This window comes from Oncorhynchus keta, chromosome 34 (genome assembly GCF_023373465.1).
Source record: "Oncorhynchus keta strain PuntledgeMale-10-30-2019 chromosome 34, Oket_V2, whole genome shotgun sequence".
Taxonomy (NCBI): Eukaryota; Metazoa; Chordata; class Actinopteri; order Salmoniformes; family Salmonidae; genus Oncorhynchus; species Oncorhynchus keta.
Window position 1 is genome coordinate 76,643,169 of NC_068454.1, and position 144,179 is coordinate 76,787,347.

General features: G+C 46.0%; 2 protein-coding genes across 3 annotated transcripts in view; both read right to left on the bottom strand.

Moving 5' to 3' along the window:
- Positions 1-10,294: 10,294 nt before the first annotated feature.
- Positions 10,295-91,528, bottom strand: LOC118374043 (voltage-dependent calcium channel gamma-4 subunit-like). 2 transcript variants are annotated; one of them, XM_052494971.1, is made up of 6 exons: positions 91,089-91,528; positions 31,675-31,962; positions 29,504-29,725; positions 17,254-17,337; positions 15,153-15,293; positions 10,295-14,830 (listed from the first exon to the last, which is right to left on the bottom strand). In XM_052494971.1, exons 2-6 carry the CDS (start codon positions 31,703-31,705, stop codon positions 14,016-14,018), a joined length of 1,293 nt encoding a protein of 430 aa, XP_052350931.1. In that variant the 5' UTR covers positions 31,706-31,962; positions 91,089-91,528; the 3' UTR covers positions 10,295-14,015. The 2 variants fall into 2 exon arrangements, with proteins under 2 accessions (XP_052350931.1, XP_052350930.1); XM_052494970.1 differs by having other exon boundaries at positions 31,675-31,965.
- A 26,384-nt stretch (positions 91,529-117,912) lies between these two features.
- LOC127915258 (voltage-dependent calcium channel gamma-7 subunit-like) overlaps positions 117,913-144,179 on the bottom strand; it is a 35,630-nt gene continuing 9,363 nt past the window's right edge. Inside the window, exons 2-6 of the mRNA XM_052494972.1 lie at positions 135,368-135,563; positions 134,775-134,861; positions 132,306-132,446; positions 125,228-125,373; positions 117,913-118,375 (exon numbers count right to left, since the gene is read on the bottom strand). Of these exons, the coding sequence (XP_052350932.1) occupies positions 117,920-118,375; positions 125,228-125,373; positions 132,306-132,446; positions 134,775-134,861; positions 135,368-135,563 (1,026 nt within the window). The 3' untranslated portion in view covers positions 117,913-117,919. The remainder of the gene's footprint in view (positions 118,376-125,227; positions 125,374-132,305; positions 132,447-134,774; positions 134,862-135,367; positions 135,564-144,179) is intronic.

Here is a 144,179-nt window from a genome sequence, read left to right on the forward strand (position 1 = left end):
TGTCCCTGGGAAACAACATCACAGTCATTCTCTGTCACTGTCTGTCAGTGCCAGACCAACTAATACATCATACAACACTCACTGCTACTGTACATTACCATAACCTCTGATAAACTGACTAAGCCACTCAGGTGGACTAGTGGACAGGAGTGCAGAAGGACAGGTGGACCGGTGGACAGGAGGGCAGGTGGACAGGTAGACAGGTGGAGAGCTTGAGAGGTAGATCTCACTATAAATCAGTGGTCATAATATACACGTTTCCTGTAATGCACCAGTGTTGCAGACAGAATAGCATTAAGGTTGATAGGAGAGTCTGCTGTATGTGTTTGTACTTGTGTGTTTGATTTTACTATCCTTGTGGTGACCAGAAGTCAAACAGCCTAAAATAACCTTTTCCTTAAGGTTTACGGGTAGGGTTTGGGGCTAAGGTTAGGGGAAATAGGATTTTGAATGGGAATCAGTTGTTTGGTCCCCACATGGATAGTAAAACTAACATGTGTGTGTGGCTGTGTGTTTGTGGGTCCCTCTGTGTCTCTGACCACACAGAGTATGCAGGGGTGACTACCAGACAGGGGGACCGAGGAAGAACAGCAGAGGACGAGAGAAAAATATATTTATCTATCTCATATATATATATATCTATATAAAGAGAGAGAGGAAGAGCAGCAGAGGATGAGAGAATATACACTGCTCAAAAAAATAAAGGGAACACTAAAATAACACATCCTAGATCTGAATGAATGAAATATTCTTATTAAATACTTTTTTCTTTACATAGTTGAATGTGCTGATAACAAAATCACACACAAATTATCAATGGAAATCAAATTTATCAACCCATGGAGGTCTGGATTTGGAGTCACACTCAAAATTAAAGTGGAAAACCACACGACAGGCTGATCCAACTTTGATGTAATGTCAAAATAAGGCTCAGTAGTGTGTGTGGCCTCCACGTGCCTGTATGACCTCCCTACAACGCCTGGGCATGCTCCTGATGAGGTGGCGGATGGTCTCCTGAGGGATCTCCTCCCAGACCTGGACTAAAGTATCCGCCAACTCCTGGACAGTCTGTGGTGCAACGTGGCGTTGGTGGATGGAGCGAGACATGATGTCCCAGATGTGCTCAATTGGATTCAGGTCTGGGGAACGGGCGGGCCAGTCCATAGCATCAATGCAGATGCAAAGTAGATGTCCTAACCGAGTTGCCAAAACTGTAGTTTGTTAACAAGACATTTGTAGAGTGGTTGAAAAACAAGTTTTAATGACTCCAACCTGAGTGTATGTAAACTTCCGACTTCAACTGGGTGTATGTGTGTGTTTGTGTGTGTGTATATGTGTGTGTATATATATATATATATATATATATATATATATATATATATACAGTCCCTTGCAAAAGTATTCGGCCCCCTTGAACTTTGCGACCTTTTGCCACATTTCAGGCTTCAAACATAAAGATATAAAACTGTATTTTTTTGTGAAGAATCAACAACAAGTTGGACACAATCATGAAGTGGAACGACATCTATTGGATATTTCAAACTTTTTTAACAAATCAAAAACTGAATAATTGGGCGTGCAAAATTATTCAGCCCCTTTACTTTCAGTGCAGCAAACTCTCTCCAGAAGTTCAGTGAGAATCTCTGAATGATCCAATGTTGACCTAAATGACTAATGATGATAAATACAATCCACCTGTGTGTAATCAAGTCTCCGTATAAATGCACCTGCACTGTGATAGTCTCAGAGGTCCGTTAAAAGCGCAGAGAGCATCATGAAGAACATGGAACACACCAGGCAGGTGTCAGTCGTATATTGCACAAATCTGGCCTTTATGGAAGTGTGGCAAGAAGAAAGCTATTTCTTAAAGATATCCATAAAAAGTGTTGTTTAAAGTTTGCCACAAGCCACCTGGGAGACACACCAAACATGTGGAAGAAGGTGCTCTGGTCAGATGAAATCAAAATATAACATTTAGGCAACAATGCAAAACGTTATGTTTGGCGTAAAAGCAACACAGCTCATCACCCTGAACACACCATCCCCACTGTCAAACATGGTGGTGGCAGCATCATGGTTTGGGCCTGCTTTTCTTCAGCAGGGACAGGGAAGATGGTTAAAATTGATGGGAAGATGGATGGAGCCAAATACAGGACCATTCTCGAAGAAAACCTGACCTGAGACTGGGACGGAGATTTGTCTTCCAACAAGACAATGCCCCAAAACATAAAGCAAAATCTACAATGGAATGGTTCAAAAATAACATATCCAGGTGTTAGAATGGCCAAGTCAAAGTCCAGACCTGAATCCAATCGAGAATCTGTGGAAAGAACTGAAAACTGCTGTTCACAAATGTTCTCCATCCAACCTCACTGAGCTCGAGCTGTTTTGCAAGGAGGAATGGGAAAAAAATGTCAGTCTCTCGATGTGCAAAACTGATAGAGACATACCCCAAGCGACTTACAGCTGTAATCACAGCAAAAGGTGACGCGACAAAGTATTAACTTAAGGGGGCTGAATAATTTTGCACACACAATTTTTCAGTTTTTGATTTGTTAAAAAAGTTTGAAATATCCAATAAATGTCGTTCCACTTCATGATTGTGTCCCACTTGTTGTTGATTCTTCACAAAAAAATACAGTTTTATATCTTTATGTTTGAAGCCTGAAATGTGGCAAAAGGTCGCAAAGTTCAAGGGGGCCGAATACTTTCGCAAGGCACTGTATGTATATGTATGTATATGAGAGAGAGAGGAATAGCAGCAGAGGACGAGATAATATATATAGTGTGTATATATATACAGTGGGGCAAAAAAGTATTTAGTCAGCCACCAATTGTGCAAGTTCTCCCACTTAAAAAGATGAGAGGCCTGTAATTTTCATCATAGGTACACTTCAACTATGACAGACAAAATGAGAAAAATACATCCAGAAAATCACATTGTAGGATTTTTTATGAATTTATTTGCAAATTATGGTGGAAAATAAGTATTTGGTCAATAACAAAAGTTTAGCTCAATACTTTGTTATATACCCTTTGTTGGCAATGACAGAGGTCAAATGTTTTCTGTAAGTCTTCTCAAGGTTTTCACACACTGTTGCTGGTATTTTGGCCCATTCCTCCATGCAGATATCCTCTAGAGCAGTGATGTTTTGGGGCTGTTGCTGGGCAACACAGACTTTCAACTCCCTCCAAAGATGTTCTATGGGGTTGAGATCTGGAGACTGGCTAGGCCACTCCAGGACCTTGAAATGCTTCTTACGAAGCCACTCCTTCGTTGCCCGGGCGGTGTGTTTGGGATCATTGTCATGCTGAAAGACCCAGCCACGTTTCATCTTCAATGCCCTTGATGATGGAAGGAGGTTTTCACTCAAAATCTCACGGTACATGGCCCCATTCATTCTTTCCTTTACACGGATCAGTCGTCCTGGTCCCTTTACAGAAAAACAGCCCCAAAGCATGATGTTTCCACCCCCATGATTCACAGTTGAGTTTTTACCAAAAAGTTATATTTTGATTTCATCTGACCATATGACATTCTCCCAATCTTCTTCTGGATCATCCAAATGCTCTCTTGCAAACTTAAGACGGGCCTGGACATGTACTGGCTTAAGCAGGGGGACACGTCTGGCACTGCAGGATTTGAGTCCCTGGCGGCGTAGTGTGTTACTGATGGTAGGCTTTGTTACTTTGGTCCCAGCTCTCTGCAGGTCATTCACTAGGTCCCCCCGTGTGGTTCTGGGATTTTTGCTCACCGTTCTTGTGATCATTTTGACCCCACGGGGTGAGATCTTGCGAGGAGCCCCAGATCGAGGGAGATTATCAGTGGTCTTGTATGTCTTCCATTTACTAATAATTGCTCCCACAGTTGATTTCTTCAAACCAAGCTGCTTACCTATTGCAGATTCAGTCTTCCCAGCCTGGTGCAGGTCTACAATTTTGTTTCTGGTGTCCTTTGACAGCTCTTTGGTCTTGGCCATAGTGGAGTTTGGAGTGTGACTGTTTGAGGTTGTGGACAGGTGTCTTTTACACTCATAACAAGTTCAAACAGGTGCCATTAATACAGGTAACGAGTGGAGGACAGAGGAGCCTCTTAAAGAAGAAGTTACAGGTCTGTGAGAGCCAGAAATCTTGCTTGTTTGTAGGTGACCAAATACTTATTCAGGATTCTTTTCTTCTCATTTTGTCTGTCATAGTTGAAGTGTACCTATGATGAAAATTACAGGCATCTCATCTTTTTAAGTGGGAGAACTTGCACAATTGGTGGCTGACTAAATACTTTTTTGCCCCACTGTAAATATATAAAGGCAGAGAGAGGAAGAGTGTCTGTCTAATGCAGTATTAACCAAGCCCCTGTAATCTTCTCTTTTCCTTCCTTCATCTCGTTCACCTCCCTCTCATCTGTCTCCCTCTTTCTCTTTGTTCTCACCCCTCCCTCCATCTGCCCACTCTATCACTCCCTCCCTATCTCTCCTTCCCCCTCTTTCTCATGCTCTCTCCGTTCTCTCTCTCTCTCCTTCTGTCTCTTCCTCCTTACAAATGTCTTGCTTTCTCTCCCCCACCTGCCCCCTCTTTCTATCTCTCCTTCTCCCTCTCTTCCATCACCCCTCTCTCTCTCCTTCTCTTTCGTGGCACCATATGTGCTGTGGATGTGCTGTGAATATGGGACTGTGTAGAGCAGTGAGCAGTGTTTCTCATGTTGCTCACACGACACAACAGATAAAATGTGTCTTCATGTCTAGGAGGACAGAGGGGATGGATGCACAGGGACCAGCAATATACTCTGTCTGTGTGATTTTCCCTCTCTGTTTCTCTTCTCAGAATCCAACTGCACTTACTTCAAATTCTTCACCAATGGACACAACGCAGTCATATTTAAGAAGACGACCCACAAGAGTAAGTCAGCATCTTAAGTCTCGTCTCTGCCGCCTCCCCCTCTTTCTCTCCCTCTCACCTTCTCTCCTTCTCTCCCTCTCTCCCCCTCCTTCTCTCCCTCTCACCTTCTCTCTCCTTCTCTCCCTCTCTCCCCCTCCTTCTCTCCCTCTCACCTTCACTCTCTTTCTCACAGTGCTGTATTTATCCCCTGTGATGTCACTCTCAGATGCACAATGCTCACTGAGGTGTAACTCTGCCCTCCCTAATTCTCCCCTGTCTTCCTCTCCAACACCTCTTCACTCTTTCTCTAACCACTTCTCCCTCTATTCACTTCCTCTCCATCCCTCTCTCCTCCTCCTCTCATTCTGTCTCCCCCCTCTCTCTTCCCCCTCCCCACTCTCTCTCCAGACCTGAACATAGCGGCTGCTATCCTCGCAATGATAGCTCTGTCTATGATGGTGATGGGAGCCATCTGTATCACCATGTCCCTCAGTAAAGGAGTGCCCTTCTTCCTCAAGCCCGCCTCCTTCTGCTTCATCCTATCAGGTAAGGGGAAATAGACTACAAAGAGAGCAGTCACTATTCTGGGTGTAGACTTAGACCTCCCTGTAGGGAAATAAACAATCAAAAATGTACATTAAACTCACAAAAGTTCAAAAAAAATTAAAATATTTCAAATGTCATATTATGTCTATATACAGTGTTGTAATTATGTGCAAATGACAACATGGACAATTAATACACATTAAATATAGGTTGTATTTACAATTGTGTTTGTTCTTCACTGGTTGCCCTTTGCTTGTGGCAACAGTTCACAGATAGTGCTGCTGTGATGGCACACTGTTGTATTTTACGCAATAGATATGGGAGTTTATCAAAATTGGATTTGTTTTTCGAATTATTTGTGGGTCTGTGTAATCTGAGGGAAATATGTGTCTCTAATATTGTCATACATTTGGCAGGAGGTTAGGAAGTGCAGCTCAGTTTCCACCTCATTTTGGGGCATTGTGCACATAGCCTGCCTTCTCTTAAGAGCCAGGTCTGCCTACGGCTCCCTCTCTCAATAGCAAAGCTATGCTCACTGAGTCTGTACACAGTCAAAGATTTCCTTAATTTGGGTCAGTCACAGTGGTCTGTGTACTCTCTGTTTAGTGCCAAATAGCATTCCAGTTTGCTGTTTTTTTTGTAAATTCTTTCCAATGTGTAATTTATCTTTTTGTTTTGTCATGATTTGGTTGGGGACAGAAGCACCAGATCATCAGCAAACAGTAGACATTTCACTTCAGATTCTAGTAGGATGATGCCGGGTGCTGCAGACTGTTCTAGTGCCCTCACCAATTCGTTGATATATATACAGTGGGGAGAACAAGTATTTTATACACTGCTGATTTTGCAGGTTTTCCTACTTACAAAGCAAGTAGAGGCCTGTAATGTTTATCATAGGTACTCTTCAACTGTGAGAGATGGAATCTAAAACAAAAATCCAGAAAATCACATTATATGATTTTTAAGTAATTATTTTGCATTTTATTGCATGACATAAGTATTTGATCACCTACCAACCAGTAGGAATTCCGGCTCTCACAGACTTGTTAGTTTTTCTTTAAAAAGCCCTCCTGTTCTCCACTCATTACCTGTATTAACTGCACCTGTTTGAACTCATTACCTGTATTAAAGACACCTGTCCACACACTCTATCAACCTCTCCACAATGGCCAAGACCAGAGAGCTGTGTAAGGACATCAGGGATAAAATTGTAGACCTGCACAAGGCTGGGATGGGCTACAGGACAATAGGCAAGCAGCTTGGTGAGAAGGCAACGACTGTTGGCGCAATTATTAGAAAATGGGGGAAGTTCAAGATGATGGTCAATCACCTTCGGTCTGGGGCTCCATGCAAGGTCTCACCTCGTGGGGCATCAATGAGGAAGGTGAGGGATCAGTCCAGAACTACACAGCAGGACCTGGTCAATGACCTGAAGAGAGCTGGGACAACAGTCTCAAAGAAAACCATTAGTAACACACTACGCCGTCATTGATTAAAATCCTGCAGCGCACGCAAGGTTCCCCTGCTCAAGCCAGCGCATGTCCAGGCCCGTCTGAAGTTTGCCAATGACCACCTGGATGATCCAGAGGAGGAATGGGAGAAGGTCATGTGGTCTGATGAGAAAGAAATAGAGCTTTTTGGTCTAAACTCCACTCGCTGTGTTTGGAGGAAGAAGAAGGATTAGTACAACCCAGAACACCATCCCAACCATGAAGCATGGAGGTGGAAACATCATTCTTTGGGGATGCTTTTCTGCAAAGGGGACAGGACGACTGCACCGTATTGAGGGGAGGATGGATGGGGCCATGTATCGCAAGATCTTGGCCAACAACCTCCTTCCCTCTGTAAGAGCATTTTCCAGCATGACAACGACCCGAAACACACAGCCAAGGCAACTAAGGAGTGGCTCCATTAGAAGCATCTCAAGGTCCTGGTGTGGCCTAGCCAGTCTCCAGACCTGAACCCAATAGAAAATCTTTGGAGGGAACTGAAAGTCCGTATTGACCACCGACAGCCCCGAAACCTGAAGGATCTGGAGAAGGTCTGTATGGAGGAGTGGGCCAAAATCCCTGCTGCAGTGTGTACAAACCTGATCAAGAACTACAGGAAACGTATGATCTCTGTAATTGCAAACAAAGGTTTCTGTACCAAATATCAAGTTCTGCTTTTCTGATGTATCAAATACTTATGTCATGCAATATAATGCAAATTAATTACTTAATAATCATACAAAATGATTTTCTGGATTTTTGTTTAAGATTCCGTCTCTCACAGCTGAAGTGTACCTATGATAAAAAGTACAGACCTCTACAAAATCAGCAGTGCAGTTCTACCCACTGTGTGCGCGTGTGTATATATATATATATATATGTGGTCCTTCTGTATATATGTGGTCCTTCTGTAGCTCAGTTGGTAGAGCATGGCGCCTGTAACGCCAGGGTAGTGGGTTCGATTCCCGGGACCACCCATACGTAGAATGTATGCACACATGACTGTAAGTCGCTTTGGATAAAAGCGTCTGCTAAATGGCATTTATTTATATTTATTATATATGTGTATATATATATATATATATATATATATATATATATATATATATGTGTATGTTGAAGAGCGTGGGGCTTAAGATGCATCCCTGTCTCACCCCACGGCACTGTGGAAAGAAATGTGTGTTTTCTGCCTCATACTTGTTTGTGTACATGGATTTTATAACATTGTATGCTTTTCCCTCAACACCACTTTCCATCAATTTGTATAGCTCTCTCTCCCCTCATACCTACTCTGTCTCACCTTCCTACTCCTTCTCCCCCTCTCCCTCCCTCTACATCCATTCCCCATCCCCACTTCCTCCCTCCCTCCCTCCCTCTCTCCCTCAGGTCTACTGGTCCTGCTGTCTATACTGGTGTTTCACCAGTCAGTGTTGGCCCTGTTGTCATCTGACCACTCCATACCGCTCCACCACGAGCTCTCCTGGTCCGTGACCTGTGTGGGCTTCGCTGGGGCCATCCTCATCATGGGGGGGATCCTTTTCCTGATCCTCTCCCTCCCTTATAGCTCCTGGGCGAAATGTCTGCCTCAATGCAACAGCAGCACTACCTAGCACAATGGAGGCCCAAAAGAGGCCCAAAAGCACATAACTGGGGGAAAAATGTTTAGTTTTATACCAGGATTGCAATCAAACTCCAGTCCTCGAGGGATTTAGTTGCTGGCTTTAGTTGTCAGGTATAAATCAGACACTGATCAGAACAACTACAACCAGTAGACACTGATGCCACCCAGGAGTTGAGTTGGAGACCCCTGTTTATATTGTCAGTTATATTGTAAAACTAGACTGAAAGACTGACTAACTTGTAGGTTGACACAGTGTTTATTTAATGCAATAACAATGATGCTCACTAACTGTGCCTAGAACTCTACAAGCCTGCCCTAAAGCCTGCGACCTTACCAGAAAACACTATGTAGACCACAACTTCCCCACTTTTTGGCATCATGACCAACCTATAGCTTTTAGAAGTTTCTGATGACCTACCAAAGAACAAGCAATGTTTCTAAGCAGAACCCGGTCTTTACCAGGGGGGTAATGCTGGGTTAAACAAAACCAAAGCAGGCTTTGATGTCTTAACTTGTCCATTGACTGCTAACAGGGTGAGGAAACCAATATGTCATTTAGTTATTGAACTAGTTCTTTAAACACAACGCCAACCACACTGTAGTTGTAGATAAAGACCCAGCAGTGGGGTGCAGCATCCTGTCTGTACTATAAACTATGTACTAACCATTACTTATTGATAGTGTTACTTAGCCAATTAAATCACATGGGGGGCTGCTATGGGTAGGTCACTACTGTTGCTAAGGGAGGAGATACTTTATTGTATCCAGGAAGTGGCACAGCCATCCCTGCTACATGAAACGCCTTGCAGGTTGTCACTATTAATCTATTATGAATGATTATGACGCCTTACACTTAATACCTAGAAATAATATATTCTCTATTTATTATCTACACATTGTCCACATGAATGAATGCTGTTTTTAAGTAAGAATGTGTGAATGATTGAATGTATGTATGGACGTATTGTATAGACTCACTTTACAAGCACAGCTCTGTATATAAAATATGTGTTTGTATTTGATTTATACCTGCACATACCTTTTGTTCAAGCTTAGGGGGGTGTTTTTAGTTTTTAGCTTATTCAAACCCTTTTTTCATCATGTGTTTTATTTGTCATAATAAAGCCCACCTTGTCTTTCTCTACCTACATGTTTGTTTGGGGAAATGCACATTGTGCCTAAATGGTCCTATGATCATATGTATGTCTCACTGGGTTTGCTTTTGAAATAAATAGATTTGACGTAAGAAACACTCTCCTACTTTGTCTTGTCTACGAGTCCTTTTCTCCCTTCTAACTTAAATGCAACCCATTTTTGAACCCTTACCAACAGACGTTCCACCCCCCACCCTCTCTCTCTAAAATTAGTACATTGCTCATCCCAGTTGCACTGCAGAGGTTGAGAAACCTTATCCATGAATGTAAACTATGTGCCTCACCGCTACCCTCACCCTTACCCCCACATGCACCTGCACCCCACCTCTCCCAACACCACTTTCTCTCCTGTCTCTCGGGGAGCTCCCCTTCCCAAGCCCCCACCTCTGTTGCCCTCACCCCATTGGCCCAAAGGTGGTGTAATTTATCAGAAGGGTCCTAGAGCCTTCTTTCATTTCGGATCCCTTTCTTTTGGACGCCCTCTACACTAATTGTCCAAGGGAGACCACCAACACACATACACTCTAGCCCTCCAGTGAGCAGAAACTGAAACCAGTGCTGACACGTGACACGGTGTTCAGAAAGTATATATAGCTGTTTAATAGTTCTGCACAGCCTCTTTGACGAGAGCAATCCAAGCACTGCTGGCTTGTACCAGGTGTAAGTGAACCTCAGAGTGTGAAATTTGAGATTTTGGCTGACAAATGTAGTATCACCACCTCTTTTCCAGGCTGGATCTCAACCGGTTGTGATTGGGAGTCCCATAGGGCGGCGCACAATTGGCCCAGCGTCGTCCGGGTTTGGCCGGTATAGACCGTCATTGTCAATATGAATTTGTTCTTAACTGACTTGCCTAGTTTAATAAATAATACAAAAATTCCTGTTAAAATAAATAAAATATTGTGGTCACATTCATTAACAGGATACTGCACTGTATAGTGCAAATAAATGTTTTCACACCTTAGGTCTAAAGTTGTGTCAAGTCTCTCTCTGTCGGTTATTCCTGCTAACTCTCTCTCTCGGTCCATCCCGCTATTCTCTCTCTCTCTCTCTCCATCCCGCTATTGAATCTGGTTTCTGAGCTGGTCATGGGTGTACCTCAGCCACGCTCAAGGTCCTAAACGATATCATAACCTCCATCGATAAGAGACAATACTGTGCAGCCGTATTCATAGACCTCGCCAAGGCTTTCGACTCAGGCAATCACCACATTCTTATCAGCAGACTCAACAGCCTTGGTCTCTCAAATGACTGCCTCGCCTGGTTCACCAACTACTTCTCAGACAGAGTTCAGTGTGTGAAATCAGAGGGCCTGTTGTCTGGACCTCTGGCAGTCTCTATGGGGGTGCCACAGGTTTCAATTCTCGGGTCGACTCTTTTCTCTGTATATATCAATGATGTTGCTCTTGCTACTGGTGAGTCTCTGACCCACCTCTACGCAGACGATACCATTCTGTATACATCTGGCCCTTCTTTGGACACTGTGTTAACAAACCTCCAGACGAGCTTCAACGCCATACAACTCTCCTTCCGTGGCCTCCAACTGCTCTTAAATGCAAGCAAAACTAAATGCATTCTCTTCAACCGATCGCTACCAGCACCTGCCCGCCCGTCAAGCATCACTACTCTGGACGGTTCTGACAAATAGCGAGGTGTTTGGTTAGACTGTAAACTCTCCTTCCAGACTCACATTAAGCATCTCCAATCCAACATTTAATCTAGAATTGGTTTCCTATTTCGCAACAAAGCATCCTACACTCATGCTGCCAAACATACCCTCGTAAAACTGACTTTCCTACCGATTCTTGACTTTGGCGATGTCATTTACAAAATAGCCTCCAACACTCTACTCAGAAAATTGGATGTAGTCTATCTGTTTTGTCACCAAAGCCCCATATACTATCCACCACTGCGACCTGTGTGCTCTCGTTGGCTGGCCCTCACTTCATATTAGTCGCCAAACCCACTGGCTCCAGGTCATCTATAAGTCTTTGCTAGGTAAAGCCCCGCCTTATCTCAGCTCACTGGTCACCATAGCAGCAACTACGAGTAGCACGTGCTCCATCAGGTATATTTCACTGGTCAACCCCAAAGCCAATTCCTCCTTTGGCCGCCTTTCCTTCCAGTTCTCTGCTGCCAATAACTGTAACGAATTGCAAAAATGACTGAAGCTGGAGACTCATATCTCCCTCACTAACTTTAAGCACCAGCTGTCAGAGCAGCTCACAGATCACTGCACCTGTACATAGTACATCTGTAAATAGCCCACCCAACTACCTCATCCCCATACTGTTATTTCATTTTGTTGTTCCTTTGCACCCCAGTCTAGCCTACCTACTTAAATAAAGGTGAAATAAAAAATAAAAATACAATTAATTCCCTTGATCATCTCATGATGTCACTCCTTTAAAGAAAAAAAGAATCAGTCTGTAAATCGGTCTGTTACTGTTTTTTTTATAAACTTCGTGCAATACAGTGTTTTGAGTTTATCACACATTTAGATAAACCATAATCATTTTGTCTAGATATATCTATTCTCAACTACATAGCATTTATGTGGGCAATATGTATACTATCTGTGTGCAGTTTTGTCACATTATTATTTTTTCTCTCAAATGAAATAAAAAAGAAGAAACTAAAATCCAAAAGAATGTGGAAGCGTCAGGTGTTTTCATTTCCTTTCCCCAGTCTGTAATGTAGCGGGGTGTCCAATAGTGTCCATCCCAGTTCTGCCATCACACAATAAAATGAGGTGCAGGAGAGTGTTTACACGTGTATACATTCTCATCAACATAAACAGAAGGGGTCAAAAGGTCAAAGTTCAAGGGTCACGTGGGAAGCACAGTGAGAGTTTTTCGTTGGGGGTGGGGTTCGGATGTTCGTCTCCATGGCGATTCTGTCATGGGTCATGTGACAGAGGAGAAGACATGCCCAAAACAGCTAGGGCAGGGCAGAGGGGAGAGGCAGCGCACCCCATGAGAACTGGGGGGTAGCCTGAACCATACAGAGGATCAAAAACGCATCACCCTCCCCTCCCCTTCCCAAAATACACACATTGTTTTCATACCAGAGGTCCTAAAGAAAGTATCTATAGAGTTTGCAAATATAGGTATGCGTTAATTACAATGTACATGTTTCATTTCAAAAGTTCTCTATAGTGTATTTTAACCCCCCACCTCCATCCACACATTTATTTCATTGACATTTTTCATTGTCAATTTCATTTTAATAATGGATGGATAGCATGTCTGTTGTGTCTGTTCTAAAGAATAATTTTGGGTCTCTCGCTTGTAGAAAATAATGAATAAATGTTTCTCTTCTTTTCTCCAGGTGACAAGTTTCACCTGTTTTCTCTGTACAAATATATCAGTTTCTCTTCTTCTCTCCTCAAGACAGAGGTTTCTGTTAATGCCCAGAAAACAAACATCTTCAACACGACTACAGCTACGACTACTGCTAACATTGATTAGAATGGAACTCAGACTAACATCGGCCCATAGAAAACAGACTCAGAATAACACTGAAGTTGCTCAGTTGCCTCAGTCACTCACTTATTGTAGCCTTCAGTTACAATATTGGAAGACAATGTACAGTATTCACACAACTTAACTGTGTGTTAGAACCAAGGGGTAGAAAATCAAAATAGAGGTAAAAATAAATGAACTGAACTCCACCAAAGAACAAGTTGTAATAATAGTAATAATAATACATTATATATCATTATTATTATTAGATAATAATGAAATCATATAAATCATAATACACACTCGTCTTCTCATACGTTGTAGACACTCATGCTTGACACCAATGACACAGTTACACAGCCCACTGATCATACCAGCGTGTCTGTGTTTAAGAAATTCACAGTAAACGTCGTCAGGATTCAAAATCAGAGTGAAAATTATACAAATCATATCATCATTCAAAAACGATAGCATTGCAAACAGAGCTAGCTCGTAATAACGCTAATAATAATCACAACAACAATTGATGTCAAATAGGATCTTGTTAAATCAGAGTTAGTATTGCACTAAAGAAAGTGGATTGTTTAAAATAGTAGCCCAAGGTTCATCGCGTTGGATCATTAACAAAATAAATAATTTCTAGTGCGTTCAAATAGTAAAATAGTTTTGTTGTTAAAGTTCATTATTGTTGTAATTATTACTTGTTTTCTTTTGTTTTTCAGTGAGATACTGTAGACTAATTATAACAGTGAAAAAAATTATCTTTCCTCTCCATTCCTTTATCTCAATACCCTTTAATACTCCTTTATCCCAATCCCCTCTATATCTTTCTCTCTCTTCCTTCCCTGTCCCCCCCCCCTCCTCTCTACACGGGTGTTGTCTTCCTGTTGAGCGTATTGGAGTTGCTCTCTCTATCTCCCTTTAGCCTGTCCAGCGTTCCCATCCCTCGTTCTCTCTCCACCGTGGACGAGGAGAAGGGTGGGGGCCCCGAGCCCACCGAGTTGCCCATGGGTGCGTTGGAGTTGGAGGAATTCTGGGACAGCGAGGGGTTGTGGGACTTCAGAGAGGGCAGTGTGCCGCTCATCATCACACCCCCTCCTCCCCCTCCTCCCCCGTCCTTGGGGAAGCAGTTGTGGAGCTGGTAGAGGGTGGCGCGGTCCACGGTGCCGTACATGGGGGGCAGGCCAGCCAGCTTGGGGTCGCGGGACAGAGTGTAGAGGGAGATGTCACCCCCTGCTAGGGTGGTGTGGGAGCGAGAGTGAGGGTTGGGCAGCGTGGCCACAGACATGGGCCCCTGGGAGAGCATGGCCGAGGGGGGCAGGCCAAAGTTCTTCCCCCCGCCTCCCCCCACCGGCGAGGGGTCTCGGGAGCGTGAGGGGTCCGTAGAGCGGGATGAGGAGCGGGAGCGACGGCGGAAGCGGTAGCTGGGTAGGCGGAGCATGGCGTGCGTGGTCCCCTTGAAGATGTCAGTGCGCGAGCGGCAGCGAAGCTCCTTGTTCTTTTCGATGTAGATGTTGACGGCCAGAACGCCCACCATCTCAGCCATGATGAAGGACAGGCCTCCGAAGTAGAAGGACCAGCCGTAGCTGTACTGCCACTTCTTGTCCTCGTCCTTCTTAGGGGAGATGTCTCCCAGCGCTGCAGAGATGTACACGATCACACCGATGATGTTGCTCAGACCTGGTGGAGACAGGGGATAGATGAGGATATACAAACACATGCACACACACACAGACACAAATACACAAGGATATATATACACACACAGATGAGGATATATACACACATACACACAGACACACAGACACACTCTCTCTCTCTCTCTCTCTCTCTCTCTGTCATGTTATCCAGAGCAGGAGAGCAAGAGGAAAAACATGACTTTACATCAACAGAACATAAACATATGTATACATACTAAGAGACTTAGATAGACACATAGAGACACAGAGATAATCACAGACACAGACACACAGACAGGTCTGACAGGAGTTAGTTAGTGCACCTGCAGCCACAAAGAGAATGCCTGCTCCCAGGACGATGTTCCTCTTGTGCTTATAGAAGCGACTGAGACCGATACACACCCCTCCCATCAACAGCAGGATAGCACTGAGGATAGGGAAGATGTTGGAAGCCCTGACCATACCTACAGAGAGAAAGGGACAGAACAGTGACGGGACAGTGACGGGGAGAGCGAGGGGAAGTGAGAGAGAAGAAGAAAGAGAGGAAGAGAGAGAGAGAAGAAGAGAGAGAGAGGAAGTGGGTGATGAAGAGAGAGGGAGGGGAAGTGAGAGAGAAGTAGAGAGAAGAGAGAAGAAGAGAGAGAGAGGGGAAGTGGGTGATGAAGAGAGAGGGAGGGGAAGAGAGAGAAGAAGAGAGAGAGAGAAGAAGAGAGAGAGGAAGAGAGAGAGAGAAGAAGAGAGAGAGAGGAAGTGGGTGATGAAGAGAGAGGGAGGGGAAGTGAGAGAGAAGTAGAGAGAAGAGAGAGAGAAGAAGAGAGAGAGGGGAAGTGGGTGATGAAGAGAGAGGGAGGGGAAGAGAGAGAAGAAGAGAGAGAGAGAAGAAGAGAGAGAGGAAGAGAGAGAGAGAAGAAGAGAGAGAGAGGAAGTGGGTGATGAAGAGAGAGGGAGGGGAAGTGAGAGAGAAGTAGAGAGAAGAAGAGAGAGAAGAAGAGAGAGGGGAAGTGGGTGATGAAGAGGGAGGGAGGGGAAGTGAGAGAAGTAGAGAGAAGAAGAGAGAGAAGAAGAGAGAGAGGGGAAGTGGGTGATGAAGAGAGAGGGAGGGGAAGTGAGAGAGAAGTAGAGAGAAGAAGAGAGAGAAGAAGAGAGAGGGAGGGGAAGTGAGAGAGAAGTAGAGAGAAGAAGAGAGAGAAGAAGAGAGAGAGAGGGGAAGTGGGTGATAAAGAGAGAGAATAGAAAAGAGAAAAGGTCAAAGTAGCAGATAGAATCAGAGGGAGAGGATGAGAAATAAACAGCTGTATTCTGCTGTGAGCAAATTAATTACCATGTGGCCAACCTAGTGAGTGTTTAATTGTATCAGCTCATTCCCAAGAGGCATCAACTCTGATGCCCTCCAGGACGGAACACACACACACACACACACACACACACACACACACACACACACACACACACACACACACACACACACTCCCATCTAGGACATAGGCCAGAGGACAGAAATGCCAAAGTAAATGCCAGCCAAATGCCGAGGCTATATAGTGAACAGTACACAGTCTTCTCCTCCTGCTGCATTGTGGGGCGGGCACACATAGTGCGGCATGGAACACCCACACAGGTGTGGCCTGGAGGAACACCCGTGAACTAGGGCAGCACATTATCCCTCAACTTCATACAAACACTAACATGTTTAATTCAAACACAGCCTATTTTCTACCGGTCTTCAGGAGTGAGATCTAACTACTCTATGTGGTCTAAGGCTTCTGTAAAAAGTGGTTTACAGTGGTGGATGAGTTACGGCTGTGTATCAGTTATGGGGATCTCCCGTCCTGGGGGTGGCAACAGTGTGTGCAGGGTTTTGTTCCAGTCCTGCCCAACACACCTGATTCAAATGATTTTAATTTTAGACCACAAAAAATAGTCAAAGACTCCAGCCACCCAAATTATAGACTGTTCTCTTGCTACCGCACGGAAAGCGGTACCGGAGCACCAAGTCTAGGTCCAAAAGGCTCCTTATCAGCTTCTACCCCCAAGCCATAAGACTGCTGAACAATTAATCAAATGGCCACCAGACTATTTACATTGACCCCCCCCTCCATTTGTTTTTACACTGCTGCTACTAGCTGTTTATTATCTATGCATTGTCACATCACCCCAACCTACATGTACAAGTCACCTCTAACCTGTACCCCCGCACACTGACTCTGTACCGGTACCCCCTGTATATAGCCTCGTTATTGTTATTTTATTGTGAAATGATTTTATCATTTTTTACTTTAGTTTATTTGGTAAATATTTTCTTCACTCTTTCTTGAACTGCTTTGCTGGTTAAGGGCTTGTAAGTAAGCATTTCACGGTAAGGCCTGTTGTACTCGGCTCATGTGACTAATAACACCTCCACCTCAGGTCCATCAGATGTTGACTTACGTAGAACATACTCTGGCCCATCATGGTCAAAGTCAGCATCCTCAGGGAAGTGGTTGATCTGAGAACACACTCCCCTTTTCACCCCTGAGAGAGAGAGAGAGAGAGAGAGAGAGGGAGGGGTGTGTGGGGGTTGGTGTTAGAACAGAATACTCTATCTCACACACACACATGCGCGAACACACTTTATAAATCAGCACATGCATCAGCTCCACTCCACAGAGATTCATCAGAAAAAGAAACAGCAGTTTATATTAGCATATAAAAAGAGAGCAAGAGAGAAAGAGGAAGGAAAAAGGCATGAGAGAGAGAAACTGCAGACTGGTTGTGCCTCAGGTTCTGTCCTGTCATTGTTCACCCTTCCCAGGTAGGTCTGAGGACAGAACAGTACGCATCCTCAACACAAAACATCCATACTCTCTGCCCTTAGGAACTGATTCTAGATCAGATGTCCTTGACCCGTTAAGGTCATGCAGTATCTCATTAGTATCACACTCACATACATACATGATTTGTCATCAGGTGCTGGGTAGAAAAATACAAATTTAATGTAGAAAGGGTACCAGCATATATGTATGTATAGTTCTAATAAGAAAGGTTTTATTTAGAGTGAACCACAGCTACCAATATTCACTTAAAAATAGTAATTTTACTGTGGTCCTTTCTGAATAAGAGCATGCAGAAACTGAATGAACACACTAACGCACCCCCACACACACCCCAACACAGAGAGCCATCCATACAGGCAGACAGGCAGACAGATAGCTACCCGCTGGGGTCTTGTGGCTCTATTGCAGACAGACAGATGGACGGACGGACGCACGGTGATGACAGCACACGACTGGTGCTGGCTGATGGATGGATTGTGAGAGAGTTGGAGTGATGGAATGATGAGACACAGACGGAGGAGGGAGAGAAGGACAGATGTGGGGTGAGCTTGTCTCTTTCTCATAGTTCTTTTATTTCCATGGTTGTTGTCTGTAAAGAAAGAGATGGGGGCACAGAGTGTCAGCTAAACCCCGACAGACGCCATTTTGGCTCTAAACCAACCATTAGGTGGGAAAACCAGTGTCTAGGGAGCAACTACTCTACAGCTGTACTTACTACTTCTGAAACAGAGAAACAGCTGGATAGAGCCAAAATGACCTGAGTTTCACTCACTCCCATTCACTTACCTGGTAACTTTGTAACAAAAGTACTGGAGGGTGACACTGACCTACATGGGCAGTAGAGGCTGCCTCTAAGTACTGCCCCAAAGATCAGTGTTCTCTATTTGAACCAGCACCACAACAGCAGTCAATCTATAGCATCAACACTCATATCACTGCTGTTGAATGGTGGCTTGTCTGATGCCATGCACATAAAACTCTTGCTCTCCATTGGTTTCAGTTGAATATTGAATATTTGCAGCCCACAATGTGATGTTAGGGGCCTTTGACTAAAAGCTAAGGGAGAGACTGTACTGACCTACTAGTATTTTGCCTGGTTAAATAAAGGTACAAATAAATACAAATACAAATCTGGAATCGTCTCTACCTGCAGAATCAGATAATACACCATCCACTCACTCCTTCGGCCCCTAACACAGCAAGGTGTGACATCCACCCGCGGGCTTAAATCTTTTAGAGACAATATGTCCTCTGTTTCCATTGCACCTACACTTCACTGCATCACTGCATGGCTTCTGAGCACCCATCTTGACTCAATACTCTACAGACATCAAGGATACTTGACCTCTAAGCCATACCAAAGCACTGAAGGCTCCACTGCACCACAGAGAGAAAGAGAGAAGAGAGAGAAAGAGAGGAGAGAGAGAAAGAGAGGAGAGAGAGAAAGAGAGAGGGGAAAAGAGAGGGAGAAAGAGAGAGCGAGAGAGGGGAAAAGAGAGGGAGAAAGAGAGAGCGAGAGAGCGAGAGAGGGGAAAAGAGAGGGAGAAAGAGAGCGAGAGAGGGGAAAAGAGAGGGAGAAAGAGAGCGAGAGAGCGAGAGAGGGGAAAAGAGAGAGCGAGAGAGCGAGCGAGCGAGAGAGGGAGAAAGAGAGAGTGAGAGAGCGAGCGAGAGAGCGAGAGAGGGTAAAAGAGAGGGAGAAAGAGAGCGAGAGAGCGAGAGAGGGGAAAAGAGAGAGCGAGAGAGCGAGCGAGCGAGAGAGGGAGAAAGAGAGAGTGAGAGAGCGAGCGAGAGAGCGAGAGAGGGTAAAAGAGATAGAAAAAGAGAGATCGAGAGAGCGAGAGAGGGGAAAAGAGAGGGAGAAAGAGAGCGAGAGAGGGGAAAAGAGAGAGTGAGAGAGCGAGCGAGCGAGAGAGGGAGAAAGAGAGAGCGAGCGAGGGTAAAAGAGATAGAAAAAGAGAGATCGAGAGAGCGAGAGAGGGGAAAAGAGAGGGAGAAAGAGAGAGCGAGAGGGGAAAAGAGAGGGAGAAAGAGAGAGCGAGAGAGGGGAAAAGAGAGGGAGAAAGAGAGCGAGAGAGCGAGAGAGGGGAAAAGAGAGAGCGAGAGAGCGAGAGAGGGAGAGAGAGAGAGAGAGAGAGCGAGCGAGAGAGCGAGAGAGGGAGAAAGAGAGAGTGAGAGAGCGAGAGAGGGGAAAAGAGAGGGAGAAAGAGAGCGAGAGAGGGGAAAAGAGAGAGTGAGAGAGCGAGCGAGCGAGAGAGGGAGAAAGAGAGAGCGAGCGAGGGTAAAAGAGATAGAAAAAGAGAGATCGAGAGAGCGAGAGAGGGGAAAAGAGAGGGAGAAAGAGAGAGCGAGAGAGCGAGAGAGGGGAAAAGAGAGGGAGAAAGAGAGAGCGAGAGAGGGGAAAAGAGAGGGAGAAAGAGAGAGCGAGAGAGCGAGAGAGGGGAAAAGAGAGGGAGAAAGAGAGAGCGAGAGAGGGAGAAAGAGAGAGCGAGAGAGCGAGCGAGAGAGCGAGAGAGGGGAAAATAGAGGGAGAAAGAGAGAGCGAGAGAGGGGAAAAGAGAGGGAGAAAGAGAGAGCGAGAGAGGGGAAAAGAGAGGGAGAAAGAGAGAGCAAGAGAGTGAGAGAGGGGAAAAGAGAGGGAGAAAGAGAGAGTGAGAGAGCGAGAGAGGGGAAAAGAGAGGGAGAAAAAGAGAGCGAGAGAGCGAGAGAGGGGAAAAGAGAGGGAGAAAGAGAGAGCGAGCGAGAGAAATAGCGGGGAGGGAAGAGAGAGCGTAAAGGGAGAGATAGCAGACAGAGAGCAGAGAGAGAGAGAGGGAGGGAGAGACAGAGGGAGTTAGTGAGAAGAGCGAGAGAGCAGAGAGAGCAGAGAGAGGCAGAGACAGAGGGAGTTAGTGAGAAGAGCGAGAGAGCAGAGAGAGCAGAGAGAGGCAGAGACAGAGGGAGTTAGTGAGAAGAGCGAGAGAGCAGAGAGAGAGTAAAGAGAGAGAGCAGAGAGAGAGAGCAGAGAGAGAGAGAGGTAGGGAGAGAGCAGAGAGAGAGGGAGGGAGAGATGGCAGAGAGAGAGGGAGGGAGAGATGGCAGAGAGAGAGTAAAGAGAGAGCAGAGAGAGAGAGCAGAGAGGGAGAGAGAGTAAAGAGAGAGAGCAGAGAGAGAGGCAGAGAGAGGGAGTTAGTGAGAAGAGCGAGAGAGAGCACAGACAGACAGACAGACAGACAGACAGACAGACAGACAGACAGACAGACAGACAGACAGACAGACAGACAGAGAGGAGCACTGCAGCAATGCTGTGAGGGCTGGGGCTTATCTCTAATTGGCTGCTTTGTTATCAGGAAGCTTAGAGATGAGGACAAATGTGCTTTGCACAATGACCAGGCCAACTTACCCTGCATGCCTTATAGAGGAGTAGTGACGGGACTACAAACATACGGCAGCTAGCTAACACCATTCATTCAGCTTCAACTACTGTCCTATTCTGTTCTATTCTGTCCTATCCAGTCCTGTCCTGTCTTCCCCCTTCTAAAGCCTGTATGTCAGAGCAGTTAAATGTATTATAAATGCGCTGCTTGTGCCGCAGTGACTGAGTGAAGATGGCGTGATGGCTACTGTCATTTTCAGAGACCCCGTCAGTTAAATCACTGGGCTGGTACAGGGTTGGGCAACAGGGTCTGCAGTGAGTTTGTAGGGCCAGCTGTAATATACCTGATTCAGCTTATCAAATGCTTGATGGATCTACACATGGTTGGTGAGCACAGCGCTAGTGGGTGATGCGTGTAAGGTAGGTTATATATTAAATACAGTGATGGAAGGAATGGGGTGAGATGAGAGGGGTTCTTTTCAGGTGATTTCAACTTCCTGATCTGCTGACACAATGGGGAACACTGTATACTGTACATCTAGACCATCAGCTCCTGCTACCTACTTCACCACTGGGGTCATCCTTAGTTCAGGGATGAAGTGGTATCCTTATGACAAATTCATTTGAAGGGTAGAAATTACAATCTCCACAAACATCCAGTATTCATAGATAAAGTGCCTGTACTGTACTAGCTCTGTACACAGACACAGTTCAGACCTCTTCTCTTTAACTTCATGTGAACCCACTCTAAAGCTGTTGTTCTTATGCCCAACACATCACCGGGCGCAAACTACCTGCCCTCCAGGACACCTACAGCACCCGATGTCACAAGGCCAAAAAGATCATCAAGGACAACAACCACCCGCGCACTGCCTGTTCACCCCGCTACCATCCAGAAGGTGGGGTGAAAAAAAGCTTCTATCTCAAGGCCATCAGACTGTTAAACAGCCATCACTAGCATAGAGAGGCTGCTGCCTATATACACATTTTATTTGTATTTGTATTTTTTCACCTTTATTTAACCAGGTAGGCCAGTTGAGAACAAGTTCTCATTTACAACTGCGACCTGGCCAAGATAAAGCAAAGCAGTGCGACACAAACAACACAGAGTTACACATGGGATAAACAAACATACAGTCAATAACACAATAAAAAAGTCTATATAGAGTGTGTGCAAATGAAGTACGATAAGGGAGGTAGGCAATAAATAGGCCATAGTGGCGAAATAATAACAATTTAGCAATTAAACAGTGGAGTGATAGATGTGCAGAAGATGAATGTGCAATTAGAGATACTGGGGTGCAAAGGAGCAACAAAATAAATAACAATATGGGGATGAGGTAGTTGGGTGGGCTATTTACAGATGGGCTATGTACAGGTGCAATGATCAGTAAGCTGCTCTTACAGCTGGTGCTTAAAGTTAGTGGGGAGATATAAGTCTCCAGCTTCAGTGATTTTTACATTTCATTCCAGTCATTGGCAGCAGAGAACTGGAAGGAAAGGCGGCCATAGGAGCTTGTTGGCTTTGGAGGTGACCAGTGAAATATACCTTCTGGAGCACGTGCTACGGGTGGGTGCTGCTATGGTGACCAGTGAGCTGAGATAAGGTGGGGCTTTACGTAGCAAAGAATTATAGATGACCTGGAGCCAGTGGGTTTAGCGACTAATATGAAGCGAGGGCCAGCCAACGAGAACATACAGGTTGCAGTGGTGGGTAGTATATGGGGCTTTGGTGACAAAACGGATGGCACGGTGATAGACTGCATCCAATTTGCTGGTGTCAGAGTCTATTTTGCAAATGATATTGCCAAAGTCAAGGATCGGTAGGGTAGTCAGTTTTACGAGTGTAGTCAGAACCGTCCAGAGTAGTGATGCTAGACGGGCAGGCGGGTGCGGGCAGCGATTGGTTGAAGAGCATACATTTAGTTTTGCTTGCATTTAAGTGCAGTTGGAAGCCACGGAAGGAGAGTTGTATGGCATTGAAGCTCAACTGGAGGTTAGCTAACACAGTGTCCAAAGAAGAGCCAGAAGTATACAGAATGGTGTCATCTGTGTAGAGGTGGATCAGAGAATCACCAGCAGCAAGAGCGACATCATTGATATATACAGAGAAAAGAGAGGGCCCGAGATTGAACCCTGTGGCACCCCCATAGAGACTGCCAGAGGTCCGGACAACAGGCACTCAAATTTGAAACACTGAACTCTGTCTGAGAAGTAGTTGGTGAATCAGGCGAGGCAGTAATTTGAGAAACCAAGGCTGTTGAGTCTGCCGATAAGAATGTGGTGATTGACAGAGTCGAAAGCCTTGGCCAGGTTGATGAATACGGCTGCATAGTATTGTCTTTTATTGATGGTGGATTTTAAAAGTAGAAGCTCAAACTGTTTCGGCACAGACCTGGATAGCATGACAGAACTCTGCAGGCTATCTCTGCAGTAGATTGCAACTCCACCCCATTTGGCAGATCTATCTTGGCGGAAAATGTTATAGTTGGGGATGAAAATGTCAGAATTTCTGGTGACCTTCCTAAGCCAGGATTCAGACATGGCTAGGACATCAGGGATGGCAGAGTGTGCTAAAGCAGTGAATAAAGCAAACTTAGGGAGGAGGCTTCTGATGATAACATCCATGAAACCAAGGCTTTTACGGTTACAGAAGTCAATGAATGGGCAGAGCGGGTCAGTTAGGTACATACAGGCCCTGAGTTCGAGGCTGGGGCCGACAAGTAAACAAAATGAGGTACCGTGCTATTTAAACAGTCCAGGGGGAATCAGCTGTGTAGCCGAGTGAACATAGAGTCAAAAGAGCAGCAATAGGTGAGTCAGGGTGCTGTTTGGTAGTCACTACTACGCTAGGCGAGCAGGGGACACAGTGTTCAGAAAAGCTAGCGGGCTGGGGCTAGTAGATGGTTCTTCGGCGACATCGTAACAGAATAGCCTGTTGAGACCACATCGGGCAATCACGGTGGCAGTCCAGTCGTGATGGATCGGTGGGGCTCTGTGTCAACAATAAAGGGCAAAGGAGGTAATGTATCCCTAGAATTAGCTGGTATATGGGCCTTGCTCGAGGATAGCTCTAAGTTAGATGGTGCTAGCTGCGTTGTTCCGGGAGAATGATCCAGAGTGGCAGGAATCCGGGATGCTGGCTTTCTAGGCAGAGTTCCTCTGTCCAGTGTCTGTGCTCTTTTTCCCATCTTAATCTTTTCTTTTTATTGTCCAGTCTAAGATATGGCTTTTTCTTTGCAACTCTCTCTAGAAGTCCAGAATTCCAGAGTCGCCTCTTCACTGTTGACGTTGAGACTGGTGTTTTGCGGGTACTATTTAATGAAGCATCCAGTTGAGGACTAGACACTCTAATGTACTTGTCCTCTTGCTCAGTTGTGCACCAGGGCCTCCCATTCCTCTTTCTATTCTGGTTAGAGACAGTTTGCGCTGTTCTGTGAAGGGAGTAGTACACAATGTTGTACGAGATATTCAGTTGCTTGGCAATTTCTCGAAAGAATACCCTTCATTTCTCAGAACAAGAATAGACTGACGAGTTTCAGAAGAAAGGTCTTTGTTTCTGGCCATTTTGAGCCTGTAATCGAACCCACAAATGCTTATGCTCCAGATACTCAACTAGTCTAAAGAAGGCCAGTTTTATTGCTTCTTTAATCAGAACAACAGTTTTCAGCTGTGCTAACATAATTACAAAAGGGTTTTCTAGTGATCAATTAGCCTTTTAAAATGATAAACCTGGATTAGCAAACACAACGTGCCATTGGAACACAGGAGTGATGGTTGCTGATAATGGGCCTCTGTACGCCTATGTAGATATTCCATTAAAAAATCAGCTGTTTCCAGCTACAAGAGTCATTTACAACATTAACAATGTCTACACTGTATTTATGATCAATTTGATGTTATTGTAATGGACAAATAAAATGTGTTTTTCTTTCAAAAACAAGGACAGTTCTAAGTTACCCCAAACTTTTGAACGGTAGCGTATATACTGTATTCTATACTATTCTACTGTATGTTAGTCTATGCTACTCTGACATTGCTCGTTCATATATTTATATATTCTTAATTCCATTCCTTTACTTAGGTTTCTGTGTATTGGGATTAAGTTTATTTGTTATAATTAATTGGTATTAGATTTAAAAGGTGATTGAATTGCTCCCGAATTGTAATGTGGTTAATGCAGTTCTTTTGAAGAAATATTTATTTTATGTATAAGTGAATAGGCTGGTTTACTTTTAAGTTGAAGTTTTGACCAATAAGGTCACTTGTTAAGCTGTTGCTTAACAACGGGAGGCCTGTGGGAAGAAAAGAGGGAGAGAGGTGCTGAGAAAAGGATGAACGTTACCTTATGACCGTTGGTGAAGAAGAATTACAACAGAAGACGATAATAGAACATAAAAGAACAATAATAGAACAATAGATAGAACAAAACCCATACCTACTGAGTTTTGAAGGGACATACCGATTTTATTTGATCAGAGAGTTGTTATAATTTTGTTAAGAAAGACTTAGAAAAGACTGAAGCGACCTTCTCATTGTATATATGCCATTTAGCAGACACTTTTATCCAAAGCGACTTACAGTCATGTGTGCATACATTCTACGTATGGGTGGTCCCGGGAATCGAACCCACTATCCTGGCGTTACAAGCGCCATGCTCTACCAACTGTGCTACAGAAGGACCACCTCATCGTGGAGGTATTGGACAGCCTTGAGGTTAGCCTAGCATCATGTGACACAGAGAGAATTGCTTGGGAAAGATGAACGAGTTCATGTTCCCATGGGATATCGGTTACTGCTAAGGAGTACTGTCTGCATTGATAGCTGTGCTTGCTGTGGATCTTGTGAGGAAACCTGCACAGAACTGCCACACTTCGCTGAGGGAATACCTACGAGTAGTGAGTAACCACAACGGTGGGCTGCTTCTGGACTTTAAGTGCGTCATCATTGTTGTTGTTGAGCTCCAACGCGCGCCAACGGGTTAAGAAAGCTTGAAATAATTTGGACATGCGTTGTGCACGACTCATTGGGGATTATTACTTTTATGTATTTCGATGTGGTGCATTGAAAATGTAGTAATACACATCTTGAACCTTATGTATGTTGCCTTGGTGGAGTCATTTCCTGTTTCAATTGAATACAATGCATGGGAAAGTATATCCTTATACAATAACAGAAACCTATAACCATTACATCTGAAGTTAATACCCTAGTTGTCATCATCCTCGATAGTTTACAACAGGGATTCTTATTGGAGATGTCCTTCTCACCTAACATCCCATGCTGTTGAGATATTCTATGTAAGGTAATATCGTGACAGTCAAATTCGAGCCTGGTGAGAGGGTTACAGGTATATGTTACAAAATGATTAGATATTACTTGTAAGATACTGCTGCATTGTAAGAACTAGAAGCACAAGCATTTCACTACACCCGCAATAACATCTGCTAAACACGTGTATGTGACCAATAACAATTGATTTGATGCTCCTTGGAAATCATTCAACAGAAACATCAGTCCACTGGGAAAGTCTAGGAAAGAGTTTCTTCTTCTAGCATTTCCAAGTTCCAGATCTTCCAAGCAGCTCATAAACTCAGCATGTGCATTGCTGAGTGATGACCTTTACGGCAGCACTGCTGACTACATAATTCCACTGAAACATATGGTAACATACCATCCATTCACTCTCATCTGACACAAAACAACTGCACAACATCAACCCTGAGCTTCCCTGTAATGGACCCTCCATTCCATTCAGTCCTTATTCCTTTAGTAGTGCATTAGGACACAGACATGAGGTCTGCACTGGAATTGCATCAGATCCAAAATGGCCACAGTCCTTACTTTGATCATACCAGCTATTACCAACTATTACCAACTATTACCAGCTATTACCAACTATTACCAGCTATTACCAGCTATTACCAGCTATTATCAACTATTACCAGCTATTACCAACTATTACCAACTATTACCTATATTACCAACTATTACCAGCTATTACCAACTATTACCAGCTATTACCACATATTACCTATATTACCACCTATTACTAGCTATTACCATTTATTACCAGCTATTACCAGTGTCGTGTCTTTACTATCATTAACTGAAGACTTAATTTTTTATCAAAGATTCTCTGTAATTAGTAATTAACTAGGAAGTCGGGGCACCAAATAATTAACTAGGAAGTTGGGGCTTCAAGGAAATATATTCAGATTACAAGGTTATAATTTCCTAATATAACCTTTCAGATATTTTCATATCTGATCCATAGTCTTCTGATTAATGAATTATTTACTTTACCTCACGTTAGTCTCATTCCAAACGTCATAAATCTGCACAAACCCAGTCTTCACTATGAGTCATCCATACATCAATTGTCTTAAATCATTTATTTATTACTAACTAAGTAATTCACAGAAATGCATAAAACAAACAAACAAACAAGGTAAATGTGGTTACAAGAAATGATAGGAGAATGTGCCCTAGTGGGCTAAACCGGCATGGCGGCTTGTTAGACAAAAGGGAAGTGGGGGTCGACTAAGAAGTCACTACAGAGTGATAATTATAACAATTGAAATGCTAATCCTTTGCACATGAACGCTCACTCATTCGGGAACAATTGCAATCAATATATATATATTTACGCTCAGTGTGTCGTCTTGATCGCTGGTGAAAAGTTAATTTCTTTTGTAGAATTGTCCGTCTCTCTCCCTCTCTCGGTTGTGGTTGTAGTGTATAGTTCAGAGTGACATTCATTCGTTTCGTTATGGATGGATGTTTCGGCGGTTGTCGTTCTTTGCGTTCAATGATACCGAATTCCTATCTGCAGACTAGTAATTAATATCAAAGACTTGTTCTTATTCTTAGTCGGTATCGATAGTCTCAGAGTTTAACCACGTGATATGGTTAAAAGATTCAGCAATGGTCTACATCCTTTGTCTCCCCTAATGGAGAAAAACATGGTCTGCAACCTTTAGCCATCTCGTAATTGAGGTAAGCTCCGTCTGCTGATTGAAAACCCGAGTGGGGGTTTTATTCGGAAGGGCCAAAAAAGGGCTGTCCCAGGAGGCCTGACCCTAACTGGGCTCAGGGGCGGTCCTCTGATTTAGTTCAAATCAAAAGGGAATTGTATTTTTCTTCATTAAACAGTCCAAAATCATATTACACAATTACACAAACAGTATCATACTCACTCATTCATCTTATACAACAAGGGGGCTATTATATAAACAGCGTTATGGTAATGTGGCCACACCGTCTCCCATGAGCTTCCCCAAGATGTGACAAACGGACCAGTTTGTAGCTGGATTCTTCACCGATCTTTTATACTTTCTCCGGGAACATGAAATTTACTCTGCCTCTTATACTGTGTGTCCATGAGGAGATCCTCAGGAATTTAAAACGTCTCTCTGATCACAGCAACCTAGTTGAAGGAGGCAAGGGGGAGGCATGGAGAGGGGGATGGGGGTTGCTATACCCAAAGAGGCCAACGTCATGACACCAGCTATTACCAACTATTACCAACTATAACCAGCTATTACCAACTATTACCAATATAACCAACTATTACATTCAATATATTATACATAGTATTTATAGTATCTAATCTCATAAAAACTTAAATCTGGCACTTTTTGGGTGACCCAACCAAATTCACATAGAAATGCGAGTTATAGATATCTGTCATTCTCATTGAAAGCAAGTTTAAAATCATTTTAGACCCAAGACACGCCCTGTACCCAGACTTTGTATCACTCCCCTCTGGCGCAGGTATAGGGCACCCCTCGGCAGGAAAAACAGAACTAGACAATAACTTGTGCCAGGTGTGACATCCCTCCTAAATAGCTTTGGCTAATGTTCCTATCAACCCAGAAAGGCCAGCAGGCTCGCCTCTTTTTATCGGTATGTAACTGTTATGAAAGTTGTATTGTCAATTTGTTTTGTAATTAAACGCCACTTTAAACATGACCATGACACTGCAACAAAATCTCCCCATGGGGACAATGAAGTCAGTAAAGTAAGAAGTGGTAGATATGTTCTATATGAGCTATTTCTATGCTCCCCATTCTTAAGTTTTGTTTTTGCGTCTTTCACTTTTGGTTTTGTACACCAGCTTCAAACAGCTGAAAATACAATACTTTTGGGTTATGGCAAAAATATTTCACAAGGGTTTAGATGGTACAGAATTTTAGCAACCAGGAAATGGCAGAGTGATTTCTGCATTGTGTACCTTTAAATCTAGGATGGACATTAGGACAAAAGACCCAAATGGAACCTGTCCTAACTCATCCCCTCCAACATCACACACACACACACACACACACACACACACACACACACACACACACACACACACACACACACACACACACACACAGACACACACACACACACACACACACACACACACACACACACACACACACACGCTTCCATCTACCCTCTATCCATCCTCTCCCACTCCAACCACATATCCAAGATGGTGTGTCAGTAGCATTTAGCCTACCTTCCAGGCAGCAGATCCTCCAGAGGCCAGAGTGGGTGAGGGCGCCGGGGTCCTTCTTGTCCTTGTTGTGGGGGTCATCCGAGTGGTTGCGAGTGCTGTTGCAGATGGAGGCACGGGAGTACAGCCAGTAGTCCGTCCCTATAGAAACCGTCATCAGGCAGAAGGCTGCAAAGGCCCCCACGGTGGTGAGGAGGATCTGGATCCCCTTCTCACAAACCATCCCTAGAGAGGAGGGCAGAGGAGGAGGAGGAGAGAGAGGGAGGGGAGGGATGAGAAGTAGAGGGACAAGGATGAAGAAAAGTGAGAAGTGCAGTAGAGACAAGAGATCAACAGATGAGATAGAAAGAGGGAGAAAGGGGAGAGATGAGGGAGAGGGAGGAGAGAAAGACAGAGGCAGAGAGAGATGCAGAGAGAGAGACAGAGGCAGAGAGAGATGCAGAGAGAGAGAGAGAGAGAAAGAGAGAGCGAACGAGGCAGAAAGAAAGAGAGAACGAGGCAGAGAGAAAGAGAGAGAAAGAGAGAGAGAAAGAGAAGAGAGAGAGAAAGAGAGAAAGAGGATAGAAAAAAAAAAAAGAGAGAGAGAGAGAGAGAGAGAGAGAGAGAGAGAGAGAGAGAGAGAGAGAGAGAAAGAAAGAGGCAGAGAGAGATGCAGAGAGGAAGAGAAAGAGGCAGAAAGAGATGCAGAGAGAGAGAGAAAGAGGCAGAAAGAGAGAAAGAGAGATAGAGGCAGAGAGAGAGGCAGAGAGAGAACGGGGCAGGGAGAGAGAAAGAGAGAGAGAAAGAGGCAGAGAGCGAGAAAGAGGCAGAGAGAGGAAAGAGAGAGAAAGAGGCAGAAAGAGATGCAGAGAGAGAGGGGCAGAGAGAGGCAGAGAGAGAGATGCAGAGAGAGAGAAAGAGGCAGAGGTATGAGGTGTATAAGTGGTTATATGAGGTGTCCTTGGAAGAGGGGTTGGACGACACTGCTGACTCGTCTTAACGGGAAGGAATTGATGGTGAACACAACAAATTACACTGAGAACCTCAATGTGCTCCATATTCATGACCATGACACCACTCTCTCCCCCACATAATCAGCATAGACAGGGCTAGCGCAGAATACACAACACACTCTCACACACACTCTCACACACACACACGCACACGCACACACACACACACACACACACACACACACACACACACACACACACACACACACACACACACAACTCAATATACATAATCACAGTGAAGGAACACAGCAGCAACATCAGCACATACAGGAACAAAGCTCAACAGTGCATTCTGTGTTCATTGTCGAAAATCTATCAATCAATCAACCAACCATTTAGGCTTATACAATCAATCCTATACAGTATCAGTGTTCCTATCCTCTTCTTACCTCCACCACCACCATAGTATACCCCTCTGGTCCCCTTGCACAGGTTTTAGCACCACTTCATGTACCTTTACATGATGCTTACGTAGGCCTCTGCCCAGCACCCTGCCCTGAACTTAGTCACTGTTACTGGCCGCTACCACCCGGTACTCTACCCTGCTGCCCTTTGTACAGAGTCATGGAACACTGGTCACGTTAATCATGTTAACATACTGTTTTACCCACTTCATACGTACATTCTGTATTCTAGTCAAGGCTCATCCTATACAACTACTGCTGTACACACCTTCTCTATTCATATACTGTCTATAATGTCTATACACACCATCATATACATATAGATTTATATTCCGGACTCTGACATTGCTCGTTCTAATATTCCCATATTTCTTCCTTCCTTTCTTTACATTTATAGTATTTGCCTGTATTGTTTTGTATTGTTAGGTATTACTGCACTGTTGGAGCTAGGGACAAAAGCATTTCGCTACACCTGCGATAACATCTGAACAGTTACATTTTATTTGGCTTCATCTCACCCTAGGCCATACCTGCTGTTCTAGATGACACATGTACCTCCATTGTGACTTCATTTGCAAATCTTTGAAATTGTGCAAAGCGCACTCGGGTATAAGAGTTGTAAATACTATTAACAATGTGTACCTGCAATGTAATCACACTGTACCTGCCTATGTAATAACCACGTAAATACATTGATTATAGTGCCACTTGATGTAAAGTGGGACCCCATTGCGTTACCAAGGTGTACATTTACATCAGCTGAGGTAAGACTTACCTGCCGCCGAGTTTCTATCCTTCGACTCCATTTTGAAATCTTTCTTTTCCTCGTTAATGAAGAATGCGCTGTCCCCTCAATCCGGACAGCATCCATCGACTGTTCTCACTCTCTCCCCCTCTCCTTCCTGCACTCGTTTTCTCTCTCTCTCTCTCTCTTTGGCCTCTATCTCTTTCTCTCTCTCTCACTGGAAAGATGTGCTGGTGGAGGCTTGATTGTGATTGGACGCTCTCGCTCTGGTCCTCTTATTCACAGGAAGCAGTCACTGAGGAGGACATGGTAGTTGGGCTACTGCCAAAGAAAGACAAGAAGAAGAAGGAGAATGATAACATTAGACGTTTATAGCTGTGCAGTTATGAGGCCTGTTTATCTAAAAACTGTGATCATCTCAGAAAGTTCAGACTATTGATAGGTCACGCTATAAAGTCACGTTGTAAAAACACAAATAACAGAAAACTAAAACACTAAAAACTATCAAGTCCTCTCTCATACCAGTATAACATAGAATAGAATACAAATGGTGCATCTGAATATAGAGCTGGAAATAACAGATCTGGTCTGAATAAGACGAGCGAGAAAGGGGGAGTGTAGAGAGGGTGCACTCAGCACTGTTACCATGGCGACATTGGACGGAGAGAGGGACTGGGAGAGAGAGAGAGAGAGAGAGTTTTGAGTTTTAAATAATCTTTATTGGGTCTGGGGGCCCACCACACAATAAATACTCATACAAAACACCAGTTACACATCAATTAAAAACACAACTCCAATTCCCCCTCCACAGTAACTAAACACAACAGCCTCTGAATACCCCATATACTCAAAAACAGATCAATATTGTTGACAAATTTATAATAGGCAAACTCAACTCCTAGTCTCGCTGCCAACATCCCCTCCAGCATTCCCACCACATCCACAGACACCTGTCCCCGAATACTGTTCTTTCAGGTCTTCCATATCGCTAATTTTGCTGCCCCTAACACAAAATTAAGCAACACCCTTTTGACTGAACCTGTACTTTGGCCCAAATATATACAGTTGGAAAGAGAAAACCTCTCCCAACGTTGAGAACCAATCAGTGATCAGGTCAATCATCCCAACCAACCTGGGACACAGTAAAAACAGATGTGCCAGAGATTCAGACTCAGCACAGAATGGACACACCTCCCCAACAGTAGGATCCAGGTGTACCAGATGCATGTTAGTGGCTATAGCTCCATGTATTATCCTCCATTGGAGGTCAGCTGTCCTCTTACCAATAGGCAGTTTGTATAATGATCGCCAACAGCCTTTTGGAGAGGCACCTGGACCAAGCACACCCGCCCACCTCGTCGATTTTACCCCTTCCAGGGAAGAGGCATGGGACACCTTTACACATGTTCTGTACATGGCCTTCTTTCCCACCTCCTTGAACTCCCCCAGCTCCGGGGTATTGAAGGAAAGCAGCATCCCCACATCCTCCACGAATGCCCCCATCGCAGCACTAACAATCAGTGCAGGGTACACATGATCCAGACCCTCCTTCCACCGATCAGTATCAGTCACATACTGCAGATGAAGCACTGGCAAGGAGTCGCAGACCTCAGCGACGACCTTCCTCAGTAGGCGAGATGATCGGATCCCCGCTCTTTCTCCCAGCTCCTCCAACGATCTGCTCCTGCTCCGCATCAGATGACCCAGCTTGGTACACCCCACGCCTAACAGGCATGAACGAAGGCTAGCTGAACCCAAAACACGGGACTGGATGGCAGTGTTGTGAAAAAGAGTCTCTTCAAAAAGCCACATCCCTGGTGGCGTGCAGGCCTTACGGGACTTGACAAGGACTCTCCAAGCCTGCATAACAGACTCATAAAATGGAGTCAGGCCAGGCAAATCAACCCCCTCCAGCTTTATGAGGAAAGGGTGCTTGTCTAAGCCCAAACAGCCTGCTCTCCTCATCAGTATGCAGGCTGTTTTGACCCAGCTAGAACCGTCTCTGTACAACAATCTCTGGGCTGCTTGAAGCCGGAAAGCCATGATTCTAGAGGAAATGTCCACCAGGCCTTGCCCACCCTCGTGCAGTGGCAGGTACAGGGCTGCAGCTTTGATCCAGTGTTGTCCAGACCAGAAGAAATTGACAAGGGTCCTCTGAAGCTCTCATATCAGACCCTTTGGTGGCTGTAAAATCATTAGTCTGTGCCACAGGGTAGAGGCAGCAAGATTATTAGCTACCAGTACCCTTCCCCTATAAGACAGCTGGGGTAGCACCCATTTCCATCTTGACAGTCTGGCAAACACTTTCTCCAATACACCCTCCCAGTTCTTTTTCTGAAAAACATCAGAGCCTAGAAAAAACAAACAAAGTCTTCATCCCATCTCTGCCCCACTGAAGCCCCCCTGGTAACCGTGGAACGGACCCCGTTTGAAGCTGACCTGCCCACAGCGATTCACTCTTTCCTCAATTAACTCAAGCTGAGGAGGCCCCCTCATACACCTTTAAAGCGTTTGAGAGAACCTTAACATCCTCACCCCCTGTAAAAAAAAATGTCACATCATCTGCATACGCAGACAGTGCTATCGTGGGACCCTTCATTACACCTGGCACAGAGAAACCAGTAAGCCTCACTCTTAACTTCTTTGAGATAGGGGGTGCTCTTTTAATTTTTTGATAAAAAACGTTCCCGTTTTTTCTTCTGTAACATCACAGCTGACCTCACAAACTTATCAACATCAAAATAATCTGCCAATTTGACAGATTTCCCAAAAGTCTGATCCAGAAACCCATTTACCTCCTCTAGATCGTAAATTGAGTCGTCACCAGCTGCTATCATATCAAAAGACATATCCTTCTCCTGATCCTCCTCAGATGAGGCCCCAGACAACTGACTCCCCTCTGCCAACTCCCCTTCAACACTCCCCACTTGCACCCCATCACTCGTACCAATACAAAATGGTCCAAGGCAAAGTATTATTATTTTTTAAAAGAACACTACTTTAAAATATATATTCTTAAAATCTTGCAAAATATATTCCTTAATCTCCTCCACTACCTGGGAGACTAGCCCCACCTGAACCTCATTACTCGTAGTGGGCATCTCCTCCACTACCTGGGAGACTAGCCCCACCTGAACCTCATTACTTGTAGTGGCATTTCCTCCACTACCTGGGAGACTAGCCCCACCTAAACCTCATTACTCGTAGTGGGCATCTCCTCCACTACCTGGGAGACTAGCCCCACCTGAACCTCATTACTTGTAGTGGGCATCTCCTCCACTACCTGGGAGACTAGCCCCACCTGAACCTCATTACTCGTAGTGGGCATCTCCTCCACTACCTGGGAGACTAGCCCCACCTGAACCTCATTACTCGTAGTGGGCATCTCCTCCACTCCCTGGGAGCCTAGCTACACATGAACCACCTCCTGTACCCCATTACTCATGGTGGGCATCTCCTCCACTACTTGGGAGCCTAGCTCCACATGAACCCCCTCCTTTACCCCATCACTCGTACTGCATTTACATTTACATTTAAGTCATTTAGCAGACGCTCTTATCCAGAGCGACTTACAAATTGGTGCATACACCTTATGACAACCAGTGGAACAGCCACTTGCATCTAAATCTTGTTGGGGGGGGGTGAGAAGGATTACTTACCCTTACTTACCCTATCCTAGGTATTCCTTGAAGAGGTGGGGTTTCAGGTGTCTCCGGAAGGTGGTGATTGACTCCGCTGTCCTGGCGTCGTGAGGGAGTTTGTTCCACCATTGGGGGGCCAGAGCAGCGAACAGTTTTGACTGGGCTGAGCGGGAACTGTACTTCCTCAGTGGTAGGGAGGCGAGCAGGCCAGAGGTGGATGAACGCAGTGCCCTTGTTTGGGTGTAGGGCCTGATCAGAGCCTGGAGGTACTGAGGTGCCGTTCCCCTCACAGCTCCGTAGGCGAGCACCATGGTCTTGTAGCGGATGCGAGCTTCAACTGGAAGCCAGTGGAGAGAGCGGAGGAGCGGGGTGACGTGAGAGAACTTGGGAAGGTTGAACACCAGACGGGCTGCGGCGTTCTGGATGAGTTGTAGGGGTTTAATGGCACAGGCAGGGAGCCCAGCCAACAGCGAGTTGCAGTAATCAAGACGGGAGATGACAAGTGCCTGGATTAGGACCTGCGCCGCTTCCTGTGTGAGGCAGGGTCGTACTCTGCGGATGTTGTAGAGCATGAACCTACAGGAACGGGACACCGCCTTGATGTTAGTTGAGAACGTCAGGGTGTTGTCCAGGATCACGCCAAGGTTCTTAGCGCTCTGGGAGGAGGACACAATGGAGTTGTCAACCGTGATGGCGAGATCATGGAACGGGCAGTCCTTCCCCGGGAGGAAGAGGAGCTCCGTCTTGCTGAGGTTCAGCTTGAGGTGGTGATCCGTCATCCACACTGATATGTCTGCCAGACATGCAGAGATGCGATTCGCCACCTGGTCATCTGCTCACCAGTCTGATGAACTGGCTCTTCAGATACATCCTTACCTTCTACAACAATATTTTTCTGCTGCATAACATTTCCCTCTAATACAAGTTGAAACTCCGTGCCCTCAACACGGATAACTTGTTCCTCAGCAACAGGTGCTTGTGGCTGCTCTACCGCTGTCGGCCCACCTCTCCCTACATCAGTGGGCCCAGGCGTTACGATGACCACCTGCGCCCCTCCCTCGGCCTTCTGCCTTTTCGAGCAAGCATGTCGCTTATGACCAACATCTCCACACTCAAAACATTGTTGATTACCCGTACTAGCATAAGCCATATACAGTATATTGTCATACTTGATTTTAAACGATAACTCTAAAGTCTGCTCCGGTGAGTCCAAAAACATAAACACCTGTCGCCGAAATGACCAACCTGTTTCAACGCCGGGTGTTTGCAACCCAACGGGACAACCTTAATTGAACTGGCGAACTTCCCAAAGCCCAATAACTCGCGCTCCAATAGCTCATTTGGAATAAACGGCGGTACATTTGAAATCGTTACCCTTGTTGACGGAGAAAAAAGCGGCGTAACTTGAATAAACATTGCTTTAAGAAGTACACCATGTTCAACCATCCGATCAACAAGACACTCCTCTTTAAGAAGTACACCATGTTCAACCATCCGATCAACAAGACACTCCTCTTTAAGAAGTACGCCATGCTCAACCATACGATCAACAAGACACTCTTCTTTAAGAAGTACGCCATGCTCAACCATATGATCAACAAGACACTCCTCTTTAAGAAGTACGCCATGCTCAACCATACGATCAACAAGACACTCCTCTTTAAGAAGTACGCCATGCTCAACCATACGATCAACAAGACACTCCTCTTTAAGAAGTACGCCATGCTCAACCATACGATCAACAAGACACTCCTCTTTAAGAAGTACGCCATGCTCAACCATACGATCAACAAGACACTCCTCTTTAAGAAGTACGCCATGCTCAACCATCCGATCTACAAGACACTCCTCTTTAAGAAGTACGCCATGCTCAACCATCCGATCTACAAGACACTCCTCTTTAAGAAGTACACCATGCTCAACCATCCGATCTACAAGACGCTCTTCTTTAAGAAGTACACCATGCTCAACCATACGATCAACAAGACACTCCTCTTTAAGAAGTACACCATGCTCAACCATCCGATCTACAAGACACTCTTCTTTAAGAAGTACACCATGCTCAACCATACGATCAACAAGACGCTCTTCTTTAAGAAGTACGCCATGCTCAACCATCCGATCTACAAGACACTCTTCTTTAAGAAGTACGCCATGCTCAACCATCCGATCTACAAGACACTCTTCTTTAAGAAGTACACCATGCTCAACCATCCGATCTACAAGACACTCTTCTTTAAGAAGTACGCCATGCTCAACCAACCGATCTACAAGACGCTCTTCTTTAAGAAGTACACCATGCTCAACCAACCGATCTACAAGACGCTCTTCTTTAAGAAGTACACCATGCTCAACCAACCGATCTACAAGACGCTCTTCTTTAAGAAGTACACCATGCTCAACCAACCGATCTACAAGACGCTCTTCTTTAAGAAGTACGCCATGCTCAACCATACGATCAACAAGACACTCCTCTTTAAGAAGTACGCCATGCTCAACCATACGATCAACAAGACACTCCTCTTTAAGAAGTACGCCATGCTCAACCATACGATCAACAAGACACTCCTCTTTAAGAAGTACGCCATGCTCAACCATACGATCAACAAGACACTCCTCTTTAAGAAGTACGCCATGCTCAACCATCCGATCTACAAGACACTCCTCTTAAAAAGTACGCCATGCTCAACCATCCGATCTACAAGACACTCCTCTTTAAGAAGTACACCATGCTCAACCATCCGATCTACAAGACGCTCTTCTTTAAGAAGTACACCATGCTCAACCATACGATCAACAAGACACTCCTCTTTAAGAAGTACACCATGCTCAACCATCCGATCTACAAGACACTCTTCTTTAAGAAGTACACCATGCTCAACCATACGATCAACAAGACGCTCTTCTTAAGAAGTACGCCATGCTCAACCATCCGATCTACAAGACACTCTTCTTTAAGAAGTACGCCATGCTCAACCATCCGATCTACAAGACACTCTTCTTTAAGAAGTACACCATGCTCAACCATCCGATCTACAAGACACTCTTCTTTAAGAAGTACGCCATGCTCAACCAACCGATCTACAAGACGCTCTTCTTTAAGAAGTACACCATGCTCAACCAACCGATCTACAAGACGCTCTTCTTTAAGAAGTACACCATGCTCAACCAACCGATCTACAAGACGCTCTTCTTTAAGAAGTACGCCATGCTCAACCAACCGATCTACAAGACGCTCTTCTTTAAGAAGTACACCATGCTCAACCAACCGATCTACAAGACGCTCTTCTTTAAGAAGTGCGCCATGCTCAACCATACGATCAACAAGACGCTCTTCTTTAAGAAGTGCGCCATGCTCAACCATACGATCAACAAGACACTCTTCTTTAAGAATCAGGGTCATTTCGATACGAAAAGGAAAATACTTAATTCAACCGCAACAAAAAATAATAACCTTAATCTTGCACAGAAGAAAACAAAACAATGCCACCAAGAAATAGAAAACCGAAAGAAAGTTCTGAATATCTAACTCCACACAACACATGCACTCCTTCGCTCATACAATTCCCAGCATGCACCAAACACTCCCAGCATGCAGAGAGAGAGAGAGGGAGAGAGAGAGGGAGAAAGAGAGAGAGAGGAAGAGAGGGAGAGAGGGATGAACAGAGAGAGGGACTGAGAGAGAGAGAGAGGGACTGAGAGACTGAGATAGGAGGGCTGAGAGAGAGAGACCACAGGGAGAAAGAGAGAGAGAGAGAGAGAGAGAGAGAGAGAGAGAGAGAGAGAGAGAGAGAGAGAGAGAGAGAGAGAGAGAGAGAGAGAGAGAGAGAGAGAGAGCAGAGCAGAGGTCACGATCAGATGAGCTCCTGCATTTTTCAGCATTTTCTTTAAAAAATATAGATTTAGAGTTAGATAAACTTAGATTTTTTGGCAAGAGCACATACAGGATGCTACCCTCTACAACATAACCCTCACTTCAAATCAAAACTCAAAACCTACAACCTGATTTTGGACAGAATTACGGAATCACCTGGAAGGTTCACAACTACCAAGGATTATTATTCTATACTGCAAATTCAAAGCCCATTAGCCCAACAATGGCAGGAGAGTCAAACAATCTACTCCAACCAAATGGAGAGGCCTTAGAAGCTGCCTCCCACTGTTCAGAGGTAATTAAAATACAGGGGGAATTAATGAATTAAAATAGAGGGGGGGGGGTTAACGAGGGGTGGAAACTCAGGATACTTGACAACGAGGACTCTGAGTTAGCTAATATAAACCTCTATAAATCCGGAACAGTAATGGTACAGGGTAACCCCAAACAGTTTCAGCTGGACTCACCAAATTAAAGAATTAGCCCAGCAGGAGAAGCACTCCCTTGATAAAGATACCTCCACCCCGAGCGGGTCAGACCAGACCTCTTCATTATGTAACCCCACAGACGAGCAACCACCAGCGGACAGTTAACCTCCCAGCACAGAGTACTACTCCCTCATTGAAATTAAGGATACATTGACCCAGCTGGAGGTAAGGCAGGTGGAGCTGGGACAGCAGGTGATTAAACTTCAGTCAGCACAGACCCAGACAACAGTCCAGCATAACAACACAGACCCGGAGAGCTGGAGGTGGAGAGAGACATATCTGCACCAAATCATCAGCAAACAGTAAATATTTGACTTCGGATTCTAGTAGGGTGAGGCCGGGTGCTGCAGACTTTTCTAGTGCCCGCGCCAATTCGTTGATATAAATGTTGAAGAGGGTGGGGCTGAAGCTGCATCCCTGTCTCACCCCATGACCCTGTGTGAAGACATTTGTGTGTTTTTTTGCCAATTTTAACCGCACACTTGTTGTTTGTAAGGGTAAGTAATCCTTCTCACTCCCCCCCCAACAAGAGTTAGATGCAAGTGGCTGTTCCACTGGTTGTCATAGGTGTTTGCATCAATTTGTAAGTCGCTCTGGATAAGAGCGTCTGCTAAATGACTTAAATGTAAATGTAAATGTAAATGTTTGTATACATGGATTTTATAATGTCGTATGTTGTACACTCAGAACCAAAAAGCACAGTACAACAGCTGACACTAATTGAGGAGTCCATAAACACAAACAACTTCTGGCAAAATTGGAAAAACCTAAAAAAAGTCAAAACAATAGGAATTAGTGATACAAGATGGTGACATATGGACAACCCATTTTAAAATACTCTACAACACCGTTCAAACGGACACAAACGCAGAACAACGCCAAATTCATGAGAAGTTGAATGGATTAGAAAAAGCTATAAAGGGCAATAAAAATCCATTGGACTCCCCCATTACTGACCAGGAGCTCTATAAGAAACTAAACTATTACTGACCAGGAGCTCTATAAGAAACTTCAATTATGTTTTTTATTTTATTTTTAATTTTAAAGCATGCGGACCTGATGCCATCCTAAATGAGATGCTCAAACTCGCAAAATTTCAATTGGCTATATTAAAACTGTTTAATTTGATCCTGAGTGTATGTTATTTCCCTGACATCTGGAATCAAGGACTCATAACCCCAATCTTTCAGAACAGAGACAAATTTGACCCTGACAATTACAGAAGCATTTGTGTGAACTGTAACCTGGGGAAGGTTTTCTGTAGTATTATAAATTTAAGAGTTCTAAACTTCCTTAATAAGCACAATGTCTTGAGTAAAAGCCAAATTGGATTTATACCAAAACATTGCATGACTGATCATATTTACACCCTACACACCCTGATAGATAAACATGTCCACCAAAGTAATACCAAAATATGCGCTTTCTTTATCGACTTCCAAAAAGCATTTGATTGTATTTGGCATACAGGACTGTTCTACAAAGTTATTGAAAGTGGTGTAGGGGGTAATACATATGGCATAATTAAATCAATGTATACTGGCAATACATGCAGAATTAAAATGGGCAAGAAAATAACATAATTCTTTAACCAGGGGTGGGGACAGGGTTGCAATCTGAGCCCTGCACTCTTCAATATTTACATCAACGAATTGGCCACTATTCTAGAAAAATCTCCACAATTCAAAGGTTAAATGCCTACTCTTTGCAGATGAACTATGCCTGCTGTCACCCACAGCACATGGCCTACAGCAGAGCCTGGACCTGCTAGAGCAGTACTGCCAGACCTGGGCCCTGGCAGTAAACCCCAAAAATACTAAAATAATGTTTTTCCAGAGAAGATCCAGATCTCAGGGAATTAGACCAAAGTTCTCAATTGGTACAAAATATATAGAGTACTGCACACACTACAATTACTTAGGTTTAAAAATAAGCTCAACCTGACACCTTAATGATGCAGTGAATGAACTGAGAGAGAAAGCACGCAGGGAATTCTACGTAATTAAAAAACAAATTCAAATTGAAATATCTATTAAAATTTGGCGAGAACTAATTGAATATGTCATTGAACCAACTGCTACCAACTTCCGGCACCGACAGAGATGGCCGCCTCGCTTCACGTTCCTAGGAAACTATGCAGTTTTTTTTATTTTTTAAATGTGTTATTTCTTACATTGGTACCCCAGGTCATCTTAGGTTTCATTACATACAGTCGAGAAGAACTACTGAATATAAGAGCAGCGTCAACTCACCATCGGTACGACCAAGAATATGTCTTTCACGAAGCGGATCCTGTGTTCTGCCTTTCACCCAGGACAACGGAATGGATCCCAGCCGGCGACCCAAAAAAACGACTTCGTAAAAGGGGGAAACGAAGCGGTCTTCTGGTCAGGCTCCGGAGACGGGCACATCGTGCACCACTCCCTAGCATTCTACTCGCCAATGTCCAGTCTCTTGACAACAAGGTTAGCATTCCAGAGGGACATCAGAGACTGTAACGTTCTTTGCTTCACGGAAACATGGCTCACTGGAGAGACGCTATCGGAGTCGGTGCAGCCAGCTGGTTTCTCCACACATCGCGCCGACAGAAACAAACATCTTTCTGGTAAGAAGAGGGGCGGGGGCGTATGCTTCATGGTTAACGAGACGTGGTGTGATCACAACAACATACAGGAACTCAAGTCCTTCTGTTCACCTGATTTAGAATTCCTCACAATCAAATGTCGCCCGCATTATCTACCAAGGGAATTCTCTTTGATTATAATCACAGCCGTATATATTCCCCCCCAAGCAGACACATCGATGGCTCTGAACAAACTTTATTTGACTCTTTGCAAACAGGAATCCATATATCCTGAAGCTGCATTCATTGTAGCTGGGGATTTTAACAAGGTTAATCTGAAAACAAGACTCCCTAAATTGTATCAGCATATCGATTGCGCAACCAGGGCTGGAAAAACCTTGGATGATTGCTATTCTAACTTCCGCGACGCATATAAGGCCCTGCCCCGCTCTCCTTTCGGAAAAGCTGACCACGACTCCATTCTGTTGCTCCCTGCGTACAGACAGAAACTAAAACAAGAAGCTCCCGCGCTGAGGTCTGTTCAACGCTGGTCCGACCAATCTGATTCCACACTCCAAGACTGCTTCCATCACGTGGACTGGGATATGTTTCGTATTGCGTCAAATAACAATATTGACGAATACGCTGATTCGGTGTGCGAGTTCATTAGAACGTGCGTTGAAGATGTTGTTCCCATAGCAACGATTAAAACATTCCCAAACCAGAAACTGTGGATTGATGGCAGCATTCGTGTGAAACTGAAAGCGCGAACCACTGCTTTTAAATCAGGGCAAGGTGACCGGAAACATGACCGAATACAAACAGTGTAGCTATTCCCTCCGCAAGGCAATCAAACAAGCTAAGCGTCAGTATAGAAACAAAGTAGAATCTCAATTCAACGGCTCAGACACAAGAGGTATGTGGCAGGGTCTACAGTCAATCACGGATTACAAAAAGAAAACCAGCCCCGTAACGGACCAGGATGTCTTGCTCTCAGGCAGACTAAATAACTTTTTTGCCCGCTTTGAGGACAATACAGTGCCACTGACAAGGCCCGCAACCAAAACATGCGGACTCTCCTTCACTGCAGCCGACGTGAGGAAAACATTTAAACGTGTTAACCCTCGCAAGGCTGCAGGCCCAGACGGCATCCCCAGCCGAGCCCTCAGAGCATGCGCAGACCAGCTGGCTGGTGTGTTTACGGACATATTCAATCAATCCCTATCCCAGTCTGCTGTTCCCACATGCTTCAAGAGAGCCACCATTCTTCTCGTTCCCAAGAAAGCTAAGGTAACTGAGCTAAACGACTACCACCCCGTAGCACTCATTTCCGTCATCATTAAGTGCTTTGAGAGACTAGTCAAGGACCATATCACATCCATCCTACCTGACACCCTAGACCCACTCCAATTTGCTTACCGCCCAAATAGGTCCACAGACGATGCAATCTCAACCACACTGCACACTGCCCTAACCCATCTGGACAAGAGGAATACCTATGTGAGAATGCTGTTCATCGGCTACAGCTCGGCATTTAACACCATAGTACCCTCCAAGCTCGTCATCAAGCTCGAGACCCTGGGTCTCGACCCCGCCCTGTGCAACTGGCTACTGGACTTCCTGACGGGCCGCCCCCAGGTGGTGAGGGTAGGCAACAACATCTCCACCCCGCTGATCCTCAACACTGGGGCCCCACAAGGGTGCGTTCTCAGCCCTCTCCTGTACTCCCTGTTCACCCACGACTGCGTGGCCACGCACGCCTCCAACTCAATCATAAAGTTTGCGGACGACACAACAGTGGTAGGCTTGATTACCAACAACGACGAGACGGCCTACAGGGAGGAGGTGAGGGCCCTCGGAGTGTGGTGTCAGGAAAATAACCTCACACTCAACGTCAACAAAACTAAGGAGAAGATTGTGGACTTCAGGAAACAGCAGAGGGAACACCCCCCTATCCACATCGATGGAACAGTAGTGGAGAGGGTAGTAAGTTTTATGTTCCTCGGCGTACACATCACAGACAAACTGAATTGGTCCACCCACACAGACAGCATCGTGAAGAAGGCGCAGCAGTGCCTCTTCAACCTCAGGAGGCTTAAGAAATTTGGCTTGTCACCAAAAGCACTCACAAACTGACTACAGATGCACAATCGAGAGCATCCTGGTGGGCTGTATCACCGCCTGGTACGGCAACTGCTCTGCCCACAACCGTAAGGCTCTCCAGAGGGTAGTGAGGTCTGCACAACGCATCACCGGGGGCAAACTACCTGCCCTTTAGGACACCTACATCACCCGATGTCACAGGAAGGCCATAAAGATCATCAAGGACAACAACCACCCGAGCCACTGCCTGTTCACCCCGCTATCATCCAGAAGGCGAGGTCAGTACAGGTGCATCAAAGCTGGGACCGAGAGACCGAAAAACAGTTTCTATCTCAAGGCCATCAGACTGTTAAACAGCCACCACTAACATTGAGTGGCTGCTGCCAACACACTGACTCAACTCCAGCCACTTTAATAATGGGAATTGATGGGAAATTATGTAAAATATATCACTAGCCACTTTAAACAATGCTACCTAATATAATGTTTACATACCCTACATTATTCATCTCATACGTATACGTATATACTGTACTCTATATCATCTACTGCATCTTTATGTAATACATGTATCACTAGCCACTTTAACTATGCCACTTTGTTTACATACTCATCTCATATGTATATACTGTACTCAATACCATCTACTGTATCTTGCCTATGCCGCTCTGTACCATCACTCATTCATATATCTTTATGTACATATTCTTTATCCCCTTACACTTGTGTCTATAAGGTAGTAGTTTTGGAATTGTTAGCTAGATTACTTGTTTGTTATTACTGCATTGTCGGAACGAGAAGCACAAGCATTTCGCTACACTAGCATTAACATCTGCATGTGACAAATAAATTTGATTTGATTTGACTCTATGCCAGCGAGGTGTGGGGTCCACTTGCAAAACAAGATTTCACCAAATGGGACTAACACCCCATTGAAACCCTGCATGCAGAGTCCTGTAAGAGTATCCTACATGTCCAGAGGAAAACTACAAACAATGCACACAGGGCAGAATTAGGCCAATATCCACTAATAATAAAAACTCAAAAAAGAGCAATTCAGTTTTGGAAACATCTCATATCATTACCAAGCCTTGCAATGCTGAGCAAAGAAAAGTGTCCCCTTATCCAGCTGGTCCTGGGGCTGAGTTCACAAACCTGTTCTACTAAACACAACGAAGCCTCAGTCCCCTCATCCAGCTGGTCCTGGGGCTGAGTTCACAAACCTGTTCTACTAAACACACCGAAGCGTCAGTCCCCTTATCCAGCTGGTCCTGGGGCTGAGTTCACAAACCTGTTCTACTAAACACACCGAAGACTCAGTCCCCTTATCCAGCTGGTCCTGGGGCTGAGTTCACAAACCTGTTCTACTAAACACAATGAAGCCTCAGTCCCCTCATCCAGCTGGTCCTGGGGCTGAGTTCACAAACCTGTTCTACTAACACACTGAAGCCTCAGGACCAGAACATCCAATCAATCAGAATTAAACAGATTATAACACAATCAAAACAAAACTACATTGCTTATCAGGAAACACAATTACAAGCACAAAGCAAAATGCAGTGCTATCTGGCCCTAAATCGACAGTACACCGCGGCTAACTATTTGACAATGGTTACTGATCAAAACCTTAGAAAAACCTTGACAAAGTACAGGCTCAGTGAGCACAGCCTTGCCATTGAGAAGGGTAGACACAGTAAAACCTGGCTCCCTGAAGAGGAAAGGCTGTGCAACCACTGCACCACAGCAGAACCTGAGACAGAGCTGCATTTCCTGACAAAACGTAAAAAATATAAAACAATTAGAGAGTGTCATTTCCCCAAATTTGAAACCCTTATTCAAGGATTCAAAAACTTCTCTGATGAGAGTAGGCTATCTGTCCTGTTGGGGAAGGACGCAGAGAGCTGTGGGTTGGCAGCACACTACATTACTGCCTGCCATAAGATGAGGGACAGTGTCTGACAGACCAATCAACCTGCACATGTCATCTACTGTATGCTTATTGTTATTGTTCAATGTATGGTTATTTTGACCCTTGGTTATTGTGGTTACTGTTGTCCTGTTGACAATTTTTTATTCTTATTATCTTAATATTGTAAATATCCAAAGTAAGCTTTGGCAATATGTACATTGTTACGTCATGCCAATAAAGCACATTTTATTTAATTGAATTTAGTTAAAAGGGACTGAGAGAGAGAGGGACTGAGAGAGAGGGACAGAGGGACACAGAGCGAGCGAGAGAGAGAGAGAGAGAGGGGGACAGAGAGAGACAGAGCGAGCGAGAGAGAGAGAGAGAGAGAGAGAGAGAGAGAGAGAGAGAGAGAGAGAGAGAGGGACAGAGAGAGACAGAGAGAGAGAGAGAGAGAGAGAGAGAGAGAGAGAGTGAGAGAGAGACAGGGAGAGAGAGAGGGAGATATAAAGAGAGGAGAGAGGGACTGAGAGAGAGACAGAGAGAGAGAGAGAGAGAGAGGGAGAGATAAAGAGAGGAGAGAGGGACTGAGAGAGAGAGAGAGAGAGAGAGAGAGAGAGGGACAGATAGAGTGGGACAGATAGAAAGAGTGACAGAGAGAGAGAGGGGACAGAGCAAGAGAGAGTGACAGAGAGGGAGAGAGTGAGAGAGAGAGTAACATATAGAGAGAAGGACAGAGAGAGAGGGGGACAGAGAGAGGGACAGAGAGATTGTGATAATTCTTTAAATATTTGAAGTAGGTTGCACTTCAAGCAGTAAAATGTATAAGCGCTGTATCAACAACCATAATGTGTGTGACCACAGCGACAGGCTGCCACACACACACACACACACACACACACACACACACACACACACACACACACACACACACACACACACACACACACACACACACACACACACACACACACACACACACACACACACACACACAGACACGCACACACTCAGCAGAGGACAAGATGTAATCCCAGTGTGTAGTGCTTAAAAACGCTAAAGAAATCTAAACAGAAAAATGTGAAGAACAATAAAGGGGCACACATAATTTAGCAAACATAATTTAGCCAATATAATGCAGTGCAGTCTAAAGGCATTAATATTTGATGATGCAATATGGCACCCTGATCAAAATAGGTTACATCCTGTTTGTATTGTGAGACCTAAAACAGAGAACTGACTCAAAAGAGAGAGAGTAAGACAGACAAAGAGAGAAAGAGTACGAGAGAGAGAGAGAGAGAGAGAGAGAGAGAGAGAGAGAGAGAGAGAGAGATAGAGAGAGAGAGAGAGAGAGAGAGAGAGGAATAAAGATGGAGAGAGAGGGAAAGGAAGAGAGGGAAAAGGAGAGAGGGAGAGGGAGAGGGAGAGGGAGAGAGGGAGGGAGAGAGATAGGAAGAAAGAGGGGGAGAGAGAGAGAGAGAGAGATAGGAAGAAAGAGGGAGAGAGAGAGAGAGAGGAAGAGAGAGGGAGAGAGGAAGAAAGAGTGAGAGGGAGATAGGAAGAAAGAGGGAGAGAGAGAGGGAAAGGAAGAAAGAGGGATGGAGAGAGAGAGAGAGAGAGAGAGAGAGAGAGAGAGAGAGAGAGAGAGAGAGAGAGAGAGAGAGAGAATGTGAGAGAAAGAAAGAGAGAGGTAGAGAGGGAGAGGGGGAGAGAGAGGTTTCCCTCTGCTGTGTCTCTGAACACACTTAGGTTGTACCTTCTAAATGTTAGTGGTACAATAACATTCTCTCTTTCTCTCTCCATCTCGAGCTGTCCCTCTCTCTCCTAAAGTGAGCTGTCCCTCTCTCTGCTAAAGTGAGCTGTTCCTTTCTCTCCGAAAGTAAGCTGTCCCTCACTCTCCTAAAGTGAGCTGTCCCTCTCTCTCATAAAGTGAGCTGTCCCTCTCTCTCATAAAGTGAGCTGTCCCTCACTCTCCGAAAGTGAGCTGTCCCTCTCTCTCATAAAGTGAGCTGTCCTTCTCTCTCATAAAGTGAGCTGTCCCTCTCTCTCATAAAGTGAGCTGTCCCTCACTCTCCTAAAGTGAGCTGTCCCTCACTCTCATAAAGTGAGCTGTCCCTCTCTCTCCTAAAGTGAGCTGTCTCTCTCCTAAATTAAGCTGTCCCTCTCTCTCCTAAAGTGAGCTGCCCCTCTCTCTCCTAAAGTGAGCTGTCCCTCTCTCTCCTAAAGTGAGCTGTCACTCTCCTAAAGTGAGCTGTCCCTCTCTCTCATAAAGTGAGCTGTCCCTCACTCTCCTAAAGTGAGCTGTCGCTCTCTCATAAAGTGAGCTGTCCCTCACTCTCCTAAAGTGAGCTGTCCCTCTCTCTCCTAAAGTGAGCTGTCCCTCTCTCTCATAAAGTGAGCTGGCCCTTTCTCTCTGAAAGTAAGCTGTCCCTCACTCTCCTAAAGTGAGCTGTCCCTCTCTCTCCTAAAGTGAACTGTCCCTCTCTCTCCTAAAGTGAGCTGCCCCTCACTCTCCTAAAGTGAGCTGTCCCCCTCACTCTCATCAAGTGAGCTGTCCCTCTCTCTCCTAAAGTGAGCTGTCCCTCACTCTCCTAAAGTGAGCTGTCCCTCTCTCTCCTAAAGTGAGCTGTCCCCTCTCTCCTAAAGTGAGCTGTCCCTCTCTCTCCTAAAGTGAGCTGTCCCTCACTCTCCTAAAGTGAGCTGTCCCTCACTCTCCTAAAGTGAGCTGTCCCTCACTCTCCTAAAGTGAGCTGTCCCTCACTCTCCTAAAGTGAGCTGTCCCTCACTCTCCTAAAGTGAGCTGTCCCTCTCTCTCCTAAAGTGAGCTGTCCCTCACTCTCCTAAAGTGAGCTGTCCCCCTCTCTCATCAAGTGAGCTGTCCCTCTCTCTCCTAAAGTGAGCTGTCCCTCACTCTCCTAAAGTGAGCTGTCCCTCTCTCTCCTAAAGTGAGCTGTCCCCCTCTCTCCTAAAGTGAGCTGTACCTCTCTCTCCTAAAGTGAGCTATACCTCTCTCTCCTAAAGTGAGCTGTCTCTCTCCTAAAGTGAGCTGTCCCTCTCTCTCATAAAGTGAGCTGTCTCTCTCCTAAAGTGAGCTGTCCCCCTCTCTTCTAAAGTGAGCTGTCCCTCTCTCTCCTAAAGTGAGCTGTCTCTCTCCTAAAGTGAGGTGTCCCTCTCTCTCCTAAAGTAAGCTGTCCCTCTCTCTCCCAAAGTGAGCTGTCCCCCTCACTCCTAAAGTGAGCTGTCCCCCTCACTCCTAAAGTGAGCTGTCCCTCTCTCTCCTAAAGTGAGCTGTCCCTCACTCTCCTAAAGTGAGCTGTCACCCACTCTCCTAAAGTGAGCTGTCCCTCTCTCTCATAAAGTGAGCTGTCCCTCTCTCTCCTAAAGTGAGCTGTCCCTCTCTCTCCTAAAGTGAGCTGTCCCTCACTCTCCTAAAGTGAGCTGTCCTCACTCTCCTAAAGTGAGCTGTCCCTCTCTCTCCTAAAGTGAGCTGTCCCTCACTCTCCTAAAGTGAGCTGTCCTCTCTCTCCTAAAGTGAGCTGTCCCTCACTCTCCTAAAGTGAGCTGTCCCCTCTCTCATCAAGTGAGCTGTCCCCTCTCTCCTAAAGTGAGCTGTCCCTCACTCTCCTAAAGTGAGCTGTCCCTCTCTCTCCTAAAGTGAGCTGTCCCCCTCTCTCCTAAAGTGAGCTGTCCCTCACTCTCCTAAATTGAGCTGTCCCTCTCTCTCCTAAAGTGAGCTGTCCCTCTCTCTCCTAAAGTGAGCTGTCCCTCACTCTCCTAAAGTGAGCTGTCCCTCACTCTCCTAAAGTGAGCAGTCCCTCCTTATCTAAAGTGAGCTGTCCCTCACTCTCCTACAGTGAGCTGTCCCCCTCTCTCCTAAAGTGAGCTGTCCCTCACTCTCCTAAATTGAGCTGTCCCTCTCTCTCCTAAAGTGAGCTGTCCCTCACTCTCCTAAATTGAGCTGTCCCTCTCTCTCCTAAAGTGAGCTGTCCCTCTCTCTCCTAAAGTGAGCTGTCCCTCTCTCTCCTAAAGTGAGCTGTCCCTCACTCTCCTAAAGTGAGCTGTCCCCCTCTCTCCTAAAGTGAGCTGTCCCTCACTCTCCTAAATTGAGCTGTCCCTCTCTCTCCTAAAGTGAGCTGTCCCTCTCTCTCCTAAAGTGAGCTGTCCCTCTCTCTCCTAAAGTGAGCTGTCCCTCTCTCTCCTAAAGTGAGCTGTCCCTCTCTCTCCTAAAGTGAGCTGTCCCTCTCTCTCCTAAAGTGAGCTGTCCCTCACTCTCCTAAAGTGAGCTGTCCCTCACTCTCCTAAAGTGAGCTGTCCCTCTCTCTCCTAAAGTGAGCTGTCCCTCTCTCTCCTAAAGTGAGCTGTCCCTCACTCTCCTAAAGTGAGCTGTCCCTCTCTCTCCTAAAGTGAGCTGTCCCTCACTCTCCTAAAGTGAGCTGTCCCCCTCTCTCATCAAGTGAGCTGTCCCTCTCTCTCCTAAAGTGAGCTGTCCCTCACTCTCCTAAAGTGAGCTGTCCCTCTCTCTCCTAAAGTGAGCTGTCCCCTCTCTCCTAAAGTGAGCTGTCCCTCACTCTCCTAAATTGAGCTGTCCCTCTCTCTCCTAAAGTGAGCTGTCCCTCTCTCTCCTAAAGTGAGCTGTCCCTCACTCTCCTAAAGTGAGCTGTCCCTCACTCTCCTAAATTGAGCTGTCCCTCTCTCTCCTAAAGTGAGCTGTCCCTCACTCTCCTAAAGTGAGCTGTCCCCCTCTCTCATCAAGTGAGCTGTCCCTCACTCTCCTAAAGTGAGCTGTCCCTCTCTCTCATCAAGTGAGCTGTCCCTCTCTCTCCTAAAGTGAGCTGTCCCTCACTCTCCTAAAGTGAGCTGTCCCTCTCTCTCCTAAAGTGAGCTGTCCCCCTCTCTCCTAAAGTGAGCTGTCCCTCACTCTCCTAAATTGAGCTGTCCCTCTCTCTCCTAAAGTGAGCTGTCCCTCTCTCTCCTAAAGTGAGCTGTCCCTCACTCTCCTAAAGTGAGCTGTCCCTCACTCTCCTAAAGTGAGCAGTCCCTCCTTATCTAAAGTGAGCTGTCCCTCACTCTCCTACAGTGAGCTGTCCCCCTCTCTCCTAAAGTGAGCTGTCCCTCACTCTCCTAAATTGAGCTGTCCCTCTCTCTCCTAAAGTGAGCTGTCCCTCACTCTCCTAAATTGAGCTGTCCCTCTCTCTCCTAAAGTGAGCTGTCCCTCTCTCTCCTAAAGTGAGCTGTCCCTCTCTCTCCTAAAGTGAGCTGTCCCTCACTCTCCTAAAGTGAGCTGTCCCCTCTCTCCTAAAGTGAGCTGTCCCTCACTCTCCTAAATTGAGCTGTCCTCTCTCTCCTAAAGTGAGCTGTCCCTCTCTCTCCTAAAGTGAGCTGTCCCTCTCTCTCCTAAAGTGAGCTGTCCCTCTCTCTCCTAAAGTGAGCTGTCCCTCTCTCTCCTAAAGTGAGCTGTCCCTCTCTCCTAAAGTGAGCTGTCCCTCACTCTCCTAAAGTGAGCTGTCCCTCACTCTCCTAAAGTGAGCTGTCCCTCTCTCTCCTAAAGTGAGCTGTCCCTCTCTCTCCTAAAGTGAGCTGTCCCTCACTCTCCTAAAGTGAGCTGTCCCTCTCTCTCCTAAAGTGAGCTGTCCCTCACTCTCCTAAAGTGAGCTGTCCCCCTCTCTCATCAAGTGAGCTGTCCCTCTCTCTCCTAAAGTGAGCTGTCCCTCACTCTCCTAAAGTGAGCTGTCCCTCTCTCTCCTAAAGTGAGCTGTCCCCCTCTCTCCTAAAGTGAGCTGTCCCTCACTCTCCTAAATTGAGCTGTCCCTCTCTCTCCTAAAGTGAGCTGTCCCTCTCTCTCCTAAAGTGAGCTGTCCCTCACTCTCCTAAAGTGAGCTGTCCCTCACTCTCCTAAATTGAGCTGTCCCTCTCTCTCCTAAAGTGAGCTGTCCCTCACTCTCCTAAAGTGAGCTGTCCCCCTCTCTCATCAAGTGAGCTGTCCCTCTCTCTCCTAAAGTGAGCTGTCCCTCACTCTCCTAAAGTGAGCTGTCCCTCACTCTCCTAAAGTGAGCTGTCCCTCTCTCTCCTAAAGTGAGCTGTCCCCCTCTCTCCTAAAGTGAGCTGTCCCTCACTCTCCTAAATTGAGCTGTCCCTCTCTCTCCCAAAGTGAGCTGTCCCTCTCTCTCCCAAAGTGAGCTGTCCCCCTCACTCCTAAAGTGAGCTGTCCCTCTCTCTCCTAAAGTGAGCTGTCCCTCACTCTCCTAAAGTGAGCTGTCACCCACTCTCCTAAAGTGAGCTGTCCCTCTCTCTCATAAAGTGAGCTGTCCCTCTCTCTCCTAAAGTGAGCTGTCCCTCTCTCTCCTAAAGTGAGCTGTCCCTCACTCTCCTAAAGTGAGCTGTCCCTCACTCTCCTAAAGTGAGCTGTCCCTCTCTCTCCTAAAGTGAGCTGTCCCTCTCTCTCCTAAAGTGAGCTGTCCCTCACTCTCCTAAAGTGAGCTGTCCCTCTCTCTCCTAAAGTGAGCTGTCCCTCTCTCTCCTAAAGTGAGCTGTCCCCCTCTCTCCTAAAGTGAGCTGTCCCTCACTCTCCTAAATTGAGCTGTCCCTCTCTCTCCTAAAGTGAGCTGTCCCTCTCTCTCCTAAAGTGAGCTGTCCCTCACTCTCCTAAAGTGAGCTGTCCCTCTCTCTCCTAAAGTGAGCTGTCCCCCTCTCTCCTAAAGTGAGCTGTCCCTCTCTCTCCTAAAGTGAGCTGTACCTCTCTCTCCTAAAGTGAGCTGTCTCTCTCCTAAAGTGAGCTGTCCCTCTCTCTCATAAAGTGAGCTGTCTCTCTCCTAAAGTGAGCTGTCCCCCTCTCTTCTAAAGTGAGCTGTCCCTCTCTCTCCTAAAGTGAGCTGTCTCTCTCCTAAAGTGAGGTGTCCCTCTCTCTCCTAAAGTAAGCTGTCCCTCTCTCTCCCAAAGTGAGCTGTCCCCCTCTCTCCTAAAGTGAGCTGTCCCCCTCTCTCCTAAAGTGAGCTGTCACTCTCCTAAAGTGAGCTGTCACTCTCCTAAAGTGAGCTGTCTCTCTCCTAAAGTGAGCTGTCTCTCTCCTAAAGCGAGGTGTCCCTCTCTCTCCTAAAGTAAGCTGTCCCTCTCTCTCCCAAAGTGAGCTGTCCCCCTCACTCCTAAAGTGAGCTGTCCCCCTCACTCCTAAAGTGAGCTGTCCCTCTCTCTCCTAAAGTGAGCTGTCCCTCACTCTCCTAAAGTGAGCTGTCACCCACTCTCCTAAAGTGAGCTGTCCCTCTCTCTCCTAAAGTGAGCTGTCCCTCTCTCTCCTAAAGTGAACTGTCCCTCTCTCTCCTAAAGTGAGCTGTCCCTCACTCTCCTAAAGTGAGCTGTCCCTCACTCTCCTAAAGTGAGCTGTCCCTCTCTCTCCTAAAGTGAGCTGTCCCTCACTCTCCTAAAGTGAGCTGTCCTCTCTCTCCTAAAGTGAGCTGTCCCTCACTCTCCTAAAGTGAGCTGTCCCCTCTCTCATCAAGTGAGCTGTCCCTCACTCTCCTAAAGTGAGCTGTCCCTCACTCTCCTAAAGTGAGCTGTCCCTCTCTCTCCTAAAGTGAGCTGTCCCCTCTCTCCTAAAGTGAGCTGTCCCTCACTCTCCTAAATTGAGCTGTCCCTCTCTCTCCTAAAGTGAGCTGTCCCTCTCTCTCCTAAAGTGAGCTGTCCCTCACTCTCCTAAAGTGAGCTGTCCCTCACTCTCCTAAAGTGAGCTGTCCCTCCTCTATCTAAAGTGAGCTGTCCCTCACTCTCCTACAGTGAGCTGTCCCTCTCTCCTAAAGTGAGCTGTCCCTCACTCTCCTAAATTGAGCTGTCCCCTCTCTCCTAAAGTGAGCTGTCCTCTCTCTCCTAAAGTGAGCTGTCCCTCTCTCCTAAATTGAGCTGTCCCTCTCTCTCCTAAAGTGAGCTGTCCCTCTCTCTCCTAAAGTGAGCTGTCCCTCTCTCTCCTAAAGTGAGCTGTCCCTCACTCTCCTAAAGTGAGCTGTCCCTCTCTCTCCTAAAGTGAGCTGTCCCTCACTCTCCTAAAGTGAGCTGTCCTCTCTCTCCTAAAGTGAGCTGTCCCTCTCTCTCCTAAAGTGAGCTGTCCCTCTCTCTCCTAAAGTGAGCTGTCCCTCTCTCCTAAAGTGAGCTGTCCCTCTCTCTCCTAAAGTGAGCTGTCCCTCCTCTCTCCTAAAGTGAGCTGTCCCTCTCTCTCCTAAAGTGAGCTGTCCCTCACTCTCCTAAAGTGAGCTGTCCCTCTCTCTCCTAAAGTGAGCCTAAAGTGAGCTGCTGTCCCTCTCTCTCCTAAAGTGAGCTGTCCCTCACTCTCTCCTAAAGTGAGCTGTCCCTCACTCTCCTAAAGTGAGCTGTCCCTCTCTCTCCTAAAGTGAGCTGTCCCTCACTCTCCTAAAGTGAGCTGTCCCTCTCTCTCCTAAAGTGAGCTGTCCTCTCTCTCCTAAAGTGAGCTGTCCTCACTCTCCTAAAGTGAGCTGTCCCTCTCTCTCCTAAAGTGAGCTGTCCCTCTCTCCTAAAGTGAGCTGTCCCTCACTCTCCTAAAGTGAGCTGTCCCTCTCTCTCCTAAAGTGAGCTGTCCCTCTCTCTCCTAAAGTGAGCTGTCCCTCACTCTCCTAAAGTGAGCTGTCCCACTCTCCTAAAGTGAGCTCCCTCTCCTAAAGTGAGCTGTCCCCTCTCTCCTAAAGTGAGCTGTCCCTCACTCTCCTAAAGTGAGCTGTCCCCTCTCTCCTAAAGTGAGCTGTCCCTCACTCTCCTAAAGTGAGCTGTCCCTCACTCTCCTAAAGTGAGCTGTCCCTCTCTCCTAAAGTGAGCTGTCCCTCCTAAAGTGAGCTGTCCCTCCTCCTAAAGTGAGCTGTCCCTCTCTCTCCTAAAGTGAGCTGTCCCTGTCCTCTCTCCTAAAGTGAGCTGTCCCTCTCTCTCCTAAAGTGAGCTGTCCCCTCTCTCCTAAAGTGAGCTGTCCCTCTCTCTCCTAAAGTGAGCTGTCCCTCACTCTCCTAAAGTGAGCTGTCCTCACTCTCCTAAAGTGAGCTGTCCCTCTCTCCTAAAGTGAGCTGTCCCTCTCTCTCCTAAAGTGAGCTGTCCCTCTCTCTCCTAAAGTGAGCTGTCCCTCTCTCTCCTAAAGTGAGCTGTCCCTCTCTCTCCTAAAGTGAGCTGTCCCTCTCTCTCCTAAAGTGAGCTGTCCCTCTCTCTCCTAAAGTGAGCTGTCCCTCACTCTCCTAAAGTGAGCTGTCCCTCTCTCTCCTAAAGTGAGCTGTCCCTCTCTCTCCTAAAGTGAGCTGTCCCTCTCTCTCCTAAAGTGAGCTGTCCCTCACTCTCCTAAAGTGAGCTGTCCCTCTCTCTCCTAAAGTGAGCTGTCCCCCTCTCCTAAAGTGAGCTGTCCCTCACTCTCCTAAATTGAGCTGTCCCTCTCTCTCCTAAAGTGAGCTGTCCCTCTCTCTCCTAAAGTGAGCTGTCCCTCACTCTCCTAAAGTGAGCTGTCCCTCTCTCTCCTAAAGTGAGCTGTCCCTCTCTCTCCTAAAGTGAGCTGTCCCTCTCTCCTAAAGTGAGCTGTCCCTCTCTCCTAAAGTGAGCTGTCCCTCTCTCTCCTAAAGTGAGCTGTCCCTCTCTCCTAAAGTGAGCTGTCCCTCACTCTCCTAAAGTGAGCTGTCCCTCACTCTCCTAAAGTGAGCTGTCCCTCTCTCTCCTAAAGTGAGCTGTCCCTCTCTCTCCTAAAGTGAGCTGTCCCTCTCTCTCCTAAAGTGAGCTGTCCCTCTCTCTCCTAAAGTGAGCTGTCCCTCTCTCTCCTAAAGTGAGCTGTCCCTCTCTCTCCTAAAGTGAGCTGTCCCTCACTCTCCTAAAGTGAGCTGTCCCTCTCTCTCCTAAAGTGAGCTGTCCCTCACTCTCCTAAAGTGAGCTGTCCCCTCTCTCCTAAAGTGAGCTGTCCCTCACTCTCCTAAAGTGAGCTGTCCCTCTCTCTCCTAAAGTGAGCTGTCCCTCACTCTCCTAAAGTGAGCTGTCCCTCTCTCTCCTAAAGTGAGCTGTCCCTCTCTCTCCTAAAGTGAGCTGTCCCTCACTCTCCTAAAGTGAGCTGTCCCACTCTCCTAAAGTGAGCTGTCCCTCTCTCTCCTAAAGTGAGCTGTCCCTCTCTCTCCTAAAGTGAGCTGTCCCTCACTCTCCTAAAGTGAGCTGTCCCTCACTCTCCTAAAGTGAGCTGTCCCTCTCTCTCCTAAAGTGAGCTGTCCCTCACTCTCCTAAAGTGAGCTGTCCCCTCTCTCATCAAGTGAGCTGTCCCTCTCTCTCCTAAAGTGAGCTGTCCCTCTAAAGTGAGCTGTCCCTCTCTCTCCTAAAGTGAGCTGTCCCTCTCTCTCCTAAAGTGAGCTGTCCTAAAGTGAGCTGTCCCTCACTCTCCTAAAGTGAGCTGTCCCCTCCCAAAGTGAGCTCTCCTAAAGTGAGCTGTCCCTCTCTCTCCTAAAGTGAGCTGTCCCTCTCTCTCCTAAAGTGAGCTGTCCCTCACTCTCCTAAAGTGAGCTGTCCCTCACTCTCCTAAAGTGAGCTGTCCCTCTCTCTCCTAAAGTGAGCTGTCCCTCACTCTCCTAAAGTGAGCTGTCCCCCTCTCTCTAAAGTGAGCTGTCCCTCTCTCTCCTAAAGTGAGCTGTCCTCACTCTCCTAAAGTGAGCTGTCCCTCACTCTCCTAAAGTGAGCTGTCCCTCTCTCTCCTAAAGTGAGCTGTCCCTCTCTCTCCTAAAGTGAGCTGTCCCTCACTCTCCTAAAGTGAGCTGCTCTCCTAAAGTGAGCTGTCCCTCTCTCCTAAAGTGAGCTGTCCCTCACTCTCCTAAAGTGAGCTGTCCCTCTCTCTCCTAAAGTGAGCTGTCCCTCTCTCCTAAAGTGAGCTGTCCCTCACTCTCCTAAAGTGAGCTGTCCTCAAGTGAGCTGTCCCTCTCTCCTAAAGTGAGCTGTCCCTCTCTCTCCTAAAGTGAGCTGTCCCTCACTCTCCTAAAGTGAGCTGTCCCTCTCTCTCCTAAAGTGAGCTGTCCCTCTCTCTCCTAAAGTGAGCTGTCCCTCACTCTCCTAAAGTGAGCTGTCCCTCTCTCTCCTAAAGTGAGCTGTCCCTCACTCTCCTAAAGTGAGCTGTCCCTCTCTCCTAAAGTGAGCTGTCCTCTCTCTCCTAAAGTGAGCTGTCCTCTCTCTCCTAAAGTGAGCTGTCCTCTCTCTCCTAAAGTGAGCTGTCCCTCACTCTCCTAAAGTGAGCTGTCCCTCTCTCTCCTAAAGTGAGCTGTCCCTCTCTCTCCTAAAGTGAGCTGTCCCTCACTCTCCTAAAGTGAGCTGTCCCCTCTCTCCTAAAGTGAGCTGTCCCTCTCTCTCCTAAAGTGAGCTGTCCCTCACTCTCCTAAAGTGAGCTGTCCCTCTCTCTCCTAAAGTGAGCTGTCCCCCTCTCTCCTAAAGTGAGCTGTCCCTCTCCTAAAGTGAGCTGTCCCTCACTCTCCTAAAGTGAGCTGTCCCTCTCTCTCCTAAAGTGAGCTGTCCCTCTCTCTCCTAAAGTGAGCTGTCCCTCACTCTCCTAAAGTGAGCTGTCCCTCTCTCTCCTAAAGTGAGCTGTCCCTCTCTCTCCTAAAGTGAGCTGTCCCTCTCTCTCATAAAGTGAGCTGTCCCTCTCTCCTAAAGTGAGCTGTCCCTCTCTCTCCTAAAGTGAGCTGTCCCTCTCTCCTAAAGTGAGCTGTCCCTCTCTCTCCTAAAGTGAGCTGTCCCTCTCTCTCCTAAAGTGAGCTGTCCCTCTCTCTCCTAAAGTGAGCTGTCCCTCTCTCTCCTAAAGTGAGCTGTCCCTCTCTCTCCTAAAGTGAGCTGTCCCCTCTCTCTCCTAAAGTGAGCTGTCCCTGAGCTGTCTCTCCTAAAGTGAGCTGTCCCTCTCTCTCCTAAAGTGAGCTGTCCCTCTCTCTCCTAAAGTGAGCTGTCCTCTCTCCTAAAGTGAGCTGTCCCTCTCTCTCTCCTAAAGTGAGCTGTCCCCTCTCTCCTAAAGTGAGCTGTCCCTCCTCTCTCCTAAAGTGAGCTGTCCCTCTCTCTCCTAAAGTGAGCTGTCCCTCTCTCTCCTAAAGTGAGCTGTCCCTCACTCTCCTAAAGTGAGCTGTCCCTCTCTCTCCTAAAGTGAGCTGTCCTCACTCTCCTAAAGTGAGCTGTCCCTCTCTCTCCTAAAGTGAGCTGTCCCCCTCTCCTAAAGTGAGCTGTCCCTCTCTCTCCTAAAGTGAGCTGTCTCTCTAAAGTGAGCTGTCTCCTAAAGTGAGCTGTCCCTCTCTCTCCTAAAGTGAGCTGTCCCTCTCTCTCCTAAAGTGAGCTGTCCCCCTCTCTCCTAAAGTGAGCTGTCCCTCTCTCTCCTAAAGTGAGCTGTCCCTCTCTCCTAAAGTGAGCTGTCCCTCTCTCTCCTAAAGTGAGCTGTCCCTCTCTCTCCTAAAGTGAGCTGTCCCTCCTCTCCTAAAGTGAGCTGTCCCTCTCTCCTAAAGTGAGCTGTCCCTCTCTCTCCTAAAGTGAGCTGTCCCCTCTCTCCTAAAGTGAGCTGTCCCTCTCTCTCCTAAAGTGAGCTGTCCCTCTCTCTCCTAAAGTGAGCTGTCCCTCACTCTCCTAAAGTGAGCTGTCCCTCTCTCTCCTAAAGTGAGCTGTCCCTCCCTCTCTCCTAAAGTGAGCTGTCCCTCTCTCTCCTAAAGTGAGCTGTCCCCCTCTAAAGTGAGCTCTCCTAAAGTGAGCTGTCCCTCTCTCCTAAAGTGAGCTGTCCTCTCTCCTAAAGTGAGCTGTCCCCCTCTCCTAAAGTGAGCTGTCACCCACTCTCCTAAAGTGAGCTGTCCCTCTCTATAAAGTGAGCTGTCCTCTCTCTCCTAAAGTGAGCTGTCCCTCTCTCTCCTAAAGTGAGCTGTCCCTCACTCTCCTAAAGTGAGCTGTCCCTCACTCTCCTAAAGTGAGCTGTCCCTCTCTCTCTCCTAAAGTGAGCTGTCCCTCTCTCCTAAAGTGAGCTGTCCTTCACTCTCCTAAAGTGAGATGTCCCTCACTCTCCTAAAGTGAGCTGTCCCCCTCTCTCATCAAGTGAGCTGTCCCTCTCTCTCCTAAAGTGAGCTGTCCCTCACTCTCCTAAAGTGAGCTGTCCCTCTCTCTCCTAAAGTGAGCTGTCCCTCTCTCTCCTAAAGTGAGCTGTCCCTCACTCTCCTAAAGTGAGCTGTCCCTCTCTCTCCTAAAGTGAGCTGTCCCTCTCTCTCCTAAAGTGAGCTGTCCCTCACTCTCCTAAAGTGAGCTGTCCCTCACTCTCCTAAAGTGAGCTGTCCCTCACTCTCCTAAAGTGAAAGTGAGCTGTCCCTCACTCTCCTAAAGTGAGCTGTCCCTCTCTCTCCTAAAGTGAGCTGTCCTCACTCTCCTAAAGTGAGCTGTCCCTCACTCTCCTAAAGTGAGCTGTCCTCTCTCTCCTAAAGTGAGCTGTCCCCCTCTCTCCTCCTAAAGTGAGCTGTACCTCTCTCTCCTAAAGTGAGCTGTCTCTCTCCTAAAGTGAGCTGTCCCTCTCCTCCTAAAGTGAGCTGTCCCTCTCTCCTAAAGTGAGCTGTCTCTCTCCTAAAGTGAGCTGTCCTAAAGTGAGCCCCTCTCTCTCATAAAGTGAGCTGTCCCTCCTAAAGTGAGCTGTCTCTCCTAAAGTGAGCTGTCTCTCTCCTAAAGTGAGGTGTCCCTCTCTCTCCTAAAGTAAGCTGTCCCTCTCTCTCCCAAAGTGAGCTGTCCCCCTCTCTCCTAAAGTGAGCTGTCCCCCTCTCTCCTAAAGTGAGCTGTCACTCTCCTAAAGTGAGCTGTCTCTCTCCTAAAGTGAGGTGTCCCTCTCTCTCCTAAAGTAAGCTGTCCCTCTCTCTCCCAAAGTGAGCTGTCCCCCTCACTCCTAAAGTGAGCTGTCCCTCTCTCTCCTAAAGTGAGCTGTCCCTCACTCTCCTAAAGTGAGCTGTCACCCACTCTCCTAAAGTGAGCTGTCCCTCTCTCTCATAAAGTGAACTGTCCCTCTCTCTCCTAAAGTGAGCTGTCCCTCTCTCTCCTAAAGTGAGCTGTCCCTCACTCTCCTAAAGTGAGCTGTCCCTCACTCTCCTAAAGTGAGCTGTCCCTCTCTCTCCTAAAGTGAGCTGTCCCTCTCTCTCCTAAAGTGAGCTGTCCCTCACTCTCCTAAAGTGAGCTGTCCCTCTCTCTCCTAAAGTGAGCTGTCCCTCACTCTCCTAAAGTGAGCTGTCCCCCTCTCTCATCAAGTGAGCTGTCCCTCTCTCTCCTAAAGTGAGCTGTCCCTCACTCTCCTAAAGTCAGCTGTCCCTCTCTCTCCTAAATTGAGCTGTCCCCCTCTCCTAAAGTGAGCTGTCCCTCACTCTCCTAAATTGAGCTGTCCCTCTCTCTCCTAAAGTGAGCTGTCCCTCTCTCTCCTAAAGTGAGCTGTCCCTCTCTCTCCTAAAGTGAGCTGTACCTCTCTCTCCTAAAGTGAGCTGTACCTCTCTCTCCTAAAGTGAGCTGTCTCTCTCCTAAAGTGAGCTGTCCCTCTCTCTCATAAAGTGAGCTGTCTCTCTCTCTCCTAAAGTGAGCTGTCTCTCTCTCTCCTAAAGTGAGCTGTACCTCTCTCTCCTAAAGTGAGCTGTCTCTCTCCTAAAGTGAGCTGTACCTCTCTCTCCTAAAGTGAGCTGTACCTCTCTCTCCTAAAGTGAGCTGTCTCTCTCCTAAAGTGAGCTGTCCCTCTCTCTCATAAAGTGAGCTGTCTCTCTCCTAAAGTGAGCTGTCCCCCTCTCTTCTAAAGTGAGCTGTCCCTCTCTCTCCTAAAGTGAGCTGTCTCTCTCCTAAAGTGAGGTGTCCCTCTCTCTCCTAAAGTAAGCTGTCCCTCTCTCTCCCAAAGTGAGCTGTCCCCCTCTCTCCTAAAGTGAGCTGTCCCCCTCTCTCCTAAAGTGAGCTGTCACTCTCCTAAAGTGAGCTGTCTCTCTCCTAAAGTGAGGTGTCCCTCTCTCTCCTAAAGTAAGCTGTCCCTCTCTCTCCCAAAGTGAGCTGTCCCCCTCACTCCTAAAGTGAGCTGTCCCTCTCTCTCCTAAAGTGAGCTGTCCCTCACTCTCCTAAAGTGAGCTGTCACCCACTCTCCTAAAGTGAGCGGTCCCTCTCTCTCCTAAAGTGAGCTGTCCCTCTCTCTCCTAAAGTGAGCTGTCCCTCACTCTCCTAAAGTGAGCTGTCCCTCACTCTCCTAAAGTGAGCTGTCCCTCTCTCTCCTAAAGTGAGCTGTCCCTCTCTCTCCTAAAGTGAGCTGTCCCTCACTCTCCTAAAGTGAGCTGTCCCTCTCTCTCCTAAAGTGAGCTGTCCCTCACTCTCCTAAAGTGAGCTGTCCCCCTCTCTCATCAAGTGAGCTGTCCCTCTCTCTCCTAAAGTGAGCTGTCCCTCACTCTCCTAAAGTGAGCTGTCCCTCTCTCTCCTAAAGTGAGCTGTCCCCCTCTCTCCTAAAGTGAGCTGTCCCTCACTCTCCTAAATTGAGCTGTCCCTCTCTCTCCTAAAGTGAGCTGTCCCTCTCTCTCCTAAAGTGAGCTGTCCCTCTCTCTCCTAAAGTGAGCTGTCCCTCTCTCTCCTAAAGTGAGCTGTACCTCTCTCTCCTAAAGTGAGCTGTCTCTCTCCTAAAGTGAGCTGTCCCTCTCTCTCATAAAGTGAGCTGTCTCTCTCCTAAAGTGAGCTGTCCCCCTCTCTCATAAAGTGAGCTGTCTCTCTCCTAAAGTGAGCTGTCCTTCTCTCTCCTAAAGTGAGCTGTCCCTCTCTCTCCTAAAGTGAGCTGTCTCTCTCCTAAAGTGAGCTGTCCTTCTCTCTCCTAAAGTGAGCTGTCCCCCTCTCTCCTAAAGTGAGCTGTCCCCCTCTCTCCTAAAGTGAGCTGTCCCCCTCTCTCCTAAAGTGAGCTGTCCCTCTCTCTCCTAAAGTGAGCTGTCCCCCTCTCTCCTAAAGTGAGCTGTCCCTCTCTCTCCTAAAGTGAGCTGTCCCCCTCTCTCCTAAAGTGAGCTGTCCCCCTCTCTCCTAAAGTGAGCTGTCCCTCTCTCTCCTAAAGTGAGCTGTCCCCCTCTCTCCTAAAGTGAGCTGTCCCCCTCTCTCCTAAAGTGAGCTGTCCCCCTCTCTCCTAAAGTGAGCTGTCCCTCTCTGACATTTAAAAAACGTTTAATCTAATAAAACCAAAACTAAACCACTGCCTGCATGTATTTGCATACGTGTGTGAATACAGACAGGTTTATGCATCTGTATGTATGTTCTTCCCCCTCTTTCATTGTGCTACTGATGACCCCATCCTCTCTTTCATTGTGCTACTGATGACCCCATCCTCTCTTTCATTGTGCTACTGATGACCCCATCCTCTCTTTCATTGTGCTACTGATGACCCCATCCTCTCTTTCATTGTGCTACTGATGACCCCATCCTCTCTTTCATTGTGCTACTGATGACCCCATCCTCTCTTTCATTGTGCTACTGATGACCCCATCCTCTCTTTCATTGTGCTACTGATGACCCCATCCTCTCTTTCATTGTGCTACTGATGACCCCATCCTCTCTTTCATTGTGCTACTGATGACCCCATCCTCTCTTTCATTGTGCTACTGATGACCCCATCCTCTCTTTCATTGTGCTACTGATGACCCCATCCTCTCTTTCATTGTGTTACTGATGACCCCATCCTCTCTTTCATTGTGCTACTGATGACCCCATCCTCTCTTTCATTGTGCTTCTGATGACCCCATCCCCTCTTTCATTGTGCTACAGATGACCCCCTCCCCTCTTTCATTGTGCTACTGATGACCCCATCCCCTCTTTCATTGTGCTACAGATGACCCCCTCCCCTCTTTCATTGTGCTTCAGGTGACTAGTGGGTCTGTCTCTAACTGGGTGGAAAGTGCCTCTCAAAAACACTCTCTTCCTAACCTTTGTGACTGTGTCCAATTGCGTGTGTGTGTGTGTGTGTGTGTGTGTGTGTGTGTGTGTGTGTGTGTGTGTGCGTGAGAGAGAGAGAGTCTTTGATCTTAAACGCAAACCAAATGATTTTATTGAAGAAATTCCCTCTGTATTCTGTGCCTCGTACTAACAAGCTTCTGAGTTTTTCCCCTTAGCCTCAGCTCCCCTGTGTCTGCTGTCATTTAATTATGGGCAATCTTTTATTTCCCTTCAATAATGAAGATTGGAGGGAAGGGTGCGAGAGAGTTCGAGAGCAAGCGAGAGTGAGTAAGAGAGAGTTACAGAGAGAAAATTGGAGAGAGGTAGAATAAAATGTTTCTCTGTGGATTCCATCATAATCCAATATAACGTTATAGACAAGACAAGTGTTGTCTTTGCTTTTATGATCGAACAAGAATTAGTGATGGCTTCCTACGTGAAGTGGATCCTAATTGCACCACAGATCACCTTCACGAATATGAAAAGTAAAAACATAAACCGCTCCTTCCAAAAACAGCCCCATAAATCACAAAGGAGATGTGGATATTTTAGCAGCTACAGCATTAGCTATTCATTGCACAGATCAACTACCAAATTGCTCTTTGAATAAATGATGACGGCTATGATAACTTTCCTCACACACGTGAAGTGCAGAAGGTCTACAGAAGTAGGATCTTAATTTGATCACTCTGGTGCAGGAAAACTTTCCTGCTATGAAGGACATATAAAACGTGTATTTAAGGTTTCAAAAGGCTTCTGAAGTTGGTCATTTCCTTTATTTCACCAGGTAGGCCAGTTGAGAACAGGTTCTTTGTTGTTTTGTCTTCTTTGTTCTTTGCAATTTCAGACTTGATTTTCCCTTACGAAAAAATGTATCAACCCCTACAAAAATGTCCATTAATTATAATCCACATAATAATTCACATTTCCTGATGCTGTAGGATTATGTTCCTGCTGTAGCAAACTGTCTCAAATGAAGGTCCTACATCTGTACGTGACTGGAGAGTGAACACGCTAGGGAACATTCTGTCCACTAAGGTGCCCAGCCTAAAGCCCACACACCACAGTTAGAGATTCACAGAGTTCAGAGTCATTTCATGACCGTGGCACTACAAGGCTCTATCTGCACAAAGCATACACTAATTCTGAGATATTGAGCATCAAAGTTTTCACATCCCAAAGAGAGGGTTTTCACATCCCAAAACATTTTTGTAGTGAATTGTTCTTTATAACCCATTAGGGTCCTCATCTTAAAGGTACCTGAAGTGCAGAGTATCAAAATCGTGAGACATTTGTAAATCAGTTTTTTAGGGGGGTGCAATCGCAGATGGAACCTTGTGGCTCTGAAATGTCAATCTGGGTTCAACCATAAGGTTCGATCTGAAACTTCTGAATTCCACATGTTCAGTTTTTAAGAAGACTATCTATTTGAATGCATAATTCAACAGCACTATTCTACCAAGTGAGAGTCAGCACACATCCTCAAATACATGTATTATGGTCATTAGATTAATTAGTCATCACTGAACAGAGACGTGACAGCATCATTTGTTTTAAGATTTCTGACAGTGTTTTATTGCTTATGTGCCATTGTTGCTAGCTAGACTAGCCTAGCCCATACTTAGAGGGCGAAGGTAAAGACATACACTACCATTCAAACGTTTGGGGTCACTTAGAAATGTCCTTGTTTTTTAAAGAAAAACACATTTTTTGTCCATTAAAATCACATCAAATTGGTCAGAAATACAGTGTAGACATTGTTAATGTTGTAAATTACTATTGTAGCTGGAAACGGCTAATTTCTTATGGAATATCTACATAGGTGTACAGAGGCCCATTATCAGCAACCATCACTCCTGTGTTCCAATGGCACGTTGAGTTAGCTAATCCAAGTTCATCATTTTAAAAGGCTAATTGATCATTAGAAAACTATTTTGCAATTATGTTAGCACAGCTGAAAACTGTTGTTTCTGATTAAAGAAGCAATAAAACTGGCCTTCTTTAGACTAGTTGAGTATCCGGAGCATCAGCATTTGTGGGTTCGATTTCAGGCTCAAAATGGCCAGAAACAAATAACTTTCTTTTGAAACTCGTCAGTCTATTCTTGTTTGGAGAAATTAAGACTATTCCATGCGAGAAATTTCCAAGAAACTGAAGATCTCGTACAACGCTGTATACTACTCCCTTCACAGAACAGCACAACTGGCTCTAACCAGAATAGAAAGAGGAGTGGGAGGCCCCGGTGCACAACTGAGCAAGAGGACAAGTACATTAGAGTGTCTAGTTTGAGAAACACTTCACAAGTCCTCAACTGGCAGCTTCATTAAATAGTACCCACAAAACACCAGTCTCAACGTCAACAGTGAAGAAGCGACTCCGGGATACTGGCCTTCTAGGCAGAGTTGCAAAGAAAAAGCCATATCTCAGACTGGCCAATAAAAAGAAAAGATTAAGATGGGCAAAAGAACACAGACACTGGACAGAGGAAGATTGGAAAAAAATGTTATGAACAGACAAATATACGTTTGAGGTGTTCGGATCACAAAGATGGACATTCGTGAGATGCAGAAAAAAATGTAAAGATGCCGGAGGAGTGCTTGACGCCATCTGTCAAAGCACCCCCAATGTGATGGTCTGGGGGTGCTTTGGTGGTGGCAAGTGGGAAATGTGTACAGGGTAAAAGGGATCTTGAAGAAGGAAAGCTATCCCTCCATTTTGCAACACCATTCTATTCCCTGTGGACAGCACTTAATTGGAGCAAATTTCCTCCTACAACAGGACAATGACCCAAAGCACAGCTCCAAACTATGTAATAACTATTTATTAAGGAAGCAGAAGTCAACTGGTATTCTGTCTATAATGGAGTGGCCAGTACAGTCACCGGATCTCAACCCTATTGAGCTGTTGTGGGAGCAGCTTAACTGTATGGTACATAAGAAGTGCCCATCAAGCCAGTGTTTCAGGAAGCATGGGGTGAAATTTCTTCAGATTATGTCAACAAATTGACAACTAGAATGCCAAAGGTCTACAAGGCTGTAATGGCTGCAAATGGAGGATTCTTTGACGAAAGCAAAGTTTGAAGGACACAATTATTATTTAAATTAAAAATAATTATTTATAACCTTGTCAACGTCTTGACTATATTTCCTATTCATTTTGCAACTAATTTCACATGTTTTCATGGAAAACAAGGACATTTTCTAAGTGACCCCAACCTTTTGAACATTAGTGTATGTGTGTTTATTCAGGCTTGTGATTGAAGATAGAACGTTATAGCATCAAGTTCATATGGGTTTATGCAGAGAGAACTTTACACTTTTTCCTTTTTTTTCACATAAAATGTACTTTTTCAAAAATCTATGTGACTAACTCATTTCTCACTAAAATGTCAGCTAGGACCTTATAGTCCCAAGGTTTGGAATTTCTTCCATAATATGTTGGTTTCGCTAAAAGCCCGTTAGGAATCACATGTCCATCTATATGCGTCAACCTCACAGGACGGCAGGGTAGCCTAGTGGTTAGAGCGTTGGATTAGTAACCAGAAGGTTGCAAGTTCAAACCCCCGAGCTGACAAGGTACAAATCTGTCGTTCTGCCCCTGAACAGGCAGGGGCAGACTCCTGGGTCTACACAGCTGCCCACTGTTCCCAGGCTGTCATTGAAAATAAGAATTTGTTCTTAACTGACTTGCCTAGTTAAATAAAGGTGTTCCATAAGGGTGTCATGTTGTATAAATGATTGGATACAGGTGCAGGAATACATAATTAGGGGTTTTAATACTCCACCCAAAACACAACATGCCATGAAAGGCACGGGGACGAAGCCCAAAACAAACACGTATACAAAAACACAGGGATGAAATCCAAATAAACACACAGGACGAAACCCGTAATAACTATACACAGGATGAGTCCCGAAATAACAAGTGCACAACAATACACGGGACGAGACCCGTAATAACGAAGCTCAGGTACTCACAAGACCAACGGACATGGGGACAACAACCTACAAGACAATGGTGAACAGAGGGCACATATATACAATTACTAATCAGGAGAATTGGAATCAGGTGTGCACAATGAGACAGTTCAGTGACGTAGACCTCCGGAACTGGTGCACAGAATGAGCAGCAGTACCGGGGGAATCCGTGACAAAGGGAGGAGGACGAAATCTACTAAGATACACTGTTAAGCAATTCTACTTATGATAATGGCATGATTGCATCCCTGAATGATACAAATATAGATAGGCAATGAAAATAGATTCCTCATGTGCGATACTTTGTGGAATCTACAGGACTCAAATGACAACACAATAGAAGCAATAGACTAAAATACATCAGAACATAATAGAGAATAGAAGACAAACTAACAGATGTTCTGTGTCTGTAGCTTCTCTGTGACATTAGTCTCATTCTCCAGCCAAGTCTCTGAGAACAGAAACAGGAAGCTTAGAAGCCTGGCTCATAAGACTACAACAACATTATCAACATCCAACACGCAGATCAACTGAAAGCATCACAGTCATTATGAGCAGGGAGGGTTGTGTGTAAGATCAGGCTGCAGATGAGAGTCTGGCAGGAGGAGGTTGAGCTGGAACAGCTGAGCACGGTCCTGACTCCTGGGTCTACACAGCTGTCACCTTGAGCAAGGCTCCACACGGACAGACACACACACAAAAAACACACACAAGCTTGCTCGCATGGACTCACTCACATGCAAAGAGTAAAATGTTCAGAGACAAAGACAAATAATATAACCAGTTGAGATTCATTTTTGTGTCACCCAGTGGAAAGCATTTAGTCACAGAGCACATCAATCAAACAGGACCTGGAAGAGTAATGCAATATCTCTGTCTTATCACCGAAATACTGGAATACAGGTTTGGTTGAACAGCACTGCCCCCCTTGGACTGTGCCTCTCTAATCTATAGATGCTACATAGGAACACATTTTTTCATTTGGCCGATAAAGGACATGCATGGAACATTTTGATAATTGAGACATGTTGTGCAACCTGCCAGAAAGACACTGCTGAAAGTGATTCAAACACCACAAATATCCCACATTGATCAACAGAGATTTCAGGAACCCAACATTTCCCCGAATCATTGATACAGGGTCAGATGGTTTCTTCTCCCTATGGAGAAGGTTAGGACTGGGAGTAGAGTGGTCTGATGCTAGATCTGTAGTTAAGGGAATCGTGGAACCTCTAAAGCAAGGCCTGCAGAGGCCTGGCTGGGAGACAGTCAACACCTGAGAGGCTCCCACAGTAACATGCTGACTACACCTGCCACGCATGTGCGTCCACATGCCCCATCGCACACATGTTGATGACACGCAGGTGACACCAGATGACACGCAGGTTAAAATAGCAAAACCAACTGTGAACCAATTCATTTGGGAGCATGTCAAAACACACAATAAAGACTCATGGACATTTAACTAGCTTGATGTTGCTAACTAAATGTCCTGGAAGATTAACGTTGGGTTGTTATTTTACCTCAAATATGGTCTCTTTTTTTTGCTGGATCTTTGTAGTATTTGGACCTAGAGTCGTACAAAATGTTGTGTTTCTCTACTCTGACTATGAACATTGAGCAATCCCCTTCTGAGCCAATGCATTCTAACAGCCAACAAAAATACATTTCATATATGCTATTGCAAAACTAATCCTTTGGTTATGTTTATGAAGGTCTTTGGTAACAAATGTTTTTCATTCGTTAATGTTACTGTAGGCTGTAAAAACAATTCAAGTGTTTTACACCATCACAAAGAAATGCATTATTATTTCATTAAGGCAGGTCTTAAGAAACTTACAAAAATGTATTGTATTTCAAATGAACAGAAGAGCATATTTGAACTTGTATTATGTTACTAGTCTGTGCTTAGTAGGCTATGGCTATGCTGCTGCAAGTGCTCAATTATAGATCGCATGGAATAGCAGATATAATATTCAACATTTTGAAATAGAGCCCTTGCCTTAATTTTAAGTTGTTTGGCAAATGTACAGTATGTGTTTTAGAAACATTCTAACCTGCTCTTTCCAATTGGTTATGAAACTAAAATGTCGTACCTGCAGGAAGGATGAGTTTTTCTTTTAAAGTTGCAATATTGTCACCCATCAGACTATTGTCAATTTAAACTTGTTTTTAGGCTACACCTATTATTATAGGCCTATGTGTGAAATGAGTTTTGATCCAGTTTAGCTGTACAGTAGTTTCCATTGGCCACTGTCAGATGACAGCCAACTGTCAGGTGAAGGAAGGGAGGGAGGGACCTGTCCTCCTAAAACTGCTTAGTTATGGAAATTCTAACAAAGGTAGTGTGACTTATTTAGGAAAAGTTACAAGTAACTTTGAAAATGTCTGAGTAATTGAAATGTTAAATTCGTATGACCTCAAAATGATGCTCTCAGGGCTTCTAGTGTTTATCCACAGATAAAAGGTGAAACTGTTTGTTTTTAGTTAGTTACCGTATCTATGATTCATCTCTCTTCATTCATCTTACAAATACAAAGGTGGGTTTGTATGCTACTGAAAACCAATGATTAAATGGGAGAGGTGGGACTTACAACACATCAAGCATCTCAAATAAAAGTTATATTTTAGCGCCTGGCTATGCCAACGCCTGCTGTCGCGTGAGAGCAGTGTGGATGAAATGACATACACATCCATGTATTTTTGCAACGCTTGGGCACGCAATGTGGACGGTCTGGTTTGGGTGTAACATGTGGATGAACTGACGTTCCCTGGACTCACTAACACGCAATGTATATTATCACATTAGTTTAGGAGCAACTGTCTGCAGAGGCATGTGTCTTATTCGAGGAAGCATGTCCATGTGAGGCAGTCTTCCTGGTATTCCTACAGTACCACTTATATGAACACTCATCAGCACTATTACACTGTGAAACTGAGTCTTATATGCTTATGAGGAGTCTCATTGGATGACACAAACAAGCAGCAATGCGGGCATACACACACACACACACACACACACACACACACACACACACACACACACACACACACACACACACACACACACACACACACACACACACACACACACACACACACACACAGAGAGAGAAAAACACACCACGAGCATAATACACAGTCAATATAAACATCATCACAGTAGATCAATGGAAAGTGCTTTAGCCAACTACATTGTCATGGACCCACGCGCGCATGCACACAAGGACACACACACACAGGCAGGGGGCCCATGTTGTGTGACTGTTGATCACTGAGCATGACAGTCAGAAGGAGGAGGCGGCTCTGTGAAGTCTTTTATCTCTGCTCTATACACTCAGTGACTCTACACAGGCAGTGGCTTTATGTCTCTGATACCATAGGGCTGATTCCTCACACTGATATACAGCACCACCACATCATGCAATACACCAGCTAGTTCATTTCCATGACAGGAAAACACAGGTGTTGTATGTATTTACACTGCAGTGTGTGAAGTCTTCCATTGGAGCGCTGAGATAGACGTTCATTGTGGATCTGAGACCAGAGCGGGAATGGAATGAAAAACTCATTTTTACGATAGATTCCATTTTGATTTTGTGGCTGTGGAATCTAGTGGAAACCGTTTATCATCCGCACAAGGCTAGAAAATCACTGCACCAGTTTTATGCACTGCCTTCGTCAATCTTGATTCGTCCAAATAATCAACGAGGAAAATCCCAAACCATGAACTACTGCTGTTTGGAATCACATACATCTACGTGAGCCTGGCAGATTCTCACCGTTTTATTTGTCCACGAGAATCTGTACACGAAAGTAAGTTTCCCCCTTATATAGTTATACTGTATAGTATTTCTATGTAAAGGCTCTATAGTACAGGTCCATGTATCCTTCCATTAAGGCTCTATAGTACAGGTCCATGTATCCCTCCATTAAGGCTCTATATTACAGGTCCATGTATCCCTCCATTAAGGCTCTATAGTACAGGTCCATGTATCCTTCCATTAAGGCTCTATATTACAGGTCCATGTATCCCTCCATTAAGGCTCTATAGTACAGGTCCATGTATCCCTCCATTAAGGCTCTATATTACAGGTCCATGTATCCCTCCATTAAGGCTCTATATTACAGGTCCATGTATCCCTCCATTAAGGCTCTATAGTACAGGTCCATGTATCCTTCCATTAAGGCTCTATAGTACAGGTCCATGTATCCCTCCATTAAGGCTCTATAGTACAGGTCCATGTATCCCTCCATTAAGGCTCTATAGTACAGGTCCATGTATCCTTCCATTAAGGCTCTATAGTACAGGTCCATGTATCCCTCCATTAAGGCTCTATAGTACAGGTCCATGTATCCTTCCATTAAGGCTCTATAGTACAGGTCCATGTATCCCTCCATTAAGGCTCTATAGTACAGGTCCATGTATCCTTCCATTAAGGCTCTATAGTACAGGTCCATGTATCCCTCCATTAAGGCTCTATAGTACAGGTCCATGTATCCCTCCATTAAGGCTCTATAGTACAGGTCCATGTATCCTTCCATTAAGGCTCTATAGTACAGGTCCATGTATCCCTCCATTAAGGCTCTATAGTACAGGTCCATGTATCCTTCCATTAAGGCTCTATAGTACAGGTCCATGTATCCCTCCATTAAGGCTCTATAGTACAGGTCCATGTATCCTTCCATTAAGGCTCTATAGTACAGGTCCATGTATCCCTCCATTAAGGCTCTATAGTACAGGTCCATGTATCCCTCCATTAAGGCTCTATAGTACAGGTCCATGTATCCTTCCATTAAGGCTCTATAGTACAGGTCCATGTATCCTTCCATTAAGGCTCTATAGTACAGGTCCATGTATCCCTCCATTAAGGCTCTATAGTACAGGTCCATGTATCCTTCCATTAAGGCTCTATATTACAGGTCCATGTATCCCTCCATTAAGGCTCTATAGTACAGGTCCATGTATCCCTCCATTAAGGCTCTATAGTACAGGTCCATGTATCCTTCCATTAAGGCTCTATAGTACAGGTCCATGTATCCTTCCATTAAGGCTCTATAGTACAGGTCCATGTATCCTTCCATTAAGGCTCTATAGTACAGGTCCATGTATCCTTCCATTAAGGCTCTATAGCACAGGTCCATGTATCCTTCCATTAAGGCTCTATAGTACAGGTCCATGTATCCCTCCATTAAGGCTCTATAGTACAGGTCCATGTATCCTTCCATTAAGGCTCTATAGTACAGGTCCATGTATCCTTCCATTAAGGCTCTATAGTACAGGTCCATGTATCCCTCCATTAAGGCTCTATAGTACAGGTCCATGTATCCCTCCATTAAGGCTCTATAGTACAGGTCCATGTATCCCTCCATTAAGGCTCTATAGTACAGGTCCATGTATCCCTCCATTAAGGCTCTATAGTACAGGTCCATGTATCCCTCCATTAAGGCTCTATAGTACAGGTCCATGTATCCTTTCATTAAGGCTCTATAGCACAGGTCCATGTATCCCTCCATTAAGGCTCTATAGTACAGGTCCATGTATCCTTTCATTAAGGCTCTATAGCACAGGTCCATGTATCCCTCCATTAAGGCTCTATAGTACAGGTCCATGTATCCTTCCATTAAGGCTCTATAGTACAGGTCCATGTATCCTTCCATTAAGGCTCTATAGCACAGGTCCATGTATCCCTCCATTAAGGCTCTATAGTACAGGTCCATGTATCCTTCCATTAAGGCTCTATAGCACAGGTCCATGTATCCTTCCATTAAGGCTCTATAGTACAGGTCCATGTATCCTTCCATTAAGGCTCTATATTACAGGTCCATGTATCCCTCCATTAAGGCTCTATATTACAGGTCCATGTATCCTTTCATTAAGGCTCTATAGCACAGGTCCATGTATCCCTCCATTAAGGCTCTATAGTACAGGTCCATGTATCCTTCCATTAAGGCTCTATAGTACAGGTCCATGTATCCTTCCATTAAGGCTCTATAGCACAGGTCCATGTATCCCTCCATTAAGGCTCTATAGTACAGGTCCATGTATCCTTCCATTAAGGCTCTATAGTACAGGTCCATGTATCCCTCCATTAAGGCTCTATAGCACAGGTCCATGTATCCTTCCATTAAGGCTCTATAGTACAGGTCCATGTATCCTTCCATTAAGGCTCTATAGTACAGGTCCATGTATCCTTCCATTAAGGCTCTATAGTACAGGTCCATGTATCCTTCCATTAAGGCTCTATAGCACAGGTCCATGTATCCTTCCATTAAGGCTCTATAGTACAGGTCCATGTATCCCTCCATTAAGGCTCTATAGTACAGGTCCATGTATCCTTCCATTAAGGCTCTATAGTACAGGTCCATGTATCCTTCCATTAAGGCTCTATAGTACAGGTCCATGTATCCCTCCATTAAGGCTCTATAGTACAGGTCCATGTATCCCTCCATTAAGGCTCTATAGTACAGGTCCATGTATCCCTCCATTAAGGCTCTATAGTACAGGTCCATGTATCCCTCCATTAAGGCTCTATAGTACAGGTCCATGTATCCCTCCATTAAGGCTCTATAGTACAGGTCCATGTATCCTTTCATTAAGGCTCTATAGCACAGGTCCATGTATCCCTCCATTAAGGCTCTATAGTACAGGTCCATGTATCCTTTCATTAAGGCTCTATAGCACAGGTCCATGTATCCCTCCATTAAGGCTCTATAGTACAGGTCCATGTATCCTTCCATTAAGGCTCTATAGTACAGGTCCATGTATCCTTCCATTAAGGCTCTATAGCACAGGTCCATGTATCCCTCCATTAAGGCTCTATAGTACAGGTCCATGTATCCTTCCATTAAGGCTCTATAGCACAGGTCCATGTATCCTTCCATTAAGGCTCTATAGTACAGGTCCATGTATCCTTCCATTAAGGCTCTATATTACAGGTCCATGTATCCCTCCATTAAGGCTCTATATTACAGGTCCATGTATCCTTTCATTAAGGCTCTATAGCACAGGTCCATGTATCCCTCCATTAAGGCTCTATAGTACAGGTCCATGTATCCTTCCATTAAGGCTCTATAGTACAGGTCCATGTATCCTTCCATTAAGGCTCTATAGCACAGGTCCATGTATCCCTCCATTAAGGCTCTATAGTACAGGTCCATGTATCCTTCCATTAAGGCTCTATAGTACAGGTCCATGTATCCCTCCATTAAGGCTCTATAGCACAGGTCCATGTATCCCTCCATTAAGGCTCTATAGTACAGGTCCATGTATCCCTCCATTAAGGCTCTATAGTACAGGTCCATGTATCCTTCCATTAAGGCTCTATAGTACAGGTCCATGTATCCCTCCATTAAGGCTCTATAGTACAGGTCCATGTATCCTTCCATTAAGGCTCTATAGTACAGGTCCATGTATCCTTCCATTAAGGCTCTATAGTACAGGTCCATGTATCCCTCCATTAAGGCTCTATAGTACAGGTCCATGTATCCCTCCATTAAGGCTCTATAGTACAGGTCCATGTATCCCTCCATTAAGGCTCTATAGTACAGGTCCATGTATCCCTCCATTAAGGCTCTATAGTACAGGTCCATGTATCCCTCCATTAAGGCTCTATAGCACAGGTCCATGTATCCCTCCATTAAGGCTCTATAGTACAGGTCCATGTATCCTTCCATTAAGGCTCTATAGTACAGGTCCATGTATCCTTCCATTAAGGCTCTATAGTACAGGTCCATGTATCCCTCCATTAAGGCTCTATAGTACAGGTCCATGTATCCCTCCATTAAGGCTCTATAGCACAGGTCCATGTATCCCTCCATTAAGGCTCTATAGTACAGGTCCATGTATCCTTCCATTAAGGCTCTATAGTACAGGTCCATGTATCCTTCCATTAAGGCTCTATAGTACAGGTCCATGTATCCCTCCATTAAGGCTCTATAGCACAGGTCCATGTATCCCTCCATTAAGGCTCTATAGGGGCACTATTTTTAATTTTGGAAAAATGACGTTCCCAAAGTAAACGGCCTATTTCTCAGGACCAGATGCTAGAATATGCATATAATTGACAGATTAGGATAGAAAACACTCTAAAGTTTCCAAAACTTAAAAAAAAATATTGTCTGTGAGTATAACAGAACTGACATTGCAGGCGAAAGCCTGAGAAAAATCCAATCAGGAAGTGACTCTTATTTTGAAACCTATGTGTTCCTATGCATCCCTATTGACCATTGAAAGGGATATCAACCAGATTCCTTTTTCTATGGCTTCCTTAAGGTGTCTACAGCCTTTAGACATAGTTTCAGGTCTTTATTTTGAAGAATGATCGTGAACGACCACATTACATAAGTGGTCAGGTGGGGGCTCTCAGAATTATTTTTGCGCAAAAGAGAGAGGCAGCCATTGTTCCTCCCGGTCCTAGTGAAAAGCCAACTGTCCCGGTTGATATATTATCGAATAGATATTTGAAAAACACCTTGAGGATTGATTATAAAAAATGTTTTCCATGTTTCTGTCGACATTACGGATATAATTTGGGAATTTTTGTCTGCATTGTCGTGACCGTTATTTCCGGTGAATTCCTGGGCATAACACACCAAACTAACAGAGGTATTTGGATATAAAAAATATCTTTATGGAACAAAAGGAACATTTGCTGTCTAACTGGGAGTCTCGTGAGTGAAAACATCCGAAGATCATCAAAGGTAAACGGTTAATTTGATTGCTTTTCTGATTTTCGTGACCAAGCTTCCTGATTCTAAGTGGAAATAATGCTATGCTAGGTTATCGATAAACTTACACAAACGCTTGTATTGCTTTCGCTGTAAAGCATAATTTCAAAATCTGAGATGACAGGGTGATTAACAAAAGGCTAAACTGTGTTTCAAAATATTTCACTTGTGATTTCATGAATATGAATATTTTCTAGTAAAATGTTTTGACTGTTGTGCTATGCTATTCAGCGGTTGCTTATGACAATGGGAGGGGTAGTTCTAAGAGGTTAGGCTCTATAGTACAGTCGTGGCCAAAAGTTTTGAGAATGACACAAATACTGCTTCAGTGTATTTAGATATTTTTGTCAGATGTTACTATGGAATACTGAAGTATAATTACAAGCATTTCATAAGTGTCAAAGGCTTTTATTGATAATTACATGAAGTTGATGCAAAGAGTCAATATTTGCAGTGTTGACCCTTCTTTTTCAAAACCTTTGCAATCCGCCCGGGCATGCTGTCAATTAACTTCTGGGCAGCCCATTTTTGCATAATCAATGCATGGAGTTTGGAATTTGTGGGGTTTTGTTTGTCCACACACCTCTTGAGGATTGACCACAAGTTCTCAATGGGATTAAGGTCTGGGGAGTTTCCTGGCCATGGACCCCGAGCCATTTAGTTACTTTTGCCTTATGGCAAGGTGCTCCATCATGCTGGAAAAGGCATTGTTCGTCACCAAACTGTTCCTGGAGGGTTGGGAGAAGTTGCTCTCGGAGGATGTGCTGGTACCATTCTTTATTCTTGGCTGTGTTCTTAGGCAAAATTGTGAGTGAGCCCACTCCCTTGGTTGAGAAGCAGCCCCACACATGAATGGTCTCAGGATGCTTTACTTTTAGCATGACACAGGACTGATGGTAGCACTCACCTTGTCTTCTCCAGACAAGCTTTTTTCAGGATGCCCCAAACAATCGGAAAGGGGATTCATCAGAGTAAATGACTTTACCCCAGTCCTCAGCAGTCCAATCCCTGTACCTTTTGCAGAATATCAGTCTGTCCCTGATGTTTTTCCTGGAGAGAAGTGGTTCCTTTGCTGCCTTTCTTGACACCAGGCCATCCTCCAAAAGTCTTTGCCTCACTGTGTGTGCAGATGCATCACACCTGCCTGCTGCCATTCCTGAGCAAGCTCTGTACTGGTGGTGCCCCAATCCCGCAGCTCTTTGGTCTTGGCCATAGTGGAGTTTGGAGTGTGACTGTTTGAGGTTGGGGACAGGTGTCGGCAGGGCAGCCTAGTGGTTAGAGAGTTAGAGAGTTGGACTAGTAACCAGAAGGTTGCTAGTTCAAACCCCCGAGCTGTCAAGGTACAAATTTGTCCTTCTGCCCCTGAACAGGCAGTTAACCCACTGTTCCTAGACCGTCATTGAAAATAAGAATGAATCAACAGTCCTAGCTCTTGCTGGACTTTCTTGGGTGCCCTGAAGCTTTCTTAACAACAATTTAACCGCTCTCCTTGAAGTTGTTGATGATCCGATAAATGGTTGATTTAGGTGCAATCTTACTGGCAGCAATATCCTTGCCTGTGAAGCCCTTTTTGTGCAAAGCAATGATGTCAGCATGTGTTTCCTTCCAGGCTACCATGGTTGACAGAGGAAGAATAATGATTCCAAGCACCACCCTCCTTTTGAAGCTCCCAGTCTGTTATTCGAACTCAATCAGCATGACAGAGTGATCTTCAGCCTTGTCCTCATCAACACTCACACCTGTGTTAATGAGAGAATCACTGACATGATGTCAGCTAGTCCTTTTGTGGCAGGGCTGAAATGCAGTGGAAATATTTATGGGGGATTCAGTTAATTTGCATGACAAAGAGGGACTTTGCAATTAATTGCAATTCATCTGATCACTCTTTATAACATTCTGGAGTATATGCAAATTGCCATCATACAAACTGAGGCAGCAGACTGTGAAAATTAATATTTGTGTCATTCTCAAAACTTTTGGCCATGATTGTACAGGCACATGTATCCCTCCATTAAGGCTCTATAGTATAGGTACATGTAGCCCTTGAATAAAGTGGAACTGACAGCATTTTAGAAACATTAGTAAAACATCTGTTACTATACATCCCCACAAAGAATATCACACTTTCTAATAACATTTTCTGAGAAGCGAGCACTTGGAAATGATAATTTGCATAAATTCTTAGAATGTTTGGGAATTACGTATACTAAGACATTAGTGAAAATTCTATAGCAATATAGAGTGGGAAATTGGCCGAGCGTTTGGACAATTAATAGACACTGCAGTAAATAAAATCGAATAAAAACATCTGTCTTGTCCAGGACCGGAGTCTACGCAGACTGGTGCGCCACAGCCAATCAGAAGTACAGTAGGCCTATATGCAAATAATCCATTTGCCACAAGAACATGCCATTATTCACTTTGAAGAGGACTATGTGTTTACATGCTGACCACACCACTTGCATTGCCTGCGCAACCGTTACAAAATAAAATGAACACATACATTTGATTCAATCATTGCACCCACACTGCTCGCATACGTCAACGAGCATCTGTGTAGCCAGGTGCTAAAACAGAACTTGGTTCTATTTGTGATGCTTGATGCGCTGCAAGTCCTGCCTCTTCCATCTCCTCATCGGTTTTTAGGAGCATATACCCACATGGTTGATTGAAAGACCAACTCAGGTCCACACTCCAATCCAGTTGGTGGTGGTAATGCACCTTAATGTTGATTGCCAACCGTCATATAAAGTCCAAAGAAGAAGAAGAAGCCTGAAGGAGGAGAGATTACTAGAAACGGAATCAGTTTACTCTTTTATCTGTGGATTAATTGTTGGAGTAAAATATCTTGTGCATTTCAGGTAAAATAACAAGCGAATGTTTATATCCCAGGTCAAATTAGCTAGCAACAGTAAGCTAGCTAGCTAAATTGCCATAAATGTTTAATGCTTTTCGACCTGTCCCCAAATTAATATACAGTGGGGCAAAAAAGTATTTAGTCAGCCACCAATTGTGCAAGTTCTCCCACTTAAAAAGATGAGAGAACTGTAATTTCCCTCATAGGTACACTTCAACTATGACAGACAAAATGAGAAGAAAAAAAATCCAGAAAATTGCATTGTAGGATTTTTAATGAATTTATTTGCAAAATATGGTGGAAAATAAGTATTTGGTCAATAACAAAAGTTTCTCAATACTTTGTTATATACCCTTTGTTGGCAATGACAGAGGTCAAACGTTTTCTGTAAGTCTTCACAAGGTTTTCACACACTGCTGCTGGTATTTTGGCCCATTCCTCCATGCAGATCTCCTCTAGAGCAGTGATGTTTTGGGGCTGTTGCTGGGCAACACAGACTTTCAACTCCCTCCAAAGATTTTCTATTGGGTTGAGATCTGGAGACTGGAGAGGCCACTCCAGGACCTTGAAATGCTTCTTACGAAGCCACTCCTTCGTTGCCCGGGCGGTGTGTTTGAGATCATTGTCATGCTGAAAGACCCAGCCACGTTTCATCTTCAATGACCTTGATGATGGAAGGAGGTTTTCACTCAAAATCTCACGATATATGGCCCCAATCATTCTTTCCTTTACACGGATCAGTCGTCCTGGTCCCTTTGCAGAAAAACAGCCCCAAAGCATGATGTTTCCACCACCATGCTTCACAGTGGGTATGGTGTTCTTTGGATGCAACTCAGCATTCTTTGTCCTCCAAACACAACGAGTTGAGTTTTTACCAAAAAAGTTATATTTTGGTTTCATCTGACCATATGACATTCTCCCAATCTTCTTCTGGAGCATCCAAATGCTCTCTAGCAAACTTCAGACGGGCCTGGACATGTACTGGCTTAAGCAGGGGGACACGTCTGGCACTGCAGGATTTGAGTTCCTGGCGGCGTAGTGTGTTACTGATGGTAGGCTTTGTTACTTTGGTCCCAGCTCTCTGCAGGTCATTCACTAGGTCCCCCCGTGTGGTTCTGGGATTTTTGCTCACCGTTCTTGTGATCATTTTGACCCCACGGGGTGAGATCTTGCGTGGAGCCCCAGAACGAGGGAGATTATCAGTGGTCTTGTATGTCTTCCATTTCCTAATTATTGCTCCCACAGTTGATTTCTTCAAACCAAGCTATTTCAGATTCAGTCTTCCCAGCCTGGTGCAGGTCTACAATTTTGTTTCTGGTGTCCTTTGACAGCTCTTTGGTCTTGGCCATAGTGGAGTTTGGAGTGTGACTGTTTGAGGTTATGGACAGGTGTCGGCAGGGTAGCCTAGTGGTTAGAGAGTTAGAGCGTTGGACTAGTAACCGGAAGGTTGCAAGTTCAAACCCCTGATCTGACAAGGTACAAATCTGTCGTTCTGCCCCTGAACAGGAAGTTAACCCACTGTTCCTAGGCCGTCATTGAAAGTAAGAATTTGTTCTTAACTGACTTGCCTAGTTAGGTTAAATAAAAAACAAATACTGATAACAAGTTCAACCAGGTGCCATTAATACAGGTAACGAGTGGAGGACAGAGGAGCCTCTTAAAGAAGAAGTTACAGGTCTGTGAGAGCCAGAAATCTTGCTTGTTTGTAGGTGACCAAATACTTATTTTCCATCATAATTTGCAAATAAATTCATAAAAAATCCTACAATGTGATTTTCTGGATTTTTTTCTCTCATTTTGTCTGTCATAGTTGAAGTGTACCTATGATGAAAATTACAAGCCTCTCATCTTTTTAAGTGGGAGAACTTGCACAATTGCTGGCTGACTAAATACTTTTTTGCCCCACTGTAGTTGGTTCAGAGTTCGTTTTGATATTTCAACCTGCGTTTCCTGATCGCGTCTGGTGTGGGTGGACAAGATCAACATGCGTGCGATGGTGGATGCACGTGTGCGAGCAGTCTGGTCAGCATGTTACAGGCAGTTGCAACAGCACGACTTTAGATCATTAGCACGTATTCTGCAAAAACCACAGAATACACTTCTGTGTATTCGGATTTCTGCAAATATGTATCTAAATACCACAGGAGTCCTCTTACATTTGGGAACTCTACAGTTATATTGATCAAACAACCATAAAAAGTTAGGCTATCTTTGCCTATATGCAATACGCCAGCATATTAACCACGTTATGACTGACTTGTGATCATTGCCCTTGCTATTTTGATGGTATTGACATTCCCAGCCTTAGTTACATTTGTCCTGACCAAAATAGATGTGTATTAGTGTTGTCACGATACCATAATTTTTTATCTGATACCGATACCAGGTTCAGTATCCCGATACTCAATACCACCACGATACTCAATACCATCACCATACTCAATACCATCACCATACTCAATAGCATCACTCAATACCATCCCGATACTCAATACCATCCCTCAATATCATCACGATCCTCAATACCACCACGATACTCAATACCATCACTCAATACCATCACGATACTCAATACTATCACCCATACCATCACAATACTCAATAACATCACGATACTCAATACCATCACAATACTCAATATCATCCCGATACTCAATACCATAACTCAATAACATCCCGATACTCAATGCTATCACTCAATACCATCACGATACTCAATACCACCATCATCAATACCATCACGATACTCAATACCACCCCGATACTCAATAACATCACGATACTCAATACCATCACTCAATACCATCACTATACTCAATGCCATCACTCAATACCATCACGATACTCAAAACTATGACTCAATACCATCACGATTCTCAATACCAAAACGATACCAATACAATACCACTGCAAAAAAATATAAGGTGTATTAGCAGATTGGCACTTGTTCCAGACAGATCTTTTGACTTCAATATCATTACATTTATTTTTTAAATTTTTTTTTTGGCTACAGATGAAAAACAATATATTTCTCTTCCATTTGGGTCTCTTTTAGACCCTTGACGTCATTCACAGACACAGTCAGTTCGAGGCTGGAGCAAAGATGAGTAGCTGGAGCAAAAATGTGATGCGAAAGTTAATCAAGTTTTTGGTGACAATCAGCTTTGAAATCAGCAATATTTTGCACAATGGTTTGCAAAAAAAGTACTATGGTAGTGAATTGATGTTAGCTTCACTTGTAAGCTAGCAATGAAAGTTAGCCTACAAAGCTGGAAGCTACCGGCATCTTCTTGCATTGTAAAGTGTTCTAGCCTGTAATGGACATTGTCATGCGAACAGTAATTAACAGTTCAAACATTTCTACATGCCGTGTTGCATTATTCAAGTGTGTTAACTTTTGTGCAGCATAATAAGTGGTGATGCAGCCCAGACTCCCAGTGAAAGCAGTGTTTCCTCAGGACAGGCTACAGCTAGCAATGAGGAAGTGGGGCAGGCATGATGTGCTCGCACTATAAGCAGTGTTTCTTCAGGACAGGCTACAGCTAGCAATGAGGAAGTGGGGCAGGCATGATGTGCTCCCACTATAAGCAGTGTTTCTTCAGGACAGGCTACAGCTAGCAATGAGGAAGTGGGGCAGGCATGATGTGCTCGCACTATAAGCAGTGTTTCTTCAGGACAGGCTACAGCTAGCAATGAGGAAGTGGGGCAGGCATGATGTGCTCGCACTATAAGCAGTGTTTCTTCAGGACAGGCTACAGCTAGCAATGAGGAAGTGGGGCAGGCATGATGTGCTCCCACTATAAGCAGTGTTTCTTCAGGACAGGCTACAGCTAGCAATGAGGAAGTGGGGCAGGCATGATGTGATCGCACTATAAGCAGTGTTTCTTCAGGACAGGCTACAGCTAGCAATGAGGAAGTGGAGCAGGCATGATGTGCTCGCACTATAAGCAGTGTTTCCTCAGGACAGGCTACAGCTAGCAATGAGGAAGTGGAGCAGGCATGATGTGCTCGCACTATAAGCAGACATTGGCTGCGCTGATAGAAAGACTTGATCCTCTCTCAATCAGTAGACAACGTGAGACACATTTGACTGGTGAGAGACTGCAGATAGATTGGGGAGAGACTGGAGAGACACTGGGGAGAGACTGGCAAGAGACTTGAGAGAGATTGGGAAGAGATTGGGGAAGGAGACAATGGGGAGAGACACTGGGGAGAGACTGGGAGGAGAGACAGGAGGAGAGACTGGGGGAGAGACTGGAAAGTGATGAGAGACTGGGGACGCAAGACTGAAGAGACAATAGAAAGAGATGAGGAGAGACTGGAGAGAGACTGGGGATGGAATGGGGAGAGACTGAAGAGAGACTGGGGTGTGACTGGGGGGAGACGGAAGAGAGACTGGAGGAGAGACTGGAGAGAGACTTGGGAGAGACTAAGACTGGAGAGACTGGGGGAGAGACTTGAAAGTTATGAGAGACTGGGGACGCAAGACTGAAGAGAGACAAGAAAGAGATGATGAGAGACTGGAGAGAGACTGGAGAGAGACTTGGGAGAGACTGGAGAGAGACTGGAGAGAGACTTGGGAGAGACTGGAGAGAGACTTGGGAGAGACTGGGGGGAGACTGGGGGAGACTGGAGAAAGATGGAAGAGAGACTGGGAGAGACTGGAGAGAGACGGGAGAGAGACAGGAGAGAGAGTAAGAGAGAGACTAGGGAGAGACTGGTGGGAGACTTGGGTGAGACTTGGGAGAGACTGGAGAGAGAGTAAGAGAGACTGGGGAGAGACTGGGGGAGACTGGAGAGAGACGGGAGAGTGACTGGGAGAGAGAGTAAGAGAGAGACTAGGGAGAGACTGGCGAGACTTGGGTGAGACTGGAGAGAGACTGGAGGGAGAGTAAGAGAGAGACTGGGGAGAGACTGGAGAGAGACTGAAGAGAGACTGAAGAGAGACTGAAGAGAGACTGGGGAAGAGACTGGAGAGACTGAAGAAAGACTTGGGAGAGACTGGAGAGAGACTGAAGAGAGACTGGGGGAGAGAGTTTGGATAAGGCTGGGTAAGGAGAGGCTGGGTAAGGAGAGACTGGGTAAGGAGAGACTGGGTAAGGAGAGACTGGGTAAGGAGAGGCTGGGAAAGGAGAGGCTGGGAAAGGAGAGGCTGGGTAAGGAGAGACTGGGAAAGGAGAGGCTGGGAAAGGAGAGGCTGGGTAAGGAGAGACTGGGTAAGGAGAGGCTGGGAAAGGAGAGGCTGGGTAAGGAGAGGCTGGGTAAGGAGAGACTTGGTAAGGAGAGGCTGGGAAAGGAGAGACTGGGTAAGGAGAGACTTGGTAAGGAGAGGCTGGGTAAGGAGAGGCTGGGTAAGGAGAGGCTGGGTAAGGGGAGGCTGGGTAAGGGGAGGCTGGGTAAGGAGAGGCTGGGAAAGGAGAGGCTGGGTAAGGAGAGGCTGGGTAAGGAGAGACTGGGTAAGGAGAGGCTGGGAAAGGAGAGGCTGGGTAAGGAGAGGCTGGGTAAGGAGAGACTTGGTAAGGAGAGGCTGGGAAAGGAGAGACTGGGTAAGGAGAGACTTGGTAAGGAGAGGCTGGGTAAGGAGAGGCTGGGTAAGGGGAGGCTGGGTAAGGGGAGGCTGGGTAAGGGGAGGCTGGGTAAGGGGAGGCTGGGTAAGGAGAGGCTGGGTAAGGAGAGGCTGGGTAAGGGGAGACTTGGTAAGGAGAGACAGGGTAAGGAGAGACAGGGTAAGGAGAGACAGGGTAAGGAGAGACAGGGTAAGGAGAGACAGGGTAAGGAGAGACAGGGTAAGGAGAGACAGGGTAAGGAGAGGCTGGTTAAGGAGAGACTGGGTAAGGAGAGACTTGGTAAGGAGAGACTGGGTAAGGAGAGACTTGGCAAGGAGAGGCTGGTAAAGGAGAGACTGGATGGGGGGAGAGACTTGGTAAGGAAAGACTGGGTAAGGAGAGACTTGGTAAGGAGAGGCTGGTTAAGGAGAGACTTGGTAAGGAGAGGCTGGTTAAGGAGAGACTTGGTAAGGAGAGGCTGGTTAAGGAGAGACTTGGTAAGGAGAGGCTGGTTAAGGAGAGACTTGGTAAGGAGAGGCTGGTTAAGGAGAGACTGGGTAAGGAGAGACTTGGTAAGGAGAGACTTGGTAAGGAGAGGCTGGTTAAGGAGAGGCTGGTTAAGGAGAGGCTGGTTAAGGAGAGACTGGATGGGGGGAGAGACTTGGTAAGGAAAGACTGGGTAAGGAGAGACTGGGTAAGGAGAGACTTGGTAAGGAGAGACTTGGTAAGGAGAGACTTGGTAAGGAGAGACTTGGTAAGGAGAGACTTGGTAAGGAGAGGCTGGTTAAGGAGAGACTTGGTAAGGAGAGGCTGGTTAAGGAGAGACTTGGTAAGGAGAGGCTGGTTAAGGAGAGACTGGGTAAGGAGAGACTTGGTAAGGAGAGACTTGGTAAGGAGAGACTGGGTAAGGAGAGACTGGGTAAGGAGAGGCTGGTTAAGGAGAGACTGGGTAAGGAGAGGCTGGGTATGGAGAGACTTGGTAAGGAGAGGCTGGGTATGGAGAGACTGGGTAAGGAGAGACTGGGTAAGGAGAGACTTGGTAAGGAGAGATTTAGAAGGAGAGACTGGGTAATAGAGAGACTGGGTAAGGAGAGACTGGGTAAGGAGAGACTGGGCAAGGAGAGACTGGGTTAGGAGAGACTTGGTAAGGAGAGGCTGGGTAAGGAGAGACTGGGTAAGGAGAGATTTAGAAGGAGAGACTGGGTAAGGAGAGACTTGGTAAGGAGAGGCTGGGTAAGGAGAGACTGGGTAAGGAGAGATTTAGAAGGAGAGACTGGGTAAGGAGAGACTGGGTAAGGAGAGACTGGGCAAGGAGAGACTGGGCAAGGAGAGACTGGGTAAGGAGAGACTGGGCAAGGAGAGACTGGGTAAGGAGAGACTGGGTAAGGAGAGACTGGGTAAGGAGAGACTGGGTAAGGAGAGGCTGGGTATGGAGAGTCTGGATAGAAGAATGGGAGCCCAAAACCATAGTCATAAAAGGCAGCCCTGCTACAAAAGCATTGATCCTCTGAACAATTGCTGCATGACAGAAATGATGATCATTGCAGAACTCAACTACTGCGTTTCACTGAAGAGAGATACAGAAGCAGTGGGAGAAAGGGAGACTGGGGGAAAGAAGAAATCATTCCTTCCTGGGACTGGAATTACAGTGTAGTGAAATGAAAAGAAAAGAGATGGAAAGGGCAAAAGAAATGTTCAAAAGTTTCAGATATTCTGTCCAACTGTTCTTGGTCACCCATAAATTGGCTGATATCACTTTTACCCCGAGGCCAGTGCTCCTCATTGGGTAGTGGGTGTTCCACATTGACATTGGATGAAGTGATTTACCCCCTTTCAATGTAAAGCAATTTGTAATTTTGAACACAAATGTATATTCAAACCTGCCCAACACCAAGATTACCAAGAGAAACCAATTGGAGCCACATTTCCTAAATGGAATGACCCAGCACCTCAATCAGAGCAACCTGGAAACAGTGTCCTCAAACAGATTATGACATTAAATCTCAAACTGATCAAAGTGTACTATCTGTTCAATGTAAATGTAATATATATGGGGGTACTGCATATCTATTATTGATTATCTATGGGAGACCTGCAGATCTACACCACACCTCATTCCAGGGGCGCAACTTTGGTTTTAGAAGTGGGGGGACATAATGTTTTTTTTTTTATTTAACAAAAATGTATCCAATTGGATAAATACTCCAAACAGCCTACCTGACCGCTCGGAGGCATCCGCATGGTCCTAAAGCTCACCATTGCCTAATTTTCTATCACATTCCAATGATAAAACTGGAGGGGACTAAAATGCAATTTCAGAATGTGAGGGGGTGGGTCTAACCCCCCCGTCCCCAGTGAAAGTTGCGCCCCTGCCGGATTCAACTTGTTGATTAGTACTATAGACAAACTGTAGCAGGCCAAACACTCACTGTTAAATCACAGAGACAATGGGTTGAGTTGAAATAGTTCCTTATCTTATTGGGTCTCACCAATACACCAGAGTAGTAGCATGGATTTTACCTTTCTGCATAGAACACTGATCAACACACAATGGAGAAGCAGTTTGGTGAGTGACAATGAATCAAACAGCTTTCATTGTGGAGGGCTTCAATATGTGCTACAAGTCTATCCAGCTAGCTCACGGTCTACAAGTCTATCCAGCTAGCTCACGATCTACAAGTCTTTCCAGCTAGCTCACTCTCTACAAGTCTTTCCAGCTAGCTCACTCTCTACAAGTCTATCCAGCTAGCTCACGGTCTACAAGTCTATCCAGCTAGCTCACGATCTACAAGTCTTTCCAGCTAGCTCACTCTCTACAAGTCTTTCCAGCTAGCTCACTCTCTACAAGTCTATCCAGCTAGCTCACTGTCTACAAGTCTATCCAGCTAGCTCACTGTCTACAAGTCTATCCAGCAAGCTCACTGTCTACAAGTCTTTCCAGCTAGCTCACTCTCTACAAGTCTTTCCAGCTAGCTCACTCTCTACAAGTCTATCCAGCTAGCTCACTGTCTACAAGTCTATCCAGCAAGCTCACTGTCTACAAGTCTATCCAGCTAGCTCACTCTCTACAAGTCTATCCAGCTAGCTCACTCTCTACAAGTCTATCCAGCTAGCTCACTCTCTACAAGTCTTTCCAGCTAGCTCACTCTCTACAAGTCTATCCAGCTGGCTCACTGTCTACAAGTCTATCCAGCTTGCTCACGGTCTACAAGTCTATCCAGCTAGCTCAGTCTACAAGTCTATCCAGCTAGCTCACGATCTACAAGTTTATCCAGCTAGCTCACGATCTACAAGTCTATCCAGCTAGCTCACTGTCTACAAGTCTATCCAGCTAGCTCACTCTCTACAAGTCTATCCAGCTAGCTCACTCTCTACAAGTCTATCCAGCTAGCTCACTCTCTACAAGTCTATCCAGCTAGCTCACTCTCTACAAGTCTATCCAGCTAGCTCACTCTCTACAAGTCTATCCAGCTAGCTCACTGTCTACAAGTCTATCCAGCTAGCTCACTGTCTACAAGTCTATCCAGCAAGCTCACTGTCTACAAGTCTTTCCAGCTAGCTCACTCTCTACAAGTCTTTCCAGCTAGCTCACTCTCTACAAGTCTATCCAGCTAGCTCACGGTCTACAAGTCTATCCAGCTAGCTCACTCTCTACAAGTCTATCCAGCTAGCTCACTCTCTACAAGTCTTTCCAGCTAGCTCACTCTCTACAAGTCTTTCCAGCTAGCTCACTCTCTACAAGTCTATCCAGCTAGCTCACTGTCTACAAGTCTATCCAGCTAGCTCACTGTCTACAAGTCTATCCAGCAAGCTCACTGTCTACAAGTCTATCCAGCAAGCTCACTGTCTACAAGTCTATCCAGCTAGCTCACTCTCTACAAGTCTATCCAGCTAGCTCACTCTCTACAAGTCTATCCAGCTAGCTCACTCTCTACAAGTCTTTCCAGCTAGCTCACTCTCTACAAGTCTATCCAGCTAGCTCACTCTCTACAAGTCTATCCAGCTAGCTCACTGTCTACAAGTCTATCCAGCTAGCTCACTGTCTACAAGTCTATCCAGCTAGCTCACTCTCTACAAGTCTATCCAGCTAGCTCACTCTCTATAAGTCTTTCCAGCTAGCTCACTCTCTACAAGTCTTTCCAGCTAGCTCACTTGTCTACAAGTCTATCCAGCTAGCTCACTCTCTACAAGTCTTTCCAGCTAGCTCACTCTCTACAAGTCTTTCCAGCTAGCTCACTCTCTACAAGTCTTTCCAGCTAGCTCACTCTCTACAAGTCTATCCAGCTAGCTCACGGTCTACAAGTCTATCCAGCTTGCTCACGGTCTACAAGTCTATCCAGCTAGCTCAGTCTACAAGTCTATCCAGCTAGCTCACGCTCTACAAGTCTATCCAGCTAGCTCACGATCTACAAGTCTATCCAGCTAACTCAGTCTACAAGTCTATCCAGCTAGCTCACGATCTACAAGTCTATCCAGCTAACTCAGTCTACAAGTCTATCCAGCTAGCTCACGGTCTACAAGTCTATCCAGCTAGCTCACTGTCTACAAGTCTATCCAGCTAGCTCACTGTCTACAAGTCTATCCAGCTAGCTCACTGTCTACAAGTCTATCCAGCTAGCTCACTGTCTACAAGTCTATCCAGCTAGCTCACAGTCTACAAGTCTATCCAGCTAGCTCACGATCTACAAGTCTATCCAGCTAGCTCACGATCTACAAGTCTATCCAGCTAACTCAGTCTACAAGTCTATCCAGCTAACTCAGTCTACAAGTCTATCCAGCTAACTCAGTCTACAAGTCTATCCAGCTAGCTCACTGTCTACAAGTCTATCCAGCTAGCTCACTGTCTACAAGTCTATCCAGCTAGCTCACTGTCTACAAGTCTATCCAGCTAGCTCACTGTCTACAAGTCTATCCAGCTAGCTCACGGTCTACAAGTCTATCCAGCTAGCTCACGGTCTACAAGACTACACGACTGGAAAGGTACAATTTCAAAATTTGGTAGTGCATCCTCAGTTCCTCTTGTCGTGTCAGTCATAGCATAACTTAGTGAGCTATTTATAACGCACAATGTTCCCCAATGCTGGAAGGGGGGCCCAAGTGAAAAACTTTGGGAACCCCTGTTCTATCTTACAGGGCTGCTTTAAGAAAGGGTGTTTGGAACAGACCACAGTCCTAATATTCTGGGGGAAATTAATCAGGAGAAAGTAATTATGCTATAAATTATGACCACCATATAAAGCTCTATATTGCAGTGGATTGTGAATAGCCCAACAACTTGGACTACGTTATTACATCAAGAGGTCAGACGATGCAATGGCATGGTTCCTGACAGTGCTGCAGCTGCAGTGATGGCTACATGCATGGAAGAGCCAGGGCCCTCTGGACAGTCACACACATCATCACAGAACAACAACCAATACAGAGAGCATGTCTGAGGGGGATGCTGTGGGGTCAGGAGAAAACAGAGCTGCAGAAAGAACCATAGCAATACAATGGACAGAATGGCCTTACAGTTCAGCTCCAAAATCCCCCATGATTCTTCCCACTCCAGCCAACATAGTGGAATAACATTATTTTCCACTGTAGCAGGTGTAGAAATAGGTTACTGGGAAAGGTGGTGAATTCCGAGTGATGGCATGATATAATCGTCAAGTAATCCGACATTTCAAATGGAATAGGGATCCCAGTCCAAATGTAGTCGAACATTGCTTGGAATTGAATGCCTGTTAATTCTAAGGATGGAACGGATGACTAGCAGAGCTGTATATATGAGAGAGAGAGAGAGATGTTGGTGACAACTGAGCAAATGGCCATTTATAGAGAAAAAATACAAATACTTATGAGCTTCATGACATACCAAAGATGCTGTTCTGCACTCTGGTCACTCAAACCCACTAATGTGAAATACCACTGGGGAACACCATTCCACCTCAGATTTCATAATCCTATGGAGAATTAAGGATTGAACAACCTGTGTGGGATAAATATTTATGTATGGATCTAAGAGAAAAAAGGCATGTGTGGTGGTCATTTGGGGAGACGAGGCAGAGGCCTCAAAACAAGATGGTCACAAATGACATGCCCATAAGATCATGCGGTGCATTTAGGCTACATCATGAAACTAATATGATAGGCTTCCATAGTTATTGGCGCGCTTGAGCATTCAGGCAGAGATAGACAGTGTGAAGGATGGATGATATGAAAGCAATGCCACACAGACACATGTTCGATACAGCACGACAGACAGAGCCGCGGCGGAGAGCATGGAGAGACTGAAATACAGCGATGCGGACCGCAGTGCATTCATTAATACAGTATACACATCACACTAACTGCACTGCCTCCACCGTGGAAAATGGACGCCTAGTGTTACGCGACCGACCGACCGGCATAGTGCGTGAGAACTCGTTTGACTGAGGATCAAAGACACATTCACACACTATGACCTCAAACACACTGAAAATGTGCAGGACATTCTCATACAGGCATATTAAACACCTGTATAAACGGATTTCTATGGATGCGCCGTCGCCCAAACGCGATATTATAGGGATATGTAGTTGCATTCGAAGCATCATTTCTGCTCTTGTATTGTAATTTGCAGAACAAAGGCACATTAATTTGACGTTTAATTGCCTACATTCATGGTCTGTTACTGTTTTAAACTGACACACACAGACAATTAGTGGGTTGCGAGCAGTGTGAAACGAATTGGCAGGAGAATGTAGCTTGCAAATAGCCATCGATTGATTGGTTTTTCGTTAAACCAAATACAAGCACTTAAACAATGACCAATATTATAACCTATATTACAAGCCCCGAATGTAAATAATCTTATAGACAAGTCTTACCTGCCGGCTTATTATTTCAGAAGCTTATTCGAAGACCGTCACACTCCCAAAGAGAGGAAAAGGAGATGGGGAGAAAAAGAGAGAGAGGGGGTGGACGACAAATAACGGCCTCGAAATAACAAACAGGGGGGTATTAAGACAAAATTACGTGAAAAAAATACCGTGTAAGAAACTGTATGTCATTTCTCTACTAAACATAACTCAGCCATATGATGAAATGGTTTTAACAGATATACAGCGGATACACAGACACATCAGTGAAACACGAATTTGTCTACAGGAGATGTAGCCAATGCGTGTGTGTACTCCGTGAGAATGCGTCTCCCCCTCCCCTCCAGTTACACGAGTGCTAGTTCGCTCTGTCTGCCCGTCCGTTCCTCTATCTATCTCTCACACCGAGCCCTCAACATAAGCAACTTGTCGCATCCGACCGAACTCTTCAGTGATGTGAACGGACAAGATTGACTACTCGAAAAGCAGAATAAACTGGCTATTCATTTGCTGTTGTGCATGTAGGCTACAACAGGGCTATTTTGTTTGGGGCAACACAGATGCTAAAACCACCGTCTTTTGGCAATCATAATTTTTCTACATGTGGTTACTGGAGCGTGTGTGTACGTGCGTCAGTTGCGTGCACGCCTAAATAGCATGCTAGCCATGACCAAGTTAAGAGTGTTATTGATGTCGATATTTTGTTGAAGGTCGGCAGGATGGAGATTCATCGGGATTGTTTATTTTTATTTTCATACATCAGAATATGATGGCCATTTCCACCGCTGTCTAAAGAAATGCAGGGTTGTGAGCATTGCGGTAGCACAGTTCCGCAGAGAGAGAGAGAGAGAGAGAGAGAGAGATGCCACGCATAATTGTGTAGAGGGGAGGGGATAAAAACGGTAACGGTAGACTATTTTTGGTAAAATGGTGACTCGAGACCACAGAAGGAAAAATGCTCTGTTTTCCACGCCTGATAAGAATTATGTCATCATCTCCTTGACTCAAATGCACACTGCTGCTGTAAATACTGTCATCTTCTGAGGCATGATTCACGGCTGGTTTGTAGGTTGACATATAGCCAGTGGTTCCTGTACACCGCCACTATTCTAATTCAGTGTGTTTGTATTTGTGTGTGAACCAGGCTACCAGAGGACTGACTGAATGATGACCTTCTATGGCTTTAAAATGGCTTTACACATTCCCTTCCTCCCTTCCTCTCTCTTCATCACCCTCTCTATCTTACACACACACACATATATACACGCACGGAAAAAAGGGGAGCAGAAGAGCTGAAGAGAGCTAATGCAGAGTGACAGGTCTTTCATGCAGTAATGGTGATGGTGAAAAGAGAGATTCACTCAACCCCATACTGCTACCCCACACACACACACACACACACACACACACACACACACACACACACACACACACACACAGAGAGAGAGAGAGCTGACGTCACAGAACCACATGTTTATAAATATGTGCTCACAAAGGCTATAATAGCACACGTTCCCGTCACACCAATATTCACACACTATAAATCCTAGCACTTGATAGAACATCCTTGAAGTTAGACAGCACAGACATTTTATATTTATATACGTATATTGATTGTTGGCTTTTTGTGTTGTCCATTTGACCTGCATAATTTCCTTCGCACGCACGCACACACACACACACAGTACTAATCAATCAGACTGTGGCTTGTACCACGATAGGGGAGAGGCTAGTGTTTTAATTCAATGCTTAGTGACCTACACTGCAATGCAGTGAACCTACCTGCAGCTAATGCCAAAAATTAACCTTAAATATGACGTTTTGTTTGACTTCGAAATTTGATGTTTGAGGAACATGGATGAACGTCTAATTCTGACGTGAGTTTGTGAGAGATAGTTGACACACACACAGACAAATGCAAATTGCCCCATGTTGTGTTGTATTCTTGTTGTGACTCACTGAGCTAAAGCCTAGGAATCAGATTAGAAAGCTAACGTGAGTCTCCAGGTATCAGCTCGGTTCTCCAGGAAGTAGCTCGGTTACACTCACACACTATTTAACCAGTGCTCCACAGTGTGTATGCCATGCATTATAATAAAGGCCTGCAGTATTTCAACCCTGCACCAATCCCCACCTTCAGAGTCGACCGCTCGGAATTACACATGCACGCACGCACGCACGCACGCACACACACACACACACACACTGTATCAATGCATGCCAGTATGAGTGAAATCCAACCCAGAGACTTGTATTGTTACACCTCCAATAACACTGACATCATCACAATCAGTATGGGATCAGTTTAATCAAGATTCTACAGTATTATTTCCATGGATTTAGTAAAAGCTATTGACAATCTCTTTTCTTTGATGGTGCATCAAGGAGCAAAAAGGTGCTGTCTTGACAAAGATCATTATGTGCTAGAAGAGTACAACCTAAGGTTGCAACATTCCAGGAACTTTCAATAAATTCCCTGCTTTTCCAGAAATTATTTTTTAAAGGATTTCCTGCTTATTCCATGAATCTTCCATCCAGGATTTCGGGAAAACCATTGAATTTATTGAAAGTTGGTGGAATTTTGCAACATTAGGCCCACCTACACCCTCTGATGAAACAGCAGAGAGAAATAGACTTGGGGATGAGGGAACAGGGGAGAAGAATTTGGCGAGAGAAGAATGGGACCGAGGGAAAAGATCAACAAAATTGTCTCTACAAATTCTCTATTAAAATGTAATGATCATAATGGAGTGAATGATTGTAAAAGACTGAATGGCAGGAGGAAAGAACAGTCACAGAAGCCCTGTTTATACCTGGTTCTAAAATGCATCCTTTGTCCTAGTCTTGTCCACATTCTGATTGTGCCCACATTTGAAGACAGGTGAAGACAAAACAAAAGACCCATTGTGATCTAATTGTGATCGAATTAACAGACACATTTCTGGAAATATGGGCACAATCAGAATGTAGAAAGGATCAGGACAAAGGACCCATGTTAGCAACAGGTATAAACAGGGACAGAGAGAAAGACAGAAAGAGTGAGGGCAGAGGGTTTATTCGTAAGACATAATTACTACTGTCATCAATCAATATTTAATCCATTTAATATTCTATTTAATATTTAACCACTGACATTTTGTTTTTACCTAGTGCTTTGAGCAAAATGTATGAAAAGTGATTCTTATAAAAAGTTATTATTAGGTCTACTATGTAATACATAAAGATAGGCTTATGAAAACAAGAAAATATGGAAAAGGTTGATAGACAATGTCATCAATATTGGGCATCTCTGCTGACCATCATCCAAGCAAGGAAAGCATTACCAGAGTTTGACCTGAACCAAACCTTGACCAAAGTTACAGTGATGGGGGTCAAAATGGTTACTCCCTTCTCTCCCTCTCTCAGCCTTATAGTCACTCCTTTCTCTCCCTCTCAGCTATATACTCACTCCTTTCTCTCACCCTCTCAGCTATATACTCACTCCTTTCTCTCCCTCTCTCAGCCTTATACTCACTCCCTTCTCTCCCTCTCTCAGCCTTATACTCACTCCTTTCTCTCCCTCTGTCAGCCTTATACTCACTCCTTTCTCTCCCTCTCTCAGCCTTATACTCACTCCTTTCTCTCCCTCTCTCAGCCTTATACTCACTCCTTTCTCTCCCTCTCTCAGCCTTATACTCACTCCTTTCTCTCCCTCTCTCCGCCTTATACTCACTCCTTTCTCTCCCTCTCTCAGCCTTATACTCACTTCTTTCTCTCCCTCTCTCAGCCATATACTCACTCCTTTCTCTCCCTCTCAGCTGCATACTCACTCCTTTCTCTCCCTCTCAGCCATATACTCACTCCTTTCACTCCCTCTCTCAGCCTTATACTCACTCCTTTCTCTCCCTCTCTCAGCCTTATACTCACTCCTTTCTCTCCCTCTCTCAGCTGTATACTCACTCCTTTCTCTCCTTCTCTCAGCCTTATACTCACTCCCTTCTCTCCCCCTCAGCCATATACTCACTCCTTTCTCTCCCTCTCAGCCATATACTCACTCCTTTCTCTCCCTCTCAGCCTTATACTCACTCCTTTCTCTCCCCCTCGCAGCCTTTACTCACTCCTTTCTCCCTCTCTCAGCTGTATACTCACTCCTTTCTCTCCTCACTCTCTCAGCTGTATACTCACTCCTTTCTCTCCTTCTCTCAGCTGTATACTCACTCCTTTCACTCCCCCTCTCAGCCTTATACTCACTATTTTCTCTCCCTCTCAGCTGTATACTTACTCCTTTCACTTCCTCTCTCAGCTGTATACTTACTCTTTTCTCTCCCTCTCAGCTGTATACTTACTCCTTTCACTTCCTCTCTCAGCTGTATACTTACTCCTTTCACTTCCTCTCTCAGCTGTATACTCACTCCTTTCTCTCCCTCAGCTACGTACTCAATCCTTTCTCTCCCTCTCTCAGCTACATACTCACTCCTTTCTCTCCCTCTCAGCCATATACTCACTCCTTTCTCTCCCTCTCAGCCATATACTCACTCCTTTCTCTCACTCTCAGCTGTATACTCACTCCTTTCTCTCCCTCAGCTACGTACTCAATCCTTTCTCTCCCTCTCTCAGCTACATACTCACTCCTTTCTCTCCCTCTCAGCCATATACTCACTCCTTTCTCTCCCTCTCAGCTATATACTCACACATTTACATTACATTTAAGTCATTTAGCAGACGCTCTTATCCAGAGCGACTTACAAATTGGTGCATTCACCTTATGACATCCAGTGGAACAGCCACTTTACAATAGTGCATCTAAATCTTTTAGGGGGGGGGGGGGTGAGAAGGATTACTTATCCTATCCTAGGTATTCCTTAAAGAGGTGGGGTTTCAGGTGTCTCCGGAAGGTGGTGATTGACTCCGCTGTCCTGGCGTCGTGAGGGAGTTTGTTCCACCATTGGGGGGCTAGAGCAGCGAACAGTTTTGACTGGGCTGAGCGGGAACTGTACTTCCTCAGTGGTAGGGAGGCGAGCACCTCTCCCTCTCTCAGCTGTATACTCACTCCTTTCTCTCCCCCTCTCAGCCTTATACTCACTCCTTTCTCTCCCCCTCTCAGCCTTATACTCACTCATTTCTCTCCCTCTCTCAGCCTTATACTCACTCCTTTCTCTCACCCTCTCAGCCTTATACTCACTCCTTTCTCTCCCTCTCTCAGCCTTATACTCACTCCTTTCTCTCCCCCTCAGCCATATACTCACGCCTTTCTCTCCCTCTGAGCCTTATACTCACTCCTTTCTCTCACTCTCTCAGCTGTATACTCACTCCTTTCTCTCCTTCTCTCAGCTGTATACTCACTCCTTTCTCTCCCTCTCTCAGTCGTATACTCACTCCTTTCTCTCCCTCTCAGCAATATACTCACTCCTTTCTCTCCCTCTCTCAGCTATATACTCACTCCTTTCTCTCCCTCTCAGCTATATACTCACTCCTTTCTCTCCCCCTCACAGCCTTATACTCACTCCTTTCTCTCCCTCTCTCAGCCATATACTCACTCCTTTCTCTCCCTCTCGCAGCCTTATACTCACTCCTTTCTCTCCCTCTCTCAGCTGTATACTCACTCTTTCTCTCCCTCTCAACCTTATACTCACTCCTTTCTCTCCCTTTCAGCTATATACTCACACCTTTCTCTCCCTTTCAGCTATATACTCACACCTTTCTCACTCTCTCAGCCATATACTCACTCCTTTCTCACTCTCTCAGCTATATACTCACTCCTTTCTCTCACTCTCTCAGCTATATACTCACTCCTTTCTCTCCCTCTCTCAGCTATATACTCACTCCTTTCTCTCCCTCTCTCAGCTATATACTCACTCCTTTCTCTCCCTCTCTCAGCTATATACTCACTCCTTTCTCACTCTCTCAGCTATATACTCACTCCTTTCTCACTCTCTCAGCTATATACTCACTACTTTCTCTCCCTCTCTCAGCTATATACTCACTACTTTCTCTCCCTCTCTCAGCTATATACTCACTCCTTTCTCTCCCTCTCTCAGCTATATACTCACTCCTTTCTCTCCCTCTCTTAGCTATATACTCACTCCTTTCTCACTCTCTCAGCTATATACTCACTCCTTTCTCACTCTCTCAGCTATATACTCACTCCTTTCTCTCCCTCTCTCAGCTATATACTCACTCCTTTCTCACTCTCTCAGCTATATACTCACTCCTTTCTCTCCCTCTCTCAGCTATATACTCACTCCTTTCTCTCCCTCTCTCAGCTATATACTCACTCCTTTCTCACTCTCGCAGCTATATACTCACTCCTTTCTCACTCTCTTAGCTATATACTCACTCCTTTCGCACTCTCTCAGCTATATACTCACTCCTTTCTCACTCTCAGCTAAAAACTCAATCCTTTCTCACTCTCTCAGCTATATACTCACTCCTTTCTCTCCCTCTCTCAGCTACATACTCACTCCTTTCTCACTCTCTCAGCTATATACTCACTCCTTTCTCACTCTCTCAGCTATATACTCACTCCTTTCTCTCCCTCTCTCAGCTACATACTCACTCCTTTCTCACTCTCTCAGCTATATACTCACTCCTTTCTCACTCTCTCAGCTATATCCTCACTCCTTTCTCTCCCTCTCTCAGCCTTATACTCACTCCTTTCTCTCCCTCTCAGCCATATACTCACTCCTTTCTCTCCCTCTCAGCCATATACTCACACCTTTCTCTCCCTTTCAGCTATATACTCACTCCTTTCTCTCCCTCTCTCAGCCTTATACTCACTCCTTTCTCTCCCTCTCAGCTGTATACTCACTCCTTTCTCTCCCTCTCTCAGCTACATACTCACTCCTTTCTCACTCTCTCAGCCTTATACTCACTCCTTTCTCACTCTCTCAGCCTTATACTCACTCCTTTCTCCCCCTCTCTCAGCCTTATACTCACTCCTTTCTCTCCCTCTCTCAGCTATATACTCACTCCTTTCTCTCCCTCTCTCAGCTATATACTCACTCCTTTCTCTCCCTCTCTCAGCCTTATACTCACTCCTTTCTCTCCCTCTCTCAGCTATATACTCACTCCTTTCTCTCCCTCTCTCAGCTATATACTCACTCCTTTCTCTCCCTCTCTCAGCCTTATACTCACTCCTTTCTCTCCCTCTCAGCTGTATACTCACTCCTTTCTCTCCCTCTCAGCTGTATACTCACTCCTTTCTCTCCCTCTCTCAGCTATATACTCACTCCTTTCTCTCCCTCTCTCAGCCATGTACTCACTCCTTTCTCTCACTCTCTCAGCTGTTTACTCACTCCTTTCTCACTCTCTCAGCCTTATACTCACTCCTTTCTCTCCCTCTCTCAGCTAAATACTCACTCCTTTCTCTCCCTCTCTCAGCTGTATACTCACTCATTTCTCTCCCTCTCTCAGCTGTATACTCACTCATTTCTCTCCCTCTCTCAGCTGTATACTCACTCTTTCTCTCCCTCTCAACCTTATACTCACTCCTTTCTCTCCCTCTCTCAGCTGTATACTCACTCCTTTCTCACTCTCTCAGCTATATACTCACTCCTTTCTCACTCTCTCAGCTATATCCTCACTCCTTTCTCTCCCTCTCTCAGCCTTATACTCACTCCTTTCTCTCCCTCTCAGCCATATACTCACTCCTTTCTCTCCCTCTCAGCCATATACTCACACCTTTCTCTCCCTTTCAGCTATATACTCACTCCTTTCTCTCCCTCTCTCAGCCTTATACTCACTCCTTTCTCTCCCTCTCAGCTGTATACTCACTCCTTTCTCTCCCTCTCTCAGCTACATACTCACTCCTTTCTCACTCTCTCAGCCTTATACTCACTCCTTTCTCACTCTCTCAGCCTTATACTCACTCCTTTCTCCCCCTCTCTCAGCCTTATACTCACTCCTTTCTCTCCCTCTCTCAGCTATATACTCACTCCTTTCTCTCCCTCTCTCAGCTATATACTCACTCCTTTCTCTCCCTCTCTCAGCCTTATACTCACTCCTTTCTCTCCCTCTCTCAGCTATATACTCACTCCTTTCTCTCCCCTCTCAGCTATATACTCACTCCTTTCTCTCCCTCTCTCAGCCTTATACTCACTCCTTTCTCTCCCTCTCAGCTGTATACTCACTCCTTTCTCTCCCTCTCAGCTGTATACTCACTCCTTTCTCTCCCTCTCTCAGCTATATACTCACTCCTTTCTCTCCCTCTCTCAGCCATGTACTCACTCCTTTCTCTCACTCTCTCAGCTGTTTACTCACTCCTTTCTCACTCTCTCAGCCTTATACTCACTCCTTTCTCTCCCTCTCTCAGCTAAATACTCACTCCTTTCTCTCCCTCTCTCAGCTGTATACTCACTCATTTCTCTCCCTCTCTCAGCTGTATACTCACTCATTTCTCTCCCTCTCTCAGCTGTATACTCACTCTTTCTCTCCCTCTCAACCTTATACTCACTCCTTTCTCTCCCTCTCTCAGCTGTATACTCACTACTTTCTCTCCCTCTCAGCCTTATACTCACTAATTTCTCTCCCTCTCTCAGCTGTATACTCACTCCTTTCTCTCCCTCTCTCAGCCTTATACTCACTAATTTCTCTCCCTCTCTCAGCCATATACTCACTCCTTTCTCTCCCTCTCTCAGCCTTATACTCACTCCTTTCTCTCCTTCTCTCAGCCTTATACTCATTCCTTTCTCTCCCTCTCAGGCATATACTCACTCCTTTCTCTCCCTCTCAGCCTTATACTCACTCCTTTCTCTCCCTCTCTCAGCTATATACTCACTCATTTCTCTCCCTCTCTCAGCTGTATACTCACTCCTTTCTCTCCCTCTCAGCCTTATACTCACTCCTTTCTCTCCCTCTCTCAGCCATATACTCACTCCTTTCTCTCCCTCTCAGCCTTATACACACTCCTTTCTCTCCCTCTCTCAGCTGTATACTCACTCCTTTCTCACTCTCTCAGCCTTATACTCACTCCTTTCTCTCCCTCTCTCAGCTATATACTCACTCCTTTCTCACTCTCTCAGCCTTATACTCACTCCTTTCTCTCCCTCTCTCAGCCTTATACTCACTCCTTTCTCTCCCTCTCAGCCTTATACTCACTCCTTTCTCTCCCTCTCTCAGCTGTATACTCACTCCTTTCTCACTCTCTCAGCCTTATACTCACTCCTTTCTCTCCCTCTCTCAGCCTTATACTCACTCCTTTCTCTCCCTCTCTCAGCCTTATACTCACTCCTTTCTCTCCCTCTCAGCCTTATACTCACCCTTTCTCTCTCTCAGCTATATACTCACTCCTTTCTCTCCCTCTCTCAGCCTTATACTCACTCCTTTCTCTCCTCGCTCAGCCTTATACTCACTCCTTTCTCTCCCTCTCTCAGCCTTATACTCACTCTTTTTCTCCTCTCTCAGCTATATACTCACTCCTTTTCTCCTCTCAGCTATATACTCACTCCTTTCTCTCCCTCTCTCAGCCTTATACTCACTCCTTTCTCACTCTCAGCCTTATACTCACTCCTTTCTCTCCTCTCTCAGCCTTATACTCACTCCTTTCTCTCCCTCTCTCAGCTATATACTCACTCCTTTCTCACTTCTCAGCCTTATACTCACTCCTTTCTCTCCCTCTCTCAGCCTTATACTCACTCCTTTCTCTCCCTCTCAGCCTTATACTCACTCCTTTCTCTCCCTCTTCAGCTGTATACTCCCTTTCTCACTCTCTCAGCCTTATACTCACTCCTTTCTCTCCTTTAGCTCACTCCTTTCTCACTCTCTCAGCCTTATACTCACTCCTTTCTCTCCCTCTCTCAGCCTTATACTCACTCCTTTCTCTCCCTCTCAGCCTTATACTCACTCCTTTCTCTCCCTCTCAGCCTTATACTCACTCCTTTCTCTCCCTCTCTCAGCTGTATACTCACTCCTTTCTCACTCTCTCAGCCTTATACTCACTCCTTTCTCTCCCTCTCTCAGCCTTATACTCACTCCTTTCTCTCCCTCTCTCAGCCTTATACTCACTCCTTTCTCTCCCTCTCAGCCTTATACTCACTCCTTTCTCTCCCTCTCTCAGCTATATACTCACTCCTTTCTCTCCCTCTCTCAGCCTTATACTCACTCCTTTCTCTCCCTCGCTCAGCCTTATACTCACTCCTTTCTCTCCCTCTCTCAGCCTTATACTCACTCTTTTCTCTCCCTCTCTCAGCTATATACTCACTCCTTTCTCTCCCTCTCAGCTATATACTCACTCCTTTCTCTCCCTCTCTCAGCCTTATACTCACTCCTTTCTCACTCTCTCAGCCTTATACTCACTCCTTTCTCTCCCTCTCTCAGCCTTATACTCACTCCTTTCTCTCCCTCTCTCAGCTATATACTCACTCCTTTCTCACTCTCTCAGCCTTATACTCACTCCTTTCTCTCCCTCTCTCAGCCTTATACTCACTCCTTTCTCTCCCTCTCAGCCTTATACTCACTCCTTTCTCTCCCTCTCTCAGCTGTATACTCACTCCTTTCTCACTCTCTCAGCCTTATACTCACTCCTTTCTCTCCCTCTCTTAGCTATATACTCACTCCTTTCTCACTCTCTCAGCCTTATACTCACTCCTTTCTCTCCCTCTCTCAGCCTTATACTCACTCCTTTCTCTCCCTCTCAGCCTTATACTCACTCCTTTCTCTCCCTCTCAGCCTTATACTCACTCCTTTCTCTCCCTCTCTCAGCTATATACTCACTCCTTTCTCTCCCTCTCTCAGCTATATACTCACTCCTTTCTCTCCCTCTCTCAGCCTTATACTCACTCCTTTCTCTCCCTCTCAGCCTTATACTCACTCTTTTCTCTCCCTCTCTCAGCCTTATACTCACTCCTTTCTCTCCCTCTCTCAGCCTTATACTCACTCCTTTCTCTCCCTCTCAGCCTTATACTCACTCCTTTCTCTCCCTCTCAGCCTTATACTCACTCCTTTCTCTCCCTCTCTCAGCTATATACTCACTCCTTTCTCTCCCTCTCTCAGCTATATACTCACTCCTTTCTCTCCCTCTCTCAGCCTTATACTCACTCCTTTATCTCCCTCTCTCAGCTATATACTCACTCCTTTCTCTCCCTCTCTCAGCTAAATACTCATTCCTTTCTCCCCCTCTCTCAGCTAAATACTAATTCCTTTCTCTCACTCTCTCAGCCATATACTCACTCCTTTCTCTCCCTCTCTCAGCCTTATACTCACTCCTTTCTCTCCCTCTCTCAGCTGTATACTCACTCCTTTCTCCCCCTCTCTCAGCTAAATACTAATTCCTTTCTCTCACTCTCTCAGCCATATACTCCCTCCTTTCTCTCCCTCTCTCAGCTGTATACTCACTCCTTTCTCTCCCTCACAGTCACCCCCAAACATCTAGTTACCATCACAAAGTCAGTGATAATGGCAGCCAAATTAATTTTGTATCAATGTCATTCTGTGCTTCAGTTCTTACTATATTCTGCATATTCTGTTGGCATCCATTGCACATATCACCATGGACCAGGGCCCAGATCAAATACTTCTAAAATGCATTCCTTCTTTCCCTCCTTGGAGCAATCCCTGATATGACATGACTTTGCATGACTTGTGCTAGATCAGTGTCTTCATAAAGGGAAGAAGGCAGGGAGCTTTCTAAAAGTATTGGAACAGACCCTCCTCCCATGGTAGTGTCAGAGTAGGACAATGACCAGCAGAGGGCAGTAGTTACACATCGCCAGTCTGTGGGAGCATCGCAATAGTCTATAGTACCTTCCTCTCCTCCATCTGTTCGTAGAGATATCGGACAGGAAAAAACAATATGACGGACGTATACCATGCTATTGATTTCTCCTGTTCTGTTCTTTCACATCGTACCAAACTGTTGAAACATCCCACTGGGCAAAAAATGGTTGAATCAACGCTGTTTCCATGTCTTTTCAAACACAATTCAATATTATGACGTTGACTCAACGTGGAAAACTGACTGGATTTGAGAAAAGTCATGAACATAAGGGAATTATGTATTTTCTTCACCCACCTAAATCCAATGTCAGGGTGACATTTTTGGTTGATTTCAGTTCTGACTGTCAATTCACAGCAATTCAACTATATACAATATATATATAGTTGTATATATTTGCAAAAATATGGACATCATCAAGATAAAAATGTATTATCAAAGATAATTCCACTCACTCCCTTGGTCACATATTCAGACTTTCAGTCGGAAGTTTACATACACCTTAGCCAAATGCATTTAAACTCAGTTTTCACAATTCCTGACATTCAGTTGTAGTAAAAATTCCCTGTCTTAGGTCAGTTAGGATCACCTCTTTATTTTAAGAATGTGAAATGTCAGAATAATAGTAGAGAGAGTAATTTATTTCCACTTTTATTTCTTTCATCACATTCCCAGTGGGTCAGAAGTTTACATACACTCAATTAGAATTTGGTAGCATTATTTAAAGGTTGGTAGCAACCTTTACATTTGTTTAACTTGGGTCAAACATTGTGGGTAGCCTTCCACAGGCTTCCCACAATAAGTTGGGTGAATTTTGACCCATTCCTCCTGACAGAGCTGGTGTAACTGAGTCAGGTTTGTAGGACTCCTTGCTCGCACACGCTTTTTCAGTTCTGCCCACAAATTTTCTATAGGATTGAGGTCAGGGTTTTGTGATGGCCACTCCAATACCTTGACTTTGTCGTCCTTAAGCCATTTTGCCACAACTTTGGAAGTATGCTTGGGGTCATTGTTCATTTGGAAGACCCATTTTCGACCAAGCTTTAACTTCCTGACTGATGTATTGAGATGTTGCCTCAATATATCCACATAACTTTCCCCCCTCATGATGACATCTATTTTGTAAAGTGCACCAGTCCCTCCTGCAGCAACACACCCCCACAACATGATGTTGCCACTCCCGTGCGTCACAGTTGGGATGGTGTTCTTCGGCTTGCAAGCCTCCCCCTTTTTCCTTCAAACATAACGATGGTCATTATGGCCAAACAGTTCTATTTTTGTTTCATCAAACCAGAGGACATTTCTCCAAAAAGTACAATCTTTTCCCCATGTGCAGTTGCAAACCGTAGTCTGGCTTTACTATGGTGGTTTTGGAGCAGTGGCTTCTTCCTTGCTGAGCGGCTTTTCAGGTTACGTCGATATAGGACTCGTTTTACTGTGGATATAGATACTTTTGTACCTGTTTCCTCCAGTATCTTCACAAGGTCCTTTGCTGTTGTTCTGGGATTCATTTGCACTTTTCGCACCAAAGTACATTGATCTCTAGGAGACAGAACGCGTCTCCTTCCTGAGCGGCATGATGGCTGCGTGGTCCCATGGTGTTTATACTTGCGTACCATTGTTTGTACAGATGAACCTGGTACCTTCAGGCATTTGGAAATTGCTCCCAAGGATGAACCAGACTTGTGGAGGTCTACAATTTATTTTCTGAGGTCTTGGCTGATTTCTTTTGATTTTCCCATGATGTCAAGCAAAGAGGCATTGCGTTTGAAGGTAGGCCTTGAAATATATCCACAGGTACACCTCCAATGGACTCAAATGATGTCAATTAGCCTATCAGAAGCTTCTAAAGCCATGACATCATTTTCTGGAAGATGTTTAAAGGCACAGTCAACTTGGTGTATGTAAACTTCTGACCCACTGGAATTGCAATACAGTGAATTATAATCTGTCTGTAAACTGTTGGAAAAATTACTTGTGTCATGCACAAAGTAGATGTCCTAACCGACTTGCCAAAACTATAGTTTGTTAACAAGAATTGTGTGGAGTGGTTGAAAAACAAGTATTAACGACTCCAACCCAACTTCAACAATAGATCTAAAATATTATATTGACATATACAGTAGAATTATCCCCTGTAGATTTCAGAACATCGTCACATTCATGTTAATGTGTATTCATACATTTTAACTGACATTCATATATTCTTACAGATATTCTAATATTGTTTTATTATTTGAACTCAAGTTATTATTATTATCATTACCATGGATAAGTATATGTATAAACCTATGCACATATAACTGTGTAGGAGTGAAAGACAGTGTTTAGCGTTGTACATCGCAAGTGAATACAAATCCCTCGTTTCCGCAGAACTGCAGTAGGTTCAGGTTTATCTGCAGCCTCTCATTCTCCCTGTCTCTCTCATTCTCCCTGTCTCTCTCATTCTCCCTGTCTCTCCCTGTCTCTCTCATTCTCCCTGTCTCTCCCTGTCTCTCTCATTCTCCCTGTCTCTCTCATTCTCCCTGTCTCTCTCATTCTCCCTGTCTCTCTCATTCTCCCTGTCTCTCTCATTCTTCCTGTCTCTCTCATTCTCCCTGTCTCTCCCTGTCTCTCTCATTCTCCCTGTCTCTCCCTATCTCTCTCATTCTCCCTGTCTCTCCCTGTCTCTCTCATTCTCCCTGTCTCTCCCTGTCTCTCTCATTCTCCCTGTCTCTCTTATTCTCCCTGTCTCTCTTATTCTCCCTGTCTCTCTCATTCTCCCTGTCTCTCTCATTCTCCCTGTCTCTCCCTGTCTCTCTCATTCTCCCTGTCTCTCTCATTCTCCCTGTCTCTCTCATTCTCCCTGTCTCTCTCATTCTCCTGTCTCTCCCTGTCTCTCTCATTCTCCCTGTTCTCCCTGTCTCTCTCATTCTCCCTGTCTCTCCCTATCTCTCATTCTCCCTGTCTCTCCCTGTCTCTCTCATTCTCCCTGTCTCTCTTATTCTCCCTGTCTCTCTTATTCTCCCTGTCTCTCTCATTCTCCATGTCTCTCTCATTCTCCCTGTCTCTCTCATTCTCCCTGTCTCTCTCATTCTCCCTGTCTCTCCCTGTCTCTCTCATTCTCCCTGTCATTCTCCCTGTCTCTCTCATTCTCCCTGTCTCTCCCTGTCTCTCTCATTCTCCCTGTCTCTCTCATTCTCCTGTCTCTCCCTGTCTCTCTCATTCTCCTGTCTCTCCCTGTCTCTCTCATTCTCCCTGTCTCTCCCTGTCTCTCTCATTCTCCCTGTCTCTCCCTGTCCTGTCTCTCTCATTCTCCTGTCTCTCTCATTCTCCCTGTCTCTCCCTGTCTCTCTCATTCTCCCTGTCTCTCTCATTCTCCCTGTCTCTCTCATTCTCCCTGTCTCTCCCTGTCTCTCTCATTCTCCCTGTCTCTCTCATTCTCCCTGTCTCTCTCATTCTCCCTGTCTCTCTCATGCTCCCTGTCCTTCCCTGTCTCTCTCATTCTCCCTGTCTCTCTTTTTCTCCCTGTCTCTCTCTTTCTCCCTGTCTCTCTCTTTCTCCTGTCTCTCACTGTCTCTCTCATTCTCCTGTCTCTCCCTGTCTCTCTCATTCTCCCTGTCTCTCTCATTCTCCCTGTCTCTCTCATTCTCCCTGTCTCTCTCATTCTCCCTGTCTCTCTCATTCTCCCTGTCTCTCTCATTCTCCCTGTCTCTCCCTGTCTCTCTCATTCTCCCTGTCTCTCTCATTCTCCCTGTCTCTCTCATTCTCCCTGTCTCTCTCATTCTCCCTGTCTCTCTCATGCTCCCTGTCCTTCCCTGTCTCTCTCATTCTCCCTGTCTCTCTCTTTCTCCCTGTCTCTCTCTTTCTCCCTGTCTCTCTCTTTCTCCCTGTCTCTCACTGTCTCTCTCATTCTCCCTGTCTCTCCCTGTCTCTCTCATTCTCCCTGTCTCTCTCATTCTCCCTGTCTCTCTCATTCTCCCTGTCTCTCTCATTCTCCCTGTCTCTCTCATTCTCCCTGTCTCTCTCATTCTCCCTGTCTCTCCCTGTCTCTCTCATTCTCCCTGTCTCTCTCATTCTCCCTGTCTCTCTCATTCTCCCTGTCTCTCTCTTTCTCCCTGTCTCTCTCTTTCTCCCTGTCTCTCTCTTTCTCCCTGTCTCTCACTGTCTCTCTCATTCTCCCTGTCTCTCCCTGTCTCTCTCATTCTCCCTGTCTCTCTCATTCTCCCTGTCTCTCTCATTCTCCCTGTCTCTCTCTTTCCCCTGTAGATTTCAGAACATCGTCACATTCATGTTAATGTGTATTCATACATTTTAACTGACATTCATATATTCTTACAGATATTCTAATATTGTTTTATTATTTGAACTCAAGTTATTATTATTATCATTACCATGGATAAGTATATGTATAAACCTATGCACATATAACTGTGTAGGAGTGAAAGACAGTGTTTAGCGTTGTACATCGCAAGTGAATACAAATCCCTCGTTTCCGCAGAACTGCAGTAGGTTCAGGTTTATCTGCAGCCTCTCATTCTCCCTGTCTCTCCTTGTCTCTCTCATTCTCCCTGGTTCTCATTCTCCCTGTCTCTCTCATTCTCCCTGTCTCTCTCATTCTCCCTGTCTCTCCCTGTCTCCCTGTCTCTCTCATTCTCCCTGTCTCTCTCATTCTCCCTGTCTCTCCCTGTCTCTCTCATTCTCCCTGTCTCTCTCATTCTCCCTGTCTCTCTCATTCTCCCTGTCTCTCCCTGTCTCTCTCATTCTCCCTGTCTCTCTCATTCTCCCTGTCTCTCTCATTCTCCCTGTCTCTCTCATGCTCCCTGTCCTTCCCTGTCTCTCTCATTCTCCCTGTCTCTCTCTTTCTCCTGTCTCTCTCTTTCTCCCTGTCTCTCTCTTTCTCCCTGTCTCTCACTGTCTCTCTCATTCTCCCTGTCTCTCCCTGTCTCTCTCATTCTCCCTGTCTCTCTTATTCTCCCTGTCTCTCTCATTCTCCATGTCTCTCTCATTCTCCCTGTCTCTCTCATTCTCCTGTCTCTCTCATTCTCCCTGTCTCTCCCTGTCTCTCTCATTCTCCCTGTCTCTCTCATTCTCCCCTGTCTCTCTCATTCTCCCTGTCTCTCCCTGTCTCTCTCATTCTCCCTGTCTCTCTCATTCTCCCTGTCTCTCCCTGTCTCTCTCATTCTCCCTGTCTCTCCCTGTCTCTCTCATTCTCCCTGTCTCTCCTGTCTCTCTCATTCTCCCTGTCTCTCCCTGTCTCCCTGTCTCTCTCATTCTCCCTGTCTCTCTCATTCTCCCTGTCTCTCCCTGTCTCTCTCATTCTCCCTGTCTCTCTCATTCTCCCTGTCTCTCTCATTCTCCCTGTCTCTCCCTGTCTCTCTCATTCTCCCTGTCTCTCTCATTCTCCCTGTCTCTCTCATTCTCCCTGTCTCTCTCATGCTCCCTGTCCTTCCCTGTCTCTCTCATTCTCCCTGTCTCTCTCTTTCTCCCTGTCTCTCTCTTTCTCCCTGTCTCTCTCTTTCTCCCTGTCTCTCACTGTCTCTCTCATTCTCCCTGTCTCTCCCTGTCTCTCTCATTCTCCCTGTCTCTCTCATTCTCCCTGTCTCTCTCATTCTCCCTGTCTCTCTCATTCTCCCTGTCTCTCTCATTCTCCCTGTCTCTCCCTGTCTCTCTCATTCTCCCTGTCTCTCTCATTCTCCCTGTCTCTCTCATTCTCCCTGTCTCTCTCATTCTCCCTGTCTCTCTCATTCTCCCTGTCCTTCCCTGTCTCTCTCATTCTCCCTGTCTCTCTCTTTCTCCTGTCTCTCTCTTTCTCCCTGTCTCTCTCTTTCTCCCTGTCTCTCACTGTCTCTCTCATTCTCCCTGTCTCTCCCTGTCTCTCTCATTCTCCCTGTCTCTCTCATTCTCCCTGTCTCTCTCATTCTCCCTGTCTCTCTCATTCTCCCTGTCTCTCTCATTCTCCCTGTCTCTCTCATTCTCCCTGTTCTCTCCCTGTCTCTCTCATTCTCCCTGTCTCTCATTCTCCCTGTCTCTCTCATTCTCCCTGTCTCTCTTTCTCCTGTCTCTCTCTTTCTCCCTGTCTCTCTCTTTCTCCCTGTCTCTCACTGTCTCTCTCATTCTCCCTGTCTCTCCCTGTCTCTCTCATTCTCCCTGTCTCTCTCATTCTCCTGTCTCTCTCATTCTCCCTGTCTCTCTTTTCCTGTAGATTTCAGAACATCGTCACATTCATGTTAATGTGTATTCATACATTTTAACTGACATTCATATATTCTTACAGATATTCTAATATTGTTTTATTATTTGAACTCAAGTTATTATTATTATCATTACCATGGATAAGTATATGTATAAACCTATGCACATATAACTGTGTAGGAGTGAAAGACAGTGTTTAGCGTTGTACATCGCAAGTGAATACAAATCCCTCGTTTCCGCAGAACTGCAGTAGGTTCAGGTTTATCTGCAGCCTCTCATTCTCCCTGTCTCTCCTTGTCTCTCTCATTCTCCCTGGTTCTCATTCTCCCTGTCTCTCTCATTCTCCCTGTCTCTCTCATTCTCCCTGTCTCTCCCTGTCTCTCCCTGTCTCCTGTCTCTCTCATTCTCCCTGTCTCTCTCATTCTCCCTGTCTCTCCCTGTCTCTCTCATTCTCCCTGTCTCTCTCATTCTCCCTGTCTCTCTCTTTCTCCCTGTCTCTCCCTGTCTCTCTCTCATTCTCCCTGTCTCTCTCATTCTCCCTGTCTCTCTCATTCTCCCTGTCTCTCATCTCCCTGTCCTTCCCTGTCTCTCTCTCATTCTCCTGTCTCTCTCTTTCTCCCTGTCTCTCTCTTTCTCCCTGTCTCTCTTTCTCCCTGTCTCTCCTGTCTCTCTCCTTCTCCCTGTTCTCCCTGTCTCTCTCATTCTCCCTGTCTCTCTCATTCTCCCTGTCTCTCTCATTCTCCTGTCTCTCTCATTCTCCCTGTCTCTCTCATTCTCCCTGTCTCTCTCATTCTCCCTTCTCTCCCTGTCTCTCTCATTCTCCCTGTCTCTCTCATTCTCCCTGTCTCTCTCATTCTCCCTGTCTCTCTCTTCTCCCTGTCTCTCTCATGCTCCCTGTCCTTCCCTGTCTCTCTCATTCTCCCTGTCTCTCTCTTTCTCCCTGTCTCTCTCTTTCTCCCTGTCTCTCTCTTTCTCCCTGTCTCTCACTGTCTCTCTCATTCTCCCTGTCTCTCCCTGTCTCTCTCATTCTCCCTGTCTCTCTCATTCTCCTGTCTCTCATTCTCCCTGTCTCTCTCTTTCTCCCTGTAGATTTCTGAACATCTCACATTCATGTTAATGTGTATTCATACATTTCTGACATTCATCTATTCTACAGATATTCTAATATTGTTTTATTATTTGAACTCAAGTTATTATTATTATCATTACCATGGATAAGTATATGTATAAACCTATTCATATCCCTGTGTAGGCGTCTTTCAGTGTTTAGCGTCTCTAAGTTCTCCCCGTCTCTCAGAACTGCAGTAGGTTCTCCTTTATCTGCAGCCTCTCATTCTCTCTCCCTGTCTCTCTCATTCTCCCTGTTCTCATTCTCCCTGTCTCTCTCATTCTCCCTGTCTCTCTCATTCTCCTGTCTGTCTCATTCTCCCTGTCTCTCTCTTTCTCCCTGTCTCTCTCATTCTCCCTGTCTCTCTCATTCTCCCTGTCTCTCTCTTTCCCTGTCTCTCTCTTTCTCCCGTCTCTCTCTTTCTCCCTGTCTCTCTCTTTCTCCCTGTCTCTCTCTTTCTCCCTGTCTCTCTCTGTCTCTCTCGTCTTCTCCCTGTCTCTCTTTCTCCCTGTCTCTCTCATTCTCCCTGTCTCTCTCTTTCTCCCCTGTCTCTCTCTTTCTCCCTGTCTCTCTCTTTCTCCCTGTCTCTCTCTTTCTCCCTGTCTCTCTCATTCTCCTGTCTCTCTCTTTCTCCCTGTCTCTCTCTTTCTCCCTGTCTCTCTCATTCCCCTGTCTCTCTCTTTCTCCCTTCTCTGTCTTTCTCCCCTCTCTCTCCCTGTCTCTCTCATTCTCCCTGTCTCTCTCATTCTCCCTGTCTCTCTCTTTCTCCCTCTCTCTTTCTCCCCTCTCCCTGTCTCTCCCTGTCTCTCTCTTTCTCCCTGTCTCTCTTTCTCCCTGTCTCTCTCCCTGTCTCTCTCTTTCTCCTGTCTCTCTTTCTCCCTGTCTCTCTCATTCTTTCTCCCCTGTCTCTCTCATTCTCCCTCTCTCTCTCCCTGTCTCTCTCTTTCTCCTTTCTCTCTCTTTCTCCCCTGTCTCTCTCTTTCTCCCTGTCTCTCTCTTTCTCCCTGTCTCTCTTTCTCCCTGTCTCTCTCTTTCTCCCCCGTCTCTCTCTTTCTCCCCGTCTCTCTCTTTCTCCCTGTCTCTCTCTTTCTCCCTGTCTCTCTTTCCCTGTCTCTCTTTCTCCCTGTCCTCTCTTTTCTCCCCTGTCTCTTTCTTTCTCCTTTCTCCCCTGTCGTCTCTCTTTCTCCCTGTCTCTCTCTTTCTCCCGGTGTCTCTTTCTCCCCCGTCTCTCTCTTTCTCCCCTCTCTCTTTCTCCCTGTCTCTCTCTTTCTCCCCCGTCTCTTTTCTCCCTGTCTCTCTCCCCTGTCTCTCTCTTTCTCCCCGTCTCTCTTTCTCCCTGTCTCTCTCTTTCTCCCTGTCTCTCTCTTTCTCCCTGTCTCTCTCTCTCTTTCTCCCTGTCTCTCTCTTTGTCTCTCTCTTTCTCCCTGTCTCTCTCTTTCTCCCTGTCTCTCTCTTTCTCTCTTTCTCTCCTGTCTCTCTCTTTCTCCCTGTCTCTCTCTTTCTCCCTGTCTCTCTCTTTCTCCCTGTCTCTCTCTTTCTCCCTGTCTCTCTTTCTCCCTGTCTCTCTCTTTCTCCCTGTCTCTCTCTTTCTCCCTGTCTCTCTCTTTCTCCCTGTGTCTCTCTTTCTCTCCCTGTCTCTCTCTTTCTCCCCGTCTCTCTTTCTCCCCGTCTCTCTCTCTTTCTCCCCGTCTCTCTCTTTCTCCCCGTCTCTCTCTTTCTCCCCGTCTCTCTCTTTCTCCCCGTCTCTCTCTTTCTCCCCGTCTCTCTCTTTCTCCCCGTCTCTCTCTTTCTCCCTGTCTCTCTCTTTCTCCCCGTCTCTCTCTTTCTCCCTGTCTCTCTCTTTCTCCCGTGTCTCTTTCTCCCTGTCTCTCTCTTTCTCCCCGTCTCTCTTTCTCCCTCTTTCTCCCTGTCTTTCTCCCCGTCTCTCTCTTTCTCCCCGTCTCTCTCTTTCTCCCCGTCTCTCTCTTTCTCCCCGTGTCTCTCTTTCTCCCCGTGTCTCTTTCTCCCTGTCTCTCTCTTTCTCCCGTCTCTCTTTCTCCCCGTCTCTCTCTTTCTCCCTGTCTCTCTCCCTTTCTCTCCATCTCTCTCTTTCTCCCTGTCTCTCTCTTTCTCCCTGTCTCTCTTTCTCCCTGTCTCTCTCTTTCTCCCTGTCTCTCTCTTTCTCCCTGTCTCTCTCTTTCTCCCTGTCTCTCCCTGTCTCTCTCCCTGTCTCTCTCTTTCTCCCCGTCTCTCTCTTTCTCCCCGTCTCTCTCTTTCTCCCCGTCTCTCTCTTTCTCCCCGTCTCTCTCTTTCTCCCCGTCTCTCTCTTTCTCCCTGTCTCTCTCTTTCTCCCTGTCTCTCTCCCTGTCTCTCTCTTTCTCCCTGTCTCTCTCCCTGTCTCTCTCTCTTTCTCCCTGTCTCTCTCTTTCTCCCTGTCTCTCTCCCTGTCTCTCTCTTTCTCCCTGTCTCTCTCTTTCTCCCCGTCTCTCTCCCTGTCTCTCTCTTTCTCCCTGTCTCTCTCTCTTTCTGTCTCTCTCTTTCTCCCCGTCTCTCTTTCTCCCCGTCTCTCTTTCTCCCTGTCTCTCTCCCTGTCTCTCTCCTGTTCTCTCTTTCTCCCTGTCTCTCTTTCTCCCTGTCTCTCTCTTTCTCCCTGTCTCTCTCCCCTCTCTCTCCCTGTCTCTCTCTCTCCCTCTCTCTTTCTCCCTGTCTCTCTCTTTCTCTCCCCTGTCTCTCTCTTTCTCCCTGTCTCTCTCCCTGTCTCTCTCTTTTCTCCCCTCTCTCTCTCCTCTCCCTCTCTCTCTCCCTGTCTCTCTCCTGTCTCTCTCTTTCTCCCTGTCTCTCTCTTTCTCATCTGTCTCTTTCTCCCTGTCTCTCTTTCTCCCTGTCTCTCTCTTTCCCTGTCTCTCTCCCTTCTCTCGTCTCTCTCCCTGTCTCTCTCTCCCCTGTCTCTCTTTCTCCCTGTCTCTCTCTCTTTCTCCCTGTCTCTCTCCCTGTCTCTCTCTTTCTCCCCATCTCTCTCCCTGTCTCTCTCTTTCTCCCTGTCTCTCTCCTGTCTCTCTCTTCTCCCTGTCTCTCTCTTTCTCCCTGTCTCTCTCCCTGTCTCTCTCTTTCTCCCTGTCTCTCTCCTTTCTCCTCTTTCTCCCTGTCTCTCTCTTTCTCCCTGTCTCTCTCCTGTCTCTCTCTTTCTCCCGTCTCTCTCCCTGTCTCCTCTTTTTCTCCCCTGTCTCTCTCTCTCTGTCTCTCTCTCTCCCTGTCTCTCTCTTTCTCCCTGTCTCTTTCTCCCTGTCTCTCTCTTTCTCCCCTGTCTCTCTCTTTCTCCCTGTCTCTCTCTCTTTCTCCCTGTCTCTCTCTTTCTCCCCGTGTCTCTTTCTCCCCGTCTCTCTCTTTCTCCCCGTCTCTCTTTCTCCCCGTCTCTCTCTTTCTCCCCGTCTCTCTCTTTCTCCCTGTCTCTTTCTCCCTGTCTCTCTTTCTCCCCGTCTCTCTCTTTCTCCCCGTCTCTCTCTTTCTCCCCGTCTCTCTCTTTCTCCCCTGTCTCTCTCTTTCTCCCTGTCTCTCTCTTTCTCCCTGTCTCTCTCTTTCTCCCCGTGTCTCTTTCTCCCTGTCTCTCTCTTTCTCCCCGTGTCTCTTTCTCCCCGTCTCTCTCTTTCTCCCCGTCTCTCTCTTTCTCCCCGTCTCTTTCTCCCTTTCTTTCCCCGTGTCTCTTTCTCCCCGTCTCTCTCTTTCTCCCCGTCTCTCTCTCCCTGTCTCTCTTTCTCTCCCTGTCTCTCTCTTTCTCCCTGTCTCTCTTTCTCCCTGTCTCTCTCTTTCTCCCCGTCTCTCTCTTTCTCCCTGTCTCTCTCTGTCTCTCTCTTTCTCCCCTGTCTCTCTCTTTCTCCCTGTCTCTCTTTCTCCCTGTCTCTCTCTTTCTCCCTCTCTCTTTCTCCCTGTCTCTCTCTTTCTCCCCCTGTCTCTTTCTCCCCGTCTCTCTCTTTCTCCCTGTCTCTCTTTCTCTTTCTCTTTCTGTCTCTCTCCTCTGTCTCTCTCTTTCTCCCCTGTCTCTCTCTTTCTCCCTGTCTCTCTCTTTCTCCCTGTCTCTCTCTTTCTCCCCGTCTTTCTCCCTGTCTCTCTCTTTCTCCCTGTCTCTCTCTTCTCCCGTCTCTTCTCTCCCTGTCTCTCTCTTTCTCCCTGTCTCTCTCCCTGTCTCTCTCTTTCTCCCTGTCTCTCTCTTTCTCCCTGTCTCTCTCCCTGTCTCTCTTTCTCCCTGTCTCTCTCTTTCTCCCTGTCTCTCTTTCTCCCTGTCTCTCTCTTTCTCCCTGTCTCTCTCTTTTCTCTCCCTGTCTCTCTCTTTCTCCCTGTCTCTCTCTTTCTCCCTGTCTCTCTCTTTCTCCCTGTCTCTCCCTGTCTCTCTCATTCTCCCTGTCTCTCTCTCATTCTCCCTGTCTCTCTCTTTCCCCTGTCTCTCTCTTTCTCCCCTGTCTCTCCCGTCTCTCTCTTTCTCCCTGTCCTCTCTTTCTCCCTGTCTCTCTCTTTCTCCCCGTCTCTCTTTCTCCCTGTCTCTCTCTTTCTCCCTGTCTCTCTTTCTCCCGTCTCTCTCTTTCTCCCCGTCTCTCTCTTTCTCCCCGTCTCTCTCTTTCTCCCCGTCTCTCTCTTTCTCCCCGTCTCTCTCTTTCTCCCCGTCTCTCTCTTTCTCCCCGTCTCTCTCTTTCTCCCCGTCTCTCTCTTTCTCCCTGTCTCTCTCTTTCTCCCCCTGTCTCTCTCTTTCTCCCTGTCTCTCTCTTTCTCCCCGTCTCTCTTTCTCCCCGTCTCTCTCTTTCTCCCCGTCTCTTTTCTCTCTTTCTCCCTGTCTCTCTTTTTCTCCCGTCTCTCTCTTTCTCCCCGTCTCTCTCTTTCTCCCTGTCTCTCTTTTTCTCCCCGTCTCTCTCTTTCTCCCTGTCTCTCTCTTTCTCCCTGTCTCTTTCTCCCTGTCTCTCTCTTTCTCCCTGTCTCTCTCTTTCTCCCTGTCTCTCTCTTTCTCCCTGTCTCTCTCCCTTCTCTCCCTGTCTCTCTCTTTCTCCCTGTCTCTCTCTTTCTCCCTGTCTCTCTCTTTCCCCGTCTCTCTCTTTCTCCCTGTCTCTCTCTTTCTCCCTGTCTCTCTCTTTCTCCCCGTCTCTCTTTCTCCCTGTCTCTCTCTTTCTCCCTGTCTCTCTCTTTCTCCCTGTCTCTCTCTTTCTCCCTGTCTCTCTTTCTCTCCCTCTCTCTTTCTCCCTGTCTCTCTCATTCTCCCTGTCTCTCTTTCTCCCTGTCTCTCTCATTTCTCCCTGTCTCTCTCTTTCTCCCTGTCTCTCTTTCTCCCTGTCTCTCTCTCCCTGTCTCTCTCCCTGTCTCTCTCTTTCTCCCCGTCTCTCTCTTTCTCCCCGTCTCTCTCTTTCTCCCCGTCTCTCTCTTTCTCCCCGTCTCTCTCTTTCTCCCCGTCTCTCTCTTTCTCCCCGTCTCTCTCTTCTCTCCCCTGTCTCTCTCTTTCTCCCTGTCTCTCTCTTTCTGTCTCTCTCTTTCTCCCCGTCTCTCTCTTTCTCCCCGTCTCTCTCTTTCTCCCTGTCTCTCTCTTTCTCCCCGTGTCTCTTTCTCCCCGTCTCTCTCTTTCTCCCCGTCTCTCTCTTTCTCCCCGTCTCTCTCTTTCTCCCCGTCTCTCTCTTTCTCCCCGTGTCTCTTTCTCCCTGTCTCTCTCTTTCTCCCCGTGTCTCTTTCTCCCCGTCTTTCTCTTCCTCCCTGTGTCTCTTTCTCCCCGTCTCTCTCTTTCTCCCCGTCTCTCTTTCTCCCCGTCTCTCTTTCTCCCTGTCTCTCTATTTCTCCCTGTCTCTCTCTTTCTCCCTGTCTCTCTCTTTCTCCCTGTCTCTCTCCCTCTCTCCCTGTCTCTCTCTTTCTCTCCCTGTCTCTCTCTTTCTCCCCGTCTCTCTCTTTCTCCCCGTCTCTCTCTTTCTCCCCGTCTCTCTCTTTCTCCCCGTCTCTCTCCCTGTCTCTCTTTCTCCCTGTCTCTCTCCCTGTCTCTCTCTTTCTCCCTGTCTCTCTCCCTGTCTCTCTCTTTCTCCCTGTCTCTCTCTTTCTCCCTGTCTCTCTCCCTGTCTCTCTCTTTCTCCCTGTCTCTCTCTTTCTCCCCGTCTCTCTCCCTGTCTCTCTCTTTCTCCCCGTCTCTCTCCCTGTCTCTCTCATTCTCCCCGTCTCTCTCCCTGTCTCTCTCTTTCTCCCTGTCTCTCTCCCTGTCTCTCTCTTTCTCCCTGTCTCCCTGTCTCTCTCCCTGTCTCTCTCTTTCTCCCTGTCTCTCTCTCTCCCTGTCTCTCTCCCTGTCTCTCTCTTTGTCCCTGTCTCTCTCTTTCTCCCCGTCTCTCTCCCTGTCTCTCTCTTTCTCCCCGTCTCTCTCCCTGTCTCTCTCTTTCTCCCCGTCTCTCTCTTTCTCCCCGTCTCTCTCCCTGTCTCTCTCTTTCTCCCTGTCTCTCTCTTTCTCCCTGTCTCTCTTTCTCCCCGTCTCTCTCTTTCTCCCTGTCTCTCTCTTTCTCCCTGTCTCTCTCCCTGTCTCTCTCTTTCTCCCCGTCTCTCTCTTTCTCCCCGTCTCTCTCTTTCTCCCCGTTTCTCTCTTTCTCCCTGTTTCTCTCTTTCTCCCTGTCTCTCTCCCTGTCTCTCTCCATGTCTCTCTCTTTCTCCATGTCTCTCTCTCTCTCCCTGTCTCTCTCCCTGTCTCTCTCCCTGTCTCTCTCTTTCTCCCCGTCTCTCTCTCTCTCCCTGTCTCTCTCTTTCTCCCCGTCTCTCTCTTTCTCCCCGTCTCTCTCTTTCTCCCCCTCTCTCTTTCTCCCCGTCTCTCTTTCTCCCCGTCTCTCTCTTTCTCCCCGTCTCTCTCTTTCTCCCCGTCTCTCTCTTTCTCCCCGTGTCTCTTTCTCCCTGTCTCTCTCTTTCTCCCCGTGTCTCTTTCTCCCCGTCTTTCTCTTCCTCCCCGTGTCTCTTTCTCCCCGTCTTTCTCTTCCTCCCCGTGTCTCTTCCTCCCCGTGTCTCTTTCTCCCCGTCTCTCTCTTAATCCCCGTCTCTCTTTCTCCCCGTCTCTCTTTCTCCCTGTCTCTCTCTTTCTCCCTGTCTCTCTCTTTCTCCCTGTCTCTCTCTTTCTCCCTGTCTCTCTCCCTGTCTCTCTCCCTGTCTCTCTCTTTCTCCCTCTTTCTCCCCGTCTCTCTCTTTCTCCCTGTCTCTCTCTTTCTCCCTGTCTCTCTCTCTCTCCCTGTCTCTCTCTTTCTCCCTGTCTCTCTCCCTGTCTCTCTCTTTCTCCCTGTCTCTCTCATTCTTCCTGTCTCTCTCATTCTCCCTGTCTCTCCCTCTCTCATTCTCCCTGTATCCCTGTCTCTCTCATTCTCCCTGTCTCTCCCATTCTCCCTGTCTCTCTCATTCTCCCTGTCTCTCCCTCTCTCCCTGTCTCTCTCTTTCTCCCTGTCTCTCTCTTTCTCCCTGTCTCTCTCTTTCTCTCTCTTTCTCCCTGTCTCTCTCTTTCTCCCTCTTTCTCCCCGTCTCTCTCTTTCTCCCTGTCTCTCTCTTTCTCCCTGTCTCTCTCTCTCTCCCTGTCTCTCTCTTTCTCCCTGTCTCTCTCCCTGTCTCTCTCATTCTTCCTGTCTCTCTCATTCTCCCTGTCTCTCCCTCTCTCATTCTCCCTGTATCCCTGTCTCTCTCATTCTCCCTGTCTCTCCCATTCTCCCTGTCTCTCTCATTCTCCCTGTCTCTCCCTCTCTCCCTGTCTCTCTCTTTCTCTCTCTCTCTCTTCCCATCTCTCAGTTTTTAATACCAAATGTATGTTAACACTAATCCCTCAATCATTCTCCCGCTCCCTTTTCACACTTACTCCATATTTCTTGCTCTCCACACGTACTTCCTCCCTGTCCCTGTCCCTTGCGCTCCCTCTCTCTAACAGGGGGAGGCGCCCATGTGCATGTGTGTGTGGTAGTGAGGGGGGCCAGTGGAAGGGGGCATGGCCATGGCCTGGGAGTTACCGTGTGAGTGTTGGTGTTGGAGTGTGTGGGTGTTGTAGGCCCCAGATGGTGGGGGCAGCTGGTAGCTAGCTCCAGAGGAGGACCCAGACCCAGGGCCCATGTTTGACCCCATGCCCCCACCTTGGTTGCCCTGCAGGGTTTTTTTGGTGGGCTGCGGGGGGGTCTGGTTGATCTGGATGGAGATGTCGCTGGAGGCCCGGGAGTCACTGCGGCCCCTCTTAGGAGGAGGCCAGGTCTCAGGGTGGAGGAACTGGCCGCTGTAGTCGCTGCACTCAGACAGACGGGGGCGGTAGAGGGCTGGGTGGGGGCGGTACATCTCCTCCTCAGCATAACGCTTCATAAACAGATAGACTGACATCACCCCAGCCCCCTGACAGGAGAGAGAGATAGAGAGAGGGAGAGTTTTGCAGGGATCAAACTGTTTGAAAGAAAAGGGAACAAGTAGATACATCTAGTGGGGAGGAGGTGAGAGAGAGAGAGAGAGAGAGAGAGAGAGAGAGAGAGAGAGAGAGAGAGAGAGAGAGAGAGAGAGAGAGAGAGAGAGAGAGAGAGAGAGAGAGAGAGAGAGAGAGAGAGAGAGAGAGAGAGAGAGAGAGAGAGAGAGAGAGAGAGAGAGAGAGAGAGAGAGGCAAGATGATGAAAGAAGAGGAGCAGCAGGAGGAGGAGCAGGAGGAGGAGGAGTACACTGAGCTGTCCATTGCACCACATTAGTGCAGTAATGCCAACGATGTGAGAGAGGCAGGGTGGGGGATGGAGGGAGAGATGGGTGAAACGAGTAGAGAACATCACACAACACTGCACCGCTAACACACACACACACACATAACACACATAACACACACACACACATAACACACACACGGAGAGGGAGAGAGAAGACAACTGCACTGCTACAGTATGTCAACATCCCCACTGACACCCCAGTCTATCCCCAGAATACTAATCCTCACGAGCTCATTGTGTATTCAGCAGTGTTCTCCTATCTTCTCTGCAGCAAAGTACAACAACAGTCCACTCTTCATATATGCTATGCCTTAGAACTGTCATGAATGTTTGAACTAAACTAGAGTGTGTAGATGTACAGAGCAAGTACTGAAACAAAGACTGTATTTGAGTTAGGAGTGATGAACTATACTGTACTTAAACAGAGTTGCTCCTCTGAACTCTCCACTCTGACAGGACGAGGGTAAAGAAGAGTCGCTCCTCTGAACTCTCCACTCTGACAGGACGGGGATAAAGAAGAGTCGCTCCTCTGAACTCTCCACTCTGACAGGACGGGGATAAAGAAGAGTCGCTCCTCTGAACTCTCCACTCTGACAGGACGGGGATAAAGAAGAGTCGCTCCTCTGAACTCTCCACTCTGACAGGACGGGGATAAAGAAGAGTCGCTCCTCTGAACTCTCCACTCTGACAGGACGGGGGTAAAGAAGAGTCGCTCCTCTGAACGCTCCACTCTGACAGGACGGGGGTAAAGAAGAGTTGCTCCTCTGAACGCTCCACTCTGACAGGACGGGGGTAAAGAAGAGTTGCTCCTCTTAACTCTCCACTCTGACAGGACGGGGTAAAGAAGAGTTGCTCCTCTGAACGCTCCACTCTGACAGGACGGGGATAAAGAAGAGTCGCTCCTCTGAACTCTCCACACTGACAGGACGGGGGTAAAGAAGAGTTGCTCCTCTGAACTCCCCACTCTGACAGGACGGGGATAAAGAAGAGTCGCTCCTCTGAACTCTCCACTCTGACAGGACGGGGGTAAAGAATAGTTGCTCCTCTGAACTCTCCACTCTGACAGGACGGGGATAAAGAAGAGTCGCTCCTCTGAACTCTCCACACTGACAGGACGGGGGTAAAGAAGAGGTGCTCCTCTGAACTCTCCACTCTGACAGGACGGGGATAAAGAAGAGTTGCTCCTCTGAACTCTCCACTCTGACAGGACGGGGTAAAGAAGAGTTGCTCCTCTGAACGCTCCACTCTGACAGGACGGGGTAAAGAAGAGTCGCTCCTCTGAACTCTCCACTCTGACAGGACGGGGTAAAGAAGAGTTGCTCCTCTGAACTCTCCACTCTGACAGGACGGGGATAAATAAGAGCTCCTCTGCTGACAGGACGGGGATAAAGAAGAGTTGCTCCTCTGAACTCTCCACTCTGACAGGACTAAAGAAGAGTTGCTCCTCTGAACTCTCCACTCTGACAGGACGGGGTAAAGAAGAGTTGCTCCTCTGAACGCTCCACTCTGACCTCTAAAGAAGACTCCTCTGAACTCCACTGACAGGACGGGGATAAAGAAGAGTCGCCTCTGAACTCTCCACTCTGACAGGACGGGGATAAAGAAGAGTCGCTCCTCTGAACTCTCCACTCTGACAGGACGGGGATAAAGAAGAGTGCTCCTCTGAACTCTCCACTCTGACAGGACGGGGTAAGAAGAGTCGCTCCTCTGAACGCTCCACTCTGACAGGACGGGGTAAAGAAGAGTTGCTCCTCTGAATGCTCCACTCTGACAGGACGGGGTAAAGAAGAGTTGCTCCTCTAACTCTCCACTCTGACAGGACGGGGTAAAGAAGAGTTGCTCCTCTGAACGCTCCACTCTGACAGGACGGGGATAAAGAAGAGTCGCTCCTCTGAACTCTCCACACTGACAGGACGGGGGTAAAGAAAAGTTGCTCCTCTGAACTCCCCTCTGACAGGACGGGGATAAAGAAGAGTCGCTCCTCTGAACTCTCCACTCTGACAGGACGGGGTAAAGAATAGTTGCTCCTCTGAACTCTCCACTCTGACAGGACGGGGATAAAGAAGAGCTCCTCTGAAAACTCCACACTGACAGGACGGGGGTAAAGAAGAGGTGCTCCTCTGAACTCTCCACTCTGACAGGACGGGGATAAAGAAGAGTTGCTCCTCTGAACTCTCCACTCTGACAGGACGGGGTAAAGAAGAGTTGCTCCTCTGAACGCTCGCTGACAGGACCACTCTGAACTGACAGGACGGGGTAAAGAAGAGTTGCTCCTCTGAACTCTCCACTCTGACAGGACGGGGATAAATAAGAGGTGCTCCTCTGAACTCTCCACTCTGACAGGACGGGGATAAAGAAGAGTTGCTCCTCTGAACTCTCCACTCTGACAGGACGGGGATAAAGAAGAGTTGCTCCTCTGAACTCTCCACTCTGACAGGACGGGGGTAAAGAAGAGTTGCTCCTCTGAACTCCCCACTCTGACAGGACGGGGATAAAGAAGAGTCGCTCCTCTGAACTTCCACTCTGACAGGACGGGGTAAAGAATAGTTGCTCCTCTGAACTCTCCACTCTGACAGGACTCTCCTCTGAACTCTCCACACTGACAGGACGGGGGTAAAGAAGAGGTGCTCCTCTGAACTCTCCACTCTGACAGGACGGGGATAAAGAAGAGTTGCTCCTCTGAACTCTCCACTCTGACAGGACGGGGTAAAGAAGAGTTGCTCCTCTGAACGCTCCACTCTGACAGGACGGGGGGTAAAGAAGAGTCGCTCCTCTGAACTCTCCACTCTGACAGGACGGGGGGTAAAGAAGAGTTGCTCCTCTGAACTCTCCACTCTGACAGGACGGGGATAAATAAGAGGTGCTCCTCTGAACTCTCCACTCTGACAGGACGGGGATAAAGAAGAGTTGCTGCTCTGAACTCTCCACTCTGACAGGACGGGGATAAAGAAGAGTTGCTCCTCTGAACTCTCCACTCTGACAGGACGGGGGTAAAGAAGAGTTGCTCCTCTGAACGCTCCACTCTGACAGGACGGGGGGTAAAGAAGGGTCGCTCCTCTGAACTGACAGGACGGGGTAAAGAAGAGTTGCTCCTCTGAACTCTCCACTCTGACAGGACGGGGATAAATAAGAGGTGCTCCTCTGAACTCTCCACTCTGACAGGACGGGGATAAAGAAGAGTTGCTCCTCTGAACTCTCCACTCTGACAGGACGGGGATAAAGAAGAGTTGCTCCTCTGAACTCTCCACTCTGACAGGACGGGGGTAAAGAAGAGTTGCTCCTCTGAACTCCCCACTCTGACAGGACGGGGATAAAGAAGAGTCGCTCCTCTGAACTCTCCACTCTGACAGGACGGGGGTAAAGAATAGTTGCTCCTCTGAACTCTCCACTCTGACAGGACGGGGATAAAGAAGAGTCGCTCCTCTGAACTCTCCACACTGACAGGACGGGGGTAAAGAAGAGGTGCTCCTCTGAACTCTCCACTCTGACAGGACGGGGATAAAGAAGAGTTGCTCCTCTGAACTCTCCACTCTGACAGGACGGGGGTAAAGAAGAGTTGCTCCTCTGAACGCTCCACTCTGACAGGACGGGGGTAAAGAAGAGTCGCTCCTCTGAACTCTCCACTCTGACAGGACGGGGTAAAGAAGAGTTGCTCCTCTGAACTCTCCACTCTGACAGGACGGGGATAAATAAGAGGTGCTCCTCTGAACTCTCCACTCTGACAGGACGGGGATAAAGAAGAGTTGCTCCTCTGAACTCTCCACTCTGACAGGACGGGGATAAAGAAGAGTTGCTCCTCTGAACTCTCCACTCTGACAGGACGGGGTAAAGAAGAGTTGCTCCTCTGAACGCTCCACTCTGACAGGACGGGGTAAAGAAGAGTTGCTCCTCTGAACTCTCCACTCTGACAGGACGGGGATAAATAAGAGGTGCTCCTCTGAACTCTCCACTCTGACAGGACGGGGATAAAGAAGAGTTGCTCCTCTGAACTCTCCCTCTGACAGGACGGGGATAAAGAAGAGTCGCTCCTCTGAACTCTCCACTCTGACAGGACGGGGATAAAGAAGAGTCGCTCCTCTGAACTCTCCACTCTGACAGGACGGGGGTAAAGAAGAGTCGCTCCTCTGAACGCTCCATTCTGACAGGACGGGGGTAAAGAAGAGTTGCTCCTCTGAACGCTCCACTCTGACAGGACGGGGGTAAAGAAGAGTTGCTCCTCTTAACTCTCCACTCTGACAGGACGGGGGTAAAGAAGAGTTGCTCCTCTGAACGCTCCACTCTGACAGGACGGGGATAAAGAAGAGTCGCTCCTCTGAACTCTCCACACTGACAGGACGGGGGTAAAGAAGAGTTGCTCCTCTGAACTCCCCACTCTGACAGGACGGGGATAAAGAAGAGTCGCTCCTCTGAACTCTCCACTCTGACAGGACGGGGGTAAAGAATAGTTGCTCCTCTGAACTCTCCACTCTGACAGGACGGGATAAAGAAGAGTCGCTCCTCTGAACTCTCCACACTGACAGGACGGGGTAAAGAAGAGGTGCTCCTCTGAACTCTCCACTCTGACAGGACGGGGATAAAGAAGAGTTGCTCCTCTGAACTCTCCACTCTGACAGGACGGGGTAAAGAAGAGTTGCTCCTCTGAACGCTCCACTCTGACAGGACGGGGTAAAGAAGAGTCGCTCCTCTGAACTGACAGGACGGGGGTAAAGAAGAGTTGCTCCTCTGAACTCTCCACTCTGACAGGACGGGGATAAATAAGAGGTGCTCCTCTGAACTCTCCACTCTGACAGGACGGGGATAAAGAAGAGTTGCTCCTCTGAACTCTCCACTCTGACAGGACGGGGATAAAGAAGAGTTGCTCCTCTGAACTCTCCACTCTGACAGGACGGGGGTAAAGAAGAGTTGCTCCTCTGAACACTCCACTCTGACAGGACGGGGATAAAGAAGAGTCGCTCCTCTGAACTCTCCACACTGACAGGACGGGGGTAAAGAAGAGTTGCTCCTCTGAACTCCCCACTCTGACAGGACGGGGATAAAGAAGAGTCGCTCCTCTGAACTCTCCACACTGACAGGACGGGGGTAAAGAAGAGTTGCTCCTCTGAACTCTCCACTCTGACAGGACGGGGATAAAGAAGAGTCGCTCCTCTGAACTCTCCACACTGACAGGACGGGGGTAAAGAAGAGGTGCTCCTCTGAACTCTCCACTCTGACAGGACGGGGATAAAGAAGAGTTGCTCCTCTGAACTCTCCACTCTGACAGGACGGGGGTAAAGAAGAGTTGCTCCTCTGAACGCTCCACTCTGACAGGACGGGGGTAAAGAAGAGTCGCTCCTCTGAACTCTCCACTCTGACAGGACGGGGGTAAAGAAGAGTTGCTCCTCTGAACTCTCCACTCTGACAGGACGGGGATAAATAAGAGGTGCTCCTCTGAACTCTCCACTCTGACAGGACGGGGATAAAGAAGAGTTGCTCCTCTGAACTCTCCACTCTGACAGGACGGGGATAAAGAAGAGTTGCTCCTCTGAACTCTCCACTCTGACAGGACGGGGGTAAAGAAGAGTTGCTCCTCTGAACGCTCCACTCTGACAGGACGGGGGTAAAGAAGAGTTGCTCCTCTGAACTCTCCACTCTGACAGGACGGGGATAAATAAGAGGTGCTCCTCTGAACTCTCCACTCTGACAGGACGGGGATAAAGAAGAGTTGCTCCTCTGAACTCTCCCCTCTGACAGGACGGGGATAAAGAAGAGTTGCTCCTCTGAACTCTCCCCTCTGACAGGACGGGGATAAAGAAGAGTTGCTCCTCTGAACTCTCCACTCTGACAGGACGGGGGTAAAGAAGAGTTGCTCCTCTGAACTCTCCACTCTGACAGGACAGGGGTAAAGAAGAGTTGCTCCTCTGAACTCCCCACTGTCTCATCAGCCCTTATCACACGCAGGACAGAAGATGGCTGACAGCCACAGGAATACCCAGAGGTACAGGTTCTTCCTCAACACCTGCATACAGAACATCTCAGCCCAGTACAGATAATACTGTGGAGAAGTTACATTTAGAATGACTGATTTAGAATGTATAGAGAATAGTACTATTTTGCAGAGGCATCATGATTTCTTCCTGCCTCAAATTTAGCCATGAAGTAAACATGCAACTTTGCAAGTCTTGGTGATTTAAATGCATGGCTCCCTAGGACCTAAATTATAGCTGTACTTTCCCAGCATATTGCAGTGTAATGAGTGTGATGAGTGTTGTAGGGAGGTTTGCCTCAGCCGGCACGACACTGTGGCTTTAAGATGGATAGGTCAGCTGGGCACCCAAGGCAGCACAGCAGTGGCACTAATGACGTCTCCTCAACTCCCCCCACCACCTCCCCCCTACCACACACACACACACACACACACACACACACACACACACACACACACACACACACACACACACACACACACACACACACACACACACACACACACACACACACACACACACACACACACACTGACCTCCTTGAGTAGGAAGGAGGAGGCTGCGAAGGCAAACGACCAGCCGTAGCGGTAGTTGAAAAACTGTTCAGGCTCCCTCGGTCTGTTCATCACCTCATCATTAATACTGGAGATGTAGAGCACCAGCCCCACCACCAGACTCAGGCCTGGAGAGGGAGGGAGAGAGAGAGGGGGGGCGGAGGGAGGAAGAGAAGGAGGGAGGGAGAAAGGGGGAGGGAGAGAAAGAGAGAGAAGGAGAGAGCGAGAGCAACATGACATTACCACTGACACCCTGAGACAGATAGAGAGACAGACAGAGGGGTGGGACATTACCACTGACACCAACAAAGTCAAGGAAGAGAGAGGGTGAAAGGGAAAGGGACATAACGTTAACAATGACACTAAAAGAGAGAGAGGACTCTGAGGGGCAAAGTGTGTGTGAGAGAGAGAGATTACTGTACGAAAGACACACATATTCACCCTGTACACCCTACTTGACAAACAAACAAACCAAAACAAAGGCAAAGTCTTCTCATGCTTAGTTGATTTCAAAAAAGCTTTTGCCTAAATTTGGCAAGTGATGTAGGAGGAAAAACATAAAACTTTATAAAATCCATGTACACAAACAACAAGTACAAGGTTAAAATTGAAAAAAACCCACACATATTTCTTTCCACAAGGCTGTGGGGTGAGACAGGGATGCAGCTTAAGAACCACCCTCTTCAATATATATACATATACATATATATACACAGTGGGGCAAAAATGATTTAGTCAGCCACCCAATTGTGCATGTTCTCCCACTTAAAAGATGAGAGAGGCCTGTAATTTTCATCATAGGTACACTTCAACCATGACAGACAAAATGAGAAAGAAAAAAAATCCAGAAAATCACATTGTAGGATTTTGTATTCATTTATTTGCAAATTATGGTGGAAAATAAGTATTTGGTCACCTACAAACAAGCAAGATTTCTGGCTCTCAGACCTGTAACTTCTTCTTTAAGAGGCTCCTCTGTCCTCCACTCATTACCTGTATTAATGGCACCTGTTTGAACTTGTTATCAGTATAAAAGAGACCTGTCCACAACCTCAAACAGTCACACTCCAAACTCCACTATGGCCAAGACCAAAGAGCTGTCAAAGGACACCAGAAACAAAATTGTAGACCTGCACCAGGCTGGGAAGACTGAATCTGCAATAGGTAAGCAGCTTGGTTTGAAGAAATCAACTGTGGGAGCAATTATTAGGAAATGGAAGACATACAAGACCACTGATAATCTCCCTCGATCTTGGGCTCCACGCAAGATCTCACCCCGTGGGGTCAAAATGATCACAAGAACGGTGAGCAAAAATCCCAGAACCACACGGGGGGACCTAGTGAATGACCTACAGAGCGCTGGGACCAAAGCAACAAAGCCTACCATCAGTAACACACTACGCCACCAGGGACTCAAATCCTGCAGTGCCAGACGTGTCCCCCTGCTTAAGCCAATACATGTCCAGGCCCGGCTGAAGTTTGCTAGAGAGCATTTGGATGATCCAGAAGATCTTCACCTAGATCTTCTGCACAGATTTTGTCAGACCTTGGCCCTGACAGTAAATCTCAGTAAGACAAAAATAATGGTGTTCCAAAAAAGGACCAGTTGCCAGGACCATGAATACAGATTCCATCTGGACACTGTTGCCCTAGAGCACATAAAAAACGTTACATACCTCGGCCTAACCATCAGCACCACAGGTAACTTCCACAAAGCTGTGAACGAGCTGAGAGACAAGGCAAGAAGGGCCTTCTATGCCATCAAAAGGAACAATAAATTCGACATACCAATTAGGATCTGGCTGAAAATACTTGAATCAGTTATAGAACCCGTTGCCTTTTATGGTTGTGAGGTCTGGGGTCCGCTCACCAACCAAGAATTCACAAAATGGAACAAACAACAGATTGACACTCTGCATGCAGAATTCTGCTAACATATCCCCTGTGTACAACGTAAACCACCAAATAATGTATGCAGAGCAGAATTAGGCCAATACCTACTAATGATCCAAATCCAGAAAAGATCGGCTAAATTCTACAACCATCTAAAAGGAAGTGATTCCCAAACCTTCCATAACAAAGCCATCACCTACAGAGAGACGAACCTGGAGAAGAGTCCCCTGAGCAAGCTTGTCCTGGGGCTCTGTTCACACATAAAGACCCCACAGAGCCCATGACAGCAACACAATTAGACCCAACCAAATCATGAGAAAACAAAAAGATAAGTACTTGACACATTGGAAAGAATTACCAAAAAAACAGAGAACTAGAATAATGTTTCGCCTTAAACAGAGAGTACACAGTGGCAGAATACCTGACCACCTGGCTTTTTGGCCTTTTTGGCCTAATATACCTGGTTTTTCTAACATATCATAGGTGAATTGTTATGTTTTGAGTGCCATTCTTGATATCTTCTCATCTCTCTCTCTCTCAATTCAATTCAATTCAATTCAAGGGGCATTATTGGCATGGGAAACGAGTGTTAACATTGCCAAAGCAAGTGAGGATATGGAGCACCTTCATCACTGCTGCCTCCTGGGCAAAGCAGAAAAGTCCCCAAACAGCTTCACAGAGGATAGATATTTCTCTGATTTACAATACAAAATACACTACCAGTCAAAACGTTTGGACACACCTACTCATTCTAGGATTTTTCTTAACTTTCTATGGCTGCAGGGGCAGTATTGAGTAGCTTGGATGAAAAGGTGCCCATTGTAAAATGGCCAGCTCAGCTCGGCAGTCTCAGTTGCTAATATATGCATATTATTATTAGTATGGGATAGAAAACACTCTAGTTTCCAAAACTGTCAAAATATTGTCTGTTATTATAACAGAACTGATATTGCAGGCCAAACCCTGAGGAAAATCAAAACAGAACCAGATTCCTTTCCCTATCGCTTCCTCAAGGTGTGAACAGTCTTCAGACATAGTTTCAGGCTTTTATTTTGAAAAAATTAGCCAGAACGATAACATTGCGTCAAGCGTTCACATGAGTTTTGCTCCCGCAACAGAATTTGGACAGCCATTGTTTTCCCCTCTCCTACTGTGAAAGACATTTGCGGTTGATATATGATCGATTATATATTTTAAAAACAACCTGAGGATTGATTATAAAAAATGTTTGCCATTTTTCTGTGGACATTATGGAAACTATGGAATTTGGAATTTTCCTCTGCGTTGTCTTAACCGCTATTTCCTGTGGATTTCTGAACATAACGCAACAAACAAAAGGGAGGTATTTTGGATCTAAAAATAATCTTTATAGAACTAAAAGGAACATTTGTTGTGTAACTGGGAGTCTCGTGAGTGAAAACATCCGAAGATCAAAGGTAAACGATTAATTTGATTGCTTTTCTGATATTCGTGACAGAGCTACCTGATGCTAAGTGTACTTAATGTTTATCGTGCGATCGATAAACTTACACAAACGCTTGGATTGCTTTCGCTGTAAAGCATAATTTCAAAATCTGACACGACAGGTGGATTAACAAAAGGCTAAGCTGTGTTTTGCAATATTGCACTTGTGATTTCCTGAATATAAATATTTTAGGTAATATTATTTGACTGTGGCACTATGCTATTCAACGGTTGCTGATGACAATTATCCCGCTTAAGGGATGGGTAGCCTTAAGAAGTTAATTTGTACTATTTTCTAAATTTCTAGACTGTAGTGAAGACATCAACACTATAAAATAACACGTATGGAATCATGTAGTAACAAAAAAAAGTGTTTAACATATCAAAATATGTTTTAGATTCTTCAAAGTAGACACCCTTTGCGTTGATGACAGGTTTGCACACCCATGGCATTCTCTCAACCATCTTCACCTGGAATGCTTTTCCAACAGTCTTGAAGGAGTTCCCACATGCTGAGCACTTGTTGGCTGCTTTTCCTTCACTGTGCGGTTCAAAACCATCTCAATTGGGTTGTGGTCGGGTGACTGTGGGGGCCAGGGGTTTTAGATGCAGCACTCCATCACTCTCTTTAATGGTCAAATAGCCCTTACACAGCCTGGAGGTGTGTTTTGGGTCATTGTCCTGTTGAAAAACAAATGATAGTCCTCTAAGCGCAAACCAGATTGGATGGCGTATCGCTGCAGAATGCTGTGGTAGCCATGCTGGTTAAGTGTGCCTTGAATTATAAATAAATCACAGACTGTGTCACCAGCAAAGCACCCCCACACCTCCTCCTCCATGCTTCACGGTGGGAACCCCACATGCGGAGATCATCCGTTCACCTACTCTGCTTCTCACAAAGACATGGTGGTTGAAACCAAAAATCTCTAATTTGGACTCATCAGACCAAAGAACCGATGATTTCCACTGGTCTAATGTCATTTGCTCATGTTTCTTGGCCCAAGCAAGTCTCTTATTATTGGTGTCCTTTTGATGTGGTTTCTCTGCAGCAATTCGGCCATGAACGACTGATTTACGCAGACTCCACTGAACAGTTGTTAGAGGAATTAAATTCCTATATGTTTAATACCCAATTAAATGAATACACTCAGCCCATTTCTAAGTATTTGTAAGAAACTTATTTGCATAAAATCAAGCACTAGCGTTTATTATCGAGAGTACTGAACATGATGCAATTTACAACAGGTTATAAACTGAAAATTACGTCATTAGGTTTCGAACTGTCCCGTCTCTCCTCCACTCCGGTACAATGGCAGTATAGTTCTCAAGCCTTCCTACATAGACCCCCACCAGTATAGATAATTTATGACCAAGCCAAGGTCTTCCTGTGTAGATAAGCATTCTAGCCAGTCCGACAATAAGTTCATTCATTTCTACCAAGGAACAGATAGTCATTGTTCTAATTCTTGATTATAATTACACACATTATATTCAGTACTAGGATTAAAATAACATTCATACATCTATACAGTAACATAATAGTATTCTGATTAGTCAGTCCTGATTGAAATGTATACATAATTAGTCATTATTGATCAAAAATCCCTTAACAACAGTGGATGTTGAGATGTGTCTGTTACTTAAATTCTGTGAAGCATTCATTTTGGGCAGCAATCTGAGATGCAGTTAACTCTAATGAACTGCAGCAGAGGTAACTCTGGCTCTTCCATTCATATGGCGGTCCTCATGAGAGCCAATTTCATCATAGAGCTTAATGGTTTTTGCAACAGCACTTGAAGAAACTTTCAAAGTTCTTGAGATTTTCCGGATTAACTGACCTTCATGTCTTAAAGTAATAATGGACTCTAGTTTCTCTTTGCTTATTTGAGCTGTTCTTTCATAATATGGACTTGCTATTTACCAAATAGGGCTATCTTCTGTATACCACCCCTACCTTGTCACAACACAACTGATTGGCTCAAACGCATTAAGAAGAAATACCACAAATGAACTTTTAACAAGGCACACCTATTAATTGAAAGGCATTCCAGGTGACTACCTCATGAAGCTGGTTGAGAGAATACCAAGATTCTGAAAAGCTGTCAAGGCAAAAGGGTGGCTACTTTGAAGAACCTGAAATATAAAATATATTTGGATTTGTTTACTATATGATTACATATGTGTTCATAGTTTTTGATGTCTTCTTTATTATTCTACAATGTAGAAAATAGTCAAAATAAAGAAAAACCATGGAATGAGTAGGTGTGTCCAAACTATTGACTGGTACTGTATGTCGACACATTTTTAGAATGAACCCTTGTCAACAGAAATTCCTGATGACACCAGTGATTGTTCTGCTCAACTTGACCTTATTCAGAGATATTATTTGCAGTAATAATGGTCAGACCCTGTTCAGGTGGTACAGGAGACATCCAAAAGTAAAAATAGAGCAATGATGGAGTGGCTAGGCTGAAACAGGATGAAGACAGCAATAATCAATCACAGTTGGAAGGAGACAGAAGGGGCCAGATATGAATCACACACAGATAAGCCTTGTTCAAATTAACATGATTTAGGAGTGACAGAGGATATGGACACATACAGTAATAATCAAGGCCAAATGGAGTGGCCTATTTACCTGAGAGGATGGATGAAGGCAGTAATAATCAAGGCCAAATGGAGTGGCCTATTTACCTGAGAGGATGGATGAAGGCAGTAATAATCAAGGCCAAATGGAGTGGCCTATTTACGTGAGAGGATGGATGAAGGCAGTAATAATCAAGGCCAGATGGAGTGGCCTATTTACCTGAGAGGATGGATGAAGGCAGTAATAATCAAGGCCAAATGGAGTGGCCTATTTACCTGAGAGGATGGATGAAGGCAGTAATAATCAAGGCCAAATGGAGTGGCCTATTTACCTGAGAGGATGGATGAAGGCAGTAATAATCAAGGCCAAATGGAGTGGCCTATTTACCTGAGAGGATGGATGAAGGCAGTAATAATCAAGGCCAGATGGAGTGGCCTATTTACCAGAGAGGATGGATGAAGGCAGTAATAATCAAGGCCAAATGGAGTGGCCTATTTACCTGAGAGGATGGATGAAGGCAGTAATAATCAAGGCCAGATGGAGTGGCCTATTTACCTGAGAGGATGGATGAAGGCAGTAATAATCAAGGCCAGATGGAGTGGCCTATTTACCTGAGAGGATGGATGAAGGCAGTAATAATCAAGGCCAAATGGAGTGGCCTATTTACCTGAGAGGATGGATGAAGGCAGTAATAATCAAGGCCAGATGGAGTGGCCTATTTACCTGAGAGGATGGATGAAGGCAGTAATAATCAAGGCCAGATGGAGTGGCCTATTTACCTGAGAGGATGGATGAAGGCAGTAATAATCAAGGCCAGATGGAGTGGCCTATCTACCCGAGAGGATGGATGAAGGCAGTAATAATCAAGGCCAGATGGAGTGGCCTATTTACCTGAGAGGATGGATGAAGGCAGTAATAATCAAGGCCAAATGGAGTGGCCTATTTACCCGAGAGGATGGATGAAGGCAGTAATAATCAAGGCCAGATGGAGTGGCATATTTACCTGAGAGGATGGATGAAGGCAGTAATAATCAAGGCCAGATGGAGTGGCCTATTTACCTGAGAGGATGGATGAAGGCAGTAATAATAAAAGGCCAGATGGAGTGGCCTATTTACCTGAGAGGATGAAGAAGATCCCGGAGATGAATGCAAGGATGGTGCGCTGGGGCCGGATGTGTCCGATGTTACTGATGACAAAGGCCGTGAAGACGAAGAGCAGAGACACCATGGGGAACGGAGTGGCCGTCCGCACCATCTCTACAGGGTCACAGTGTTAGAGGTTAGAGGTCATAGCAGAGACACCATGGGGAACGGAGTGGCTGTCCGCACCATCTCTACAGGGTCACAGTGTTAGAGGTCATAGCAGAGACACCATGGGGAACGGAGTGGCCGTCCGCACCATCTCTACAGGGTCACAGTGTTAGAGGTAAAATGTTATGCGCTAACCATAATAGAGAGCAATAGTAATGGCGTCTTTTTGTAGGTATCAACTTCGCCATGGCTCATTGGCCAAAGCCTATTGGGAAATTGGGGTTTGGGAGAGGTTTTGAATAAACACCAAAAAATAAGGTATGTTGTAAACACAGGCTTAGGGAGACCTTACACGTTTTGTTCTATGAGATAATTATCAGCTAACGTCACTTTTTGTGAGTTTTTAAGCATTTACAATTGAAGTCGGAAGTTTACATACACCTTAGCCAAATCCATTGAAACTCAGTTTCACAATTCCTGACATTTGACCCTAGCAAAAATCCCTGTTTTAGGTCAGTTAGGATCACCACTTTACTTTAAGAATGTGAAATGTCAGAATAATTGTAGAGAGAATAAATCATTTCAGATTTGATTTCTTTCTTCACATTCCCAGTGGGTCAGAACTTCACATACACTCAATTAGTATTTGGTAGCATTGCCTTTAAATTGGTTAACTTGGGTCAAATGTTTCGGATAGCCTTCCACAGGCTTCCCACAATAAGTTGGGTGAATTTTGGCACATTCCTCCTGACAGAGCTGGTGTAACTGAGTCAGGTTTGTAGGCCTCCTTGCTCATGCACGCTTTTTCAGTTCTGCACTCAAATTTTCTATGGGATTGAGATCAGGGCTTTGTGGTGGCCACTCCAATACGTTGACTTTGTTGTCCTTAAGCCATTTTGCCACAACTTTGGAAATATGCTTGAGGTCATTGTCCATTTGGAAGACCAATTTGCGACCAAGCTTTAACTTCCTGACAATGTCTTGAGAAGTTGCTTCAATTTATCCACATAATTTTCCTCTCTCATGATGCCATCTATTTTGTGAAGTGCACCAGTCCCTCCTGCAGCAACGCACCCCAACAACATGATGCTGCCACCCCCGTGCTTCACGGTTGGGATGGTGTTCTTTGGCTTGCAAGCATCCCCCTTTTTCCTCCAAATATAACGATGGTCATTATGGCCAAACAGTTCTATTTTTGTTTCATCAGACAAGAGGACATTTCTCCAAAAGGTATAATCTTTGTCCCCATATGCAGTTGCAAACCGTAGTATGGCTTTTTTTTGCTGGTTTTGGAGCAGTGGCTTCTTCCTTGCTGAGCGGCCTTTCAGGTTATGTCGATATAGGACTCGTTTTACTGTGGATATAGATACTTTTGTACCCGTTTCCTCCAGCATCTTCACAAGGTCCTTTGCTGTTGTTCTGGGATTCATTCACACTTTTCGCACTAAAGTACATTCATCTCTAGGAGACAGAACGAGTCTCCTTCCTGAGCGGTATGGCGGCTGCGTGGTCCCATGATGTTTATACTTGCGTACTATTGTTTGTACAGATGAACGTGGTACCTTCAGGCGTTTGGAAATTGCTTCCAAGGATGAACCATACTTGTGGATGTATACAATTGTTTTCCTGAGGTCTTAGCTGATTTCTTTTGATTTTCCCATGATGTGAAGCAAAGATGCACTGTCTGAAGGTAGTTCTTGAAATACATCCACAGGTATACTTTCAATTGACACAAATTATGTCAATTAGCCTATCAGAAGCTTCTAAAGCCATGACATAATTTTCTGGAATTTTTCAAGCTGTTTAAAGGCATAGTCAATTTAGTGTATGTAAACTGGAATTTATGAGTGAATTATAAGTGAAATAATCTGTTTAGAAACAATTGTTGGAAAATTGACTTGTGTCATCTACAAGGTAGTTGTCCTAACCGACTTTCCAGAACTATAGTTTGTTCACAAGAAATTAGTGGAGTGGTTGAAAAATTAATTTCAATGACTCCAACCTAAGTGTATGTAAACGTCCGACTTCAACTGTATGTAATCATAACAAACACATAAATTACAAAGCTGCTTCATAACAATGAATACATGCCATGTTAACTGACTGCTATTATCTCATAGAACAAAATGTATAAGATCTCCTAAACCTGTGTTAACCCTAGAACTGATTTTTTTCTCTGTTTATCCAAAACCCCAATTCATTTCCCCATAGGCTTTGGCCAACGAGCTGAACAAACCAGAAGTAACTCATTTCCGTTTTTTAGAGCTACAAGTTGGTGAGCTCTATGCTGAGTGTGCAGTGTAAAGCTGTAAGTGTAGGGTACAGTATACTCACTCAGAATATTAGCAGTATTCTCTGTGGTGATCTCTATCTCTGGCTCAGTGAAATACTCTGACGCCACACATCTCCCGTTCTCTGTCCCTGAGAGAGAAGGGAAAGAAAGAGGAGTGTATAAAATTGAGGCTTGCATGAGAAAGAGAGAGGGAGGCAGATACATACATACATACATACAGGGGTGGACTGGGACCAAAAATCTGTCCTACCATTTCTAACACAATGGACCATTTGTTTCTATGAGCCCCCCACACCGGCCCGTTTTGTTATTGGAGGCCCCCATGTTTTGCCAGTTAATTATAATTTTGCACAAAGAAAACAAGTTAGGCAAAAAAATGGACCAGCCCATCTGGCAATTTCCCAAAATGCCAGATGGCCAGTCTACCCCTGCGTACGTTAATGAAAAAATAATATAGTATATCAAATTGAGATTGTGATGTTGCACTGATATAAGGTCCGTGTTGCATTTTCCCCTAATGGTTAACGTTCAGATTTAGAAGGAGTGAACTGATCCTAGATTGACTATGGCTAATTCTATCCGGAGCATATTGGTCAGTTCACCACTGCTATTGAGGGTCAGAGATCATATGTACCCGCCACGAAGCAGACCCTCCAGAGGCCAGAGTGCAGGGCCATCTTGACCTCCATGCTCTGGTTCTGCTGCAGCACAATGCCCTCCTCCATCAACAGCCAGTAGTCTGTAGACACAGCCACGCCCACCAGCAGCAGACCACACGCCCCAAACACCGTGGACAGGATGGTCAGTGCTCTGCTACTGCACGAACTCATCTAGAGACAGGGAGAGCGGGAGGAGAGGGAGTGGAGGGAGGGAGAAGGAGAGAGCAAGGATAAGTCAGACTTATTGCATGAAGTCTTCAGAGAGGAGCGAGAGACAAAGCAATGAGAGAGATAGAAAACTCTTAATTTTAAGTCAGACTTTTAGATTAAACTAATTTACAGAGAGAGAGAAAGAGAGAGGGAGGGAGACAGATACCTCGTTCAAAAGTCATGCTGAGAGAAAGAGTTTATTTCTAAACCACCCTTTGTAATATTAACCACTACACAACATGTCAGGGGCTACAGTAGCTTGAATACCACACACACGGTTTTCAAACACTTGTTGAGCTTCACATGTACATTTTTCAGGTGTTTTCCCTCATGACATTTTTTTTACGAGTTAATTTTTTTACCACTTCCAGCTACATCTGAGGGGTATTCCAGAAATATGGTTTAACAAATTCAGGATTTCCTGAACATATCAGGCTTGTCTTAACCAGATGAGGAAGTCCAGGATTTCTTGGTTCCCACTCCAACAAAGTCTTAGTCCACCTGCATCGCGTCCTTTGATTGGCGACCCTCGCCGCCGACCTTGGCCTAGTAACCCTCACCAAGGACCCCACTGGACTGAGGGGCAGCTCCGGACTGAGGGGCAGCTCGGGACTGAGGGGTAGCTCGGGCAGGTAGTTGGCTCTGGCAGATCCTGGCTGGCTGGCGGTTCCGGCAGATCCTGGCTGACTGGCGTTTCCGGCAGATCCTGGCTGACTGGTGGATCTGGAAGATCCTGGCTGACTGGCTGCTCCATGCAGACTGGCTGCTCTATGCAGACTGGCAGCTCTGGCTGCTCCATGCAGACTGGCAGCTCTGGCTGCTCCATGCAGACTGGCAGCTCTGGCAGCGCTGAACAGGCAGGAGACTCCGGCAGCGCTGGAGAGGAGGAAGTCTCTGGCAGCGCTAAACAGGCGGGAGACTCCGGCAGCGCTGGAGAGGAGGAAGGCTCTGGCAGCGCTAAACAGGCGGGAGACTCCGGCAGCGCTGGAGAGGAGGAAGGCTCTGGCAGCGCTAAACAGGTGGGAGACTCCAGCAGCGCTGGAGAGGAGGAAGGCTCTGACAGCGCTAGACAGGCGGGAGACTCCGGCAGCGCTGGAGAGGAGGAAGGCTCTGGCAGCGCTGGACAGGTGAAGCGCACTGAAGGCCTGGTGCGTGGTGCTGGCACTGGTGGTACTGGGCCGAGGACACGCACAGGAAGCCTGATGCGGGGAGCTGCCACCAGAGGGCTGATGCGTGGAGGTGGTACTGGATAGACCGGACCGTGCAGGCGCACTGGAGCTCTTGAGCACCGAGCCTGCCCAACCTTAGCTGTTTGAATACTCGCACTGGGCTATGCAGGCGAACCGGAGACACCGAGCGCAAGGTTGGTGCCATGTAAGCTGGTCCAAGGAGACGCACTGGAGACCAGATGCGTAGAGCTGGCTTCATGACACTTGGCTCGATGCTTACTCTAGCCCGGCCAATACGCGGACGTGGTATGTACCACACCGGGCTATGCACCCGCACTGGAGACTCCGTGCGCACCACAGCATAACACGGTGCCTGCCCGGTCTCTCTAGTACCCCGGTAAGCACAGGAAGTTTTTCGCAGGTCTCCTAACTGGCGTAGCCATACTCCCTGTGAGCTTCCCCCCCAAGAAATTTTTGGGGCTGACTCTCGGGCTTCCATCCGCTTCGCCGTGCTGCCTCCTCATATCAGCGGCGACATTCTCCAGGCTGTGCCCAGGGTCCTTTTCCATCCAAAATCTCCTCCCAAGTCCAGAAGTCCTGTGATCGCTACTCCTCCTGCCGCTGCCTGTCACCACGCCGCTTGGTCCTGTTGTGGTGGGTGATTCTGTCACGGTTTTCTTCTATCTCCTCTGACGAAGAGGTGTAGTAAGGCTCGGACCAAAATGCGGCGTAGTTGGTGTTCATGTTCTTTAATAAAGGAAAAACTCAAACATGAACATAATACAAAAAACAAACACAGTGAAAAACCGTAACAGCCTATGCTGGTGCAAACTAACACAGAGACAGGAACAATCACCCACGAAACACTCAAAGAATATGGCTGCCTAAATATGGTTCCCAATCAGAGACAACGATAAACACCTGCATCTGATTGAGAACCACTTCAGGCAACCATAGACTTTTTTCTAGATAACCCTACTAATACACAATCCCAATACCTACAAAAAACCCAAGACAAAACACATCACATAAATAAACCCATGTCACACCCTGGCCTGACCAAAATAATAAAGAAAACACAAAATACTAAGACCAGGGCGTGACAGTTCCAGAACCGCTGCTTTTCGTTTAAGGTATTCGGCTGAAGTGAAGTGCAGATTGGTTGACCAGCTGGCGCGTGCACGCGACCTTCAAAAAGGTCCTCATTTTGATGACAGAAAAAATGACAGATATGGAGTCAAAAAACAGAGCCCAATATTTCAGAAGTCTAGAACAAGAAACAATTGTACAACACAACAAATATGTTCAGATATTTCTCCCAAAAGTAATACATCTGCTGCCACAAAAGCCAGAGAGGGAGCCTGGCAGAAAGTTGCAGACAGTGTTAAATGGTTCCAATATCTAATAGGCCTAGTTTACACATATGGCTAATTAGGAACAATGCTTTCACTTTATAGAGCACTGTTATTGCAGCGCTGGTGATATTACGTGTCAAGGCTTTGGCCTAATATGTCAATTGTAGTGACCTATGTCACAATTGCAATGGTAGGACCATTCCATAGCCTATGTAGAATGAATACTAATGTATTGAATTCATAGAGTGCATCTCGTGACAACACTGGCAGCAATGTTGTTCAATGTTTAGTTGTAACCCCATGGGAGTCAGATCATCTGACAAAAGAAAGAAGGAAGGAAGATCATTGAATTCAATGACTGTTTGTGAAAATGATTTGGTTTGGTGAAAGTTTAGGCTACAGTACCTGTCTGTTTATGCTGTTAAAGTTGTTTCAATTCACGTAGTCTCCTTCATCTGGTCCAGAGGGTGTTTGAATGGGAGATATGTGACCATCTAGAGCACCAATGATGTTTGGAAAATCCGGGGATGAATTAGGCGATGTATTATTTTTATCATGTTGCCTAGATGTATTATTTTGAGATTAGCAAAGCATCGCTGGCATTCAACTGATCGCAGCCTATTGTACCTGCATTCTATAAAAGTTCTCCTTGATTATTTGGACAACTTGATGGCCAGGGAATGCAACACAGGCATAAAAAAAACATATTCAATGAGAGGCAGACTTCTTCCGGCTTTACACACCGTTGCCTTGCCATATAGTTCAGCATCGCCCACATTGTACAGGACATTTCCAGTGGCAAGACAATCTCTAAGCAATACACATAGTTTCTGAATGATCTAAACGATATATTTGAGGTCCAAAAATGTGTTCCCTTTGTAAAGTACGGCGAACAATGCAGGCTCCGATGTCAAGTGGATTTTCCAAGGAGACAAGCCATAGTGAAGAACAAGAATCTGATGATAAGGCTCTCTTTCAAGCTCTCTTTCTGGAGGCGGAAATTCCGAGATTGCACAAATTCTGGTTTTGACAGATCTCGCTAAATCACTAATCCGGCTTTTTGCTACACCCGTCTGGGCTCCCATTTGGGGACCAACCAGAAACGCCCCTGCTTAGTTTCAGAGGCAAACCAGCAGTGGGATGCAGGGTAACATGATGCTGGAATGTGCCAACACTTGAAAAAAGGCAGTGACAGCAAATGCCAGGGTAAAGTAACCAACTATAGGGAAACCTGCAGGAAAGAGAGAGACGTTTTATTTAATTACAGTATCATACCAAATGAAAGTTCGATTTTTACATTTGATTCCACATGAGAAAGTGAGATTTTCACATGTAAAAGTTTTGTGAGGCACATGTGAAAAGATGGCGTTAACATGTGAACTAAATTTAATACATGTGAAAACAGCTATCTCACATTGAAACTGCAAATTTAACATGTGCTTTTTTGCAAGGTCACACAAATAAGTCATTTTGTCGCTAAAGAGGAGTTACAACACATGCATTTGGGAACCAATCGCAGAAAAGATCGAACGGCAGAGAGATGATGAGGGCCAAGTTAATGATCATCAACAAGCACACACACAGGTTCCATTGTGATTCCGACATGAACTTTCCAGGCCTTAGTGCTTGTTGACTGACCAACACTGCACTGCATATCCTCTCTCCCCAGTCAGCACGCTGGGTGTGTGTGTGGTAATTCATCCTGTGTGTTCATTCATCACCCATTTGCGACACAATCGGAGGGATGAAGGAGAGGAGGGATGAATGGAGAGGGAAGAGTGAATGGAGCCTGTCCACTGCTCTTGTACACTGCTGTTGTCCATTCTGTCCTCACATCACCCTGAAGAGTCATTTGGTCAGTGGTCCTCAATGCTGTTTCAGAATAACTGTCTTCGTCGGAGATGAGCTTCCGGTCTATGTTCAGTTTCTCATTGATCACACTAATGGTTAAGGATAGGATGTGGAGAGGGGAAGCTGATTCTAGACCTGTGGCTATGGGCAGCTTCTACCCAGAGTGACATCCCACTGGAAAAGCATGCTGGGAGAGAAGGCATTTATTTTGGATGTGCTTATTGTGCAGTGAATGGAGCGAATGGAGAGGGAAGGAGGGATGAAAGTAGAGGGAAGGAGGGATGAATGTAGAGGGAAGGAGGGATGAATGGAGAGTGAAGGAGGGATGAAAGTAGAGGGAAGGAGGGATGAAAGTAGAGGGAAGGAGGGATGAATGGAGAGGGATGGAGGGATGAAGTAGAGGGAAGGAGGGATGAAAGTAGAGGGAAGGAGGGATGAATGGAGAGGGATGGAGGGATGAAGTAGAGGGAAGGAGGGATGAATGTAGAGGGAAGGAGGGATGAATGGAGAGTGAAGGAGGGATGAAAGTAGAGGGAAGGAGGGATGAATGGAGAGTGAAGGAGGGATGAAAGTAGAGGGAAGGAGGGATGAAAGTAGAGGGAAGGAGGGATGAATGGAGAGGGATGGAGGGATGAAGTAGAGGGAAGGAGGGATGCATGTAGAGGGAAGGAGGGATGAATGGAGAGGGAAGGAGGGATGAATGTAGAGGGACGGAGGGATGAATGGAGAGGGAAGGAGGGATGAAAGTAGAGGGAAGGAGGGATGAAAGTAGAGGGAAGGAGGGATGAATGGAGAGGGAAGGAGGGATGAAAGTAGAGGGAAGGAGGGATGAATGGAGAGGGAAGGAGGGATGAATGTAGAGGGAAGGAGGGATGAATGTAGAGGGAAGGAGGGATGCATGGAGAGGGAAGGAGGGATGAAAGTAGAGGGAAGAAGAGATGAAAGTAGAGGGAAGGAGGGATGAATGGAGAGGGAAGGAGGGATGAATGTAGAGGGACGGAGGGATGAATGGAGAGGGAAGGAGGGATGAAAGTAGAGGGAAGGAGGGATGAATGTAGAGGGAAGGAGGGATGAATGGAGAGGGAAGGAGGGATGAAAGTAGAGGGAAGGAGGGATGAATGGAGAGGGAAGGAGGGATGAATGGAGAGGGAAGGATGGATGAATGTAGAGGGAAGGTGGGATGAATGGAGAGGGAAGGAGGGATGAATGTAGAGGGAAGGAGGGATGAATGTAGAGGGAAGGAGGGATGAATGTAGAGGGAAGGAGGGATGAAAGTAGAGGAAAGGAGGGATGAAAGTAGAGGGAAGGAGGGATGAAAGTAGAGGGAAGGAGGGATGAATGGAGAGGGAAGGAGGGGTGAATGTAGAGGGAAGGAGGGATGAAAGTAGAGGGAAGGAGGGATGAAAGTAGAGGGAAGGAGGGATGAAAGTAGAGGGAAGGAGGGATGAATGGAGAGGGAAGGAGGGATGAAAGTAGAGGGAAGGAGGGATGAAAGTAGAGGGAAGGAGGGATGAATGGAGAGGGAAGGAGGGATGAAAGTAGAGGGAAGGAGGGATGAATGGAGAGGGAAGAGTGAATGGAGCCTGGCTTTCTGAGCGAGGGATTGGAGGATTGGAAGGGATGGAGGCAGGCAGCCGGAGAGGGACTTAAAGAGCTGGGAGAAGGGAATTAAGAATAGGGTGGAGAGAGAGACAGATTCAACGGAGGGAAACAGATAAAAATACAAAGGCAGGAAGGAAGACAGACAGACAGTGAACGGAGGATAACTATGGAAACAGCTAGCAAAACTCTACACGCATATGTTATTTATACTACTGATTTGCTGTTGTGGATTATTAAGTGATAATTACTTTAACATACTGATGAAATGGTGTTGTGGATTATTAGGTGATAATTACTTTAACATACTGATGAAATGGTGTTGTGGATTATTAGATGATAATTACTTTAACATACTGATGAAATGGTGTTGCTCAGAGACTGTCTCCCTCCTAATTGGATATCCTTCTCATTCTCTCCGTCTCCCTCTATTTCAACATGTCATTGTGTTTCTTCCTTTCTCCTTCCCTCTGTTTCTTTCCTTCTTTCTCCTTCCCTCTGTTTCTTTCCTTCTTTCTCCTTTCCTCTGTTTCTTTCCTTCTTTCTCCTTCCCTCTGTTTCTTTCCTTTCCTCTGTTTCTCCCTTCCCCTCTGTTTCTTTCTTCTTTTCCTTCTGTTTCTCCTTCCTTCCCTCTGTTTCTTTCCTTCTTTCTCCTTCCCTCTGTTTCTTTCTTTCCTTCTTTCTCCTTCCCTCTGTTTCTTTCCTTCTCTTCATGTCTTCCCCTTACTTCTGTCTCCCTCACATCTTCATTTTCACCCTCTTCCCAATGTTTTCCCCTTCCTCCTCCTTCCCGTTTCATTCCTCAGTGTCCTTCCCTCTCTCCTTCCCTCCACCACCATTTTCATCTGGTCATGTTTCTCTCCCTGTGTTGTCTCTCCAGTCTGTGTGGTGACTCAGCGGAGCCCCCAGAGCTGAGTGGAGACGCATGGGCCTGGGGGGCGACATTGTGTGTGTGTGTGTGTGGGGGGGGAGACATGACAGTACAGAATCTGGGGCTAGATAAGGAGGACCAGTCAGAGACATTAATTCACAGATACAGAGCAGAATAGATCTGACTAAAGCCAGAGACATGGAAAGAAGAGGAGGGGGAGCAGAACGGACTAAAGACAGAGATATAGAAAGAGGAGGGGGAATAGCTAGAAGAGAGACAGAGAGAATAGGAGGAGTGACTAGAAGAGAGACAGAGAGGAGAGGAGGGGTGACTAGAAGCGAGACAGAGAGGAGAGGAGAGGAGAAGGAGAGATATGATGAGATAGGATAGGAGGAGTGACTAGAAGAGAGACAGAGAGGAGAGGAGGAGGAGAGATATGATGAGAGAGGAGAGGAGGAGTGACTAGAAGAGAGACATAGAGAATAGGAGGAGTGACTAGAAGAGAGACAGAGAGGAGAGGAGGGGTGACTAGAAGCGAGACAGAGAGGAGAGGAGAGGAGAAGGAGAGATATGATGAGATAGGATAGGAGGAGTGACTAGAAGAGAGACAGAGAGGAGAGGAGGAGGAGAGATATGATAAGAGAGGAGAGGAGGAGGAGAGATATGATGAGAGGACAGGAGGAGTGACTAGAAGAGAGACAGAGAGGAGAGGAGGAGGAGAGATATTATGAGAGGATAGGAGGAGTGCCTTGAAGAGACAGAGAGGAGAGGAGGAGTGACTAGAAGAGAGACATACAGGAGAGGAGGAGGAGAGATATGATGAGAAGATAGGAGGAGTGACTAGAAAATAGACATACAGGAGAGGAGGAGTGACTAGAAAAGAGACATACAGGAGAGGAGGAGTGACAAGAAAAGAGACATACAGGAGAGAAGGAGTGACTAGAAAAGAGACATACAGGAGAGGAGGAGGAGAGATATGATTAGAGGAGAGGAGGAGTGACTAGAAGAGAGACATACAGGAGAGGAGGAGTGACTAGAAGAGAGACATACAGGAGAGGAGGAGGAGAGATATGATTAGAGGAGAGGAGGAGTGACTAGAAGAGAGACATACAGGAGAGGAGGAGGAGAGATATGATTAGAGGAGAGGAGGAGTGACTAGAAGAGAGACATACAGGATAGGAGGAGTGACTAGAAGAGAGACATACAGGAGAGGAGGAGGAGAGGTCCAAAAAAAGTAAGGGAGTAATCAAGACAAGAAGTCAGATATGAAGAATGAATGGAAGAAATACACACAAGGAGTGGTCAGTGAAGATTCAGCACAACTCTGCAGTATTTCTAAAAGCTGTCCCCTCCCTGCTGCCCTCACTCACTGACATTTACATTTCAGTCATTTAGCAGACACTCTTTTCCCTCACTGCCCCTCACTGATGTGATAGGCCTGGATGGGTAGACGCTATATGGTGGAAACTACTACTTACTGTGAACCAGACGCCTCCGATTCACAGAGGGGATAACTTAAAACCTCTTGAATCTAGGGGGCATTTTTTCATTTTTGGAAAAATAACGTTCCCGAAGTAAACAGGCTATTTTGTCAGGACAAGATGCTAGAATATGCATATAATTGACAGCTTAGGATAGAAAACACTCGAAAGTTTCCAAAACTGTAAAAATATTGTCTGTGAGTATAACCATTAGCTCTGACAAATTGAAAACTCTAGTCATTGGCGACTCC

Excerpts from the sequence above, each read along its gene's own strand:
- LOC118374043 (XM_052494971.1), bottom strand. The coding sequence starts at position 31,705 with ATGGAGTCGAAGGATAGAAACTCGGCGGCAG. Across the intron at positions 29,726-31,674 it reads GGATAGAAACTCGGCGGCAG|GGATGGTTTGTGAGAAGGGG; the intron begins GTAAGTCTTACC and ends CCTCCTCTCTAG. Across the intron at positions 14,831-15,152 it reads CATTCTCTTTGTGGCTGCAG|GTCTGAGCAACATCATCGGT; the intron begins GTGCACTAACTA and ends TGTCTCCACCAG.